The 102,941-nt window shown below is 30.4% G+C and overlaps 2 protein-coding genes across 4 annotated transcripts; one reads left to right on the forward strand and one right to left on the reverse strand.

Moving 5' to 3' along the window:
* Positions 1 to 4,860: 4,860 nt before the first annotated feature.
* Positions 4,861 to 91,251, reverse strand: LOC129912549 (tyrosine-protein kinase Abl). 3 transcript variants are annotated; one of them, XM_055990845.1, is made up of 9 exons: positions 89,433 to 91,251; positions 24,158 to 24,211; positions 11,544 to 12,482; positions 10,899 to 11,485; positions 10,674 to 10,824; positions 10,485 to 10,605; positions 10,330 to 10,406; positions 5,941 to 8,006; positions 5,642 to 5,785 (listed from the first exon to the last, which is right to left on the reverse strand). In XM_055990845.1, the coding sequence occupies exons 1-9, from the start codon at positions 89,722 to 89,724 to the stop codon at positions 5,765 to 5,767; spliced, it is 4,308 nt and encodes a 1,435-aa protein (XP_055846820.1). In that variant the 5' UTR covers positions 89,725 to 91,251; the 3' UTR covers positions 5,642 to 5,764. The 3 variants fall into 3 exon arrangements, with proteins under 3 accessions (XP_055846818.1, XP_055846819.1, XP_055846820.1); XM_055990843.1 differs by having other exon boundaries at positions 4,861 to 8,006; XM_055990844.1 differs by lacking the exon at positions 24,158 to 24,211 and having other exon boundaries at positions 4,861 to 8,006.
* Positions 91,252 to 94,770: 3,519 nt separating this feature from the next.
* Positions 94,771 to 101,096, forward strand: LOC129910299 (endothelial differentiation-related factor 1 homolog). The gene is made up of 4 exons (XM_055987630.1): positions 94,771 to 94,904; positions 94,990 to 95,122; positions 95,441 to 95,601; positions 100,835 to 101,096. The coding sequence occupies exons 2-4, from the start codon at positions 94,999 to 95,001 to the stop codon at positions 100,985 to 100,987; spliced, it is 438 nt and encodes a 145-aa protein (XP_055843605.1). The 5' UTR covers positions 94,771 to 94,904; positions 94,990 to 94,998; the 3' UTR covers positions 100,988 to 101,096.
* The last annotated feature ends 1,845 nt before the right edge of the window (positions 101,097 to 102,941 follow it).

Raw genomic sequence — 102,941 nt, forward strand, 5'->3', positions numbered from 1 at the left:
GCCAAAATTGTTTATTTTTGCGGAAAGCTAATTTGAAAAATAAGCAGGGTTGTTATATTAAATAAAGTTATGGCAAACATTTTCAAAATATTTAACAATTGAATCCGTTTATTTTGGAAACGAGATAAGTCCATATTATTACATTTTTTGAGCCAAGAAATTAAATAGAATACTTGGTTTTGTGTAAAAGATCATTTAAAACGGTGTTTAATTAATTATAAAAAAAGATTTTATTTTGTTTACACTTTTTATGAAATTCCTTAAAAATAAAACTGAACGAAAATGAAATGGGACCACATTGCAGCCAACAGCTTTCCAATACAAAAAGAATTATCAAAATTGGTTCACTCAGTCCAAAGTTATGAGGTAACAAACACAAAAAAAAAAAACAGACGAATTGAATACCTCCTCCTTTTTGGAAGTCGGTAAAAAAGCTTTAATATTAGAGTTACTTTTACCATAAGAGCAAGTACGTGCGACCCTAGCCGTTTATTTTATTTTTCTTACATCGGAGGCGGACCAAAGTCTCGAAAGACGTTATGGTTTACAGATAGGAATTCACAATGAACACGATTATGCATTTAGTTAATGTTTTTTTTTTTTCGATTTTCTAGAAAAAATCAAGTTAATTTTTGCCGATCTGCGTACTAGGCATTAGCTTTGCAGGAAAAAAATAAATTTTTATAAATTTCCTCCAAATTCATCGGGTGAGACATCAAAGGATTATTCATAACTGGAATACAAAAGTGTGTACTGTAGATCTGCACTACTCTTCATTCTTAAACATCGTCAAAATCTAACTAGTTGTTTTTTCATTAGCATAATTTAGCTTGAAAAAGAGTATACAGATTCTTTTTTAATTGCGAAGGCTCAGAAACGTAAGGAATTAAAAAAATAGGTAAAAAAATCCTTCCAATTTATTTTATTCGAAAGTTGATTGGAAGCCAGTTAAGAAAAATTTCCCTACTCTTCGCACCAGATTTCCGTTGAGAAAATGACGTTGTCTAAAATCTAATCCCTAGTATTTTCTGAGCTTGACCATTTTTGTAAGTTTTGCCATCAGCAAAACCAGGTTAGAATTACGGTAGGTATACGATTTTACGACTACACGTTAACATTTTCACTATTGCTATCCTAACTTAATTAGCAAAAACAAATATAGACATAAATTGTAAATACGTTAACGTATGATCGTAATCGTATGCCGTAATTCGACCTCAGTGAAATGAAAATTTTCAGTTTATTTACTTTTTCCCTTTTTGTTTTTAGACCAATTTAGTTAATGTTTAAACCCAGTACGCAGATCGAGTTAAATTTTAGCTTAAATTTTTTTTTAATATCCGTTTTTATTCACTTTTTCCTGTTAACTTAATTTTGACAGATGCAAAATGTGCACTTGGAAACAAAAATGTGATTTTTAATTGGAGAAAAAACAAATAGGTACATTAAACAAATAAAAATATTTTGTATTAAAAAAAATTTGTGAAATAAAAATATTTTGTATGAAAAAAATGTTATTACAAATACAAAAATTCTGCACAAGTATTAATTTTCTAATGGTGAATAGACAAAAAATAGTAATTTAATTTCTTTTTATAAGAAAGCCGGTCTGTGGATCAAGGCGTCTGTCTGTACGTCCACCTGTAAATCGACCAAGAACCAATTTGCTTCAAACTTATTCCGAATGATTAGCTTTTTTAGAAAGTATACCTTTCATATGTCAAGATAATGCAATAAAAAATATCCGCCTCAACGGAAAATCCTCCAATTTCATACTTATCATGTTTTACCTTAAACATTGCATATACCTTGAATCATGAACTGTAGAAGGAATCGTTTAAACTTACCCTTTTATTTCCCATCTAAAAATCCGCAATTCTTTGAAAAAAAGAACATTCATTTACTTTTTTATATAACAAAATTATGTTTTACGATATTTATTTTAGAATATTTCTTGCGGTATATTAATTTAAAATTATAATAATAATATTATTATAATACGTAATTGTTGTATTAATATCTTATCGAGTAGTATTTATAGTTTGATTTATGTTTATTTTTTCTTCTCATTTTCTTTAATTCTTATTTTCTTTGTTTTTTGTTTTATGTTATAAAGTTAATTAATAATATCTACTTAAATAAGTATTATTTTTTATACTCAAAATAGATATTTTTTTTTTAATATAATATATTCGTAAATATCATAATAAAAATTCAAAAAAAAAAAACAAAAATCGAGCAAGCTCTACAGTACACTTATATAATTTTTTTAAAATAGATTTTTTAAATATAATACTTAATGTTTAGCTTAAAATAATAAAATTAAAAACGAAAAATCAATTTCATTTTGCATAAATATCTTTGGGTAATGAATAATTTATTTGCTTATTTTGTATTTTTTTGCTGTTTTTTTTTATTTGTTTTTCAATAAAAAAATGCGAAATATTTTTTGATTATTATTTCTAACTTTTATATCATTTAAGTTAAGAAAAAAAAAATTAATACAAGAAATAATTTTAAGTTTAAAAAGAAAAAACACATGGAAACATTTGAGAAAATACCGATTTTTTGTTTACTTTTAGTTTTTATACATATGCATATAAATTTTTTGATCAACTACATTTTATATATATTTATATTTTGTTTGTTGTTTATTTTATGAGTACGACTAGCATTTTGTTTAATTATACTTTAAATTTTTATTTTCGATTTGTTGTTTTTTTAATTTATTTTTTTTTTTTTTAATTTAAAAACTAATAATAAAAATGTATTCGTAATAGAAAGAGTTTCTCAAGCAATGATTATAAATATAATATGCATATATGCACATTGCAGATAAAATACAATCAATTTATACTTAAACACAATAATTATTATATAGTTTTTTGTTTTTGTTTTTTTTTTCTTTGAAATTAAAACAGTTATTATTTTTCTTTGTAAATTAAATTGATTTACTTTTATAAGAAAAGTATTGTAGTAGTATATTGCAATATCAAACTTTAAGTATGTAGTTAAACTCATTTTATGGTCTAGTTACAGTTGGATAAACATACATACATACATAGTTTCCAATTTGCTGTGAATAAGTTTTTTGTTTTTGTTAATTTTTACTGTAGGTTTAGGGTAATTTATAAAATTTTATTTTTTTGATTTTATGATATGCTCAAAATAAAATATAAACATAACTAATATTTTTAGTTATTTAAGTTGTTTTTGATTTTGGGACTATACATTTATATCAGTTCTAAATAAAATATGCACAAAATTAGAATACATTTTTTAGATGTTTTATCAAGAGATTCCATTTGTATAAGTTAGAATGAAGCAAGTTATGATTTTAGATTTTAGAGAGAACAACTGAAAAAACCCACTAAAAGCTTTAACTATGTAGATATGAAAGCTATAGAAGAAGACACTATTTTGATTTAAAAATGTTCATAGCTGAGATCTATTAACATAAAAACATAAGAAACTTCTTTAGGAGTACAAAAAGTACATAAAGGCCAAACGTGATGTCAGGCATAAAATACAAGAGAGAGAAAAATGGAAGCAAAGAGTTTAAGACCAAGATTAATTTTATATAGAAAAAATTTCCTCATTACTCATTGCTTATTCTGTTGAATAGTGCTATGCTCCAAGCACAATGCTTGCTAATTTCTGTAAGTGTTGGCCAACAATGCAACAATGATGGAGCAAAATGTTATTTATTGAATGTGTTAGAATGACTTTGTAAATGAGACGAAAAAAAGTACCTTATGCTGCCGTCGAGAAGAATAGCTCAACACCATAGTCTCGGATGAAACATTACAATGAATAGAGATCTTTTTAGTCCAGATCAACAATTATTTCGGGAAATATCATAATGGCGAGCGAAGAATCATCTTTTTCAAGCACTGTTTTATGGAGCTAGTTTTGATCAGTAAAGCGACTGGCTAACAAACAAAAAGCAATAAGTGTGTGCTGAAAATTTGTTAAATCCTTACAACTTATTCATCCTGGTTTATTTGTTGCATTTTATTGAAAGAACGATTTGTTTCGGTATAAGTAGAAAGTAGAGGGAAATTTCAACGACGAATTCTACGGACTTTACTTCGAAAAAGATCTGCTTAAATGCTAGGAATACGGAGACCGAAATGGTTAAGAAAATTTATAGAAAGATCTTTGAGGAGTAAGCTTACTCCTTTGAATAGTGGTGCTTTGGTTATAATTTAAACCCATTTATAAACCTAACTTCTAACTTCAAAACCGCTGTCGTGAAATATGAATGAAGTTTTCATCAAATTCATCAACATTTGGAAACTGTTTAATGATACATTTTCATAAATTTCGCACATTTTTGTGTCACAAATATTTCTAGATGAAACTAATTAACTCAGAAGAATTTAATTTAAGACTTCATAAACAAGAGAGGCCTATAGGTTTAGACTTGTTTCAAAACAATAAGTTAAGGCCCAATTTTTGAATAATACATTAACTACCTACATACATATATGTATAATGCAAGTAAATTTGAGAGGATACCTGTAATGAGGATAAATTTGTAACTCGCCGGTGAATTCATTCCAGCTTTGCTATACTTTACTGTCGCACTGAGTAACTAAGTTTAACTAGCTGGAGATCAAGTTGGAAGGAAAAGCCTATTGAATGCGACTTTGACCCATAAACCACTACAGTGCCAAGCACCTGACTTTCATAAAAGTTTCATAAAAGAGAAATTGAGGTGAGTTGTATTACCATCCATTTAAGTCAGGACCTCAAAAAATTATTATTCAAAATAACCAGTAAAAACAGAACCAAATTTCATCTGCGTATTTAACAGAAGACACAAAAATATTAAACTTTTTATCATGCAATTTTATAAAAACCGTAACAGGTTATGAAAACCAATCATTTGAAACTTTCGGGGTCCTGCCATTTAAACCATGTGGTGTTAATAGCAATTGGCCAGTTTCAAAGTCCATTCCTCCCAAAAACATTTTTCCAATATCTAATCAAAGCTTGATAAATTGTATTTACTTAGCTAGCCAATCAAAGAACTCTTTAGTTTGAATGAAGTTCACTAAACAAATAAGATCTTCCAAATTTCTAAAGTCCTAATTGGAATAAAATCATTAATTTAATTATAAATTATCATTTTCGAAAAAATGGCAGTGTCTATTAAAAACATTTTGAAATCTTTAGATAAAACAATATCTACATAATATCTAAACGAGCAGATAAAACTTAAATAATAATAATTAATTTATTCATACAAAGTTTGTAATTTAATAAAAAAAAAACTGTTCCAACATATCACAGACAAAACTATGGAACAAAATTAGTAATGTTTTCTGTATTTTTGTTTTATTTTTTTTTTTTCGAAGAGGCAAATCATTTTTTGCCATTTCTCTTTGCTTTTTGTTTCTTCCTAATTAATTTCGTATGCCACAATCTTTTTTTTTTTGAAATATAACATTAAAACAAAATTTATTTTTATATTTAATGTGGGACATTTTGGAAAAAACAAATAAAATAAATACAAGCAAATGCTTTTTTCGCTTACTGACTAGACTCATTAGGTCCATTAAAAATGAAACCCAACTTTTCTTTCGAGATAATCCATTCTTTTTCCAAGAAACAAAATTATCTTCTTTTTTTTTCATTCCCACTTTACCTGTGCAATGCATTTGATATCTGTTTAAGAGACTGTCCCACATCCAGCACTAATTTTTCATTATCCTGAACATTCTTACTACCCGCCGACCGAAGACTTCTCGATTGGGCCTCAACTCTGGTCACAAGTTCTCTAAAATGAAATTTTGAATGCGGTGGCATTGTTTCATTGTCAGCAAACACTACACAATAATTTTGTAAGATATTCAGCTTATCACTAAGTTGAAGCCATTGTGAAGCTGAAATCGAATTCACTGGTAGTTTAAGACTTCCCTCGAGCAGACTTACCAGCTCTAGTATACTTTCACGATTGATTTGTGTGGATGATGATGTGTTGTTGGTTAGTGGAGTCGTCGAATTCGAGTTGGTATTGCCATCGGTATTGATCTTCTGGCCAATTGGTGTGGCATAAATTGTTAGTTTGGTAGGTTTTAATGGAACTGCAGGCTTGCTCTTATTCAGCAACTGATGCTGATCGGCAGCAGAGTCTGGCGGGGTAGGAGTTGTCCCAGTTGTTGTAATAATCTCACTGTTTTCATTATTGGAATGATTCTTCATTGCCAACTTTGGTGAGAGTTGTGTCTGATTCTCAGTTGGAGTGCATTCTTTAGGCTCCCATAATTTCTTCAGACTACTAATACTGCCAGTACTTCGACGTTTGCCATCCTCAGAAGAATCTCCCGAATCAGTGGCAGCTGTAGTTGAAGATTTCAACGAGTGATTGCTATCCTTTTTATTGTTGTCTTGGTCTCCAGAACTATTTAGTACGGAAACTTCGATTTTAATTTCAGTCTTTTTCAGTTCGATCTGTGATTTGGATTTTGGCTTGGTATGTAGCTCATTCGGATTGTTGTCAGAAAAATGTCGATCCGAATTGTCTTTTCTAAAGGAATTATTATAGTTTTTGGTCGTACTATCATCGGAGTTAGTACTGTCGTCTTTTAGGGAATTCTGTTGATGTGGTTGGTTTTCTTTGGCTGCTTCGTTGCCATTGCTGCTACTATTGTTGTTGTCGACTTTGCGAAGTCGTGATTTAAAGTCAATTATTGTATTCGAATCATTTTGTGGTGGGGTTTGCAGTTTTTTAGGCTCAACACGTTTAAGCTGAGCTTTGAATGTGTTTGTGTTGGACGACTCAGTTTGATTTGTCGCTGGCGAATGAGACGCCGACTTTGGTGTGGGATGTTTTTTGTCCAGCTTGGGTAGATTCATACTCTCAGCTAGTTCAGTGACTAGTTGTGACACTGGATCAACTTGTTGGCCACCATTTTCTCGGCCATCGTGGTGGTGGTTATTTTGCATTTTTGCCGGATTAGTTCGTTCTTTGATTTCGGCCATGAGTTTCATTTCGAGTTTTTCCTTCATGCTGTTATCCTGTTGGTGGTGATTTTCTGGGGGACTGCCAAGGGAACTGCATGAATCTGTAGAGGGTTCACGTTTACGTAGACTAACACCGAATCTTGAGCTGGCTTCTTCGACACTGGGAGCGGTATTCGAGACGTCGTTGTTATTGATTGGCGCTGGTGGAGGAATGGGAATCATTGGTGGCGGCGGTGGTGGTGATTCGAATTCTTCAGGTGGTGGAGGCAGATCGATTGGCGGAGGTGGCGGGAAATCTAAGTTAGCTAGACCCGATTGCTGGGCTCGTTTTGGACTATTGCTGGAGCCACGGAATGAGGAGAATGTCATCATAGAGCCATCAGTTGCAGTGCGATGACGCTGTAGCTTATTGAGACTTGCTGATGCATTATTTGCCATTGTGACGCCACTTGAAGAATTACTGCGAATCATTTGCGGTTGGCCACCTTTGAAAGTGGCAACGCTATTAGTTAGATTATTGCTTCGAGCCATTACCCCGTTAGTTCCTATGGCTGGTGGTGGTGGAGGCGGAACATCTGTAATCACACTGGTGTGATTTAACTGCTGAACAACAACACCACTAGAATCTTCTAAGCTATCGAGAAAAGCACCGATACGAGCGACTTTGGGCAATGTTCCATATCGATTTACCACTCGCTTAACATTCATCACCTCCAAAGCACCAACTGTTATTTGATGACTTGATGGTGGTGTTATCACTCCAGCCAAACTATGTAGCTGAGTGTGATCAATTGAGTGTTTGGTATGAATCGGATGTTGTTGTGATCGTTTGCTATTGCGTGTCTCTAAACCACGATTGCCCATGACTGGTGTGGGTCGTTTAAATGAACTATGCTGAACGCTTTTCTGGTGATGTCCAAGGGAATGTTGAATTTTGTTATTGTAATCCATGCTGTCGCCATCGGTGTCACCGTCGGGATTGTCGTTTTCCGAATCACAACGATTAGCCAAGCTGTTAATGTCACGGGTTAAACCTATATATTTGGATTTAAGATAAATAAGAGTTAAAATTGGTTTGAACAGTTTTTGAAATTAAGATATAGAATAAGAAGCATTGCTGTAAGTATTTGTCACACAGATTGTTAGAGGGGATATATAAGTTTAAGTATGTTAGATATTTATGGATTAATGCTCACACCACACATGAATATTAATTTGCAAGTTCGTGCAAGGGATTAAGGGTAAATATGTATGAGGCTGAATTTCGTGGCGCATAAAGTTATATTTGTGTAGACAGTTAATGGTGAATCTTAAATATATTTTGGTAATAGATGGATACAGCATTAATTGTGTTATCTTTAATGCTCTTTTGCATTTTGCCTTGGTTAGAAAGGAATTGGGATCATGAGCACAATATCTCAATTACCCAATGAGAGTTCAAAAGCGCCGCCGCCGGCCGTTTTGATATCATAATCCTACCTTAACCTACCCTTTATTGATTTTATCGAGTTTTATAGAAGGTGGACTATAACTTTTTTGATATGAAGTTAGAAAACTCAACCTAAGATCGCTTCTTCTAGAAGATGCAAAATATAACTCTGAGGAGAAGATTACCTTTATTTTTAAGTAAGTCATAAAGGACTGAACATTGCCTGGTTTATTCACCAGGTCATTAATCATCACCAATATGGCACTGTAAACTGGAATTTTTAATGCAGGTATAGAAGACTATATAGACCTTCCTTTCTCGTTTCTCTACTATTATTTTAGAGTCTAATTAAGAATGTAGAATAACACCATAATATTTTGTTTTCCGTTCAAACTGAGGAAGGATGAAACGAGGTAATTTATCTTTATTGGTGGACAGTATAAGTGCATAGGCTCACTCAATAACTTCCCTCAAATCATTTATGTAGATTTAACAGCCGTTGGGCATACAGAGAGCTGTAAATCCTTCACGGATTCGTATTCCACGCCATCTATCTTTCAGAATTAAAAGTACCTTAACCAGGACTTGGATACATAGTTGAGAGTTGAGTTGAGTTGAGATATTGTCTTTGCCACCTTCCTGAAGCTTACTTTACACGGCCAATATTGGCCAAACTATCAAAAGTCTTCCAATAGCATTGCTCTGCCAATTGTGAATATTCTATCAAATGAAAATTGTCTGTTTAACGGTTGGATGATTTTATCCAAAAAGAAGACAAATCATTGGTTGAAAATCGGCCGACAATTGAAAACAATTTTTTGTCATCCAATTGAAAATTGTCTTATTACACAGTTGGAAGACGTAAGAAAACAAAAAACTCATTGAAAGACAAATTTTTTTTAGGAGGGATTTTTGTGAAATCATTAGATTGTGCAATAAAACATCGAGATCGAGTTATTGTCACTCGTGCCCTGGCCTGATTTATATTTTGCATCATCTTAAAGTTACAGTTGAATTTTGTGCGGAGGTTCGACCATTTGGCTTTGCATTCGTTGACGGAAATCCCAATCAATAGCGTCTTAAAAGTCTAACTGAACTGTATCTTTAAGTAGATTATAATCGTCACAGCTTGCATCCCACCAACACGGCATCGCCTCATTCTCCTGAATGAAATGCAATATTTGTTCATGCGTCCAATACTTTTCGACATTTTTTTTTATTACTTCTTCGTCCCTACTTCGAGACAACTCCTTTATCCTTGTCTATTTATGCATTCATTCTTGTTGTTAAAAAAAAATACTTTTTAAACTTTTCTCAATAGCGGATAAAAAATTATCTGTCAATTAAAAATTGGACGATATTGTTATAAAGAACTTCATCCAATAACCAATTTGCCCACAATCGTCCAATTATTTGAAAATAAGAAAAATTGTGTGTTTAGACGAGTTCCTACGACTGCAAGCAATCTGGCAATCAGAGCATTAAATTTGGTGGATGAGCTCAATAAATGGTTTTGATATTTAATTTTCTGAGTTTGATAGGTTCTTCCGCATGCATTATCAGCTAAAAATTGAGTTATTTGGTCACTCGATCGCCGATTAGAGGATTTCACAAATATACTTTGGATAAGCCTTAATTTTCGTAACTGCTAAGCTTTAAAATGTTGGTTAATTTAATTTTGTTAGTAATACCTCAATTATCTAAAGTTGATCATCAACTAACTAGATAACCATTCGATGCATGTTTTTAAGTTATACAGGTATACAAAACCAAAACCAATACACACACATTCTTTGTTATCATAATAAATGAAATAAAAATGTGGTGAATGAAATGTTGTTTTAATCCCTTACTCAGGTGACAAATACCTCGGAATAGAATATCGATAATAAAACTACTGCAAGAAGATGATTTCTTAATACAACTACCATTCGTATTCAGTTCTTCAACGAAATTCTTCCCATCGTCATCACGGTATGTTGAATCACGGCTAGTTGACAAAAGACTTAAATAAACAGAACAAAAATAGAAAGATTAGATCAAGTTAACACTTCACTTGTTGATTGAATGATCATGAACAAACCTCGTTCTCTTTGGTGGTGCGGGAGCTTGTTTTCCCTGTTTATTGGTGGTTCGTCGCATTTGTACATTTCCCTTGCCTTGGCTGGAGAATGTACTCAGTTTGGTGGAGGTGGAGCCCGTTTCTAAAACAAACAAAAATTAGATTCATTAAATAACTTTGAGTAATGATTCAAGCATAAAGGTATCTTACCTGATAGCGGTGTGCTAGCTTGTTGATCATGGTGACCTCCACTACCTCCGCCACCACCACCGCCCCCCATCTGCGGCTTTTTTCCCATTTGTGGGGTGAGGGTTTGTGAAGCATTTAATTGTTTCTCAACTGCTTCCGTAATCGATGATTCCTATGAAGCAGACACAACCTAAGAATATTAAAAAGAAACACCCAACCGTCCGTCCATCACATCTTCACACTCACCTGAAACATATGCTCCAGAGCATGATGAATACTCTTGAATGTAGGTCGATCTTGTGCATTCCACTGCCAACACTGTCTCATAAGGTCATAAACCTCTGGTGGACATCCCGGTGGTCGTTCCATGCGATAGCCTTTTTCCAATTTATGAAATACATCAGTCAAATCGATTCCCGGATATGGAGACATTCCATAGGTGGCAATTTCCCATAACAACACACCAAATGCCCAAACATCAGACTTGGTACTGAATTTATTATAAGCTAAGCCTTCTGGTGCTGTCCATTTAATTGGAAATTTAGCACCAGCATGTGCTGTATAGGTGTCATCGCGCATCAATCGGGCCAAACCGAAATCGGCCACTTTGACGAGCTTATTATCACCGACCAGACAATTACGTGCCGCTAAATCTCGATGGATGTAGTTGCGCGATTCTAAATAGCTCATACCTGAGGCAATTTGTGTTGCCATATAAAGGAGAGCTACAGCGTCAAGTGTTTCTCGACCGGCTGAACGCAAAAAGTCCAACAAGTTACCATGGCTCATAAATTCTGTGATGATATAAAATGGAGGTTCTCGTGTACACACACCTATAAAGAAGAAGAGATAGTTAGGAATTCAGAGATAGAATAAAGAAATCAAATATACCTATGAGTTGTACAAGATTTGGATGTTTCATTTCCTTCATTATGGCTGCTTCTTCCAGGAAGTCCTTCAAAGCCATTGTATCTTCTTTGAGGGTCTTAACAGCCACTGTATTGCCATAACGCTTCCATATGGCTTCATACACTTCACCATATTGCCCACCACCCAATTTATGCTTCATCACAATGTCTGTGCGACAAATCTCCCATTCGTCCGGCTCTGGACTCAATGGAAATACAGTAGGTTTATTTTGCTTTGGTGCTGGATACAATAACGGTGTAATCAGTCCATGGCCTTCATGTGGTACACTATGATGATGCACCAATTCAGCCAAAGTATTAAATTTAGCCTCAGCTGTGACATAGACTTTGCCATCCGAGTCTTCGGAAATGCGATAGTGATAGACTCGACCTTCGTATCTTAAACTAATACTCCGCTGTCCAGGTGAGCTTTCACTCTCACGCACCAAGAAACTACCATTGATTCCTGAACTGAGAAGATATTCAGCAGCATTTCGAGATATTGGTCCATGATACCATGAATGCTTTTCAAGCGAATTCAATGGTGTCACATAATTCGATGGTACCCAGCCTACATTGCCTGAATCGGAGTGGGCTTCACACCACTCTCCAGACTTATTATATGACAATATTCGGACTTGTTCGCCCTTCTTCAGACTCAATTGATTCTCTCCACCAGCTTGGAAATCATAGAGTGCTACAAATAACTGGGGATCATCCTCTTCGGGACCTGGCGCTAGGAGATTTTCTTTCGATGTCCATCGGTGAGCCGATTCAAAGCCGGATGTCGTTGAACTTGGTCCCTGACTGTGACTTTGTGCATTGTGCAAAGAGCCATCTTGACTCTGTGCGATTAATTCAGCTTCCAATAGACTCGATCCGGGCGGAATGTGAGGCAATGGACGTGATTGCAGGAGGGCTTCTGTGAAATAGAATGAAAAACATTCCGTTTAAGAGCTTATCTTGGAAAAAAAGAGTAATTAATCTTAAAGAATAGAGTTTCAAAGTCGAGAGGGTATATGGAATCTTTTGCAGATTATTTCATATCGTCGGTGAAACCAGAAAAGTGTGTAACTCCATTTTAGCAAATTTTATAGGAGAGCAAAAAAACAAAATCGTTTTGAAAGCATTTGTATGAGTTTTCATTTTCTAATTTGCTAATAAAATAAAAACTATGAACATTAAGGGGATTCTGAGTTTAAGGAACGGTAGATATTAGGTTTGTCTAACAGATGGCATTCAAACCTAATTTTCAGAAAATTTGGAGTTACACACTTTTCTGGTTTCACCGACGATATGTCGATTTGATTCTATACAATGTGGGTAAACTATAATCGTTGGAGAAATTATTATATCGTAACGTAACAATGCGAAACATGGAGGTGAAACGGGTTTTTTTAAGACTTGCAGTTGAGGCGTGTAATTACACTAACATATCTTTTATAATAAATCAAGAAACGTTTAAAATGTTTATTTCTTTTTTCAATGTAGCATTTAATTGTTCTTGGGGAGTGGTTACTGTGACATCTGATTTCTTATCGCAAAACAAGATAAATGCAGTTATGCGTTGGATGTAATAGCAAGTCATGTAAGAGTTGTTGCAATAGTAAAGAAAACTCTTTGTCGGTGGCATTAAACTATTTTGGAGAGAGTTTAGTTCAGTTGGGTTAATTTATTATTATCTAAGCTTGGCATTAATAGCTCAAACGGTCAACAGGTTTCGTGTTGCAGTTTTTTTTTTTTGAAAGTACTTTTTGAATGTGCAAAATAATTAGATAGAATGGTCAAAAAATTGTAAAAATGCTAAATTGTAGCAATACTGTATAACTGAAAATCTGTATGTATTTTAAAATACTGTATAAACAAAATATATGCTGTTTGTCTTTTATCAGATTTTCATCTGTTTCCGAAAATAAAAAATTGTGGAAGCGGTTTGGGTCCAATGAAGATGTGGAAAGAGACATAAATGAATATTTTGGGGATGATTTAAAAAAAAAAAAATCTTGAACTAAACGAAATCAAATACAAATTTGAAAATTGTCATATGAGCTTTGGAATCTATCTAGGATTTATAAATTTTCGCTGATGACATCGCTGTAACTGTGTTAGTTACATCGATATTGTTGGGTAAATGGCGAATGTTTGATCATTCATACGTATAATAGGTATGAACTGTAATTTTTTTTTAAAAGCAAATGATGAAATATCAAAAAATGAAAAAAAAAACAAAAACTTCTTAATGATATAGGGTCATGAAGGGTTAGGAATAAAAATTTGACAAAATTAGGGCATTTTTTTTCCTGATTTGGAGCCAATATAGGGGGCTTCCCCAATTTTTTTTTCCCCCCTAAGGACCACCCTAATGGTTATGGACCAATGAATATCGACAACGAATGTCGAAAACGAATGCTTAATTGTGCAACATGCAAAAAGACTTGTTGATTTTAGGTATAAATGAATTGATAAAAAAAAACGATGTATCCTGTTGTTGAAGGTTAATTTAAAAAAAAAAAAAATTGGAGTAAAAAAAGAGTTTCGGTGCATTTATGGTTTTTATCAAATATAGTGTCAAAATCGATTAATTTTGGTACGTACTCTCAAGGACAAGAGAAATGCTTTAGTGTTATAAGCAAATTGGAGGTATTAAACAAAACGAATATTTCGACGATGGGAAAATAAAAAAAAAAAATTATCATGTAGGTACACATTTTCACCGCCAAACGGGTGCAGATTATTTAAATGAATTCTGAAATTTGTTTTATTTTTTCTAGTATCTCGAAAACGGCACACACGATTTCGATTAACTTGGCATACTTAATATTCACAGCAACTGTAATAAAACTACATTTTTTTTAACTATCTAAAAAACTTACTTAAAAAACATCAGAAAAATGGCATTTTAAATAATTGAGATTTTGTTTTTTTGCATAAACTACATACATAAATGTATAAATGCATGCATTAAAGCATATGCGATTTATATTTTTTATTATATAAGGCCTCAAAACAATTTGTTTAAAATTTGTGGTCATATAATGTGTATTTATATTTCTATCACAATTATGTATATAAAGAACTTTTATTTAAAATAAATAGCTAAATAATACTATTCGTATGTACTTTGATCTACAAGAGCAGGTAAATTGTGACCCAGTCCTCAATTTTTATTAAATATTGTGGTAGTGCAGTCAGTGGGAAACTCAAAACCAAATGTTATTGTACTATAATAGAAGTTGTATCGAATATCAAAAATTAAAGGAGTTCATTCAAAATTTCATAACTATAACGTTATTTCAAACTTGAATTTGTTTTCATAAGTTTCATCGTTCAACGTTTGATAAAAATCTTTGATTTGCATACTTTTATTTAAAACAAAAGCCATTATATAATAAAAAAAAAAAGACGATAAAAAGATAATCTGAATGGATCGAAATTATGATTGCCTTTTGAGCGCCATTATCCCAAAAGTTAAAGAAAAACCCCAAAAACTACATTATAACTCACTGGTGATGTTTATCACTCTTTATCTTAAAATTGATTTAAATCCATAACAAATTTTAAATCAATTTTCTCATCCCATTTGCCTTGATGAATAAATTGAGAATTTCTTATTTTTCATCTTTTATATGTATATTATTGAAAATTTCTAACGCACACTCTACTTCGTCATTCCATCGATCTCGTCTGTTTAAATTTTCCAATATTCCCTTGATACCTTACTCGTACTTTGGCAGAAATTTATAACAGAAATATTTTTGAATTATTTATTGATCAATATTGTTTTATGAAAGCAGCGAATAAATAAAGAAAAAACAAAGTTTATTCTTTCCTTGTTGAATATATTTTTTTTTTTTGTATATCAAGACAAATGGGCACACACCGGAAATTATCTTGATGCCTTTAATATGTTCTTAGGCAATTCAATTGGGTGAAAGAGTAGGTTCATCTTTTATGCCAGTCTCGGGAATTCTTTTCAGTCTTCACTAGTGGCACAGTGGGAAAGAATAAGGAAACAATTTGGAATAAAATTATTAAGACAAGGTAGAAGACATGAATTTTGATTCCAAGTCATGTTATTAGAGAAGAAGACAATTGAATCGCATAAATCGTTCAATTGAATTGAATGAAAATCTTTGAAAATGTACAAAATTCTTGGTAAAAACAAATTCTTGGTCAAGGTTGAGCATAGCCAGAACTCATAGCGAGAAAAATATCTGCTTTAGAGAAGTCAGTACATAGCACGTGTCAGCTCAGATGAAATACTTTTTGATGATGAACTTGAATTTTTTAAAGATTTTCACCTGTTTTGATAATACAAAATCTCCCACTGTCTTTGGTATTGTTTTGCATGAAAATATTGAAAGCGAATACATATACACATATTTTACTAATTGGATATTTCCGGTTAAGTAATTTATAAAAAGAAGTTTTGTATTCTGTTTTTTTTTCTTAAACTTGCAATTGTAATTAATCATTGTCAGGAACAAATCCACAGAGAAAATAATAGTATAGTAATGTTATTCTGATTTATATTTTACCAGCGCAGAAACTTGATAGCTTTTTAATGAATGATTTTCCATATGGGAATCAGACTTTAAGAGAACTTAATCTTTATTCAATATAAACAAAACAAGTGATTTGTTACAGCTTTGTGTGGGGATGACATTTTTGTAACAAAAGATTTTAATAAGATCAAATATTTGAGGGAATAACAATTAAATATATTTAATATTGATTAGTATTATACTTTTTGCCACACGGGGTTCTTTTGACACCAAAGATAAAATTGTCATTTGAAATAATTGATAAATGATAAAAATGTCTGCTAACTTTTATTTTAAGAAGAGAATGGTTATAATTCATGTTGCCTTTATCTTTTGAAGGTTTTAGTTTCTATAGAAGTAACGTTAACCATTAAATGAGGACGTTCAACAATTTTTGCCTTAAAAAAAAAAAACTAACTTTTCTGGAAATAAATATAACCTGGGACTCAAGGGGCTCAAAAAACGAAAAATTAAATATTCAATAATGTTGAACATTTGAATTTAATGATATTTCAAATTTTTTTTTAACCTCCGACCTAAAACTTAGTTGGACCAAATGTAACGTAAAAATAGTGAAACTTATTATAAAAATTATTAAAAATGTTATCAAATTTATTATTGCTTTAAAACAAAACCCAAAGATAGCACAATAAAACCTCTAAAAGTTCTATTGTCTTGGGAAATTTTGTTAAGAGTCTTTAAGATTAGGCACATTGAAATTCTTAATTAACAAGCACTTTAAATCAAATTTAAAAAAAAAAAAAAAATAAAATGATTCTGAGCAGCAAAAAAAAAAAATACAAATTATATTCTATTTCTTCCTAGCATGGAATTTGGATGTTCATGACTTGATTGAATGGAAACAGGACTCATTTTGAAGTAAATTAAATACTTTGCTCCAAATTTAACCAGAATTACCCCACCAAAACCCTAAATTCAAAGTTTTACCAAAAACCAAAGGTTGAAAACCTTTAAAAGACACAATCCTGGATACGCCAATATAGGTATATTTTTCCGAAATATTTTGCTTTTTTTTTTAGATCCAAATCAAATCTCAGTATTTCTTTCAAAAACCCATAAAATATTAACCATTAATATTTTGAAATATCATAAGTTTTGATACCAAAATCTTTGAAAGAAAAAATTATTTTGAACAAAAATTTTATTTTGGTCGATTAAATACCTATGGCTTTTTGAGTTTGCATAAGTTTTGAAAAAAAAAAAAAATAACGGTTATGATATTCAACGTCAAAAGCATCCAAAAACTGCATTTTAGACCTGTTAATATTCAATTATGCATGTATTTCAAAAATGTACAATTTAGACTTCGGAACCGGAATCAAAACACAAAAATCCTATATAAAAGCAGTTCAAAGTCGATTTTCATTGCAGACTAGTGTTATTTGTGGTCTCAAAACTTCTACAGCTTTATACGACCAGGCAAGATCCACTGTACTAAAAATAAACCTATAACGTATACCTTTGTTTTTTATTCAAATTAAATTTTCCAAATCTACTCTTAAGTCTGTTAAGTCATTGCCGACCAATAAGTATAAAAATCAATTACGTTACTTTCCCCTATACTCGTTATATCTATATCTTTTGCCACGTCTTGAACTTCAAAAACACTTATTTTGATTTACAATTTTACCCGCAACCATGCAACAACAACAATAAATTGAGTAAATTGAATAAATTAAATTAAACGATTCATGACACGAACTACGTTATTTTTGAGAGTGTTTCTACACATTTCGGTAAAATACAATTTTTGGAGAGGGTGCTTGCTACTGCTGCTGTAGTAAAGTTTCATAAGAAAGAATGTGGGACCCTTCTTTATGTGTATGTCTAGTCCGGAAGAAGCAGCCACTTCCGTCGATCCTAAGTTTAAAATTTTGAAACTGTTTTTGCATTTTCTTTTGTAGAAAGTAAAAAGAGAGGAAATGTAAATTAGCGCCCTTACCACAAACTGTCAACATGGGTTTTTTTTTTTGTTTCTTTCAAAAAACAACGAAAATAAACTTGACAGACATTTCCTCCGCAATATGATGTACACTCAATATTATTATAGATGCACTATGGTCTTATACAAAAGATTATTTATTTTTAATTAAAATTCGAATCCTTTACTGACTTAAGCAAATATGTACTTTGTATTCAAATTTCAACCGAAAAAGTCTTTTCTTAAGTGCAAAAGTTTTTTCTTCTTCTTTTATTTGAGTTATTTTCGTTTTTTGTTTTATATTTTTTTGACTTTGAATATGGTTTGTCCATTTGTGATATTTCATAAAAAAAAACACATAGCAAAAGTTTCTAAAAGTTAAGTGGTAGAAAAAAGTTCTATGAAATAATTTGGTTTTGTTCATTTACCATAGAACGAAATTTTTGCATTCAAAGTTGAAACCGCTGCTGCTGCTGCTGCTGTTACCCCAAAACCTTTTTATTGGTGTCATGATAAGCTTATTGCTCTAATCGTTTTTGTTGCCTACAACATTTTAATGCGGGTTGCAACGATGGAAACTATTTTTATATTTTTTTGGCATTAAACTGTTGCTTTCAAATTGACAGGGTTGGATTGCGGGTGGCGTTAACCCTGAATTAAATCACTCAATTTTGTAATCTGATAATAAGCTTTAATTTAGAAGTTCGACCATTCCAAAGTCTCGTTTGCAGAGGCAATCTATTTTTTTTTTTTTTGAAATTTGATGAGGGCCCATCATAAAGTTGCTGTCCTAAATTTTTCACGAAAAACTAATAAAACGTAACCAAATTATTCAAAGAAAAAAGAAGGTAACGCGTACGTTATTTTTCGTTACCGTACTTTTCTTGGCTACAATTAATTAGTTTTTCGTGAACCTGCTAGGACATCAACTCTATGATGAGCCCCTTAGACTCCGCAAATTTCAAGAAAATAGCTTGTTTCTTTAGCGAGATAAAATGGATAGCAAGCGGCTTTATGTATTCTGCGTTACTTTGGAATATCCGATTTGTCAAAAACTATACAAATCGAACTTCATCACTAAAACAGTCCCCATTTCCATTTTGTTGGGCATCGACTGCAAAACTGTCCCCTTGTCTGTTTCCAAAATCGCCCTATACTTGTATCACCAAAAACCACCAAAAAGTTTACACTTGGCTAATCCGCCACTTTTTATTTGAGGACAACTTTTACGATGTAACGCTAAAGTTTTTTTTTTTCTTCATTCCTGTATTGTTTTGTATTTTCACTGCAGTGAATTTAAATGAGGATAATGCTTTCCTTTCTTCTGTATCATCTAGATTTTGAACAAAAAAAAAAATAAAACTAAAAACGAATGCTGCTCAAGATAAGCAAATGTCATGTAAAAAAAATCCAGCGGAAAAAATAACTAGAATTTCTAACTAAACACTATTTTGTGTCTTCTACATTTATTCTGTTTCGCTTTGCTTAAACAAGTAGAAAAAAAGAAAGACAAAAAAAAAAAAAAAAAACAACTTAAAAGTCTTTAGAAAACATAAGGATTTGAATTTATTTGTAATCCGGTTCAAGTGCAAGTGAAAACAGAGAGATTTTTGTAATATTCTATTCGTGGTAAGAGATAACCTATTTCTTATGATTATAAGATTTTTTTTTGCAAAAACTAAAAAAGAGAGCAAACGATTTAATTTTTTTGCTTATCTGTTGGGTGCAAAAAACAATGGGGTTTGTTGTAACTAAGCAAGTATTTAGGTTTAAACAAAAAAAAAATGGGGATAATCTAACAGTTTATCAGGGTTTATTTTATATAAATTCAAGGGTGGAGTCGGTTAAAACGATTTGGGATTATTGACAGTCTACTAAGAAAAAAAACTGATCTGCGTTAAAACTTATAACTTTTTGATAACCAAATAATGAACAATTGCGTTTACGGGTTTTTATTTAAAAATCAGTTTAAACAAAGAATTTTTCGTTCTTTTTTTCGAAACAACATAATTAACGGCCATATTATTCACTAGTTTAAAAAATACATCTGGATGTAAATAATGTCAAATGTCAAAAATAAATCCAATTCCATAATATTCACTAGGTACTTAAATTCAATCTTAATTCCAATCTTAAATCCAATTTTTTAAATCCAATCTCGTTAAATCCAAACAAATTTAAACTGCTCTCTGGAGGTCTGTTTAACTTTATAAATCCAGATGTAAAATTAATTTTCACAGTGTTCAGTTGTTTAAATAAGTATTTTGAATAGGAAAAATAAAGATAGATGCAAATTATATTGAATAATCACATAATTTTTTTGAGTGAATAATATGAACAAAAAATTAAATCCTTGGATTTATGTAATTCAGATTTAATGGATTGGATTTAAAATTAACTTTAATCCAAACTTAATCTAGAGTGAATAATATGGCCGTAAGTAAGAAATTTAAAAAATGATTTCTGGCTTTAAGGAATTATTTTATGTAATATTTTGTATTGAAAACTGTCCCTTCTACTTAATCTGTAGAAAATATGATAAAAAAGAATTTAAACAAAGATAGTAAGTTTTTTTTTGTGTTTTGTTATTACATTAGAAAAAAATATATATTTAGCTATCCGCTCCATACGACTCTTTAATCGTTTTCGACTTTAATTCATTGTGTTCAAATTATACACTCATTGAAGTTGAAGTTTTCTGGTAAACCTACTCGTATATAATTTTATATTAATTATGCAATGTCTACACACCTGTTATTTAAAAAATAATAAATATACTTCCAACACCCTATACATAGCAAATACATTTAAGCCATTTGTGTAAAAGTTTATGACTATTGGCCTTTAATTATGTTTTACGAGAGCTCAAGCCATTCAATGAAATTAAAGTGCCAACAAGTTTAATTGAAACTCTTTTTTAACTACGCACACAACGTAGGATTAAGTAAGTAGTGTTAAAAGGGAAATTTTTATTAAAAATTGTTTATTGTTTGTAAATAATTTTTAAGTCTGCAAAATTTATGGGAAAGCACCTTTTTTGTAAAAAAAAAAACCAAAAACAATTTGAAGGACTTTGATAATTTAAAATGTGCACACAAACAACTCAAAAGAGCTTCTATTTGAATACATACAAATAAATTTATGTTGTTTGTGTTATTGTCGAGCAAATATGTTTTTTTTTTTATCATTGACATTTAGTTCAGTTTTTAGTTTTTAGGAGTGCTGACATTAAGGGCCAGTTTGTTCACAGTCGATTATCTTCTAATCAAGGATTATTCCATATATCTTTCTTTTTTTTATACATATGTACATTATTTTCATAAAGGAGTTTTAATTCAGAGTTTGAGGAATCATTTTTTAGTTGATTTCCACAAAATTTTTACAGACATAAAAAAACACACAATTTGCAGTGCTGTTACTCTGAAAGTATAAGCCCCATACAAAATTATGTACATAATATCGAGCCCTTCCCGCCAAATTATCGTAAGCGCCAAATTTAATTTTAATTTTATTTCCAATTAGAAAGGTTCCTGCTAATTTTCGATGCGATAAATCTTTCTCTAGATATTGAGACTTTTGTGTTTTTTAAAATGACGGATAAAAAAATTGTTTTTTTTTTTTTAATTGTGGGACAAAACAATACGCAAATCGAGATTTGTGCACAGAACTAATCCCTCTTCAATACCTGCTGCATCCAAACTTTGCTGACGTCACAACTTTTTTCAGATTTTTCCCCAATGACTGAACTATTCATCCTGTAAGTTTAACATTTTTTTTAGATTTAAGATTGAACAGAACACCCTTAGAACCCTATTAATTTTTATTAAATCTTTTGAATTCTTACTTTCATGATAAATTAATTATGGGCATTTATTTATTATTTATTTATTCGACGCTGATATGAACTCGATGTGTCGGGGCGATAACAAACTTTTTTATAACTTCTGACAGTTCTAAATTGGGAGTCAGGGTAACTCAAAAAATGTTTATATGAGTTAAAAATCGAAAAAATGTGCCAATTAGGTACCATCATCGGTATTTTGTCATAGGTAGATGGCGCTTTGAACAAATTTATCGAAGCAGGATCCCCAAATCTGTTTTTTTACTTGCGATATAGGAAATATATATCAAGTTATGCATTCGTATACAAAAAAAAAAGTTGAGATAACATTTTTTCATGACATTACGATGGTAGAGAATGCCAAAAAAAAAGGTCCCGGAAGTCCGTCTGTCTGTTAGTCTGTCTGTATAAGGAGCTACAGCCTGAACGGATGGACCGATTGACTTCAAACTTGGTATGTAGCATTTTTTGGAGGCTCTCCAGAGGGGTTTTTGGAATTAATTTTTTTGGTCCAAAAATAAGGGTACCTGTCATACAAAAATTTCGGAAAAGTTTAATTTCACGAAAACGGCTCCAACGTTTTTGTTAAAAAAATTCAAATGATAGTTTTTAAAAGAGGTCTATCTTTTGAAGAAAAAAAAATTTTTTGAAAATCAATATTAACGGTACCTGCCATAAGATCGCTTTTTTCAAATCGGATTTTCTGCAAAACTGCTTACTGTATTTCAACGAAATTTTTTAAACAAAAACATTTATATACTTTAAATATAAGCCAAAAATAAAATTTTGAAAAAAATAATTTTTGGATTTTTAAAAAAATTTAAGAAATTTTTTTTTTTTTTTGAAAACTCAAATTTTCGAAAACGGGACATTGAATTTTTTTGAAATTTTGTTTTTAGATGTTGATTAGTGATTTCTACAAAATGGCATACCAATTTTATTTTAAAACTTTTTTTTCAAAAAATTATTTATAAAAAATTAGTTTTTTTTTTAAAACGGCTCTAACGATTTTGAAATTTTTTTTTCTAAAAATGCACCTTAATATATCAAATAAAACTGCGTACTTGCTTTTTTTGGGGCGATTTGATTTCAGATATTGTTTTATTTTTTTGAAAAATGAATTTTATTTTTTTTTTTTAATATACCTACATTTCCTAAGTTTCTATATAAAAAGTCTTAAAAACCTAAGCAACTTGAACTCTAAGAGCAAGTTCGTGCGACCCAGTCGTGCATTTTATTTTTTATCACCATTTCTATAGCTACAATTTTTGGTCAAAGTTTTTATTAATTTTCTATAACTTTTCGCCATTATTTCTCTCTATTCGCTATAAAATATATTTTTTTTTTATTTGAAACTGATACATATCTAACTACATTAGATTATTGCTGATGGAATTTTCATTTCTTCGTGACCAAAAATAAGTTAGATTGAGTTTGATCTGACAAACATTTTAAGGAATTAAATTACAAAATTAAACCTTTTTAATTCTTGAAAAATCTTCACGACATCGTCATAATACCTAAAATTTTTCGGTCACCAGCTTCTTATTGAATTCCCAAAAAATTGGAATTCTTCTATAACAACAATGAAGAAGAGTGTTTGAATTTATTTTTCTTTTTTTTTTTTTTTTGAAGGATTGCAACATGTTTTTTTAATATAAGTAGGTAGGTACTTTGCTTTACAAGTGAAATATTTTTAAGCAGAATGTAAAAGAACTCACCCCTTTTTAAAGTTCAAACTAAGGTTAATATACATTTGATATATTTACTTTATAAGGCATCAAAATAAAGAAAAGCTTACTTGGTTCGAATGTTTTCGAAGTCAAATTGCAATTTTACTGGACATAAAAAAAAAAATAAACTAACTACCAAGTACCGAACAATAACTTATGTGCTTTCACTTAACTACAACACTATACACAAAACTAAGTATATGAAGCGACATAAAATACCCTTAATAATAAAACACACACAAGCTCTCAATTTAAAATTCTAGCTCAAGGAAAAGCATTTTAATCAGCTTATTGTTGTAGGTTGTGTATGGTACATAAATATGTATTTTTGCAAAACACAGTGCAATAAAATATTAAGCTGTAGTACGCAAAATAAAAATTAAATAAAAAAAAAAAAACATTTAGGCAGTGCAGACAAGACAATTATTATTATATAGGTACTTCAAATCTCTACTATTTACTAAAGTATATTTATATACACAGACACAATTTTTTTTTTTTGGATTTGTTTAAAGTTAGTTTTTTTTAGTTGTTTACCTAAATGTAATTGATATTTTCCCGTATCACGTTGTGTACTCCTGATCATCGGACCTAAATCGGAGAAAAAAAAAAAAAAGAAAATTGTTGATGAAAAACTTGTAGACACAAAAAATGTCGAAGCAATTAATTGGTTGTTAGTTTTTTTTATTTTTATGAATATTTTGGTTTTATTTATCTACAATATAAAGGGTGGTTTTTTTTATTTTGGTGACATAATAATTGTCACTGATTCTTGTCAGATGGTAAATGATTTTTTCTCTTTTTTTAAATATTTGACACTAGCTTTATAATTTTGACAATTCACCACAAGATAACTTCTGATTTGTTTCATATTTTTATAGGTCTTAAACCACATAAATTGGTTCAAAAATTAACAGACAGAAGGCGTATCTGTTTGAAGTTATCATTTTTTCCTGAAATAAAATTTCGAAATTAAATGCCAGTCAAGTTTTAAAATATCATTCCATCGAAATTTTCACGCCCTTTTTTCGAACTCAATTTTTTTTCCTGCTAAGAAAAAAACACCCTTTACTATAATCTACAATAGTAGAAAGTCTATATCATACAATGAATATGTACAAATGTATGTATAATATACATTGAATATGCATTATTAGTTTCGAAATGATTTGGCAGATGATTAAAATATCTAATAAGCGGTTAATGTTCTGTATACATACATATATGGTTTGGTTTTGATTTTATATATTCAATCAAAGTTCAATGCGCATAAAAAGGGTTGTGGTAGAGGTGGAACGAATTTTTTTTTTTTTTTTTTTCATTTTTTATTTGCTTTCTGAAAATAACACGACATTATTCATGGTAATGTGGTGATTGTGAAAATCTATTGTTCAAGCAGGATGACGATGATAATGATAACACTATAAAATACAGTCTACATTATTATTCATTCATCCATTGATTTTTATTTTCTTTTATGTTTATGCATCATTTGCGGTTATAATAAAATACTTATAATATGAACAGAAAATGAGACTAGTAAGAGGGAGCTTGGTTGTTTTTTGTTTGTATTGTTAAACTTTAAGAAATTCATAATGTATTTTATTAATTAGAGCATAATTCAGTTGTCAAAATGCTCAATATGCAACGATTACACGTTTAAACAAATATCAACAAAAGTGTAATAGAAGGCAAACATTAAAATCTGTTTTTCTTTTTTTTTTTTTGGTTTTATGTTGAATTGAGATATTAGAAACAAAAATTATAACGTTTGAAAGGTTAAGTACAGCTGTGTTCAAAATAATAGTAGTGCCTGCAACAAAATAACATTTGTTATATTTACGGTGCTTCTATGGTTAAAAATTTAATTTCTTTGATGTCAAAGTTTGTAACGGTCAATTACTAATAAATGTATCGTAATTTTAAAGTGAAAAAGAAGGTGCCAAATCATTTATCAATGATTTTTGGTTGTTCTTTCGAATTTGACCTGTTCAAAATAATAGTAGTTAAAGTTATTTTTTAAGAATTTAAAAGCGGTTTATAACTTAGAATATTTATTTTTGGTGTAAAAGTAAGTACTCATATAATTTGAATAATTTTTCAACAAAAAACGATTTGTTTCGGTTTTAATCTATTTAAAGTTCGAAGAGCAAAACACTGCAGTTCGGATAACGGAAACTTATACGAAAGCTGCTTGAAGAAGGGAAAACCTACTTGGAAATTCAAGTTTATATTAGGATGCTCCCCTACAATGGTAGCCAATGCAATAAAGTCAACGAATAACCCGAAACGCGCGGTAGAAGAAGAAAAAAGACCGCCGTAGATGACAGGAGTAATGTCCAGACGAGCAAAGTTGAGCCTTCTGCATCGTTGTTTCACATCCAGAAGGCTTTAAGCCTGGATTACAGTGCAGTGAAAATTCGGAGGCGAATGTTAAACACTAATTTGTACGCTTGAAGTCCACAAAAAGTTCAGCGAAACATGTTAAAAAGCGTATCCAGTTTGTAAAAGACCACATAAACTGGCCAGCAAAGTAATGGCGTAACATATTGTTTACTGATGAGAGCATATTTGTCCCCTTTGGTGGTACTGGATCTCCAGAATACGTCCGACGTCCACCCAATACGGAATATGTTCCAAAGTATACGACGGAAACAGTTAAACATGGAGGGTCGAAAATTTAAGAATTTAAACATATTTCTTTGTTAACAGCGGAACTTTTCGTGGACTTCAAGCGTACAAATTAGTGTTTAACATTCGCCTCCGAATTTTCACTGCACTGTAATCCAGGCTTAAAGCCTTCTGGATGTGAAACAACGATGCAGAAGGCTCAACTTTGCTCGTCTGGACATTACTCCTGTCATCTACGGCGGTCTTTTTTCTTTTTCTACCGCGCGTTTCGGGTCTTTCGTTGACTTTATTGCATTGGCTACCATAGTAGGGGAGCATCCTAATATAAACTTGAATTTCCAAGTAGGTTTTCCCTTCTTCAAGCAGCTTTCGTATAAGTTTCCGTTATCCGAACTGCAGTGTTTTGCTCTTCGAACTTTAAATAGATTAAAACCGAAACAAATCGTTTTTTGTTGAAAAATTATTCAAATTATATGAGTACTTACTTTTAAACCAAAAATAAATATTCTAAGTTATAAACCGCTTTTAAATTCTTAAAAAATAACTTTAACTACTATTATTTTGAACAGGTCAAATTCGAAAGAACAACCAAAAATCATTGATAAATGATTTGGCACCTTCTTTTTCACTTTAAAATTACGATACATTTATTAGTAATTGACCGTTACAAACTTTGACATCAAAGAAATTAAATTTTTAACCATAGAAGCACCGTAAATATAACAAGTGTTATTTTGTTGCAGGCACTACTATTATTTTGAACACAACTGTATATAGTTCCAGATAAAGTAAACATACGGAATTTCAATTATCCATGTTTACATTGAAATCACTGAACCAATTTAATTTAATGCATATTTCAACCCATGTCATGTTGAGACACATTTATTCTGTGATTACAGCGGATTTTTGTAAATTTTTATATTTGACGATAGGTAGGATTTGCAGACAAAATTTATACTTTATTAAAAAGTTTTATAAAAATTTTACCACTTGGCTAGTCGAATAAAATACAGTGACGTCAAAATAAGCGAGAAAAGTAAAAAAGTACCTTAAGTGGGAAAACCGTTAAATACTGCTTTTAAACGTTGAAATTCTTTCATTTTTGTTTTCATTGAATCCTTGCACATTGTGCCAACGCGACCGTAGCAAACAAACAAAGTTAATTCTTAATGCATTATATATTATAAGTTCACAAAGCACATGAATGAATAATGTCTCTCAAGTTAGCAGAGCAAGGTCAGCAGAACATATGTTTTGTTATTGGATCTTTTAGTGCTTATTAAGTGCTAATTAAGTGCCCCAAAATTAAATTAAGTGCTCCACTACTTTTGGAGAAAATTAATGTTCTGCTAACTTGATTTAAAGTTAGCAGAGCAATTACCCGAAAATGCCCTAAACTGCTCGTAGAAAAATCGGGTTTGGTATAATATTTAGGTGCTAATTAAGTGCTCTACGAATCCCAAAAAAAATTTCCAAAAAAAATTTTTTTTCCAAAAATAATTTTTTTTCTGTTATTTTCGAAAAAAAATTTTTTTTTTTTTTCAAACTCTCTCAAATAATTAAGTGCTTAACTAATATAAGTTAAGTACCCCATTTTCCGAAGAATTTTCCGAGATTTTTCATTAAAAAAAAATATTTTAATTTTTCATACAAATTCGTGTTCTGCTAACTTGAATTTTGATTTTCTCAAAAAATAAATTTTTTTTTGACAAAATTCAAATGGAGTAATTAAGTGCTCGACTAATTTGAATTAAGTACCCCATTTTCCGAAGAATTTTCCGAGATTTTCCATTAAAAAAAAAATATTTTCATTTTCCATACAAATTCATGTTCTGCTAACTTGAATTTTGATTTTTTCAAAAAATTCCACTTTTTTCGACAAAATTCGAATTGAATAATTAAGTGCTCGACTAATTTGAATTAAGTGCTCCATTTTCCGAAGAATTTTCCGAGATTTTTCATTAAAAAAAAATATTTTAATTTTTCATACAAATTCGTGTTCTGCTAACTTGAATTTTGATTTTCTCAAAAAATAATTTTTTTTTTGACAAAATTCAAATGGAGTAATTAAGTGCTCGACTAATTTGAATTAAGTACCCCATTTTCGGAAGAATTTTCCGAGATTTTTCATTAAAAAAAAATATTTGCATTTTCCATACAAATTCGTGTTCTGCTAACTTGAATTTTGATTTTCTCAAAAAATAATTTTTTTTTGACAAAATTCAAATGGAGTAATTAAGTGCTCGACTAATTTGAATTAAGTACCCCATTTTCCGAAGAATTTTCCGAGATTTTTCATTAAAAAAAAATTGTCATTTTCCATACAAATTCGTGTTCTGCTAACTTAAATTTTGATTTTCTCAAAAAATAAATTTTTTTTTGACAAAATTCAAATGGAGTAATTAAGTGCTCGACTAATTTGAATTAAGTACCCCATTTTCGGAAGAATTTTCCGAGATTTTTCATTAAAAAAAAATATTTGCATTTTCCATACAAATTCGTGTTCTGCTAACTTGAATTTTGATTTTCTCAAAAAATAATTTTTTTTTTGACAAAATTCAAATGGAGTAATTAAGTGCTCGACTAATTTGAATTAAGTACCCCATTTTCCGAAGAATTTTCCGAGATTTTTCATTAAAAAAAAAATTGTCATTTTCCATACAAATTCGTGTTCTGCTAACTTAAATTTTGATTTTCTCAAAAAATAAATTTTTTTTTGACAAAATTCAAATGGAGTAATTAAGTGCTCGCCTAATTTGAATTAAGTACCCCATTTTCCGAAGAATTTTCCGAGATTTTCCATTAAAAAAAAAATATTTTAATTTTTCATACAAATTCGTGTTCTGCTAACTTGAATTTTGATTTTCTCAAAAAATAAATTTTTTTTTGACAAAATTCAAATGGAGTAATTAAGTGCTCGACTAATTTGAATTAAGTACCCCATTTTCCGAAGAATTTTCCGAGATTTTCCATTAAAAAAAAAATATTTTCATTTTCCATACAAATTCATGTTCTGCTAACTTGAATTTTGATTTTTTCAAAAAATTCCACTTTTTCGACAAAATTCGAATTGAATAATTAAGTGCTCGACTAATTTGAATTAAGTGCTCCATTTTCCGAAGAATTTTCCGAGATTTTTCATTAAAAAAAAATATTTTAATTTTTCATACAAATTCGTGTTCTGCTAACTTGAATTTTGATTTTCTCAAAAAATAAATTTTTTTTGACAAAATTCAAATGGAGTAATTAAGTGCTCGACTAATTTGAATTAAGTACCCCATTTTCGGAAGAATTTTCCGAGATTTTTCATTAAAAAAAAATATTTGCATTTTCCATACAAATTCGTGTTCTGCTAACTTGAATTTTGATTTTCTCAAAAAATAAATTTTTTTTTGACAAAATTCAAATGGAGTAATTAAGTGCTCGACTAATTTGAATTAAGTACCCCATTTTCCGAAGAATTTTCCGAGATTTTTCATTAAAAAAAAAAATTGTCATTTTCCATACAAATTCGTGTTCTGCTAACTTAAATTTTGATTTTCTCAAAAAATAAATTTTTTTTTGACAAAATTCAAATGGAGTAATTAAGTGCTCGACTAATTTGAATTAAGTACCCCATTTTCGGAAGAATTTTCCGAGATTTTTCATTAAAAAAAAATATTTGCATTTTCCATACAAATTCGTGTTCTGCTAACTTGAATTTTGATTTTCTCAAAAAATAAATTTTTTTTTGACAAAATTCAAATGGAGTAATTAAGTGCTCGACTAATTTGAATTAAGTACCCCATTTTCCGAAGAATTTTCCGAGATTTTTCATTAAAAAAAATATTTGCATTTTCTCAAAAAATAAATTTTTTTTGACAAAATTCAAATGGAATTAAGTGCTCGACTAATTTGAATTAAGTACCCCATTTTCCGAAGAATTTTCCGAGATTTTCCATTAAAAAAAAAATATTTTAATTTTTCATACAAATTCGTGTTCTGCTAACTTAAATTTTGATTTTCTCAAAAAATAAATTTTTTTTTTGACAAAATTCAAATGGAGTAATTAAGTGCTCGACTAATTTGAATTAAGTACCCCATTTTCCGAAGAATTTTCCGAGATTTTCCATTAAAAAAAAAATATTTTAATTTTTCATACAAATTCGTGTTCTGCTAACTTAAATTTTGATTTTCTCAAAAAATAAATTTTTTTTTTGACAAAATTCAAATGGAGTAATTAAGTGCTCGACTAATTTGAATTAAGTACCCCATTTTCCGAAGAATTTTCCGAGATTTTCCATTAAAAAAAAAATATTTTCATTTTCCATACAAATTCATGTTCTGCTAACTTGAATTTTGATTTTTTCAAAAAATTCCACTTTTTTCGACAAAATTCGAATTGAATAATTAAGTGCTCCACTAATTTGAATTAAGTGCTCCATTTTCCGAAGAATTTTCCGAGATTAAAAAAAAAAAAAAAATTGTCATTTTCAATACAAATTCGTGTTCTGCTAACTTAAATTTTGATTTTCTCAAAAAATAAATTTTTTTTTGACAAAATTCAAATGGAGTAATTAAGTGCTCGACTAATTTGAATTAAGTACCCCATTTTCCGAAGAATTTTCCGAGATTTTCCATTAAAAAAAAAATATTTTCATTTTCCATACAAATTCATGTTCTGCTAACTTGAATTTTGATTTTTTCAAAAAATTCCACTTTTTTCGACAAAATTCGAATTAAATAATTAAGTGCTCCACTAATTTGAATTAAGTGCTCCATTTTCCGAAGAATTTTCCGAGATTAAAAAAAAAAAAAATTGTCATTTTCCATACAAATTCGTGTTCTGCTAACTTAAATTTTGATTTTCTCAAAAAATAAATTTTTTTTTTGACAAAATTCAAATGGAGTAATTAAGTGCTCGACTAATTTGAATTAAGTACCCCATTTTCCGAAGAATTTTCCGAGATTTTCCATTAAAAAAAAAATATTTTAATTTTCCATACAAATTCATGTTCTGCTAACTTGAATTTTGATTTTTTCAAAAAATTCCACTTTTTTCGACAAAATTCGAATTGAATAATTAAGTGCTCCACTAATTTGAATTAAGTGCTCCATTTTCCGAAGAATTTTCCGAGATTAAAAAAAAAAAAAAAATTGTCATTTTCCATACAAATTCGTGTTCTGCTAACTTAAATTTTGATTTTCTCAAAAAATAAATTTTTTTTTTGACAAAATTCAAATGGAGTAATTAAGTGCTCGACTAATTTGAATTAAGTACCCCATTTTCCGAAGAATTTTCCGAGATTTTCCATTAAAAAAAAAATATTTTCATTTTCCATACAAATTCATGTTCTGCTAACTTGAATTTTGATTTTTTCAAAAAATTCCACTTTTTTCGACAAAATTCGAATTGAATAATTAAGTGCTCCACTAATTTGAATTAAGTGCTCCATTTTCCGAAGAATTTTCCGAGATTAAAAAAAAAAAAAATTGTCATTTTCCATACAAATTCGTGTTCTGCTAACTTAAATTTTGATTTTCTCAAAAAATAAATTTTTTTTTTGACAAAATTCAAATGGAGTAATTAAGTGCTCGACTAATTTGAATTAAGTACCCCATTTTCCGAAGAATTTTCCGAGATTTTCCATTAAAAAAAAAATATTTTAATTTTTCATACAAATTCGTGTTCTGCTAACTTGAATTTTGATTTTCTCAAAAAATAAATTTTTTTTTGACAAAATTCAAATGGAGTAATTAAGTGCTCGACTAATTTGAATTAAGTACCCCATTTTCCGAAGAATTTTCCGAGATTTTTCAATAAAAAAAAAATATTTTAATTTTTCATACAAATTCGTGTTCTGCTAACTTGAATTTTGATTTTTTCAAAAAATAAATTTTTTTTTGACAAAATTCAAATGGAGTAATTAAGTGCTCGACTAATTTGAATTAAGTACCCCATTTTCGGAAGAATTTTCCGAGATTTTTCATTAAAAAAAAATATTTGCATTTTCCATACAAATTCGTGTTCTGCTAACTTGAATTTTGATTTTCTCAAAAAATAAATTTTTTTTTGACAAAATTCAAATGGAGTAATTAAGTGCTCGACTAAACCCCATTTTCCGAAGAATTTTCCGAGATTTTTCAATAAAAAAAAAATTGTCATTTTCCATACAAATTCGTGTTCTGCTAACTTAAATTTTGATTTTCTCAAAAAATAAATTTTTTTTTGACAAAATTCAAATGGAGTAATTAAGTGCTCGACTAATTTGAATTAAGTACCCCATTTTCCGAAGAATTTTCCGAGATTTTTCATTAAAAAAAAATATTTGCATTTTCCATACAAATTCGTGTTCTGCTAACTTGAATTTTGATTTTCTCAAAAAATAAATTTTTTTTGACAAAATTCAAATGGAGTAATTAAGTGCTCGACTAATTTGAATTAAGTACCCCATTTTCCGAAGAATTTTCCGAGATTTTTCATTAAAAAAAATATTTGCATTTTCTCAAAAAATAAATTTTTTTTGACAAAATTCAAATGGAGTAATTAAGTGCTCGACTAATTTGAATTAAGTACCCCATTTTCCGAAGAATTTTCCGAAATTTTCCTTTAAAAAAAAATATTTTAATTTTTCATACAAATTCGTGTTCTGCTAACTTGAATTTTGATTTTCTCAAAAAATAAATTTTTTTTTGACAAAATTCAAATGGAGTAATTAAGTGCTCGACTAATTTGAATTAAGTACCCCATTTTCGGAAGAATTTTCCGAGATTTTTCATTAAAAAAAAATATTTGCATTTTCCATACAAATTCGTGTTCTGCTAACTTGAATTTTGATTTTCTCAAAAAATAAATTTTTTTTTGACAAAATTCAAATGGAGTAATTAAGTGCTCGACTAATTTGAATTAAGTACCCCATTTTCGGAAGAATTTTCCGAGATTTTTCATTAAAAAAAATATTTGCATTTTCCATACAAATTCGTGTTCTGCTAACTTGAATTTTGATTTTCTCAAAAAATAAATTTTTTTTTGACAAAATTCAAATGGAGTAATTAAGTGCTCGACTAATTTGAATTAAGTACCCCATTTTCCGAAGAATTTTCCGAGATTTTTCATTAAAAAAAAAATTGTCATTTTCCATACAAATTCGTGTTCTGCTAACTTGAATTTTGATTTTCTCAAAAAATAAATTTTTTTTTGACAAAATTCAAATGGAGTAATTAAGTGCTCGACTAATTTGAATTAAGTACCCCATTTTCCGAAGAATTTTCCGAGATTTTTCAATAAAAAAAAAATTGTCATTTTCCATACAAATTCGTGTTCTGCTAACTTAAATTTTGATTTTCTCAAAAAATAAATTTTTTTTTGACAAAATTCAAATGGAGTAATTAAGTGCTCGACTAATTTGAATTAAGTACCCCATTTTCGGAAGAATTTTCCGAGATTTTTCATTAAAAAAAAATATTTGCATTTTCCATACAAATTCGTGTTCTGCTAACTTGAATTTTGATTTTCTCAAAAAATAATTTTTTTTTTGACAAAATTCAAATGGAGTAATTAAGTGCTCGACTAATTTGAATTAAGTACCCCCATTTTCCGAAGAATTTTCCGAGATTTTCCATTAAAAAAAAAATATTTTAATTTTTCATACAAATTCGTGTTCTGCTAACTTGAATTTTGATTTTCTCAAAAAATAAATTTTTTTTTGACAAAATTCAAATGGAGTAATTAAGTGCTCGACTAATTTGAATTAAGTACCCCATTTTCCGAAGAATTTTCCGAGATTTTTCATTAAAAAAAAATATTTGCATTTTCCATACAAATTCGTGTTCTGCTAACTTGAATTTTGATTTTCTCAAAAAATAAATTTTTTTTTGACAAAATTCAAATGGAGTAATTAAGTGCTCGACTAATTTGAATTAAGTACCCCATTTTCCGAAGAATTTTCCGAGATTTTTCATTAAAAAAAATATTTGCATTTTCTCAAAAAATAAATTTTTTAGCACTTAATTACTCCATTTGAATTTTGTCAAAAAAAAATTTATTTTTTGAGAAAATCAAAATTCAAGTTAGCAGAACACGAATTTGTATGGAAAATGACAATTTTTTTTTTATTGAAAAATCTCGGAAAATTCTTCGGAAAATGGGGGTACTTAATTCAAATTAGTCGAGCACTTAATTACTCCATTTGAATTTTGTCAAAAAAAAATTTATTTTTTGAGAAAATCAAAATTCAAGTTAGCAGAACACGAATTTGTATGGAAAATGACAATTTTTTTTTTAATGAAAAATCTCGGAAAATTCTTCGGAAAATGGGGGTACTTAATTCAAATTAGTCGAGCACTTAATTACTCCATTTGAATTTTGTCAAAAAAAAATTTATTTTTTGAGAAAATCAAAATTCAAGTTAGCAGAACACGAATTTGTATGGAAAATGCAAATATTTTTTTTAATGAAAAATCTCGGAAAATTCTTCCGAAAATGGGGTACTTAATTCAAATTAGTCGAGCACTTAATTACTCCATTTGAATTTTGTCAAAAAAAAATTTATTTTTTGAGAAAATCAAAATTCAAGTTAGCAGAACACGAATTTGTATGGAAAATGCAAATATTTTTTTTAATGAAAAATCTCGGAAAATTCTTCCGAAAATGGGGTACTTAATTCAAATTAGTCGAGCACTTAATTACTCCATTTGAATTTTGTCAAAAAAAAATTTATTTTTTGAGAAAATCAAAATTTAAGTTAGCAGAACACGAATTTGTATGGAAAATGACAATTTTTTTTTTTAATGAAAAATCTCGGAAAATTCTTCGGAAAATGGGGTACTTAATTCAAATTAGTCGAGCACTTAATTACTCCATTTGAATTTTGTCAAAAAAAAATTTATTTTTTGAGAAAATCAAAATTCAAGTTAGCAGAACACGAATTTGCATGGAAAATGCAAATATTTTTTTTTAATGAAAAATCTCGGAAAATTCTTCCGAAAATGGGGTACTTAATTCAAATTAGTCGAGCACTTAATTACTCCATTTGAATTTTGTCAAAAAAAAATTTATTTTTTGAGAAAATCAAAATTCAAGTTAGCAGAACACGAATTTGTATGAAAAATTAAAATATTTTTTTTTTATTGAAAAATCTCGGAAAATTCTTCGGAAAATGGGGTACTTAATTCAAATTAGTCGAGCACTTAATTACTCCATTTGAATTTTGTCAAAAAAAAATTTATTTTTTGAGAAAATCAAAATTCAAGTTAGCAGAACACGAATTTGTATGGAAAATGACAATTTTTTTTTTAATGAAAAATCTCGGAAAATTCTTCGGAAAATGGGGTACTTAATTCAAATTAGTCGAGCACTTAATTACTCCATTTGAATTTTGTCAAAAAAAAATTATTTTTTGAGAAAATCAAAATTCAAGTTAGCAGAACACGAATTTGTATGGAAAATGCAAATATTTTTTTTTAATGAAAAATCTCGGAAAATTCTTCGGAAAATGGGGTACTTAATTCAAATTAGTCGAGCACTTAATTACTCCATTTGAATTTTGTCAAAAAAAAATTTATTTTTTGAGAAAATCAAAATTCAAGTTAGCAGAACACGAATTTGTATGAAAAATTAAAATATTTTTTTTTAATGAAAAATCTCAGAAAATTCTTCGGAAAATGGGGTACTTAATTTATATTAGTTAAGCACTTAATTATTTGAGAGAGTTTGAAAAAAAAAAAAAAAAATTTTTTTCGAAAATAACAGAAAAAAAATTATTTTTGGAAAAAAAATTTTTTTTGGAAATTTTTTTTGGGATTCGTAGAGCACTTAATTAGCACCTAAATATTATACCAAACCCGATTTTTCTACGAGCAGTTTAGGGCATTTTCGGGTAATTGCTCTGCTAACTTTAAATCAAGTTAGCAGAACATTAATTTTTTCCAAAAGTAGTGGAGCACTTAATTTAATTTTGGGGCACTTAATTAGCACTTAATAAGCACTAAAAGATCCAATAACAAAACATATGTTCTGCTGACCTTGCTCTGCTAACTTGAGAGACATGAATGAATATAATTGAAAGTTTGAAATTGTACGCAAAGAGAAAAATAACAAATTGTGGAACCCATTTATTGATTTTTCTCTAACTTAAACGAGTAATAACTTATTTTATTAAAATCCCAATTTAAATGTGCAAAATTTGCAATAGATGCAAATAATCAATCTTAAGTTAGCATAAATCACTCCATTTTATTCAGAATACCAACTTTGTTTTCTGATTTATGAAGTACTGAAAAAATCATTATTTAACAGAAATTTTCTCACTAATGCATAAGTCACAAAAAATTCAATTTTGAGCTTGACCATAATCTTGAGAAAATTAGAGCAGTTTTCCATTTTTAGTAAAGGCTATATTCAGGAAGCAAAGCGGAATTGTATTTTGAATTTAATGGGACTAAGAACATTGAACCTAAAAGATCTAAGTTAGGCGAACTTTAGACAGAAAATTGGTTGAGTCATTGCAGTGACAGATCAAAAGATTTTAGAGCCACTGTGGCGTATACATAACATTTTTGTACTCGTTACAACTTAAAAGTGCTCCGAATTTTAAAATTGTTTTGGTTATTTTTACCGATTTTTTTAAACGAACATGGCAAATAGTTGAAGATAAATATGTTATAGCTAAAGACAGATGATTTTCTGGGTTTGTACTTTGTCACAACAACGTAGCGTTCCACTTTGGCAGAATGTATCTCTTAGATAACTTCGATGAGAAAGGCATCTAATAATAGCTGCTATAAAACTGAATTGTTATCCAAAAATCTGTAAGTTGAGTTTGAGATATGCTATTTAGAAGATTGATCTTGAACAACCGCTGAACGTGGAAAAACTTACTGATTTCATAAAATAGGTACCGGTAGAACCGGGTGATTTTGGCCTGGCGGGTGACTTTGACTTTGACATGGACACTTTTTTAAAAATTGTTAATATATGAAGGACTTGTTTGATTTTTTCCAAGTTTCTTTGTAAATTCGTATAATTTGATGAATTCAAAAGTGATCATTCTAGCTTTATTTAATTAAAATTAGATATTAATTTATAATAAAATTTAGTTTTCTTAAAAATGCTAAAAGAAAAATCACCTGAAAATGTTGGATGGTTTGAACATGTTGAAGAAATAGGATTGCAAAATGACTTTAACTCCGATATGTGTATTGTTTTGCAAGTTGAATTACTTTTATTCTACCCTTGTAATTATTTTATAAAAATTAATTTTAATTTGTTTATAAAAAATGCCATATGGTAGGGTGACTTTGGCCGGCATATCGGGTGACTTTGGCCGGTGGTCTCTTAAAATATTATGGATGAAGACCTTAACAGTGTATAAGATGGCAAACTCGAAAACAAAACAGTGCCGAAAGATGTGTTTCCTAGGCTTCTAAAATAACATTTTACTTCGGCTGCATCTTAAATGTTGATAACGATGAGGTAACAGTGTCATTCCTGCGAAGAGGTGCTGGGTACAGCTTCAGAGAAAAAAGACGTTGCACAAGTCACCAAAAGTGATCTGGAGAAGAAACTTCCTGTTCCAATGGTTGACCGCAAAGAGAGACTATTTTTTTCCATATCCTATGAAGGATATCAAAATTTATGCTAATTTTAATTTTTTGTTTTTTTTTTTAATCAAATAAAAACCGACAATTCTGTGTACGAAAATAAAAAAAATACCCACATGTTTTAAAAAATCTGCTCTTTCATTTGGGCTGGGTTAGAATGACGTGCTACTTGTAAAAAAAAATTATTGCAGAAGTTATTCCCATTTGAATTTGAAAACGTGCCAAAGTCACCCGGTTTTACGGAACATTAAACAAGAGAGCAGATATGGCCTATTTACATTATAATTCCTCAAATCGTATATAGAAAGAAATTTAAAATTAAAAAGTAGTGATAATGTAATAAAAGTATGATCGAAGTCACCATTGTAACTTAACATGAATGATTCTGCGTTATGGAACTATCGCTATTCGTAATTGATCGAGACTCGAAATTACTGTTTGTTGAAATTTCAAGCAAAATTTTTACTAGAAATATTGCTATTCTATAAACTGAGCATTAGAATTCAAATTTTGTATTCTTTGAAATAAAATTTTAACCAATGGAAATATATATAGAATTGCACTACAATTTGACGTATTTGCTCCAAGCGTCATAAATAGATCAAAATCTAAGTCTTCCTTTTTTTCTAAAACTTACTTATACTGACTGATTTCAAAACAAACATAAAATAAAATGAAATACCTACATATGAAAAAAATATCGATTTCATTCCATTTAGAATTCTTTTAACATCTGACATTAATGCCCGATAGCGATAGAGCACATTTCTATTCAAATCATGTATAGCACTCGAAAATTAGAAAGTGACATTTTAAGTCACTTCAATATTGAGTCCCTCCTCAAAATCGACCTTGTAAATTATTCCATCATACAAACAGAACAAAAAAGAAAAAAAAAAACAACATTCAGTAACCCAGAAATAAAACCTTATTCATATAGTCCAGCTAACCCCTTAGAAGAAAAGAAAAAAGTAGCTAACGCGTATATGTATATAGTAAAAGCTGAATAAACCATTATACCCATATAAGGACTTGTTTGAACTACTTGAGAATTCTTAAGCTACCATTGATCCCGTACCGTTCTCACTCTTCACTATACTATAATGGGAAATAGCAAAAATCACCATCATCTATTACGTGTATTTGTGTGTGTGTGTTTGTTTGTGTGTGTGGTTTCTGATATGAAACTTGCCTTCCGGCATTTCTTTTCACCACATCTTTTGCCATTCTGATGTGCTCTCAATGTCCTCACAACCATATCCATATATCCCGAGGACTCTTCTCTTGTGGAAGTTATCTACAAACGTTATACTAGTAGTCGCTTTACCCATATAACACAAACAAGAATATATTTGCATAAGGACATTGGTTTGCTTTCATCTATGGCACGAGCATAGTACACATATATAAAGTTCCCCTCTCAAAAGGTTGAAACGCGGTGCAACCATCAAAAACTACTCGTGACATTTTCAAACTTGGAGGTTCCTTCAATAGGATGACGCACGTTACGCGACCACTACCCTTCTATCGCATCATGTTTACGCATATCCTTTGGATAATTTTTCATGTCTCTTTAAAGGAGCCAGTATTGTTTTGTAAAAATGTTCAAGTCAATAAAAATCATAAAGTTTTTGAGTTTGGAACAATTCCATACTTGGCGACTGGTTAAGTTCTTAAAACTACCGAAGAGGGTTTGTTAAGTTACGAAATTTAAAAATAGATTGACAACATAGGAATCTGCTTGGCGACTGAACATAATCTGAAATCAGTCTAAATCTTTTTGAACTTTATTGCACTTTTAAAAGTGCAACAACCGAATAAGCACCTTCGTACAACATAGCACCGGTTATTTATTTATTTTGCTGTCTCAACTTTGTGCTTGCATAAAATTTACACGCCTTCGTAACGTGTGACATTTTCAATCGTTTTTTTTTTCTTTCTTTCTTTTTCATGTTTGTCTTCCGATTGGAAGAAGAGCAAGCACATAAGAGGAAGGAAAGCCCTTGAAAATTTATTTCCACTAGCTTTTCATTTTAAAGGAGGATTTTTCTGATTAAAAAATACCTACATACCAGAATTGAATACGGTTTGCAATGCATTTTGGGGGGCAACCGACAACTACATAAATAAAAGTTCATCTTCAACGGCTGAATGGTTTTCTTTTTATTTTTTTTTGCATTCTTTCGTTTTCTTTTCACAATCGAGACTACTGTTGTACTACCTTATTCGTATTCTATACGTTCTGTGATGGTTGAACTATTGGGGGAATATCCTCTTGTTTTTTTGTGAACCAATATTTTCAAAAGAAAGGGTTAATTTATTATTCTTGAGAAAATGAAACACAAAATGAATGGAGGATACAAAAAACGAGAACAATTCATCGAAAAATAATATAAAAAAAGAAGAAAAAAGAAATGACTTTTCTTGAATGTCGTTTTTGAAAAAAAAAAAGAAGACAAACAGAGGCTTCCAATAAGAGTTTTAAAGGAGAAAATATTAATTGGTATACTAATAGTACGATAGGAAAAAGAAAAAAAAAAACAAAAGTCCTTCAACAAGATTCAAGGCTATGTTGTTCAAAATCTTAAGAATTTGTTGCTTTTTCTTACCTACCTGCAATATTGGTAAAGTGTTTGAATAAGAATAAGAAGAAATAAACAACAAAAACTACTTGAAAGATATTTATTGAAGTACTTTGTAAATAAAAATGGGGGAAAATTAATCATTAGTTCTTGACACGTGTGCACATTTTTTAGGGGATAGGCAATCTTTAAACATTTTAAATGGAAATATAAAAAAATTGATATTTGCTAGAAAAAAGTTACACCTTGGAAAAATAATTTTAAATGCCTTACATTCATAATCGAAGTGGGTGTAAAGATTTTTCTATTTTTGAAACAACCATTTTGAAACGGTTTAAAAAATAAAACCAATATTCTAAGGATGAAAAAAATTAATTTCGTTGATTGTTTAGATCTAAATTTAAATTTTAAATGACGATAAAAGTTTTTTTATTTGGTCATTACTTGTTTGTTAAACAAAAAAAATCAACAACCATAATACAAATTTGAAAGTAAACTCAATTTAATTACAATTAAATAATTAATTCTAAATGCATATTTTTGATACTGATTATGAGGCAAATAGATTATATTAAAAACTTCGTTTAAAAAAAACTTCGATTAAAAGAAGAAAAACAAAACGGTTAAATAATATAATAATTAAAATAAATTTTGTTTTGTAGAAAAAATATGTTACACATACGCCATAGTGACCCGAAAATTGCCATTTAATTTGATATGTTCAAGGCTTATTTTTCACTAAAATTAACTTAACTAAAAACTTGGAATATTGATATTTGTTATTTGTGCTGGAATATTTTTCTTTTTTTTTAATTCGCCGCTGTTATGATCTTGTTATAGAGGGATCAACCCTAAAGATCCGACTGTGGGGTTCGCTGAAGTTTTAGTGCCCGTCTTTTTTTTGGGACTTATTGATTAGTTTTATTCCAATAACAACAAACGATTGATAAGAATGATATAATTTATCATTAAACAAGAATTAATAACCGAAAATTGTCTTTTAACTTGTTTTTTGTTTATCGAACGATTTTCCTGAAATTTGTTTGTCAAAGAGGGGTTGTAATCGTTTTTAATTATTTTTTCCTTATTTTATTACTTTCACATCACTTTATTAAAAAAAATTATTATAATAAGACTCAAAAAATTTAAATTTTTGAAAAATAATTAGGTTATTATTAATATATTTAAACGGTTTTCAGCGGTTTTAAAGTTCCTTTAATATTTTTAAGCTTCTTAAAAATAAATCCTAGCGTTTAAACCGTTTTTTCAAAAATTTTACTTCTTTTTGGGAGTTTTCCTTATTTTTTTATACAAAAAACTGTAAAATGGAAGTGTTTAAAGAAAACAACATCTAAACATAAAAATTCATAAGTTTTTCGAATAATTACTTTAGGAACCCATGGTTTTCGTCTGTGCCGCTGAATATGAGACACCCTGTATAAGTTGTAAGAAATTCAGCAGAATTGATTCAAGAGTGTGTGACATATTAAAAAAATAATAATAAAATTTTAAAACAAAGTTGGCACTAAATGTTGTAAATCGATAAAAAATCACTTTTGAATTAATTACAAGTTAAACAACTTACTTATAAATTTTCATAAAAAAAAATTAATATTTCAACGTTATATTGATTGCCATCTATGTTTTCGGACAAAAATTTAAATAACCTCAAATTTAAATGCCGAGGCGAAAAAAACTGTATAACGTATTTTTTTTTGAGATGACATAAATTCCAAATGCGTTTTTATTTTGAAAAAGTTGTGATGGTCAAGATTAAAGTCTTTGGGCTGAAGATGATGATGTAATCTTGAAAAAATGTTGCTACATGGTGGGTCTAAGAATCGACATCTTAAGTCCTTATTCGAAAACATGATAGTTGTATGTTTTCAAAAATCGTTGTATGTTGTAAGATAGTTGTATGTTTTCAAAAATCGATAAAAACTAATTCCAGCCCATTTGGAAAAATCAAATTTCTTCCCTGTGGTGGTATGCGGTATGCATGCTCTTGTGTACATACCTTCATATAATCTTCTTCAATAATCCTTGATTTCATTTTCTCAGTAATTAATCTCATTCGGTGCGGTAGAGTTATCTACAACATGCCCTTGACACATGAATTTTTCCAGTTACATGTTAAACGTTGTCACTTCTATGAGAATTAATCTCCATTTCGTTTTGTTTGTTACTATACCACCCCTCTTATCACCCTCTCTTCATTTTTGCTCATAAAGTCATAGCAAAGTAATTTCGTGTAAAACACCTTTAATTATACATACACAGTTTTTTTTTGCATCAGCAAATTTATTCCCATTCTCAGGCTGTGCTCTAGATGACAATGTCAGTCCTTGAATATATATTCTTCTGGGCTGAAACCACCCGCCCGTACACCACCATCATAACGAATACCCAGAAACACGTCATAATCCGGTTGCAATAATTGCATGCAAATGCAAAACTGAAACCAAACTCAAACCCATTAACCCTTTGCGAACCCAACAAAGTGCAAATCCACTTTACCGCTTAAGAAAAAAAAAAAAAAAAAGAAGATGGAGCTTTGCCTAGACTGAAGACTGAACAAGTTGAGACTCCATCAACGCGACAACGAAAAAATCATGACGCAGTGTGACAGAAGAGACAGTGCCAGTGCGACGTATATAAGTGCTTGAAACAGAGAAAAACTTCCAACAGAGTTTCCATCTATAACATAAGGCAACGAAAGAAAAAAAAGAAGAGTTGAAAGTCGGAGTACTTTCGTTAATTATTATAACATTCCACCCTGTGAAACCGAGACCGGCAAACAAAAGAAATTTCCAAAGGAGTCTCTTTGTCTGTGGGAGTATGATGGTAGAGAACCCCTTCAATACAACCACACACACAAACACATACAATCAAAGGAAAAAAATGTAATAAGATAACGTTGAGCCATTGGTATAGCTTTTAGATTTAATTAGCGCTGTCTTCCATGTCCGTCTACATTTCCTTAAGCATAAATTGTCTTGCAGTGTAGTCGCCCGCCACCATCATCGTTGCTTTTGGCTCCGCATTTCATTGTTGTTGGTTTCAGTTTTTTTTTTTTTTTGTCATAAAGACACAAAAGAAAGCAAAAGAAATGTAGAAAAAAAAAACTGGGAACATTTTGCCTACCTGAATATATTTTTTTTTTCTATCTATACGTATATCTTTGTGTAATGTTTGAAAGATATAGACACACAGTCAAAGACGAAGTTCATTGTAACTTTTGTTTTACACGGAAGTTTAACTCCATCTACTTGTTCTTTTCATTCGCCGGCAAAATGAAGGTTGAAATGAGATAACTTTAATGTATACATATAAATAGGACCTATGCCAATCATATTTGAATTTAGAACATAAGACTGTAAAGACATTATGCGTAAAGGTTATTTTTTAATTATTTTTTAATATGTATATTAATACCTACATTTAACATTTTGGAACATTTAACAACGTGGTACAAAACGTTTTCTTTTTCAAACTGAATACATAATTATAAATGTTTATTTATGTATATAACAAAACCATCCGTCTATGTATGTGTATTTCAAAAAAAAAACCGAATTTGGAATATGATTTCAAAATCGATTGTACTCATAATTTAGTACGTGTACATAACAAATTGCAAAAATACGTACAACACTTCTTTTATGATCTGCATAATGTACGCTGAAAAGAAAAGGTATGTCCTCAGTACACTATTATGCACTGAATACAGATGTTAATATACTGAGTACTGATTTTTATGTACTTATTACCAATTTGTGTGTACTGGTACTGAATTCAAACTGCAATGAATTGTATACAAACTGTATAAAGGACAAACTTTTACGTTCTGATTAATTTTTTTTTAAATTGCCTAATGAAAAATGAAAAATTGCCATTGTTAAAATAACAATGTATTAATCAGAGATGGTTTTGTAATAAAGACAAGCTAGTTTTCTAAACAAGATAAAAAGAGTGCACTGAGGTCAATATCTCCAATAAGAACTATTTTGGTGAATGAGTGCAATTTATTAATTTCTGGCACAATTTCCATTGAGATTTGACCTTAGATCATTGTACATTCGATTCAAATCATGAAATATAATTTAAAAAAAAAACTCTATAATAAAGGTTAAATTAATTAATATTCACAATTGAAAATCTAATGGATTGATTACAAAAATATGTAGCAATGCCACAATGCGATAATTGAAAGACTCATGATTTGCATTCAAGTCTGTGCAAAGTACACAAGCCTGTACTGATTGCATAAAAATCTGTAATAAGTACAAAATACCTTAACTGAGTACCTATATCAAGATCTTTACTCAGTACATTTATAGTGAAGGTGCTAAGGACGATAAAGTCATCCATTAAAGTCTTCATGTACTTTCTTTATACTTTTTGTACTTTGTACTTTGTACTTTTATGTACTCTTATGCCCAGTACATGAATATGGTCTTAGAAGTACATATATAATTGTATTAGCAGTACATTAATATGTGTATAATTAGTTTTCATTTTAAACGTACATCATATCCATCAAGTTGCACGTTGTGTTAAGAGCACTACAATTTAAGTCATTTTGAGTACATTATTATCTACAGGGTTCAGGTACTATTCATGATCTACGTTCAATGCTGTGTAAACACACATAAAGATTAAGTATGAAGAGTGCGCATAAAAGTATATATTGAGTACATAACACATTTACTGATCGCATATAGGTCTGTACTCAGTACATACCCAAGTCTGAAGGCACTAAGAAAGTTAATATCATACATAAAAGTCCATAAAGAGTAAGTAAGTATTATGTAAGGTCTGTACATAAAAATAGCCATAGAAGTTCATAAATGTGTTTATACTTATCAGTACGTTGTGTTAAATTCAGTAAATATGAACTCACAACATATTTTTTTTATAGTAGTTCTTTTTGAGTACATTATTTTCTATTGAGTTCATAACGTACTAGAACAGATTAGAATTTTTAATACTTATATACTCAGCACTTTAAAATTCAGTTTAAACTGAGTGCAAACATTTTTTTTTCTGAGTAAAACAAAACAAGACAACAAAAAAACATTCGAGAACTTAGCGAAAAAATTAATTACACCGGCACACAAAATAAAAAAAAGTGTCATGTACCAGGAACCAGACCTATCTTTTTATATGTTTTTGGGCACGCTGAATCCGAATTTAAAGTCCGTTTGGCCCGGTCACCCTCCAGTTTTGAGGTGTGACTGCATTTTGTTTGGATTTTTATGACTTTTTTGGAGTTTTTTTGCATTTTTCTCAAAACTGAAGGGTGTTCGGGCAAAACGGACTTGAAATTCGAATTCAGCGGGTCCAAAAACATATAGAAAGATATGTCTGGTTCCTGGTACATGGAACTTTTTTTTTTGTGTGCCGGGGATGAAAGCGACATTTCGCGACAGTGCCAGCACACCAAAAAAAAAGTTGTATGTACCAGGAACAAGACCCATCTTTCTATATGTTTTTGGACCCGCTGAATCCGAATTTCAAGTCCGTTTTGCCCGGTCATCCTCCAGTTTTGAGAAAAATGTAAAAAAGACCCCAAAAAAGGCAAAAAACTTCCTTTTTTTTAGTTTTTTGCATTTTACTCAAAACTGGAGGGTGACAGGGTCAAACGGACTTGAAATTCGGATTCATCGTGCCCGAAAACATATAGAAAGATCTTCAGGTCTGGTCCCTGGTACATGACACTTTTTTTATTTTGTGTGCCGGTGTTATTAATGTGCAGAAGTTATACTAAACCTCCTGTTTCCTGATTTACAGATTCTAATTTGAATTGAATGACAGTGGTACATAATAAGATTTCCACCTCCAAAGGTACGTGACTAATTTGAGTAAAACTTTTTGAAAGAATTATTTAGTTCGTCAAAGAAATCAGTCGTCTTATTTCACTTGTACTTTTTCACGTTTTTTTTTTTTAACTAATATGTTTAAAAGAACAATGATGTTTTAAATGTTTCACCCAAATTTTTCCACATACACAAAGCTGTCAATCGTTTTTTTATGCTCCGATGGTTTTTCCGTCCAATTTCCATTCGGCCTTCCAAAAAAAAAAAAAACGCACGTAATCAAAAGGGAAATTTCATACTGAATAGAAAAATAAAAATTTCATGTTCTAATCCAAGCTTTAAAATTTTATTAATATTTGACCTTATTAAGCATGAAAACCTGTTCAAAAAAAACTTTTCTATTCCCACATAACCTTGTCATCGTTTCAAGTCCAAGGCTTTCAAAGGTAATTTCGCATCTTTTTATTAAAAAAACCAACAACGGTTCATATAACAAAGAAGGAAAAAAAAGGACACTTTATTGTAATGGCTCTCTCCATTGTACCGAAGAAGAAAGATAGTAATGTTTGCTGTTTGAAAACCAATATCACATTCACACAAAATGTGCAATGTCACTAAAAACCATTATTTTCTATAGCGGTGATGTCGCCCTTTTCTCTTTCCTTCAAAATCAGCAAAAAAAAAAATACAAAAAAAAAAAAAAAACTAAATATTTACCTAGACCATCGCAGAACTACTTGATATCTTTTCTACTTGTGAAAGGATATTATCGATTTCAGCCACCAACAAAAAAAAAATATACTATATGCATGATGTCCTTATTACTAAACATTTGGTGGTGGGTGTATGGGAAGGCAGACAATTTGGCAGACTTATGGTTGGTAGTTTCCAAAGTGCCTTTACATTTAGAGATGGTACAATTTACTTACCCATACCCAACATTATTACCCGTATAATAGTTTTTTTTTTTTGTGTTTGTTTTCTATTTTTATTTCTGTTGATTTCTCTCCGAATTCTCGTGTCCTTATGGATTTTGGCAAACAATCATAATCGATAATCGATATATGCAACCGCACACAATGCTCACGGATCGGAGCCAAGTAAAATAAACTAGGGGAGGGCAAAAAAAGGCCAAGGACACATTCTCGTGTAGGCTGAAATTCAACGCTATTGTTCGATCTCTAGGGAGTCTATTTATGACAAAAGAGAAGATTTTCCAATTTGATGGCCATCGATTGGCAGAGAGTGAAAGAGAGAAATGCCAACTCAGCAGCACCAATGACGGCAGCAAGAAGGAAAGAAAAAAAAAACTGGCTTCCTGGTATGCGACACATGTGTGAACGAAGCATATGGGTTCTCTATTATATTTTTCTATATGAAAGTTAAATAAGTACTCGAGGGCCTACTGCGACAATAAGCTGTTACTTCAATTATTTCGGGTAGCAGAATTGATGAGAGGAAGAAGTGCCATTGTATAGTCCTAGATATTGAATTCAGTACACAGTTGTAGTACCCATTTATTCTCAATTGAACTGTGTTAATTAATCCGAGGGTCATGGGCAATTAAACCGGTTTTTGGCATTGTTTCGGTTCCGAGTTTTTTTTTTTGTTCGATTTCATGCCAATTTTTTGTAGAATTTATTTTTCTGAACTTATTGTGGATGAGAGTTTTTGAACATTTTCATTGGCCCATCGTCAAAAAATGGGATTTTCAATGAAATGAATACAAAGTGAATGAATGTTATTTTTTTGTACCATCCTTACAAATTTTGTTTTGGCTGGGAATGAAAAAAAACAACATCAATTCAACTTTGGTATAGAATGAGTCAAGGACTTGTGAATGATTTTATTTTCTATGCGGAAATTTGTTAAGAGTTTTGCTTCTGGTTGGAAGGATTCATTCAATAAAAAATTTAACAGGATGATGCAAAAAAAAATACATTAAGAGTAAAAGTAGAATTTACTACATTTTTAAAAGTTTAACAAAGTTATTGATAAAGGAAGGAAATTAATTAAAAGTATTCTACTTCATGAAAAAATATATTTCAAACGTGGAAATACAAAGTAAATACTTCGCAGGAGTCATAAGTAAAGTAGAGATGGGAAAAATCGGCCGGTTTAGGCTAGGCGCACATATGCGATTTTAGTCGCGCGATTATTTAGTCGCAAAAATGGATCACACGGATTTCAATGCAGGTGAACACACATGCTTCCCGCGATTAAAAATTTGAAAATTGTGTTTACAGTCATTGCAATTCTTGTCATCTAATTTGTGATTGAATAATTACGCGATCAAAATCGCATGTGTGCGCCTAGCCTTAAACCGGTTTCGGTTTTTTTTGCTTCGGTCAACCGGTTTTTTTCGGTTTTTTTTTTGTTCTCCCGGTTTAAACCGGTTTTTGCGAAAAAAACCGAAAAACCGAAAAAAACGACTGAAAAAAACGTCGAAAAAAAAATGACCCGACGAGACAAAAAACTGAAAACCCTCAAAACTTTGATTCCCTCTCTCAACTAACCATATTATTATAAATTTTCATTCATATTCAGCTTAAAAAATTCGTCAAAACTCCTACTAAGAGTGAGATAAGAACGAAATCAAACTAAAAAAAGCTTTACTTAGGGATTTTTTTTTTTTGGTTGACAAATTAAGTTATTTTTTTTTTTTGCTATCAAATCAAGCAAAAACGGTTTTTTGGACCGGTTTAAAACCGGCCGGTTTAACCGAAAGAATAAAAAGTCTTTGTTTAAATTTTATTTTAAATCTTTTTCATTGAATAAGATAGAACATGTTTTTGACATCAATTAATCTAAATTTCTACCTTATGTAGAAAAATAAAATTCAATAAACGTTTATTATGTACGCTATTTTGGAACAACCATTTTGAATTAAAAAAAAGTTGGAAGGTTTTTTTTGTATTTCTCATACTAATATGCATCAGTGCACTTAATTTCATGACTTTTCATCAAAAAATAGCCGTGCAGATAATTTTTGACGCCAAAAAGCACCAAAGGCACCACTGTGCGGAGAAGAGAAGATAAATAGCCAAAGCATTCTTGACCGATAGTTTTGTAAATCTTAAGCGAGTTTATGAATTTCACTGATTGTGTCAACTTCATTTTTAGGTGCTTCTTATTTGGTAAAAATAGTTATTTACCAAAAGGTCTAAAAAATGAAGAATAATCGTAAGAATCGGATTTTTGACATATTTCTAAAAATTTCGAAACGCATGCTTTGAACAAATTTGAACCACTTTAATATCTACATAATAATTAGCTTATTATAAGAGCTATCTAAAACTATTACATATTTTCAAGAAATAAGATGTTAGGGTGGTCAATTTTTTAGTAAAAATACAATTTTTAAATTTTTTTCAAAATTCAATTTTAGTTATTTCTTAAATCCTTTCTAATATTCACCATTCGCAACTTTTCCGGATTATTAGGATTATAATAAAAGTTTTTTTCGGGCCTCTCTAGTGTACAACTGTTACCCGATTTTCAAAAATTTAGGTACATTTTGTAAATTTATTGATGGACAATCAAAATAAAGAAATATAAAATTACAATGTAATTTCTTAGAATAAAATGCAATTCAAGTTTGTCTCAAAACGAAACGTGTCTGTCTCGCTTTATTTAAAGTTGGCACCGTGACAAACGCTATTTGAATATTAAACCTTTCTAACAACAGCTTTTTTTTTCCTAACCATCATTGCAACCACTGCCGCATCATAAATCTAGCAAAAATATTTATTATTTGATATATGAGCTTGAGTCGCTCACTAAGCTGTGGGGGAATTAGCAAGCAGCGCATTGATTTCATTGCCAAACCACAAACAATTTCACTTTTTTCCATATTTACACTCACTCTCGCCAAACAATTTTTTACCTATCTCAAGTGTGCACATACAAAATATACATAAATATATTAATGTATAAAGGAATGGTTGAAAAAAAAAAATGCAATGATAGAATTACTAATTTTCTATGCACTTGGATGGCTTTTCATGGCTCACGCACCCAAACCTGGGTTGCTCCTAACGAATGTGTATATACAATGTGCTCGTTCGTTTGTCATAAAAAAAAATAAAAAAAAACAACGCTCGCGCCACTGCAACATAAAAACGTTTATTAAAATAAATTATCGCCTCGATGATGGATAAATAATCACACAATTGCTATTACTATTGATGGCTTTTGCACTTCGACACGCCTACTATCTATTTTTCTTCACATGGTTACAATTTATTTATTTTACTTATTTTTTTTGTTATTTGTTTTAAAGATTTATGAACAATGTCAATAAAAAATTAGATATTCAAGTGAGCATGCGGTGCGGCAGCGTATGAGCGTTGCATTTGTTATTATTTAACAGAAATACAAAAAAAATAAACCTCCCTTTATCAACACCACCCCGGGAAATAATATACGACTTTCATTATTTGTTTACCAATTATTTTTTTAAGGGGGTTTAATTTTTTGTATCTCACTTTCTATACTTTGGAGATAATTTAACTACCCACCTCGGAAGCTAGTTTTATTTTTACCTAACTGCAAAACTTCGTATGTCAAGATCAAGAAATAAAACTATGTAATTATAAAAGGAGTATTTGTGTTATTTTGATTGAATATTTGCATTTGTAGCATTCCATCGTCACGAGTTGGACACTTGTACATTGACTTTATTGTCTCCTATTGAAATTCTTCACATAATTTTACAAAATTTACGTAGACTTTTATAATACAATATACAACAGTCAAATTTGTTTAGTAATATAGTAATGTTAACTCGATTATGGTTGAAAATTGTCAGAATATATTCTATTGTCACGGGTGGGACAAAAAAGAGGCGATTTTAAGATTACGATCGTTGTTTCTATAATGAAAGGCGAATTAATAACAAGAATTAATGTCTTTTTATATATAAAAAAAGACACTACAAATAAGCATTCAATCACTTTTGTCTCTGTTCGAATATATCACAATTCACAACTAAAACCCTCTATAGCCTATACCCTTGACTGATTTAAACTAATTTGCTGAAACGAAACTTAAATATTTAAGTAAAACATAAACATCTTATTCTCTACCTTTTCCTCTGCGTAAACTGTCACATAAGATTTTATGTAGAACTTAAATCCTCAAGTTTCGTTTTAGGAAACGGCTCTTATACTTTTACGCAAAACTAATATCACTTAAATTTACTTTTTAGAAATGTTTTACTACTTAGGTTTTTAACAAAAGTTCGCGTGAAAGCATCGTTTTGTACGTTTTGAGTATAGCCCTGTTTCCTGTGTCAAGTTTCATCTAAAATGCTATTTGTTTAGTTTGACATTTTTCATAACGGAACTTTTCTCTTCATGGTTAGGTTAGGTTATGTGGGCTGACAGTTGATATTGTTACCGTCACACTTAGATCAATGTAGATCCCTTGTGATACCCTGAAGTATTGTAATTTCATGAAAAAAAAAGTGTTAACCTATGAATGCTATGGTTGTTCGAGCCATTTGGAGGACTTGACAAAGTTCAGTAGGCTATTGCCTGAGAGTTCCGATAGTTCTTCTAATTCATTAAAGAAGTAGTTTCCTAAGAATTTTTTCCTAGTGCGACAGAGTGCTGGGCAGTGACAGAGGAAGTGAACAGTGTTTTCCTGTTCGTCCTCATTACCGCAGCCTCTGCATAGATCATCCGTACAAAGCCCCATTTTCTTTTTGTGGTATCCTAGTAGGTTATGACCCATTAAGACGCCTATTAGGGATCTTAAAGAAGGCTTACTAAGTAGTAAGATCTTATTTGATTTTTTCTCGTCGAAGTTCGGCCATAGTTTCCTGGTGTGACCGCAGGTTTCTAGGAAGTTCCATCTATCGTTGGTTTTTCTCTTCATACTCGTATAATTCTCCAGACCTTGGTAGAATATTCTCAAAAGTTTCTCAAAATAGCACAGCATTAAGACGAAGAATGTGCCTTTAAAAATATGCTTGTTAAATCCTTGGAAGAAGTCTGTGAAAGGGAATTCATTATCAACTTGGGACTTGTTCGCGACTCTTAACTGAGCCTTCTTGAACAGAACTTTTGTGTTATTCATTTCCTCATACAGTCTCTACAAAGACTGTTTATTGACATAAATAATTTTGCTTATTTTTTTTTTTTTATAAGCTTGACTTGAGTTAACTTAATATTGAAAAGCTGACCTTCAGAGGTATGCGTATTAATGTTCTACTTTGTTGATTAATTCTTTCAGGCATGCTTACAAGCATTCACTGACTACTCCTCTTTAAACCTTTGTAACAAGTAAGTAAGTTTTACAAGTTAGCAACAAAGTTGCTGAAAATTGATAGAGGCAGTAACCAATGAAAGAGTTAAACATGTTTATCTTTTGGAAGCAAACAGCTGTTGACCCTAAATGTGGGTGCATTTTTTCGCCAAATGGCCGTGGTTAGGTGTTAACTGCAATGATTTTCTTTATAAATGTGCCGAAATTCATCTGTAATGCTATATAAAACCTACAGTTTTAATAATTCACTCAAATATTGAAAATAAATTTTTACCTGATGAATTGACGACGAGACGAGATTCCCTGTTAGTTCCAATATTTGTTTTGACATTCAGAAATTCCTTTTAATTACGTATTAAGTAGGTATCAAGTCTTGATACCTAAGCAAGTTGGTTTGTTTATTTTGCACTTGAGTATATCTATAATTATATCTATCGATCGTTTGATTGCTTATTTTCAATTGATCACGAAATCGAAAGTAATTTATTTTAAGCAAAAAAAAAATATTTTTTTTGTATTTCTTCGAATATAGACTGCTGCAAGGAGGAGTGCCTTGCCTGCCATGTCTGCGGAATTTTACGGTAAGAAGGGTCAAACGAACGACTTGAGAGTGCGCCAACACAACAAAAAAAAACTCTAATTTGACTTTAGTGTGCTCACACAGAAAACAAAAAAAAAGTGAAATTTTTGTTCAATTCATAGATCAGCCAATAATACCACAAAAATACCGGCTGTATATGAGTTTCGTGGATAAATATTTTCGCTCGTGACTCATAGACATTAAAGTAAACCGTTAATATTAGCTGTGGGGCACTTGTTATTTTTATTTAACTTGTTTCAATTTATTTCATTATCTGTTTTTGTTGGGTGTTTGGAATCTTGTATTGAAGCAAATTATTTGATTTTTTTATTTAGACACTTGAAATAAATATTAAAATGTTGTATGTAATTGGAAAAAAAAGTGGTATTGGAGAAAATTTTAATGATTCTGGTATAGACTTAGTATTTTATGACGAGCTATGTTATCAATAAGCAAATTTTATCTCAACACTTTGAAAATAAGTCAATAACTTGAGTAACTATTTATAGCTTCTACAGCTTTTCAGTTCAATTCAATACGGCCCGTATTTGATTTGTTTTCAGTTCGGGCTTAGATCTCTTAGATTCAAATATACTTTTGTATAAAAATATTTATTGCAAATGAAAAAAAATTGCATTAAAAAAAAATATTTGTTGCAACTGAAAAATATTTGCATTAAAAATTTTGTTTATTGCAAATAAAAATATTTTGCATTAAAAAAAACTTTATTGCAAAAAAAAAAATGCAATGCAAAATGTGTGCATTTTTTTACTATCTGACCAGACATACAATTTTTTCTATTATATCTAGTTAAAGATAATATAAGATGAAAAAGTCAAAATTGTAAGAAATTCGACGATTATTTAAAAAAATATTTAATGCACACAATTTGTATTGAATTTTTTTAATGCAGTAAAAGTTTTTTTTTAATAAAAAAAAAACATTTTTATTTCTAATAAAAATTTTATTTTCAACACAATTTTTTTTTCATTTGCAATAAAAAATTTTTTAATGCCAATACAAATATTTTGCAAATTATTGCAAATGAAAAAAATTTGCACAGAAAATAAAATTTGTATTGCAATTAAAAATGTTTTTGCATTAAAAAAAATTGTAATGCAAATAAAACATTTTCTGCATTAAAACAAAATTCAATGCAAAATGTGTGCAGTAAATATTTTTTTTTTTTTGTTGCATTTAATATTTCTTTTTTTTTTGTCAGTTGAAAAAATATTTTTTTTTTAAATGGGCAATTCCATGGTAACTCACGTTACATTCACAAAAATTTCCAACACATAAATAATATTTTTTTTTCAATTTTAATGTAAATTGATACGAAATTACTATCCATGAATGGAGCATAACTATTACTTTCATAATTAACTAAAAAAATTGTCTTTATTTTTAACATTTGCTTGGGAAAAATAAAAGTTTGATGGTAACTCACGTTACAAAAATCGGACACGAATTTTAAGAGTCCGACAGTATGAAGTTTTTATGTGAAATTAAGAATCTCAATTTGTTTTCAATGAAGATTCCATACATACAAAATTACAAGCTTTTTATATGAGTGACAAAACCAAACATTTTTTCAATATTTCGAGGAAAAATTTTAAAATATTTAGGTAACTCACGTTACATTATTTTGGTAACTCATGTTACCTGCGATTTGTGGTTCCAAAAGTAAAGAAAAGATGCATTTTCACTCAAGTTTTTTTTTAACCGAATAGTGTGAACTGAAGCTTGCTTAAATGTTAACTTATTTTAGCACTTACGAGGGGATATTGTCATCGTCACTATTAGACTCATCATATTTTCAGTTTGCTTGTTTTTCCGTCATTTTCATGTGAAATTCTTCTGTTGTTGGCAAGCTTATGCTATAAAAATGCTTTAAGATTATTAAACTCCCTGAATTTTATGTCTATCCATAAGGGAATACAACAAAGAATCTTTTCTTGCAACTTGCATAAAGAGTTGCCGTTTGTAAATAGTAATTTGCTACTAAAAAAAGTAAAAAAGACTGCATAATTTGTTCAAAATTCGTGTCCACTTTTTCATGGAATTACCCAAATGCAATTTTTTTAATTTGTAATAAACATTATTTTAAATTTTCTAGTAAATGGAAAGCAAATGCATTAAAAATTAAATGATTTCTTAAAACCCTGTTTTGAAGTGATTTTGAAACATTTTTTTACTTTTATTAAACACAAAAAAGATCATCAAATCAGGCCCATTAGTGTAATATAATTTTTAGGTCAACGTCCAGTGAACAAATATCGAAATGTTCATGACCGAAGCTAAATTACATCCCATAACCCTTTATCACGCCTACTGCTTGTGGCAAGGTGACATTCCATTAACTAGAAAAAAAAAAAAAAAAATAAAAAGATTTCTTCATTTTTGTTGACCGGCTTCTTTTGTTTGCGCATTCTTATTCTCTCATCAGCAAATGCCTGCGAACGAACGAGAAAACGCCATCTAAAAGAACATCTGAGATCTAAGGGCTCAGAGGCAAGGCAAGACAAGCTCAATGGTAGATAGTATCACGGTTTAGTGAACATCACACAACCAGTCTCTTCCACTGGTTTTCATCTTTTTTTCGTTTTTTTTAAATTTTTTTTTTTTCAAAATGCAATCGGTTGTAACTTGTAAGTCTATTAAAGTACTCATTCCCACACGTAAACAATCCAAAGACCGGGCGTAGATTTATTCCCATTGTGCAAATCAACTGCAAGCCTCCATCACCATTTCCACCTCTTCTATTCCGCACCATCTTCACCATAATCATCAACATCATCAGGTTGTGGAAGAAATGGAATGTGGTTTGGTAACGAACAAACAACACTCTGAGGAATTTCTTATGAATTTATGATTTGCCACATTCTCTCTGGAGATTAGGGAAAAGCATCAGGCAGCACAGGTTTCACTCCATATTATACCGCTTACAAAACTAATACACAAAAGGATTCTTCATATACCTTCTTCTGGGTTGATTGAGTTTAAGGACGGTTTGGGAAATCGGTTACAGTGCACTGAATTTGGGGAATTCAAATGTACTATAAGCTCTTCTGTGCGCCTAAAGCAGAAGCCGTAAATGATGGCAGTTTCCGGAGAAATGTATAGGGTTCATTGATATTTGCTTCTGCTGTTGTTGTTGTTTTGGAAAAATAAAAACAAAACAAAACATAAAACAAAAATAACAGGAAAAGGAAGTTTATAATGACGACGAATGATAAATTGTGTGTGAAAAGAACTTATAAATTCTTTTTCTTTTCATTTTTCTTCTCTTTTCTGACTTTTTTTTTCCATTTCTTGAAAGGTAGGTATCAACAGCAGGTAGGCATTTTATGAGATTGAAAAATAAAATATATTTAAAATTTTACGTTTAGACAGAAATGAAGTGGTAATTAAAGTGTTTGATGACTTAATTAGTTTAGGTTCATTTAATTTTTGTTTATGAACTTTGAGTAACGGTAACTTTATTACTTTTTTTTTTTCAATTTTTGGTTAAAAAAGTAAATACTATGACTATGAATTCTTATTCCACTTAAAGTTCTTGATTTTGTGTGTATTTTTGGAAATTATTAAACCAATACAGCCAAATTTTACATAATCGAGAAACAAATTCCGACAGCAAAATCTAGGTATTTACGTTCTTGGGTTGGTGAAATTTATATAGATGGCTCTTTTTTTAGAAATATTCATTCAGGTTCATTACTTGATCCAAGTTGGCAACTTCCATTAGAAATTTAAATGGTTTTTGTAGAAGGCTAAGGTAGCCATTAAATTGATTGAAAAATATATGAATTTACTTTTACAAATTCACTTTAAACAATTTCTTTTTCAGTTTTTTAGTCTAAACTCAACTCAAAAGTCACTTTGACACAAACAATTTAATTTTCAATTTTTAAAACTGTGATGGTTGTTTCTATTCAGTATTTATATTTGGATAGTTGATTGTAAGGCAAAATTTAAGTTTGAGGTTAATTCCAGCAATATGCACTCGCCACAAGATATTATATCAAACTAACCCAAAGTACCTTACTTTATAACCCAGTACAGCAGACATTCGCTAATTAGCTGTCAGTTCTCAAGTGCAAAATCATTTAACACATCAATAATCTGGCCAATGATCATGTTTATGTTGTAAAAAGCACTAAGGTGTTGATTATTATTTCCGCGCATCTGATAAATTAGTGTCGGAAGTTTTGCTTTATTATCTTTGATTCTATTTGCGAATAGACGATCCCTTCGAAACGGCTCAAAAAAGTTAATTGGACCATAAGTAAGAAATGTGTTCCTCTTTTTAGTTGGCAAAAGCTAGGTAGTTTCAAATTTTTTTTTTACCTCGTAATAGAAGCACTATTTCAACACTTTTATCTTCAAAAATATTTTTTTTTTAACCCCTTGTAACCCAACATCGTAAATTTTAAAATTAATAATGTAAATCGAAAGGGCTTTAGCTATAATAAAACACGTATTTTTTTTAAAATTCAATAAATTCATTATTTGCTTAGTTATTTCGAAATTTACGCAGTAAAAAAAAAAGTTTAAATAATTTAATTTTGTATATAAATGCAAAAATTCAAACAAAAAGCTATCTAATATTTATTTTCAGGCGCATTCCTAAAATCCAAAAATAAAACCCCGTTAGTTTATGCACGAAAAATATTTTTTCTGAATTTCATAGTTTTTACATAAATTTGCTTGTTTTCCAAAAAAGCCGAACTTTCAACATAAACTGCCAATTTAAAACTATTCGTGCTATTTATTAGAAATATGGCGCATTATTTCGATAAAGCAATTCTTAAAGATTATGTAAGAAGCTTTAAAAGAATAAAAATATGTTTTATTCTGCTTTTGGGCGATCTTTTTCGGTTTGTTACAGAAATGTCTCATGGGGCTACAAGGGGTTAATTTTTTTGTAATTAAGGTTGTTAAAAAAGTGTCGGGGGAGCAGTTGGATTCTTAAAACTTTGAAATACACGTTATAAGGTTGACCAAGAGAATATTTAAAAATGAGAATAACAAGTTGCATCTTTTACCATTGACTTTGAGTAATTGATTCTTACTACGACTACGCAGTTACAATCAACTGGAGCAAGAGAAAATTAACTTTAACTCACTGAACTTCAAAGTCTCACGAAAACACAGATATATAGTAACTGTCAATAAATTCAAGAACATTTCGCACAGAAAATTTTCAAGGATCTTTTTCACTGGAAATATAATTAAAACCATAATTTTAGAAGGGATTTTTGTGTCCTGGCACGTTAAATTTTTAAATACTTGAATATAAACACTAAACAGGCTAAAAACGCGTTTCTTAGGTACTTTTTACGTCGAATTACATCACTGTTGTTGCTTTTTTTTTTTTAAAATTACTTATGCAATCTTAAAGAGTCACATTTTATCGTCTAATATGTAGGTATGTATATATTTTTGTTTTAAATTAATTTTTTTGTCAAAAATATTGGTAATAAAAATTTATGATATTTCAAACTCTAAGTACAAGCATTTAGTTAGCCTCAGAAATGGAAGAATACAAAATTGGGAGGCTTGTCGCTTGTCGATTTCTGAGGACAAGTTTTTAAGACTTTATATACAGCCCTATTCTATTATTCGATTCACGTGAAAGTCTAAAATAAGAATTGTTTAAAAAGTGGTTAAAATTAAATCTAGACAATTTTTTTTTTTCTTTAGAATTTCTAAAACAGACGGAAACAACACTTTGCTATCGAAAGTTAAAAGTTTTTCAAAACCAATTTCACATGATTAAGAATGGGAATCCTTCGATTCACGTGAATAGCAGAATGGGGTACAAAGTTAAAATAGTAATGATAAAGCACAAAAGTTATCACTAAACAGTTTTGAATTCAGTAAATTAAAGTCAATTTGAATCATGAAAAAAGGTTATTGCTCCTGACAATTTTCACGAACTTTTTCACTGATTTTCAGATTCACGTTCAGCATTCCAAAAAGCATAGTTATACACCAAAAATAATCATAGACTAGATTAGACTGGACTGAAAACAAAACTAAAGAACACCTTTTTAATTTTAAATAAAAATCTAGTACGGAATAGCTAATAAGTGTACGAAATTTGCCGCTCCTCATTTACAGCTTGAAATGATGTTTTGTTTTTTTTTTTTACGTAAAAATTAAAATATTTATTTCAAGACATTTGAGTTTAAATTTTGAGTGACTTTTCCAAAGGCGATAAGTCCGATTTGTGGGATCAATTTGCTGTTTTCGATTGAATTGAAATAAAAACATTTGACTGTTATTTATTTATTTGTTTTAAATTTTATACAGTGAAATAAATATATTTTTTTGATGAGTTCAACCCAATTTTACAACTACATTATGGTGATAATGTGACAAATGGTTCTAAAACATGATAAGATGATTTTTTTTACACCGCAAAGCATTAGTTTCCCATTAATTTATTTACCTTTTGGGAATTATGAAAGTAAAGCCCTTCACACAACATGACTTGGCAGTGACTTACCTGAAATAAAAAGAAATAAATTTAATAAAATTTTCAAAAAATATTTGCTCTAAACATAAACTTATAACCATCGGTTAAATATGGTTCAGAAAATAGTACATTTTTATTCAAACAAACAATCAAAACTTAAATGAGAATTATCTGATTCGTGATAACGTCATATATTACAAACAGCTACCTGTGTTAGGAACAAAATTATCTTGAAAACTACCTATCGCTCCGATTACTATGAATAAAAAATTCAAGGCCGAATCTATTATCAAACAAAAAAAAACACACATTGTAAGTATCATTTGATACCACAAGTTTACTTCTCCAGCTGCTATCTTGAAACAATCTTACTCGCTGACATTTCGTTTTTGAACATTTTACTCTTACAGTATTCCAAGTTAATGACATCCTCATCTCTACAATCATTTTGTGGGTGTGTAGTTTTTTCTAAAATGTCAAATACCTCTCAAAGTTCAAGTCTCATGTATAAGCAACAAACAAAAAAAAACTGCTGTGCGAAGCTATTTAGTTAACATAGGTATGCAGCATTTGGCTTCTTTTTAAGATTAGAAGAAAGAACTATTAACCCATGTGCAACGATTTGTGTTAAAAGAGATTTTGTTCTTTTCTTTCTACATTCATACTCGCACTCGTCAGCAAAAACAACAAAAAATTTTCCAAAGAAAAATCGATTTTCTACAAAAATGCAGATGAAACAAAAAAAAAACAAGAAAGAAAAAAAACCCTTTTTTTCCTTTCTTCAAGTATTTAGAGGTAAGGTACTCTAGTCTCATGTGGATCGGATAATGTGAAACCCTACAACAACCCAACAGAAGCAAAGTCTTAAAAAAACGGAATTTTCTCGCCACAATGTTTCTTTTTGAAAAACTTGTGTCGTTCTGAATAATGTGTAGCTTCATATATTTGTGTTAAAAGGCGAGAGGGATGGAAGAAGAAAAACAGTCTCTTGTCATCGTTTGGTCATGCGAATAGAATAATGCAACCAAACATCCTTCCTTTTTTCTGTTCCTTTTCTCCAAACAGAAGCAATATGATGACAATGTATACATATGAATTGGAATATGCGATAAAAATATCGTATGTTCTCTGTCTATCACAACCCCACCCAAGTCCCCACCAAGAAAAACTCGCGATAAAGCATTAAATTACACTCACTAACCGACCGTACACAAACATTCTCTTGGTTGTCGCGTATAGCTCCTCTGGATTTTAGAATTTTTAAGTCCTCTAGTCCTGTCATTAGGTTAAAATTATTTCTGTACTTTTTTTTAGCTGCCACTGCCACCATCGCCACCCGGGAACATCAGAGACTCCTACAAAAACATAAGCGACACACACAACTCTAATGGAGCTCGTAAATAATGTTCAATGTGGAACTGTTTGTGAGTGTTTTGGCCATAAAAACCTGTCCAAGCACAAGCACAAAACGCTTGAGGGTGGGAAAGGCTTTTCCCTTCTTTTTACTATGTTGTGTTGGTTGTTTTGGATGGATTCAGTAACACAGAACTCTGTTATGAAGCTATAAGCTATATGGGAAGGATGATGATGAAAAATGCCATTCGAACATATTGCACTAGAATGCGTTGCTTTTTGTCGTAGTCGGTCGTATCGTATCGTTCAGTAGGGCATGTGTATGTGGCTTTGTTTTTATCAAAACAACACTTTTGTGACTAAACAAACAACGAGGATATTCTTCATCATGTTTACGACACTCGTGTGCATAGTTTTGACTGGGCTTAAAAAATACTTAATAAATTTTAGTCAAAGCTTCTGTAAAAAATATGGGAGTTTGTTGTTTTTTTTTGTTTTATAATTTAGCTAAACGGAAAAATGAGCCATAAATGAATTTAATTTAATAATTTAAATTCACAAATTGGTTAATTTAATATTAAGGAGGCACTTAAGGTTTTTTTTGTTGTTTTAAATTCATAATATTGTTTACATTGAAATAGGTCACTTATACACGAGGCAAAAAATGCATCGTAAAATGTAATATTTTCAACGTTGATTTAATGTTGAAAAAATTAACATGAAACATCTTTAAATTAAAATTTAAACAACGTAAGAATTTTTTTTTATTTTTATCGGACATCAGCTTTTGTTGCATTTTATCACCCTTATTACCAACAGTGAGGTAGCACGTTGGTTAAGCATTCGCCTAGAGATCCAAGAGTTGTAGGTTCGATCCCCAGTGGCTGCCAATTTTTTCTATTTTTTTTAAGTAAATTGATGCTTTTTTTTCAAAGTTGAAACAACTTTAATTTAAAGATATTTTATAACGGCAAACCACTTTAAACTAACGATGTTCTGCTTTGATTTTAAAATTTTCTTCTTCAACGCAAAACCATTCCGAAAAATAGTTCAATCAACGTGGTTTTCGTTGATTTTAAGTTCTTTTTTCCCTCAATGTATGGTAAAAAGTAACATTTTAAATGTTTTGAAATGAAAAAGTGTTTTTAAGTCCTTCCCCCTGATTATTTGTTACCAATATTATCCTAAACGAAGTTGGAGTTGGTATTTACCAAGCGCTCATAATTTAAGTTTTCGGAGTAAGCAATAATAACTTAAGAGACCATTCTGTGGCATACCAACAAGCACTGAAATCACAATAGGCCCATCAGAGGCCGCAGTGATAAGGCGAATTATTCCCACCTCTCACCCTAATCTTAATCTTAAGAGTCAATGTTATGGAGAAGAGTGTGGTAAATAGATTTAAGAGTCGAAATTTCATAAAAAATCACTCCCAATTCCAAAATATTGATTTAAAAAAAAATGATACTGCAAATTTCTCACAAATGCTTCTAACTATTTTGTTTAAATTTAGTGCACTCTGAAAAACTGCGTTTTTCAAAAAATTTGGATAGCTAGAATGTAGCGTTGCCTTTTTTTTGAAAAAGTTGACATAGATTGTTTTGCTTAAAATCGTAGTTCAAGTTCAAGACTGAACTGATTTTTACTACAATGTACCAAGAATATCTCTTGTCATTTAAAATTAAAATAACCCTATGTATTTAAAATTGGAACAGGTCGTTATTCTAAATTCCAAAATTCTGTATGAACTATTTTCTGTAATAAAAAGTTCTCCAGTACTTTTAAGATGTAATTTATGATGGTGTTTCCAACAATCCTACCTATTTTCAGCTTGCTGGGAATTAATGTAACCTCGGATGTCTAAATTGACCGGACTAAATACAAAATTTTCCTTTTCTTATTAAATTTTTTGATTATTCATTTTATTAGATAAATTAATAAATTTTAAATTGTTTTTAGAAAATATTTAACATTAAAAACAATACTTAAAAGTTCTATCAGAAAAGATTTTGCTTTTATCAATTGCAGAGTTTTGGAGAGCAGAATTTGAAAATCCAGAATTTCGGCACATACAGATTTTGACTCCGACCCATTAAAAAAATTAAAAAAAGATGCGGAAAAAAATAAAATAAAATTCACCCTCAAATTTTGGTTTTAATTTTTCTTCACAAGTGTGAAACTCAAAAATGGTGATCAGCCCCAGCCCCCAGGATTTCGTCTTTGTTCAAATCTCTTCATCATCATATGAAACTCATTATAAAATTGACAATAAATGGTTAAATTTATTTATTTATATAATTATATAAACGGAACGGAATTTTCTTAAAAAGTTCTTATAATTATATAAACGGAACGGAATTTTCTTAAAAAGTTCTTTAATTTCTGGTTATATTAATATTTAGACAAGTAAAATAGATTAAGAAACTAACCTTTAACTAGTACCTACTCTATTTCTACACAATAAGGTTTCCAAAATGGAAAACTCTATTATTATGAAAGTTTCTCTGAACCAATTTCTCATTAATCCAAATTAAAAATAATTATAACTGAGCCATTTAGCTTTATGAAGGCGTGGAGAACCTGATATTCAAATTGAACCTTTTACAATTATAGAAACATTTTGTTATTTATAATATACAAAATTAGTTTATGCTACCACTGGCAGGCTGCCGCCACCATGCCAGTGGCATTGTTAATCCATTCAACCATGTACAGCTCGTAAATTGCTTTTTATCCAAATTAATGATAAATTAGTTTTTTTTTTTCTTATCGAAAATAACGAAAGAACTACTCAGATATTCAAAGTGAACGTGATTTTAAAAATTTAATAATAATACTGCATCAATATTTTTGTATCTTTGATTTCTTTTTTATTAGTTTCCTTGGAGCTCATTACACACAAAAATGTATCTGCTACAAGGCAATTTTACTCTGAAACACGAATAAACAAATAAGTGAACGAACGAATATACAAAATTGAAAAAAAAAAAAAAAAATGATAAACAACTGTAAACTGAAATGAAAAATCTCAGGGGTCAAGGTTTTACACGCGCGCCGGGCCATGCTCTTGCCGTGTAAAATTCTTCACTTACTGATGAACGCATCTTGCATGTACAATGGACACTTTGTGTCTTTTAATTTGGGTCACTTTTATTTTAAAGCAGTTTTCAATAAGCGATAAAGTAATTCAATTTTTTGTTCTTCTAAAATTCAGGTTCCTTCTGACAATTTCATTCAAAGTACTATTATACAGAAATTTATTCCGGGATCTAAAGTAAATTTTCGGATTCAAAAACTTGACGCCCTAATCAATTGATATAGAGTGTATTTTGTTTGTAGTGAGTGAGATTTTAACCATTACCGACAGAATGGGTAGTGTCCGTTCCTCTTTGCCAAGTGTGAGGAGCAAATAAATATAGAAAAAGAAAAAAACAAGGTTACAGAATGTACTGTATCTATAAAATTTAATTTTATTCAAGGTATTTTTTCAAAAAGGTTACAACTGTTGCTGCTGCACAGAGCCAACTACCTGTCATTCAAAAACTTAGTCTTTGCTAGCAGTAAAATAAAAATAATAAACGAAAAAAAAAAGATTCATCTCATGAAAATTTATTCATATTTTTCGCAGATCAACAGGCTTTTAACGTATCTTATTGATTTTTTTTATTGCATTTTTGCTGGCGAAAGCTTTAAATTTGTTTTTTCCTCTGGTCAAGCAAAGAAAAAAAGTATTCGATAAAATTATGAATGAAACTTTGAACGACAAAAAAAAAATAATATAGTTAATGGATGGGACGACATGTCATTGAACTTTAAATATAATCTAAAATGAATGATTTCTGTTTGCGACGCGACACTTTGATTGATGTATTTGATTTGTTGTTCATATTATTGTTCTTGATATAATTTAATGGTGAAAAGAACTTATTGCCATGGTTCACGGAGATACGCTTTGATAAAAAAAATTTTACCCGAACAGAACTCAAGTTGTTTTTACAAACAGAGCTAGACATTATTTATGAATTAAAGGTTTGTTTGGTTACTTTTTCAATTTGAAAACTGTTTAATTTTTAGAGATGAAAAGAAAATAAACTTCACTAAATAAAAAAAAAAAGTATTGAACTAGTTTGGTTCAATAATTGCAGTTTAGCGTGTGAAATGGCTGGCGTTAGTGCATTAAACAAAAAGTTTGTAAGTAGACGTTATATTTAATGGAAATTTAGTTTTGAAAATATTATTACATTGAATGCGATTTACCTACCAGTTTAAGCGGTTTATTGTAATTGGTTTGCTAAGTTTAAATCAAATAAGTAAAACTTTAGTTTTTTTCTAAAAGTATTTAGAGCTAAATTTTATTTTGGCATAACCAACTAAAATATCACTTAAAAATTCAACAAAAAAAACTTATGTGTAAACCACCTTTGTCTCTTAACTTGAAGAACATGTTAAAATAGACGCCAAGTTATACTTTTAAGAGGTGTTAAATTAGGTATATATTTGCCAATAAGCAAATCGAACAGCTCTTTAACGAGTTACCGTTTACTACTATACGTAATCTACTACATTAGTTGTCACATATACAGTTGAAAAACGATTTGCATATTTGAAAACCATAATTTAATGATTTAAAAAAAAGAATATTAAATAAAATTATTTATTGAAGCTATACTTCTTTTGGTGCTTTATACGCGAGTTTATACCTTTAAGCCGCCATTTTGAAACTTTAATATCTCTTTTCTATTGGAGGTGGTAGCTTACTCGTGAGTAGAAATCTAGTACAACAACTATACAATACACATTCTACACAACTCCTCGAATAGAAGATTATGTGTTAATTGTTGTACTAGACCTACTCATGAGTGTAATACCACCTCCAATGGTATATAGTATATATAGTTTTTTGTTTGCATTGTCAATTTTCCTTTGGTACATAGACATAAGGTCTGTTTGATTTTTTTTCTATTTCCAAGTGTTGAAAAAATTCTGTTTGTTAGCTATTCGGTTCCATTTGTCACTTGTGTTTCTTTTTTTATTTGGAATCTGAATGTTGTGTTTTTAATTGTTGATTTAAATTGTTGATAAAATTTGTATGCCTTCAAAGTCAATGATAAAAAAGCAGTGTACGAGTGTACATTAGAACACAGTTTTGATTTTGATCTGCGACAGTACTAAATCAAAAAACCGTCATATACAAATGCTAAACACTACTTACCGCGTTCCTTTGGAGGTTGTAGACTACATGATGTCATGAGTAGTAGATCTTTTGCTCGAGATCTCGAGTTGATAGGAATAGTTGGTAGTACTAGATTTCTACTTATGAGTAGTCTACCAAAAAGGAATGTTACTACTGTTATTATATTATCGCCGCCCCTTTGGATGTTGTAAAGTATTCATATGAGTAAATGATCTAGTACATTTACTTCTATTGAAATACTCATTGAAAATCGCTAGTAAAGTAGTAGTATTACTTTGCAGCCTTTGAAAAGAACAGGGTTCTTATAGAGAATCAACTGATTTTCTATGTTTAGAAAAGGAAAAAAAAAGTAAACTTCTTCCAAAAGGAAATAGGATAAAAATATAAAAATTATTTCTTAAAAACAGCTTAAGAGCTGTTTGTTTCTTAGAAGCCCTTACAACTTTTTATTTTTGTTTCATTACTATTTTTCAACTTTTTTCTTATTTAATATTTTATCTTTGGAATTATTAAAAGTACTAGATAGGATCATTAAACATAATTATTTTTTTAGTAGGTACAAAAATAAACTGCTATTGCTTTTCAGTGCAGTGGTCCATTAATTAGACTCACTTTTGAAAAAAAAAATTCCTGTTGAATTTATTTTTATCAAAATCAAAAATATACTCATTTGCTGCTCCTTCTGTCTCCTGGTACAAAAAATGTAATCATTCAATGTTTTTTTTTCACAGACACTACTCCATGAAAGTAATTCGAAAGAAATTGAAAACCCGGTCCTTGCCCGCTATAAATAGTAAACAACCTCCGCTGTGCCACCGCGTCATTGCATCGGTTGTTGCCGAAGTTGGAGCTGGTTGAGGAGAGAACGTGCAACCAAAACATGTTTCCATGCGAAGAGTTTTGTTTTTTTTTTATTTTTCTTTTCTTTGATACTGACTCTTGTTGCTGCTGCTTCTGGCTGTTGGCTCTACTGGTGCTGCCTTAGGCAACATTAAGAGTTTGTTTCTTTTTTTTTACTTTACTTTACGACCAGACAGGTTTATGGTCCTATAATTAAACTGCATGTTGTCCCCATCTTGGAACTGCAGTAGCAATATCAAGTATAAGCTATAAGCCATAGCAAAACCAAATGAACGCGTTAAATCAGAGCAGCGCGAATTCTGAAAGTGTTTTGTTAATTTGATTTCAAATCAATTAGCCCAGGAAATGATTTTCCTTTCTGGGTCTTTGTATTTTTGTATTTTTGCTATGAGTAGTAAGACGAGATGAAGGGAAGACAGAAGAATGAAAAAAGAAACTTTAAACCAATCCCAAAGAGTAGGGCGAAGTATCTTTTGATGGCTTCTGCTTTTTCTTACCTATGTAAGAAAATAAAAAATAAAAATAAAAAAACTTTTGTGCAGCAAATGAGGCAAAATAATATTCCCAAACAGGAACACGCAGCAAAGAAAAACAGGATTCAACCTGTCTTCTGTGTTGCTTCATGCTGATGTGGTAGAGTTGTTTTTTTCTATATTCTTTAGAAAAAAGTCGTTGTTGTTGTTCTTTATAAATTGTTATCCTGTTTGCTTAAAATAAAAATGCACTTTTTTTTTGTTTAAGGAAAAACTTCTTTACATTGTAGGTGTATCTTTCTTATGATTTATTTCAAAGCGATGTTACCTATATTTCATTTAGGTAACGTTGTAATCAAAGGAAAAGTTTCAGCGAATAAGTAGTGAAATGAAGTTATGACGTAACGTTTTTGAAATACACCAACTTCAAAGTGCTTTTATTTCGTGACGTCATAGATTTTCTCTCACTTTGGACTCGAATTCAACATATACATTTTTTGGTTATTTGATTTCTTGCTATAAATTTGTTATAAACAATTGTCACTTGACATCTTCTTTGACAGCCTTAAAAAAATTTGAAAATCTGTAGCTCCTTACTTTAGAACAAGGTTGTACAAATTTAAAAAAAAAAAAAAAATCATGTGTGCAATTCACACGTGGTAGAAGTGAAACCTTAAAAAATCATTTTTCTTGCAAAAAAAAAAAAAATAGAAAAAATCTACCTATTTTTATTCTATCACCTTCAAATCCATGTTTTTTATATGACCACCTATATAAATATTATATCATCTGAAAGCTTATTGTCTAAGCTCAAAATATATAATATCGATCAGGTCTATGAGACATCTACAAAAAGAGCTAGAATTTTTTGAACTCGATCAATTTCCATCAAGAAAAGCGAAAAAACACGTATTTTTATCTTCTCACGCTATTAAATCCATTTTCTTCCCTAACAACCTATAACAACCTACCCCATCTGAAAGCTTATTGTCCAAGCTCAAAATATATACACTCAGTCACAAAAGTAAGTATACACCCCTAACTTTGTTTAACCAAGACCTAAAAAAAAAAAGAATCTAACACATTTTCGAAAAAAATTTAAATGTGGTTTTATTTCATTAATCATTGCCTACATATTTACAAAAAAAAATTTGTCAAATAATCAATACTAAATGAAAAAGTGACAAAAAATTAAACACAGTTCAAAATTTCGCATTACAAAAGTAAGTATACAGAGAAGAAAAAACTATGAAAATCGATGTTAAAAGTTTAAATATCCAAATTTTTTTTGGAATTAATATATTTTAGGCTACCCCCTAGACTTCACGAGGTCAAACTCACTTGAAGGCATTGATTTTACTAGATTTTTTGCAACTTTTGGGCCGAATCTTTTACGCTCTTCCTAAAAGACTCGTTTCAGCTAATCCTTTGAATTCTTTCTTACTTTTCTCACCAAATGGTCCAACAGATGCTAAATAGTATCCAAATCGAGTGACTGGGGGACGTTTGGATCTGGTTTTGAAAGTTTTTGATCAAAAATTCACTCAAAAATACCGAGTTTTGCTTAGGGCCGTTACCTTTATTGAAGATAATCAATCCATCTTAGCCTAATTATTCGACACTCTGGTGCAGGTTTGTCTATAAAATAACTAAAAAACAATACCCATCCATTGTTTCCTCAAGGAGACCAAATAACCCACACCAAAAGCTATAAGCAAAAACCCCCATACCATAAACGAATCACTGCCGTTTTTACCAGTACCAGCTTTTTGATGCGATTTTGTTACTTTTGTGTCTTTCTCCAAATTTTACCAGGTCCATCTGAGCAGTACACTTCGTCTTACGTGTATATGAGTTATGGATGTGGCAATATTTCTAGAAAACCGATAAAAGAAGTAGATCCGAAAAGAAAGGAAGGTACTGGTAAAAACGGCAGTACAATTATAATTTATTTAATTACCTATCTACAGTACAAATTTCATTCATCTATCTATGAAAACAAAAAAGTTATAACAAGTTGAAGTCGTTTCGCGTTTTCGTATCATATTGTTTCAAATCACTACGATACTAAAGAAGTTTTCACTTCAAAAAAAACATTTTAAAAAATTATTTATTGCAAATAAAAAAAATATATTGGAAAAAAATGTATTGGAATTGAAAAATATTTGCATTAAAAAAAAAAGTTTTATTGCAAATAAAAAAATTTAGCATTAAAAAAAATTATTTATTATAGGTAGCTTTTTACGACCAATAATAATTTAACAAGTCCAATTAAATATAGGTAGTGCTTATTCTTTTGTATTATAAAACCAATCTTCTTCTTCTTTATTAAAAAAAAATGTTATTGCAACTGAAACATATTTGCATTGAAAATGCAAGTATTTTTCAGTTGCTATAACATTATTTATTTGCAATAAATATTTTTTTAATGCAAACATTTTTTATTTGCAGATGGAAAACAAATGAATTAAAAAAATTATTTTTTAAGACCCTGATTAGAAATATGATGATGATAAGTTTTGCTTATTCATTTAATTGGGCATTGTTTGCAAAATAAAGGGCGCGACAAATTTTTTCAAACTAACAAAAATGTTTTTCTTAGAAACTAGTTATTTTTATTATATTTTGTAACTTTATAAAAACAAGATTAAAAACATAATTAATATTGTTAGTTTTGCCGTCAATTTTCCCAACAAACGGGAAATATATCTCATTTTTATACAGTTTTTTTTCATTTTTTGTTTCAAGAAAACTTCTAGATTCACTTTATTTTTAAAATTTAAGGAAATGTTTTGTTGTTAAAAATCTGATCTTTTAACCAAATAAAAATATTTATACTGCAATTCAAAACAATTTGTTTTTTGTTTTTTTTTTTTATGCAAAAGTGTCCACCTAAATGTTTTGGTAAAAAAGCTATAAGCTGTTTAGTAATCAAAAACATTTTTCTTTCCCTTTAAAGTCTAAACATATTCAGAGTTCAAAATTAATTTTTTTCTACAAACAATTATTCCTAAATTAAATTACCCAGTATTATAAGGAACTCAATTTAAAATTAAGTACCTACAAAAAAAAAGAATGGTGAATTTTATTTTTTTTTTTTAAAAGAACATTTAAAAATGTTGTTGTTTAAAGTGAACACGTTTTTAAGCTATAACTAAAGTTGTTATCTCATCCAACATGGTTTATTTTTTCCATTAAAATGTAAACCATAAAAGCAATAAAACTAATTAATAATTTGTTCCGTACTGAAATTTACATATTTCGCTAGAATTTTGCTACTAAAAGCTACTTTTATTTAAATAGCATCATAAATTCTTTCCTCAAACCAATGAATTATAAAAGAAAGGACTTTCATTTCTAGCTCGTTTCTTTCGGAGCCAAAAAAAAATTACCCCCATAGATAAATACGTAATGTAATGATGATGATTAAAATTGCACGAGAGGAAAATGAGATTTTCTTTTTTTCATTACACATTCCATTTCATTTTATATAAATGAAAAAAAATATCAAATAAATTACTTCTGATTTAGAAAATTTACCACAAAAATAAAAAAAAAATATAATCCCATCTTCAGCTCGAGCGCAAAAGATGACGACGATGTCGTTATATTTTTGGAATTTAGAATATGTAAAATCAGCGCCACAATTTATAATGTATGCAAACTTAGAAAATATCACAAAAAATATCTCCCTCCGAAAATGGAAGAAAAAACTGAGATAAATGTTGTCACTTTTGGACTAGAAATGAACTCTAATTCTGTAAAAATTGTGACTTCTATGAAATTCCACGAAATTCAACCCTACATTTTACATAAATTCATACAACTCTGTACATCGTTCTCAGAACTACTAAAGAAAACAGAGGAATTTATGTATCTAATTTTAACTTTTGACTCTGATGATGTTTGTTGAGAAAAAAAGTATAAACATTTCAATGACCTCGCTTCACAAGAAAAAGAGATTACTGTGCAAAAAAAAAAATAGTAAAAAGTGATAGATAACTATACTTAGTACATTTTTTGGAATCTCAATTTTCGGATTACAAATTCAGTTTCAGTTACATACTTCAAAAAAATAACATAACTAAAATTCGAGGAAAGATTGAAAAAGTTCATGTTTTTATTTATGATTGGTGTCAACACAGACTTTCACTTTCATTAGCACGTTCAAAGTCCCCTAAATCTAAAATTGTATATAAACCGATACAAATCAATCCTCAAATATTCGTTATAGACCTTTTTATGAAGAAGCGCCTGTATTTTAATCTAATAGTAAAAATAAAACCAAAATTCATGTGGAAAATATGATGCATTGAAGATTTTGATGAAACAGAGATAAGGATTTCACAAAGTGCTTAAAAATAATTTTTTTTGGAAGGGTTCAGTTATAGGTGAAATAAGTTTCCTTACAACTTACTGTATTTTTGTAAACTTAATGAAAGTGCTTCATTTGTTATGAACACTAAGAATCTAAAGAGTTCATAAAATTATCTTGTGTTAAAGGGTGTTTTTTTAAAAGATTAAATTCAGAATTATTATCAAAAAATCTGTGATAAAAATATTGTACCCCAATAAAAAGTAGTAAAAACGTTTCATGGTAGAACTCAAGTCTTTTAAGAGTTTATAAAAATACTGATGAAAGGATGAAACTTACTTACGAAAAAGTGGCTAACTTCTTATTCCGTTAAACAAATCAAATCATTTTATTTTATAAAGAGTGTTTTTGAGTCATAGTGAAAATGTGGAATTATTTTTTCTGAGCGACAAATTACTAGGCGAAATGGAGTAAGAAAGTGTGTAATCTGACGGTTTGCAACTTGAAGGCATGTAGCTTGTTATCTATGTATGTAGGCATGTTAGTAGGTGAAATATATAACGATCTCACGTGTCTCTGGCTAAGAATTTGAGGGTTGTATGTTTCATGGTCAAATTTGCAGATATACATCCCTATTATTCTAAGCCAGCGATGAATCTTCGCAACATTTCTATGCTGGGAAGTGAAATTAAGTTAAGCTACATGCAGCTTGGCAACACCCTTTAATTTAACATGGGGCAGTTAGCTTGTGAGAATACTAAGCAACTTGTAACAAAATTAAGCAACTTGCGTCATTCGCTTTAAGGTGGCAAACATGTTATCTGTGCAGTTTAGCAACATGTTGATAGATAAAATATAGAGAGATAGTAAAAACTTTAACTTGAAACCTTTGTAAAATGCTGAACATAAGCTCCTATGCTGAACATAAGCTCCTATTCTCTACTTTTACATACTTTCACATAAGGATTTATGTAGAACATAAATGCTTAAGTTTTGATTCAGCAAACGGGTCTAAGTCTTCAAAAGGGTGCAGTCATGAAAATAGTGGTTAAAAGTTGCAAAATTTGGCAGAAAAAAATCAAGTAATGTCCAAATTTAATAACTTTTCTGTTTGTTTTGTTGGAAGAATTATTAATATTTTCTCTTAAATACTTAGTTTGAAAAAAATTGAATTTAAATGCCTAAAAATTAACACGCCTTTCGAATGCACACATTATTCCACATAAAAGCAGACACATGCATTTTTCGAAGACAAAAAAAAAAATTAAAAGAAACAATTTCCAGGGGAACTTTTTCTTATTTTTTTAAGCAATCAATGCATTTCAATTATGTATGTAAACATAAAATTACAAAAAAAAAATATTGCAACAATTTTCAGACTCTGTCGTGCTGCACTTCATCGGAGTCGTCTATAAAACCCGCCTCTCAGTCTCACTTTATTAACATTGCCACTAGCTTTTGGATCCCACAATTCGCTCGCTCGCTCGTTTGTTTGAATGAGAAAATAACTAACAATCGATGTAGTAACAATCTGTAATTAGAGAACCTAGTTATTTCCATTTATTCTACTTCGGAACCTTTTGTTTCCAACTTCTCTGTTTAACAACTGATTGTTTCTGTCATTCCGCATTTTCACATGAGCAACGAACTGCAAACTCTATCTATACCAAGTGTAAAATTGTGATGCATTTGCTACTAGTAGGTACCATCTACTTCAACGACCAACACGACTCGACTTCATGTAATGCCTTCAAGTTAATTTTTATTTTTACAACTTTATATAAAACCTGTCAACGTTGATGGTTGCTTACGTTATAAAATCTAACATCGATTCGGTGTAGTACGAACGAGTATAACGTTGAATTACTTTTTTGAACTTTGACTTTGAAAACAGCACATCAAGTATCACAGCAGCTGTAATATGAAAGTTTTTTTTTTCTATTTTCTTTTCCTAATTTAAAGTTTTCCTCATCTCTCGACGAAATTACACACCTTTTTCCATCTAGAGTAAAGGTGGACATTTGACACCTCGTGGCACTACAATTCCAACTATAAGAGTATCCAGCAACATGAATAAAACATGAGTTCGAATCGTGTTTCACTACGTCCGTCGGTCGCGTCGTCATGCGATGACGAACGTCGTCGATTCGACGGACGTCAACATTTTCACATTATGAGATGGAAGTTGATGATGAAGAGAAATATGTACAATGTACATGTTGAAGGAAGCTGCTGGATGGTGGTGAAGTGGCGGCGTGCAATGTGTTGCGGTTGTGTGATATGCGGTAATGTTTGGTGATAACACTCATCAATTGTGGTCACCTACAGAACTGGAGGAACTGGAGACGAACCCAACAACAACAGCAACACTGTGAAATGAACAGTATCCACCTTTTGTGTTATGCAACAGTTTTTCCTTTTCCTTCATATCGTTTCGTCGATATCAACGCCACCGCCGCCCGGTGAGCTGGAACCAATTTGAAATAGGATCAGTAGAATGTTTGTTCTCAAGTAAGAACACAACCAACAACTACTGAATTGAATTGATGATGAAAAGGAAGTGATATGGTAGACTGGAGTAGAGTGGAGTAAATTTCAGTTTGGTTTTTGTGGTTTGAAATGGAACACAATGAAATTAGTATTGGAATTTATAGAGGAATACACAAATGAATTTGATAGGGAAAATACATATCAGTATACTGGTAGCTTTTGAAATTTAATTTTCTTTCAGTAATTGTGCCTTTTGCGAGTGATATTCGAGAAATTCAGTTTGTTAAGTCTAAATCAGGATTGATATGGGAATGGATACTAAATATCGATTGAATTATATGGTAAATGATAGACATTCGAAGAGAACCATAATATCAGAAAAGATGTCAGCATTAATGGGTATGGGTAATACAATGACATATTTAATTCTAATAGTCTGTCAATGTATCCTCTTTCAATTATTTGTCGATGAAGAATGAGAATTTTGTGAGTCAATGTTTTAACCAACTTTAGACTTGGTAGAACGAATTACATAATTCCTCGCATGGGTTTTAGGTACATTTTTTTGTTTTTGAAACTATCGTCGTCTCTCTTTTTCAATGTTTTTAGCATGGACCAAAACATGAAAATTTTTCACATACGTATTTTATTCTAAAACTCATATAAACACATTTTGCGTCAATTTTTGATGTTATACTTTTGAAGTTATATGTACTTCTTGAAGTTATATGTACTTTTTGACAAGAAATGTCAAAGTAATCCCTTTGACAATAAGCACCATGTCGCCATTTTAAAACAGTGATGACGCAATCGTCATTTCCGAAGCTGACAATTGGGCATCAGGGCTGTCGTTTCACCTTTACAGTTGGTAGTACTTTAGAAAAATACAGTTCACCACAGTACGACAAAAAAAAAAACGTGGCAAGTTGCATGTGTCTGTCGCAAGTTGCATGTGGCAGGTACTCGGTGGCATGCAATATGGTACAAGTGCATGTGGCAAGTAACACGATGCATGTTGCATTCAGCATGCAAAATGTGGAAGTGCATGTTGCAAGTTGCATGTGACAAGTTCCATGTCGCAAGTTGCATGCCGCAAGCTGCATATGGCAAGTTGCAAATAGCAAGATGCATGTTGCATGTGGCAAGTTACATGTCGCATGTGGCAAATGCATGAAGCATGTGAATGAGAAGTATAACTTCAATCGCGTGTACATAGTACACACACGCTTTTATTTTCAACAAATTCACCACAAAAAATTGCACAGGGTGGGGCAATATCATGTTGTGAATGTGCCTTATTGTTTGCAAATGGCGTCAGTTGTGATTGTGGTTTGAAATATTTTTTTGCAGACCAGATAGTCATTAGCACAGCAGAAAGAAGAACTTCACAATTTGGAACGATGTTTTACAACACTTGAAACCACCTTAAAATGAGCCTATTTTTAAAGTGCCAAATATACTTTGCTCATTTTATTTTTCTTGTCCAACAAAATTTTTGTAGCCAATTCGTTTTACTTATGACATTACTTTTGGATCACCTTGTTGAATTGGATATTTTGAATAGTTCTCAAATGACGTTTGATTTATCGTGAGAAACCTTGTATTATTTTTTTCTTTTTAAAATAAGTAATGATAACCTCACGCCCTATTTAATTTTGGACTAAATTTATGTACAGACATTTTTTATCTAGTCGTACTATGCGAATGCACAAGGTATACATACATTTCTTCTATTTACCCTTTGCGTTTTAAAAATACAATATAGTCCATAAATAATAAAAAATTTTAAATTGTGATTTTACACTCAACCTAACATCACTAAAATACTTTTGAAAAGAATGAAACATTCTCAATTCTCTATAACAATTCACAGGTCAACCACACTCCACTGACCAGATTCTATAGGTATACTATGGGAATTCAAAACTTCCAAAATGTTGAGTCATCTTCATCTTGTTATTATCTGTCATTAAACATAATTATTCAAATCACTCCTTTCTACTCAAAAATTTCAACAACAAAAATTAAAAAAAAAACAAATAAAAGAACTACTTTTTTTTATTATTTTATTTTTTGGTCGTAAAAATATGTAAAATACATAGAATACTTTAGTTTTTGCCCCATGTCAACATTCAAAAATATGCAAAATCGTTTTATTTACTCTCATTTGCAAATAAAAATATGTATATAAAAAAAAAAATTCAAACCATTTTGACTTTGTTGGCAAATTGTTAAAAAATAATCATGACCACCAGACCGGATCCACTTTTTTATGCGAATTTTCAAAACAAATTTTTGTGAGATTTATAGTCTCTCCCTTGCTCTCTACACAACCGGCCATCGTCTATAAAAAAATCTTTATGATACACAGACTCCAAACAGAACCACAAAATAAAATAATAAAACTTCATTTGGATGTTTTTGTTTTTTTTTTTTATTTTTTTGATTTTATAAAATTCAATGTGCTGGCATGAATAGGTACTTTTAGGCATTTCTGGCAACAAATTTGCATGGCTGACTGCCCGCTTTCATTAGGTATATTTAAGTTGACCAGACCAGTGTGTCCCGGACTTAGGCTATGTTATGTTGAACCTTAACTGATTCTCATGCCTACTTTTAAATGTGTGGTAACAACTAGCAAGGATATAAAAGGATATTTTTTATTCAAGCTAAATGTTTAACGAAAAATAAAAATTCAAAAAGAGTATCTACAACAACGTTTGATAGCTAAAAATAGACTATTGCTAGTTAAATATCTAAAAATAGTTTATTTATGTATTTTTAAAGAAATGTTCAGTTAACTTTAATAGTGAAACAAAAGTGGTATATGTTTTTACCCATTTTTCATGTAAAAAATAGGTCCTTTAAGTTGTTCCACTTGAACCCTCTTCGTCTTCCCACATCCAACTTTTAACCAGGAAAACACTATTAAATAATAAATTTGCAAAAACAAAACACAACACAAATTAAAAAATGAAAAAAAAAAAAAAAATTCAAAAACTGTGCTAAAGTTGTTTTATATTTTTTTTTGTACCCTTCCTTAACAACAAGAACCGGCATTGTTTTGTTTTTATTTTTTCTTTCTGCCTGTGTAAGTGAAGTCGTTCTCAACTTTTATTATCAACTTCCGCAATCTCGTTTAGAAGCTTGATAATGATGATGACGATTATTTTCGTCTCTGTGGTTTTGTAATTCTTTTATTTTGCATTTTTATTTTGCTTAGAATAGAAATTTACAGAAAAAAAAATATTTTGTTTATAATAATAGTTACATGTGTGTATGTATATTAGGGTGGGTCAAAAAAATCGAAATTTTTTTTTTTTGATTTGGTACTCCGAAAAATCGATTGCTAGACCCCTCTAGAATATACACACCAAATATGAGCTCTTTATATTAATGGGAAGGTCCTCCGCTTTGCAATTTTCCATTTTTACATCAAGCTTCTACTAAAAAATAAATATTTTTTTTATTAATTGACTTTTTAGCAAATTTCTTTTCAGATTCTTGTAGGAAATTGAACGCTCTACAAAAAAGGCCTTAGACACTTTTTTCGTTTATCTAACCGTTGAATAGATATTTGAGGTAAAAAAATCGAGAAAACCTTAAAAAATCGTTTTTTGTTCTTAATTTTGTAACAAACTGAAAAATTATAATCATCAAACGCGCAAGACATATTCTTGTTGGAAATTGATTGCTCCACAAAAAAGGTCTTGTTAACTTTTTTCATTAATCTTACCATTCTAAAGATATTCGAGGTCAAAGTTAAAAAAAATTTTGAAAACATTTTGTATTTTAAAAAATTTTCCAGTTCACTGAAAATTCATTATTTTCAATTTAGCAAGACGTATTCTTGTAGGGGCTTAAACGTTCTAAAAAAAATTCCTTGGCATCAAATTGATTGCTTTAACCGTTTAGAAGATATTCGTATCCAAATCGCAATGCATACGGGTCATAAGAAAACTATTGAAATCAGTGAGCATTGGTTTGGATACGAATATCTTCTAAACGGTTAAAGCAATCAATTTGATGCCAAGGAATTTTTTGTAGAACGTTTAAGCCCCTACAAGAATATATCTTGCTAATTTGAAAATAATGAAGTTTCAGTGAATTGGAATTTTTTTTAAAATATAAAAAGTTTTTATATTTTTTTTTTACTTTGACCTCTAATATCTTTAGAATGGTTAGATTAATGAAAAAAGTTAACAAGACCTTTTTTGTGGAGCAGTCAATTTCCAACAAGAATATGTCTTGCGCGTTTGATGATTATAATTTTTCAGTTTGTTACAAAATTAAGACCAAAAAACGAATTTTTAAAGATTTTCTCGATTTTTTTACCTCAAATATCTATTCAACGGTTAGATAAACGAAAAAAGTATCTAAGGCCTTTTTTGTAGAGCGTTCAATTTCCTACAAGAATCTGAAAAGAAATTCGCTAAAAAGTCAATTTAAAAAAAATATTTTTTTTAGTAGAAGCTTGATGTAAAAATGGAAAATTGCAAAGCGGAGGACCCCATTAATATAAAGAGCTCATATTTGGTGTGTATATTCTAGAGGGGTCTAGCAATCGATTTTTCGGAGTACCAAATCAAAAAAAAAAAATTGGATTTTTTTGACCCACCCCACAGTGTGGCCAATCACGAATCTAGCTGGACAAAATTAATAACTCGCGTTAAATCGACTTTTTTTCCAAACAGTTTTAAACAAATGAATGTGAATAGATAAAATTCTATAAAAAAGAAAGATTTTTTAAAAAGAAATCTTTAATTTCTGCAAAAAGTGGGTTAAAATAGTGATGAAGAAAATGCATTTTTGAATTTATGATTCCGTAAACATATTCTTATGGATATACTTAATTATTTTAAAAAACGCTTGAAAAATCTCAATAAATAAAAACTCTATTGCTATTCACGAAAAAAGAGTGGCAGAATAATTAGGTTTTATTAAGAAATAGAACTTTTACACACGTTTTTGCCAGGTGACATACATGATTTATTTTCTCAATATCATGCTTTAAATTAAAATTTTAGCAATGATTTTAATTAAATATGCTTCGCAATCATAAAAAATAGCATCACCTTTAAAAATATCTGCAAATAATTTAAAAAAGTAACTCCTTTTTGTGCGATGCAAACTTGAAACATAAGGGCCTATTAAAACCAGCTGTGTTTATATTATCTTCGATGTTTTTCAAGCTAATAATTCTCTAAATTTCTTCGTGACCCTATTTCTGGCCTTTTACACTTGCTTGCTTTTTGCATTGAACTTGTTTAAGATGTTCCGACAAAAAAGCATCATTCATCAATGATAATGCCTCATTAGATTGAAAATTCCAGTGGTCTAGTGGTTCCAGAGGATCAGAACTTAATCTTTTATACATTTTGATCCTTCACTCAAAGAACATTTCGATAAATCCTTTCCGGTATTATTGGAATATGCTTTTTAAATTTTGCGGAGAGCGATTCTACTGATTTTAACTATTTTCTAATGGATAGGTGCACTTAGGAGACTTTTACCTTCCGTTTGTTATATTTTTCCCGTTTTTTTAGTTTTTAAAAATTCTTTTCTACTTTTGTTTCACTATCTACTGTTTTTGTTTATGTAGTTATCACATAATATTGGTCAAGCAAAATGAAATTCATGTTTAAAGAGTGGTCCAAAGTGTCTTCCACCTTTTTTGTCTTTTTTCGCTTAACTTGAAGCACAAAACTTTTATATATGTTTTTAATTTTTATTTATTGTCAAAAATGTTCCAAAGATGATACCTGCTCATTAAAAGATCAAAAAAACTGTCTTTTCGATCTTATTTGGCAGTTTTGACACATTTTTCGAAAATTTGTTTTTTTGAAAATCTTGACTTCATTTTGAAAAGTGAAAAAAGTTGTATGGCGGTCGAGAAAACGCGAGACATGTAACTAGCTAATCTTAATGACAACACTCCACCAAACACTAATTAATTAATTTCAGACCGGAAAAATGCGGAAAAATTAACTTTACCTCTATTTGAAAAACAAAGATATTTTTTTTTGCACTTCCTAGCCTTCATACAGAATTTATTTTTTTTTAAATAGTTGCAATGGTAATTAATAAATAAAAATTATAATACCTTACCCCCAAATGTAGATTAACAATTAAAAAAAACAATTACAACAAAAAAACTACCACAGCGTTTTTAGTCGTCAACCAAACTCAAGCGAAAAATAGAATACTTTGTATTATCTCCATCCAACTGTTGACAAGAACCAACTTTCAAGCTTAGCTTACGATAATCCGAGATGAAAACAAAAAAACCAAACATGAATTACAGTTACCCATTGTATTGAGAAGCTCTGCTCATGATTTAAAATCATGTGGCTAAACTTTTTTTTTTCTATTTTGTCCAGTCAGATTGGCGAATTACCACACTGTGCACCCTAATGTATATGTACCATGTTTCAGCTAAAGTACATGAGAATTTCTTGTGATAATGATGTATGTTAGGTTGAAAATTGGATGAAATTGTCATTGTTGGTTATATGACTCGGAAGTAGAAAAAGAAAAAAGCAAAATGTGGAACTGATCTTGTATTGCAAGTTGTACCCATTAACCATTGCATTCAAGTCCGTATACTTTCATTGTACACTTTTTTCAAGTCGCGTCTAACTCTTTGAAAATTTGACTTACAAAAGTTACGATTACGAACGTAATTAACAAATTCGAATGTAAACCACACTTTGCTATGACATAAGGCTGTTATTATGAAGCTTTGAAAAAGTTTTATAAGACAACTTGGCCTAATGTCACTTTACCAAAGAGTTATATGGCCAAGTCTTTTTTGAGACATAAGGGCAAATTTAATAACACTGTTATAAAATAGATGAAAAATCTGTTTCGCAAAGTAACAAAAGTGGAGTTAAAACTAAATAAGCTTTGAATGATGGAACTTTAGTTTGGACTCAAATTCAATCCTTAGTGGACTTGAGGTCTTGTTTATACATTTTTTTATATAGGCAAGACCTCAAGCCTACCTAGGATTGAATTTGAACTCAAAAAGAGATGAAGAAGATAGGAATTATTCTTTAGTTTGGACTAGGGAAGTTGCTAATATTCGCACCCGCAAATGCGGAACATCCGCATGAATTGGGTCATCCGCATCCGCCTCCGCAATAATCAATGCGGATTTTATGCGAATGTGGATGTAGAGAAATTGCGGCAAGAAAGAAGTTGGGCTGAGCCGGCGAATAGCGCGTACCAATGGGAGTCACACCGAGTAATGGTCTTTGTCTTTTTAGGCAAAACACAGACAAAATGCAAAAGTCTTAATTTTATAGCCCGTTTTCACTAGAGGCCAAAGTAGATAGTTTCGCAAATTATTTCAAATTGTAGGAAATTTTTAGAATTTGGAATTCGAACTGACCTAATTTGCGAAATTATGAAATTTGGGGTGAAAACAGGCTATTAAAAGAGATCTCTCTTTCCGGACAAAAACAAAAGGGCCAGTGTCTTTAACGATAATTTCAACCCACTCTACAAGAGAACAATTATTTAGTAGCATGGGCTTAATTAACCAACCTCTGCAGATGTTAACTTCAAAAATCCACATCCGAACATCCCTAGTTCGGACCTTCAGTCCTACTTCCATGAAGGTGAATTGATTTGAGGTCTTATTTCTAACACCATCGAAACTTAGACCTAAATTTTGTAGCTATCCCGAAAATCAGCCTTTTTCACCATATAACTTTTGGTTTTTATAGGGTATTGTGGAACTTTTCGCTTAAGAATCTCTTGAGTTCGTTATTTGTGGCTTTTATGCCTGAAGCATTACTAATCCAATACTTTCTTTTTATTAAGGATAGTCCTCACACTGTTAGCTTTTTGGCAAGAAACCTGCCGTGCATGAATATGGAATATTCAAGCCTCAACACCCAATTCCGTATGTTTTTGATAAAAAAAAAAATACTAGGCTTCATAAACTCTGGAATCTCAAAGTGTTTTATTTTTTTGTTCACAATGCCGCCACTTTGAAATCGTCCTCTAATCCAGATTTTGGGGGATAAAGAACTTTGTACAAAATGTTTCGTAATCATGAGAGCCCTATTAAACGTAATACTAGGTTATCCCGAGTATTTTGGAGTGTTATTATACAAAGGTTAAAAAAAATAAGCTATAATTTTTAAATGACTTCTCTTATAAAAAAAACTCAAAAAATTTGATATCAATAACCAAAACTTGTGGTTATTTTAATTATTTTGTGTTGATGCACTCACATGACTAAACTAATCTTAAAATGTCAAACAATCAACTTTTTTTTACACCTACCTACAAATTAAAGGCCTACGATTAAAGGCCAACAGAATCAGTGTGACTAATATTTATTATTTATACTTCATTAATTGATACACATTAAAAAAAAAAAAACTCAACTGCTACTATCTCACTCGTTTTTATCAATAAGCAAATATATATTGGTTGTTATGTATATTTCGTAGAATGAATCAATTAATTATTGCATGCTTAATTATACCAATTATTAAAAAAAAAAAAACAAAAAAATTTTTATTCGCGCCATTTAATTTTTTTTTTTATTCAAGGAAATATTTTGTGTTGTTTGCATAAATTAAATTAAATGACAAACAGTTTGTTTTTTTGACCTTAACATTTGTTTAATATTGGGTGGTATTTTAAAGGCTTAATCTTAATTTAAAATCTCCTTTTATTTCGATTGAACTAGTTTTTTTTTTTTTGATGACAAGTGCATACTAATTGTTTAAATAGTTTTTTTGTTTATTTTTTTTTATTTTATTGTAAAACAAGTTCTTTTTTAATAGTTGAAGACTTCAAGTTCAATCACTTCATTCAGGTTATTTAGAACATTTTTCGGCTTAACTTATTTATTAATGAGTTAATTGCGCATCTAGAAAACAATTACCTAGGTACTATGTTTTTTTTCTTTCAAACTTCATATACCTATTTAAACAAAACAAATAAAATTAGAATGCAGTGATAATAAAAAATTAATTTCTCAAATCTGTCATTCAATCTATTTACTGACATTAGGGGTGTTTTTGCAAAAAAAAAAATAACTTATTCGATTTAAATTCAGCACATGATATAATAGCAAAAAATGACTTGGAAATCACTTTGCGTTTCTTTACCAGTCAAAAGTAAATCAGAATGCATGTGACACGAATTTTTAAGTGCCAATATTTTCTCTTTGTTTTTATCTAAACAAAGTTATTTTCAGTCTTATTTTCAATTTCAAAATTCATATAAATTATTTTCATATTATAATTTATTATTATACCGGACCTTATAAAATATTTTTCCCTATTGAAGTTATTTCAAGTGTATAAATGTTTACATACTTTGATGTTATGCTTTGTACTAATTACACGTAATAACGAATTTATATCCAAGCACAGCATCAAAACAAAATTATAAGCTATTTTTTGTAAATGGTGAGGTTGTGTTGGATTTTAGTTGGATTATGTTGGATTGGTTTGAAGCATATTTTTACTCGACTTTTAAATACTAGGCAAAAAATAAAAAAAATTAGAGGCAACAACAGTGAACTCAGTTTTTCTATAGTTTTTTTTTTTTTTCGTGCGCTCAATTGCGCAAAACTCGGCTGGAATGCTTGAAATAATTTTAACTTGACTAAATTTTGGAAAGAATTATGTATGGAAGCCTCATTCTGACCTAATCTCGGAATCTCCAGGTATAGTCTTTTTCTCAAAGTCTTGTTATAAATCTTAATTTTTTTACTTTCATATATTTCATACTAAAACATAAATACTATTGAGCTCTGATATAGTGATTCCCGCTTATAAAAAGGGAACATTTTTAAAACTTAGGAAAAGTAAGATATGTACCTACCTACTTCAATTAAATTGATAAAAGCTGTAGATTTATAGCATTTATACAAAGATGGTCCTCTTCTTTTCTTCAAGGAAGAACTCATAGAGTTAGAATAGATGGTGTTTTTAGTGAATGTCTTCATATCAACACAGGAGTGCCTTAGGGTTCAGTCATTGGACCCCTTCTGTTTTTAATTTGTATAATTTGTTTTTCTCAACCTTTAAGAAGCAAAACTGTTGAGTTTGCAAATGACACTGCTTTATTCGGCCCAATCTTGTCGAATTAAAAAACTATCTTCCAAAAGCCACTTGTTATTCTACAATCTAAAAAAAGATTGTTCAAAAAGTTATTGTTAATTTATACTTTGGACTTGTTCAATCCAAGCTTCAGTATGGGCTTAATTTACTGTTCTTATTGCTTCAAAAAAAAAAATTCCTTTAAAGAGTTCTATGGTCCACCGTATTGTATGAACTTTTTTTTGCTCTACAGCCAAACTGACTTCGACTTAAAAATGTTTGTCAAGGAACATAATAATTCTTACTTTTACCAAATTTCTCAAATATTTTAGAAAAAGTAAAAAGAAGAAAAATATGCCTCTGACTATTGATTTCATTAGGATCACTTTTTTTTTAAATTGGTATGTCTTCAGCCATTTTAAAATTTTTAGGAAAATCTCTATTGAAAATACGTTTGTTAAAAAGGTGAGTCAAAATGAAATATAATTTGATATATTTTTTTTTAAAGCGATTAGAAAAACTGTTATTAGTTCGACATTATTTGCTTCTGGAGCTTGAAAGAAGAAAAAATTTGGCAAAAATAGTTAATTTCTTTACCCCTTTTTTATATCCAATATAAAAAATCATTCAAATCATGCATAGTTTTCAAGACCATAATTTGTCGATTATTCAAAAATGAGGAGTTCACATCCTATTCCTAATTTTTTTTAGTACATTTTAGACTCAAATATCAAATATATTCATAAGGATCTTCATTCATCTGCATAGGTTTATATACAAAGAATTAACAGAACTTGGAAGGCAAATCAATCGAAATGTAGTTCAATATTTATTAAACTTAAGAGCGTGATTCGAATACAAATAAAAAACAATTTAATATTGCAACCAGTTAGATCCGTATTAATTCTTTGTACGTTATCTAAAACAGTCACCTGTATGTTTGCATTCTTAAATAATTAAAACAATTGCTTCTTCTTATTTCATAACAATTTTCTATTCATTGAAAAGTATCTGTTGAATTAAAAAAAAAGGAAAAAAATATTCGTGCTTATTTATTTTATTGATTTAATTACGTGCTCAAAGCTAAACTAAAAACTTAGAAGATGTCAGCGAACAGATCCGTACAAATCTAGGGTTACCGTTGATGCATATCGCCATTTATTCGTCTCCAGTTTATTTGATTTGTTTGGAGAAAATAATTGTTTTTGTGGTTTTTATAAGCGACAACCACGAGTCAACAAACACCGTCGTTTGTTGAATAGATTTCAATTTCGTACCAAATAAAAAGCATCAACTTAATGTGCATAGTTGCATACGAAATAAAAAAATGTAGACACACACAATAAAAATCTAAGAGCGTGGGAAGATTATGCCGCCAATTGGCATTCTTAACACTTAAATGTGCAAGGTTTCCAGCTGGACAGAAATTACCACAAACAAAAATTTGTATAAACAAAAAGTAGCTATGTATATAATTGTATAAACTGCATTTTTTTTATTTCAACCTGAAACAGCAAGCATACTGCCAATTTATCGAAAACCAAATTAAAAGTGTTTATATATATTATGCAGATTAAGTAGTATTCACCTGGCATATTATACACGCGTAAATAAGTATAATGATTAAGAGGCGTATTCAACAAAGGCCGATTTCACATTAAAAAGGCCCATTACAAATTAATGTAATAATGACGCGTACTTGAACCTTTCAATTATTCCAGACCGTCTGTCTCATAATGTGTTTCCTTTTTATAAAGGTACCTAGCCTTTGTACTGACCTGGCAACACTATCGATTAAACCACCACCACACCACTTATGTCCAATCAACATAATCAAAAGCAGAACAACCCCCAGTCGCGTAATTATTTAAATTTATTATATTTCTGATTTTTTTTGTCTTCTCTTTTTTTGGATTTTTTTTTTATATTTCATTTTACATTTTTCTGTTCATTGTTCTCTTTTTTTTAATTTTAATTTTATTCTTTCATTCAGTTCTTTTTGTAGGGTGCGGGTAATTTGTATGCGTGTTTTTTTTATTTAAACACGCTTTTGTTCCATTAGAGAAGATTGCGACATCAAAAGTAATGAGTATACTACAATTGCTAGCCAGTTCATCCGGGCCTATCTCAAGGGCTTAACAATTCCCAATCCAATTAGGTTATATCCCAAGATGTCTGATTTCCTTTTTTTTTGGGATTTTTGGCAGACACTTTCTCTGTGAGAACAACACTTAAGAACTTTTTTTTTGCTATCATCACGATTTATGTTACCATACATTTTTGTATGGTGGTTTTGGAATCATATAAATGAATGATTCATACATAATTATCTGGAAAATCAGTTTTCCATCAAAATCATTTCCAATAGGGGAATAAATGAATGAATGGGTCCCAGATAAAAAAGAGAGCAAAAATACGAGTAATCTGCCACCCAACTCGACCTCAATGTTTCGATTCGCACAGCAAAATGTGAATTTTGCCTGTAGATTAATGTATATACAATTAATTATTCAATTTCCATTATGGGTTGATGTCGGAAATTGGAGGATTGGCTGCACATGCAGTAATAGCAGCATCATGCTTTTTGTATAGGACGACTGTGGTTGACTATGGTCTGGCCAGCCAAGTGATATATTATTTTATTTGTGTGTAAATATTTCAACGGAAATTCTTTGGATTTTGTGTCCAGCTGTTGAGCGATTTATGATTTTTAAAAGGAAGACTCAATTCAGGTAGATTTACAGCTATTCATGGTAATAAATATTAATTGGTTGAAAATAAATGTGAATTTATATGGACAAAAAGGAAAGGCTTTATCGAGACAATTATTGGTTTTTTGGTCGAAGAAAAATATAACAATATAATGGTTTTTTTTTTTCAAAATTATAGTTTGAAATAACTATAATTTTTCTTGCGCTTGTAGCATTTCGACTTCGAACCTGTTCACCATATTTTCTTTTGTTGACGATGATCTGGATATCCGAATACTATCAGGTAGTGATTAGAATCAATGTTAGCTCTACGGAAAGTTCGGACATCTGTTATACTGGAGGAATGTCTAGCGTCGATCGCAGTACGGTCAATCTAGTTGACGGTTGATTGATCTGGAAATTTCCATGTGCCTTTACGAATATTGAGATGTGGGAATCGCCTACTAGCTACAAAGCCGACCACCCTTAATACGGACGAAGTGCAGGCTATGCTTTCCGATTGCGCTTCCAAAGATGCTTTCTTTTCTTAGCTTGGCACCCAAGATAATTTAATTATCATATCTAGATATTTGGTCCTAATTTTTTTTTAGGAGTAGGATATCGTGGTCGCAAATCAAACTTTTGGCGAATTTGGCCTTAATGCAGATCGTGGTGAGTCGCTCGTTGACACAAGTTTAAATTCAGGACGTTATACCTGAATCGGCCAGTTATTTATAAAAGAATAATAAAAGCCCTTGTTGTTTTAAAGTTTTACAATATGATGTTGATAGATTTTATTTTAATAAAAATTAATCGACGCGTTTCGTCTTATGAAGACATCATCAGGAATTGACATTTCTTATACATTTACATATAACGACGAGTTACAAAGCTTAAATACATAATAAGAGTTAACAGACAAACAGTGATGACTAGAGAACTTTTTAAAGCTTACAATTTTATATTTAATAGTGGACTATTATTAGTTAAATCAATTTGATTATTAAGGAGTTTTTGTCCCTGTAATTTAAGTTTATTTATTTCAAAAATTTCAAATTTATCTAAAACTCTTCCAGAACTTAAGTTGTGAAGAAGTTCAATGTTTTCAATTGAACACAAATGACCCGAACAACGGAGATTTTGCGACAGGCCAGAAGAAGGATCCGAATAAGAAACTGCTCTTACATGTTCGTTGAATCTTTTTTCCAAATTTCTCGAGGTTTTTCCAATATGAACTCCATCACACTCAATGCACGTTATTTTGTATATACCGCTGTTCTGCAGTTGATTGGCTTTAAAAAAGATTTTGTTGTTGAAAATTACATTTTTTTAAAGTTGAATCATGAAAAAAAGCTGGTCTTATGTTTGCTTTCTTGAGAGGTTCCATGAGAAACACGGAAATGCCTTTTATGTAAGGGATTTTTCGCCATTCAATTGGATCTTTCTCGTCCATCGTCGGAAATAATTGATTGTAAGCTAGTTTTTTTTTATTTTCTCCGGAGCAAGTTGTAAATAACTTTCTTATCATAACCGTTATTGTTATTTGTATTAATATCATCGGTTCACTGTTACATAGATCAAATACTATGTTTCAACTAAAATTGAAAATGTTGATGTTCTCCTCTCGTAAAATATTTATGCTTGCGAAACGCGGCAATAAGCCCACCTTATAACTTAATCTCCCTTGCAAACAAAAACACAAATCAGGCCAAAAAAAACCTAAAATATAGATTTTGACATTTGCGGCTCCACTACTTTCATTATTCGATTCTGCTCTCTTTTGTTGTTGGTTCACGTACTGCTCATGAATGAATGAATCAGACTTGTCAATATGTCTCCATCTCTCAATTTTTCAATTAATCAAATTTTAAGGATTCAATCTCTTTCCGGAATGTCGAAACTCAGAATTCGAACTCAATACAAATTCAAGAAAAAGGAAAACCACAAATAAACCTTCCCAAGTAGATAGAAAGGGTATTTATCTATTTTACGACTCCACTTCAAGTGGAAAAGTGAAACAGATAAGGTAGATATCCAATTCAGACAAAAAATTTCAGTCCTTCTCAATTATTTTTATAAGAAAAAAACGACACACAACAGCTACACAAAAACAACAACAACAAAAAACCTAAAAATCCACCGACGAAACCAGGAATTGAAATTAGAAACAAGTACCTACCAACAAGAAAAAAAAATGCATTCCACCCTTTTGCACTAATTCACAAATATTCACCTCTCCTAAAAAAATGTACATTATATACAAATACATTTTTACTCCCACACATACCACTTAAACAACACACCCTCTTTCACTACATATACACATTCAACAACAAAACATACACAAGAAAGAAAAAAACTATACAAATACGAGAGAAAAAAGGAAAGAAAAACGAGAAACGCAAAAAAAAAATACTCACCATTGTGTTCGCTAAATATATTCAATCCAATTGCACTGCGATTATCCTTTGTTGAAGCGGTTGGTGCTGCTGCGGCCGCCGACGACGAAGATGAACGCGATTTCATGCGACTCGCTCGAAGGGTTGATCCTGCACCCAAGGCACCACCTGAGCCACCAACACCACCACCTACCCCACCCACACCACCTATACTTGAGGAACTACTACTTATGCCAACACTGCTACTAATCCCAATACAACTGACAGTTCCTTGGCTTCCAGACGACCGATCCTTGGCCTGTTGTGCCCCCATGACGATGATGGCGCTGCTGCTCGCCAATTATTATATATTTCCCCTCTCTCTTGTCTTCTACTACGGCACACGAGGGGGAGAGAAAAAATTGAAAGAAAAACACACACACACACACTCTTACACTTTGTAATTTATTGCCGATTGTGTGATTGTTTTGTCGGTTTTTTTTTGTCACAAAAATTCTATTCAATTTCTTTTTCTTTCCCAAAAATAACTTCGATTTCTTTTCCTTCCCCAAAAATAAACTTAGAAAAAATTCCTTTTTCCCGTTTCCCGACTTTGAGTTGAAGGAAATTTTTTACAAATTCACCACACTACACAACGACAAAGACAAAAACAACGACAAAAAGGGGGGACAACGAGGATCCAATAAGGAACACGAAACACCGATTAAATTGTGAAAATGATGAAGATGATGAACGCCGCTCGATAACATTTTTTTGTGTTGACTTTTTTTATTTTATCGAAAATGAAATTTATTTCAACAACTCCCCACACTTCACCTCTGTTTTTCTTTTTTGTTGCAAAAAAATTGTTTTTTTTTTTTTTTTGTCTAAACACGACTTGACAAGAATATTCTTCTTTTTTTTCCTGCTGCGCTCTTACACACATACACACCACCGATGATAGAAGACACGTACACGCAATATTGCTACCCGTCGTACATATATATAAGTTATTGTATTTGTGTATATTTGTATATGGAATTCCTTATTGGAATCGATTGCGTTTTTGTCGGAATCGAAGTTCGAGAGAAGAAAAAAAAAAGGGAAAATAAGGAGAGAAAATCTTGTACTTTTTTTTACTTTTGATTAATAAAATGGAATTTCCGATAAATATTTTATGTTCTTTGGGGCGGTGAGAGGAGAACGAACGAACGAATGAACGAAAACGTACGACGCGTAACCAAAAGCCCTTGAGAAATCCACTCCCTGGAGCCACAGAGCCAGATTCAGAATCACAGAGATCCACACAATCCAAAAGGCAAGAAGAGCAACACAATAAACGAATGAACGAAAAGGGGGAGACACAAGGCGACAAATATAGCAGAGCAGTAGCCGATTATAATGAATATTATATATGTATATGTGGTTGTGGTGGAGAAAAGAGGAAAGGAGGAAAATGCAATGCACTTGTAATAAAACGATGGAGAGATGAGAGAAATACGGATAAATCCCCCGGCGACGGCCGATGGAGCACTTTTTTTTCTGTTTCTTTTAATTTGCGTACAAAACTCTCAACACACACACATTGATGGAAGGAATTTTTTTTCTGATTCTTCTTTTTCTTTGATCAATTTGGATTCTTTTTTTTTATGTTTTTTGAAGAAAATAGTATTCTTTTATTGGTATTTTCTAATTGTTTAAATTAAACACATTAATTTGTTTGTTTTTTTGTTATATTTAAGATAATTTTATATTAATTTATTTCTATTTTTTTTTCGTCGAAATAGAAAAAAGAATCCGACGAACGTCTTCTCTACTCACGGGAGTCTGACATTTTTGTAGTTGGTGGATTCATTGAAATTTTGCTAGCTGGCTCTGGTTTGGTTGTGTATAATTTTTCTTGTTTTTTGCCTCATATAACATATCTGGATATTAATTGGTGGGTGTGGGTTGTTGTGGTATGGTGAACGTAAGGAGGCGGTAGTGTAGTTAGAGAGAAATTAGGATGTGTTCAAAAAGTATGGTTTTTTATGGAATTCCACATTGCAAATTTTAAGGCTTAACCACATTGGCATACAAAGAGAAAAGGTACAAAAGTGAACGATTTAAAACTTATTTTAGGTAGTATTTCCATATTGAAACATATATATATTAACGATGCTAAAATTTAAGTTTTTGGTATGAAAATCTTCTTCACAAATCAACTCACTAGCGAAAAAAAAATTTTACTTTTGTACTATGACAAAAAGTGGGCAACTTAGTTTGAAGAAAATAGCTTCTGTAAATTGTAAATAATTTGTATAGAGCTTGCTTAAGCCTGGTACGCTGCTCGCGCTAAATTTTAGCTCCCATACAAATTATCGAAAATTTTTAGCCGAGATAAAATGGATCCCATACAAGTTATCGATAACTTGTATGGGAATTTTATCTCGGCTAAAATTTAGCGCGAGCAGAGTACCAGGCTTTAAGAAACAAATTGCTTATAGAAGTTCGAACTAGTTTAACAACTTCTTTTAAAGTTGTTTGAATACTGTTTGGGTCAGTTCTACAAATATTCCGTGATTAAACTACTTTTATCTTCTGAAATCGGAGATAAGGCTGAGGTTTAGCATTAGTTTAATGCTTGAACCACAGCTTATCCAATTATATCGGTAAATTATATTCCTGAACCAAGGCTGAACCACGTTTGTACAACATGATGGTTCTTAAGGAAACTTAACGGAAGAAAGCTGGTTTTTCAAATCAGCTACGGTAAGTGAAATGATCCTAGATCTTCAAACAAATTTGGTTAACTTGCTTGCATTAAAATTTGATTCACTTTGTATAAAGCCTTAACTCATTGGCCACTTTTGCATAGTTACAAAAGCGAACATATTTTTATTATTAGTGCAATTTGTTAAAAAAAAAGAATACAGAAATTGATTTTTAGACCAAAAAAATAAGCTTTCTGCATCTTTTGTTTAAATTTTTCAGCCCGAAAAAATACTGTAGTATACTGTTTTCACTTTTTGAGCCAATGTAGTTAGGGCTTAAGGCTTAACTACATACAACACTTTTTGAAAAAGTACAAAAATGAAAATATTTTTTTTCTGGCTAGCGCAATTTTGTTGTGATAAAGAGTATAAAAATTGAATTTTAGGCCAAAAAACAAGCTTCCTGCACCATTTGTTTTAATTTCCCACTCCGAAAAACTGTTCAAAATTGAGTTTGAAAATTTTCACTTTTGTACTTTTTCACTTTTTGAGCCAATGTAGTTAAGGCTTTACACTACATAGGTGGAAATGTAGTAATAATTCTGTTGAAAACATGATTTTAGCGAAATCCTTTGTTAAGGTTTCTTTAGTTATGAAATTATGATTTATTACGTTTTGTTTTTTTTTTTTTCTTTTAAGCCTAGTACGCAGCTGAAGCTAAACGAAATTTTCCATACAAAAAAAGCATACCGAAATCTTGAACGAAAAATTTCTTTTTGCTTTTCGTTTTTCAGTACGCAGCCTAACTAACATTTCAGCTTTGGTAAAGGCTTGGCCACACCGAAGGGTACATGCGGTAGCGGTACGGGTACTTGTATGAAAAAAATTCCAAACTGACACATCAACGTTCAGATGTGGAATTTTTTTCATACAATTACCCGTACCGCTACCACATGTACCCTTCGGTGTGGCCAAGCCTTAAAGGTATTACAGAAGCTACATTTCAGCTTCTTTTTAACTTTAATAAGGTTGTAGGGCATGGGAAAAGGAGAACATTACACAAGTTTGAGCCTTTATAAGAATGTACTTAGAAGGTCTATAAGAAACTTAAACGAAGCTTTACCGAAGCTTTGAGATTTGACAGATAGCTTCGGAAGAGCTTTTATAGCTCTTTAATACATGTCTTATCGAAATTAAAAAACAAACTACAAAGACAAAAAAAAAATTCTTTTTTAAGCCTGGTACGCAGCTGTAGCGAAAATAAATTTTCCATACAGAATTTCGTTAACGAAATCTTGAAAGAAAAATTTCGTTTTGCTTTTCGTTTTACAGTACGCAGCTCTAGCGAAAAATTGGAGAGTTTTCACTCATTTGTCACTTACTTTTAACTGTCCTGTACATTTTTCTTAACTCCAAGAGCAGTGTTTCTGTTTATTTTTCTTGATTTTAAATTAATTTCAAATTTTTTTATTTTGACTTTGACAGATCCGTGGATCAGCAACTTTTATCTTCTGAAATCGGTGGTAAAGTTGCGTTTTAGCACTCTTTCAAGGTTCACATTATGTGAAAATAGGCACATCCATGCTTGAACCGAAGTTGACTCGCAGCTAATCCACCGAAATCGGTGGGTTAAATTCCTGATCCGAGGCTGAACCACGTTTGTACAACTGGCCCTTAAATACTCGCCTCTCGGATTTGCTAGCCCATTTAGGCCACTTGTACAAATATTTAATCCGGGGTTCAGCAACTTTTAAGGTATAACTACAACAGCCACTTTTTGAAAAAAGTCAAAAAGTGAAAATTTTTAAACTCATTTTGTGACAGTTTTTCCGACTACAAAATTAAAAATAATCATGCAGAAAGCTTATTTTTTGGCAAAAAAACGACTTTGATAGTTTTTTCCTAAAACAAATAGCGCTAAAAAGAAATAAAAATTTTTTACTTTTGTAAATTTCCCACTTTTTCACTTTTTAGGTCATTGTAGTTTTTCGGTGATAAAGCTGAGGTTTAACACTGGTTCAAGGTTAACAACAGATCTTTCAACATGATTGACTTTGGTTGTGAAAAAAGCCATACGTTTTTTTTTTTTGTTTTTGTTTTTCATTCCTAGAACACATCTCGAGTAAAATCTTAGTTCCAATACAAAATTTTCTCCAAAATTAAGCCGAGCTAAAATTCAAGAACTTCAGCCGAGTTGCTTACAGCTCCAGATTTTTGCTTTAAACTATGCATTTTATCTGTCACAATTTAACCCACCGAAAAAACGAAGAAATATGTGCAGGTAAAGGCTTAACTACAATGACCTTAAAAGTGAAAAAGTGGGTAATTTACAAAAGTAAAAAATTTTTATTTCTTTCTAGCGCTATTTGTTTTTGGAAAAAACTACAAAAATTGTTTTTCAAACCAGAAAATAAGTTTTCTGCATCATTGTTTTTAATTTTGTGGTCGGAAAAACTGTCACAAAATGAGTTTAAAAATTTTCACTTCTTGACTTTTTGCAAAAAGTGGCTGTTGTAGTTATACCTTAAGCAATTTTCAATAATTGTATTCCTGCTTAGTTTATTATTTTTTGGAATGTGCTGCTTCACTACTCCTGAAACCTATTCCTAAATTCACCACAACATCCACATCGACCTGTTAAAAATTCACCACTTTACATCCCACACAAATGGAATATATAAAATCACAACCAACTTCAGTGTATTAAAAAAAATTTCCTATACCATAAAAAAAGAGCCACATTTTCGTCATTATATCTATCTTGGAAATCACACAATTTTGTGTATTAATTAATATATTTTCTTCAAATATTTAATTTTCTGTAAATAAAATAAATAATATAAAACAAAATTTCAATAAAATTAATACCATTTCTCTTTGTTTTTATAACGAAAATTAAAATCCAGATTATAATCATGTCCGATTGGGATACTGTTACGGTTTTACGTAAAAGGGCACCGAAAGCTTCAACTTTAAAGACAGAAAGTGCTATCAATCATGCACGTCGTCAGGGTGTAGCTGTCGATACTCAACAAAAATGTAAATATATAAAAAAAAATTACAATAAAAAACAAAAATATTAATTTCATTCGCGCAAAGGCGAAACGCATTTGAGTGGGTTGTTTTTTTTTTTCATTCCAGTTTTTTGTCTCTGAAAAGAAAATTGAAAAAAAAACACATTTTCTATTGTTTTAATTAGTTTTTTTAATTGCACCGGTAATCTAGAATTATATTTCACCATTTTTCGTGAAAATTAAAAATAATTAAAAATAGAGTTCTCTCGAAGTCATTATCAAGTTGTGATGAAATTAATCGATTTATTTTAATAAACAACAAACACTTGTAATTTATTTACAGTTGGTGCAGGCACTAACAAACAACATGTTACCACGAAAAATACTGCCAAGTTGGATCGCGAGACTGAAGAATTGAAACATGATAAAATTCCATTGGATGTTGGCAAAATCATTCAACAAGGCCGCAATGCAAAGGGACTTAGTCAGAAGGATTTGGCTACGGTAAGATTAAGTTTATTCTTACATTCCAGTTAATTTTACATTAAGCTAGTGACAAGAATTAGTGAATATTAATAACTTAATTATGTTAATTTTTCTTAAATGAAATCATTTAAAAACATTCATTTCTTACTTTTCATTTTCTAAATTAGGACAGAAATTCTGTTTGAATGAAAATTTTTTATTCACTTATAAAAATAGGTTATTTCATAAAGTAATAGCTATTTAATGTAAGTTCAACGACCCACGTTGTTCTGGACTGTTCCGAACAAAAACGAACAGCTGTTTTCAGGCTTTTTTCTGTTTTGAACTGTTCTAGTATGCTATTCATTGACATTGTGTCAGAAAAGATTCGTGAAGCTGTTAAAAATGTTTTTGTGATTAAATTTAATGCATCAAATACACAATTCTAATTACTATCATTAAAGTGGAATCAGTTTCCCATCCTGCTATTTATGAGTAGTATTAGCATTTTTTCCGTTCTCGGTATATGTATATGAAAACATATTTGAAACCAATAAAATTTCTGCGAAACGTTTGCGTTTCCTCGGAAGATACAAGACAATTTTCTCTCCGTGTGACCTAGAAGAGCTTATGGTTTTTGGTACGCAGCATAATGTAAGACTCTGCTGGGTTCCCGGCCACACTGATGTGTTCGGCAACGAAAAAGCGGACGAGCTTGCAAGGGAAGTCTCTGTACTTAATCCTTCTCTCATAGACCATAACATCAGAATCCCACAATGTGAAATGAAACGAAATATCGTCAAACATGTTTTTCAAAAAACCAATGAAAGATGGAACCTCCTAGATACCTGCGGTTACACCAGGAAACTTTGGCCGAATTATGACGAGAAAAAATCTAATAAGATCTTACTACTCAGTAAACCTTCCTTAAGATCCCTTATAGGTATCTTAACGGGACATAACCTACTGGGCTACCATAAAAAGAAAATAGGGCTTAGCACAGATGACCTATGTAGACGAACAGGAAGACACCACTCACTTCCTCTGTCACTGTCCAGCTCTCTGCCGCACTAGAAAAACATTTTTAGGGAACTACTTCTTTAATGAATTAGAAGAACTATCAGAACTGTCAGGCAACAGCCTACTGAACTTTGTCAAGTCTACCAAATGGCTCGACAAAACATAGGATTGATAGGTTTACACTTTTTTAATGAGGTTTTAACACTTCAGGGTATCACAAGGGATCTACATTGATCTAAGTGTGACGGTAACAACATCAACTGTAAGCCCATTTTACCTAACCTAACCTAGCAGTAGATAATAAGGCATTTATTCGTCCAAAGCTCGAATATAACTCCCGCCTACATCTGGGCAGTAGCTCCTATGACTCTTTTCCGTTTTTTTTTTGTACATCCAAAAACTTGAAAATTTGAATCGAAATCAGGGGTCGAATTACGGCACACGATTACGATCATACGTTAACGTTTTGACTATTTCTCTCTCTATTTAATGAGTAAAAACAAATAAGGACGCATAGCAACCATACGTTAACGAACGTATGCCGTAGTTCGACCCCAGATGATGGAAGACTTGTCAATCGGAGAGCAGATTACTATATAGCCAACTTAATTACACAGGTCTACAAGGTTTTTGGTGCCGAGACTATGATATACTTTTCTATAGGTTTTCGGTGTGCTGAATTCGAATCTGAAGTCAGAAATATCCTATCAGCTCCCGTTTTTGAAATATTACCATTAGAAGATGTAAAAAAACTACTTTTGAGGTTATGATTTTATGTGAAGACATTTTTTTTTTTTAATATAAATTATAACGGTTTCTATAAGAACTACTTATTCCTTCTTTCAAAATTTTCAATTTTTTCGATATCTTTTTTACTGTTCGAGATATCGTCAGTTTTTTGGCTTATTGTAATGTATCAAACAGATATCACGTTTTCATCTCTTTCTTGATAAAAACACACTTAGCTCATTTTAAGATATCTCCGGCAGTAAAAAAGATATTGCAAAGATTTAAACAGGTCTTGAAAGAAGGAAAATAGTTCTTATAGAAACCGTTATGATTTATATTTTTAAAAAATTCTTCAAATTGAGGCATAGCATCAAAAGTGGTAAAAAAACGTTTTTTTGCATTTTCTAACGGTAATATTTCCAAAACGTTAGCTGATAGGATATTTTTCAGAAAATTATATTTTGGTTCATGTGGGGAAAATCTTGTTAACTCCAAAATAAGTAAAAAATCTATTTTTTCGAGCTTTCTAACGGTAATATTTCAAAAACGGGAGCTGATAGATTTCTATGATATAGAAAAGTATATCATAGTCTCGGCACCAAAAAAAAATTAAATTTTGTAGACCAGTGTTATAACTTGTGTGGCAAGAACTATTTTCAAGATACTCTCAGCTACAAATATATTTCACTGATCTATAAAATAAGATGCGAACTTCTCAATTTTAATGGAACACCATACAACGGAAGCTTTGATAAATTTTGCATTTTGTGTAAACTAAAATCCAAAGAAGATTGCTTTCATTTCATTAGTGTATGTCCTATTTTTAACCCGCAAAGAAGAACATACTTTGGTAAATCTACCCTTTCTGCGCAGGAAACAATTAACATTTTAAATGGATCAGATTGGACCAAACTAGTCAAATTTGTAAGAAATAGTTACCACTACAGAATGCTTCTTATAACAATATGAATAACTCAAACCTTATAATACAAATACAATTTTTCGATGTTAAAATTTTTTAAAGTTACCAGTCGAGCTGACCAATGCTTAAAAATTTATCAAAACTTTTATAAATGTAATAATAACATCAAATAAATGAATCTTTGAATTGAACTGAAATAGTTGATAAATCTGTAACTGAAACAGATAGATCCCTCACGCACAGTGGTACGTATCAGACGTCACGTTGCTCTATCGTTATTTTTACGAGCAATGTTCAGATGAAAAAACTTCTTGCATTGATTGCCTAAAATGATTAAATGCTAGAAACTAAGAATTACATGTAACTGACGATAAGCGAATGTTTGACAGTCTAGAGATCTTTCTTTTGCAGTAGTAGTCAACATTCAGTTCTGGAAGCTGGAACCAAAATTTATAAGGTTTTCCTCTTATAAAATGTATTGGTGAATAAAATAATGATCAATTGAAAATTTTTCTCTGCATACCATAATCTGTGATATTTTTGGCATGAAATGTCTATAAAAGATTTGGCTATTATATTTCGAGCGTCTAAGTTTTTCCTCTTGTAGGTTGTATTCCAAAATAAAAATTTAAATCTTCTATCTCAACACTGATAACATTAAATTTGATCCAAAATCAATTACGTATTATCGAATGTATAAGAGCGTTTCAAATAGATGTTTTCCAGCCTGATTCTTATATTAACATTTCTAACTTCAAAATTTTGTGGAGCATTCTTTGTCAAATCAGATTCATTTATACACGAGCATTGTTAAAATTATCCGAGGGTTGATTTTCCACTCCCAAATGAACCTCAGCCTCTTAACATACATAAAACCATAGAAGTCATTGGTGAATGAATCATTATTCAAATTTTCCACCTATATTGTCCAATATGCTGTAATTTAAAATAAGACATTTTCGTTATTTTCTTCGCTAACATTTCGATCAATCAATTATAAAATGAGGCTGTTGAGATTGATTTTAAATTGGTTTTAAAAATTAAGAAAAGTTCTACAGATTTTCTCATTGTACTCGGACACACCTAACTTCACAGCTACTCACATCGGTTAGTAATGTTGAATTTGTTTGCTTCCCTATTTTGTATACAATCTTTTTTTGAAGCTGTAAGGAAGAAATAAAATAATATATGTACATAAAATAAATATTTGATTTGTTACCAAATATGTAGGATTTTATATCGGCGTTAAGGACATAACGGACTGGATCCACAATATTTATTAGCTTTAAGTGTTCCATCGACACTCCTATTGATTAGAAGCGATCTATAAATCGTTTCAAATATGCCAAGAGAGCTTTGATCTGCCTAGAAATCATACAGCCTAATTGGGATGATGATGGAAAAAACTAAATATCTTAATTTTCAATTTTAAAAGTATCTTGACAAAAACCCTCTGGGAATTATGTATGAGTTTTTCACACATATAAATGCTGATATAAATATCAAATTTTTGAAACAAAACCCTGAAAACTTATTCGCTTTACTTATTTAAATTTTGACAGAAAAGATGGTAGTTTTTTATACTTTTCTTTATACCTAGGATTGCTATAAGTTCTGCCATAAGATTGTAAGCAGCTGGAAATAAGATTATGCCTTCGTTATATAAACATCCATTTTAATACGTAAAGAATTGATGAACTAAAGTCTGAGGTCTAATATTATGGAAAAAGCGTTAAAGAAAATAGTAGAATCGCGGTCGAGTGACGGTTCAGTTCACAGATTGGTCCTTTTTTGAAGACAGCTTCAAAAAAGGACCAATACCCTTTACAATTCAGAAACATTAATCCTTAAAAAAGACCATTCCTTCATATAAAGCCAAAAGTAAACAGAATGAGCTAAGGTTCACTTTTCCAGGTTTTATATCAGAGGAAGATAGGCGCTTAGAAAGTCTAGATTTTAACCGTTAGGTTACACTTACATCAGATTGCCCAAAAACACACCCAAAAAAATATGCCCCTGAAATACACAAGAAAACCACACAATTGTTATTGTAATATCTTTATTAAACGACGTACATCCCCCAATGACCTATCTGAAACACGATCGGCGGCAGATTGAAACTCAATCATCAAAAAAGTATTCACAATGCATAAGAGTTACCATTGGTTAACTCCGTTTTCTATTGTTTTTGCGTTTTGTCCTAAAGGTCAATAAGTGAAGTTTTTTATTTTGTAATCTTAAACATACTTCAATAAACTTTACATAAAAAAAATTAATTTTAACGAAGAAAATTTGAAACAAAACAGGTCGTTTCTATTATGTTTGCTATCAATCAATTATGAGATTCTTTTGTTTTTATAAATTGTTTGCTCAGTTGATATTTTAAGATCTCCTTCAAATACTCGTATACTAGAAACTAAACAACTTTTCAAAACCAGCAAAGTTTTAAAAGCCTTAGTGTGTTCCTATAAATATTTAATCAAGAGAGAATAATCTAATCATTTTCATTCATTTAAAAGTAAAGTGTGTTTGTATGGATGCATGTGAGTGACTGTAAATAAATTTCGTTCAAAACTTATAACAACATTAATTTGCTTATAGAAAATCTGTGAGAAGACTCAAGTGGTGACTGATTACGAAGCTGGACGTGGCATCCCAAACAACGTAATTCTCGGTAAGATCGAGCGTGTGATTGGATTAAAATTACGTGGAAAGGATCGCGGTCAACCGCTGGCGCCTCCTGGTAAAAAGTGAATCGCAAATAACCAGCATGCTGGCATGAAATCAGGGGGCGAATAACCAATTTATACAAAAAAAAAAAATGAATATTAATAAATAAAAAGAAAATTATTATTTCGTTTAATTTTGTTCTAGTTTTCACAAAACAAAACAAAAAAAAAAGGCAACAGCAGCATAATTACTTATTATATGTATGTGTATACCCGTTCACTTGAAACTTTATAAATAATGTATACGTAGACTTCACAAAAAAAATAGAACAAAACTCAATTTGAATATTATTATTGCTAAATAGTGTGTTTTAAACCTCTCATACAAAACTTTCTGTGTTGCTTCTTCTTTTTAGATAACAGGAACGCAGATGATAAATATACAATAATATTTACCTACATGATTTTTCTTTCAATTTAATATCAACTATAGTCGATATTCATGTGTTCATAAGTTTTATTTTATTATTCCTTCTCATTTGGGTTGAAACGAAAATTAAGTTGTCGTTTTTTTTTTTTTATTTTGGTTTATTGTTTTCTTTTATTTGAGTGCAGAATCTAATTACATAATTTCTTTTATTAAAGAAATAACTAAAAGTTAATTTTATGGTACAATGTTATGCCTTTCTTCTTTATTTAACTAAGTTGAACTGAATTAAATTATACAAGTTATAAATTAAAAATATGCGTTTTTCATTTTATAATTTCATTTAATTTTAGGTGTTTTTTGGTTTTTATATTTGTGGAGATACGAGCTTATTTTCACTGTGTTACAAAATATATTCACTTTTATTCTAAAAAAAAATGGTAAAGAAATATACAAAAAACTAATGCTTCAATAAAAAAACATACATAAAAAATGAGTGTTAACTAAACAAACTTATTTATTTTATCAGAATATATTATATCTTAAATGTAGTATAGTAGTTTTTAAATGTTCACTTTAAATAGTAGATTTCTTAAATAAACTCAATGTTTAAAAAGTATACAAAAAAATGTGTTGTGTTTTTTGGCTATGAGTTATAATATAAAAGTCAGTTTATATAAAAGTCTTGCAGTTTTTAGTGAGGGCGATTTGGAAAAGAAAATATTTCAAACCTACTTATTATCAAGTATGTCAATAGTATGAAGAGTTTGAGTAGAAAGGCAGTGTACATTTTGGCTGAAGAAGTTGCATTGGCTACTCAATTCTAATTCTCAACTGTGAAATAGGCTCTTGGTCATAATATTTTAATTCACCAAACCGCAACTTTCTTTTAATTTATTTTTTAATATTTGTTTTTTTTTTTCGGAATGTATTTCCCCGAAATTTAGCTTGCTTTCGTGCAAATATTTATTAGGAAACAACAATGTCCAATAAAATTACTGCCAAAATCCCCTAAAAAGTTTATTCCGATACCAATTCATTTCGAGAGAAGAAGAAGAGAATACCCAAAATTATTTCGTTTGTGATTAAAATTTTTAGTTGCCTATGTATGTTGGTAACTTAATGACAAAACAATCTTTTCCCTCTTGATGTTCAACAAGTGGAGTGGATGACTGAGCTGTGAAGTAGACACCTGCTTCTATTCAAGGCTACGGTTTTGGTGAAAGCGATTTTTACTCGAAGCGAATTCACTCGAATGGAGTGCTTTCAGTGAGGAATTTTAAATCGCTTGCTCGCGCACTGAACTAATAACCTTATTTAATAAATTAGTATAGCCGTTCTAAGATCGAATAAGAACGAAAGTTTCGGCAAGAAGTTGTCGAAACTTGTAAAGGGGATAACAGATTTATTGTTGTGGAAGCCCCGGGGCAACAAAAAAAAGTGTAGGTTCCCCTTTCCCCTTATCAGGAGATAAGTCTTTTCCAAAAAATATTCAGCCCTGTTCTGAATGAAAACTCCCGGGAAATTGCGTTTGGGAGAAGGACTACAAACAAAAATGTTAGGAAGATTTCATCATTATTAACGAAAAAGGAACGAAATTAAAACAAAAAAA

Source organism: Episyrphus balteatus, chromosome 2 (genome assembly GCF_945859705.1).
Source record: "Episyrphus balteatus chromosome 2, idEpiBalt1.1, whole genome shotgun sequence".
In the NCBI taxonomy this organism is placed as follows: Eukaryota; Metazoa; Arthropoda; class Insecta; order Diptera; family Syrphidae; genus Episyrphus; species Episyrphus balteatus.

Excerpts from the sequence above, each read along its gene's own strand:
- LOC129912549 (XM_055990843.1), bottom strand. The coding sequence starts at position 89,724 with ATGGGGGCACAACAGGCCAAGGATCGGTCGTCTGGAAGCCAAGGAACT. Across the intron at positions 24,212-89,432 it reads TATATTTAGCGAACACAATG|GTCCGATGATCAGGAGTACA; the intron begins GTGAGTATTTTT and ends TCTCCGATTTAG. Across the intron at positions 10,825-10,898 it reads CTCTGGAGCATATGTTTCAG|GAATCATCGATTACGGAAGC; the intron begins GTGAGTGTGAAG and ends TCTGCTTCATAG.
- LOC129910299 (XM_055987630.1), top strand. The coding sequence starts at position 94,999 with ATGTCCGATTGGGATACTGTTACGGTTTTACGTAAAAGGGCACCGAAA. Across the intron at positions 95,123-95,440 it reads TGTCGATACTCAACAAAAAT|TTGGTGCAGGCACTAACAAA; the intron begins GTAAATATATAA and ends ATTTATTTACAG. Across the intron at positions 95,602-100,834 it reads GTCAGAAGGATTTGGCTACG|AAAATCTGTGAGAAGACTCA; the intron begins GTAAGATTAAGT and ends ATTTGCTTATAG.